The 144,179-nt window shown below is 37.4% G+C and overlaps 3 protein-coding genes across 3 annotated transcripts; 2 read left to right on the forward strand and 1 right to left on the reverse strand.

Moving 5' to 3' along the window:
* Positions 1-15,674: 15,674 nt before the first annotated feature.
* On the forward strand, positions 15,675-44,484 carry DYNC1I2 (dynein cytoplasmic 1 intermediate chain 2). Its single transcript, XM_086465750.1, has 17 exons — positions 15,675-15,688; positions 17,463-17,578; positions 19,525-19,639; positions 22,933-23,023; positions 27,463-27,522; positions 28,744-28,859; positions 36,354-36,443; positions 36,684-36,846; positions 36,939-37,038; positions 37,560-37,685; positions 38,647-38,793; positions 39,124-39,237; positions 39,592-39,725; positions 40,734-40,878; positions 41,725-41,865; positions 42,871-42,996; positions 43,705-44,484. Exons 2-17 carry the CDS (start codon positions 17,471-17,473, stop codon positions 43,816-43,818), a joined length of 1,890 nt encoding a protein of 629 aa, XP_086321876.1. The 5' UTR covers positions 15,675-15,688; positions 17,463-17,470; the 3' UTR covers positions 43,819-44,484.
* Positions 44,485-47,443: 2,959 nt separating this feature from the next.
* Positions 47,444-97,219, reverse strand: SLC25A12 (solute carrier family 25 member 12). The gene is made up of 18 exons (XM_086465967.1): positions 97,050-97,219; positions 96,577-96,727; positions 91,104-91,246; positions 85,817-85,932; positions 76,547-76,686; positions 74,150-74,296; positions 72,963-73,101; positions 71,498-71,591; positions 70,784-70,868; positions 65,537-65,621; positions 64,928-65,086; positions 61,885-61,937; positions 61,582-61,662; positions 53,050-53,190; positions 50,959-51,097; positions 48,647-48,805; positions 48,379-48,469; positions 47,444-47,841 (listed from the first exon to the last, which is right to left on the reverse strand). The coding sequence occupies exons 1-18, from the start codon at positions 97,217-97,219 to the stop codon at positions 47,652-47,654; spliced, it is 2,283 nt and encodes a 760-aa protein (XP_086322093.1). The 3' UTR covers positions 47,444-47,651.
* A 1,866-nt stretch (positions 97,220-99,085) lies between these two features.
* Positions 99,086-120,681, forward strand: HAT1 (histone acetyltransferase 1). Its single transcript, XM_086465616.1, has 11 exons — positions 99,086-99,135; positions 100,339-100,410; positions 103,097-103,172; positions 104,867-104,987; positions 110,809-110,988; positions 111,221-111,342; positions 111,843-111,947; positions 112,283-112,389; positions 114,903-115,054; positions 116,384-116,500; positions 120,288-120,681. Exons 1-11 carry the CDS (start codon positions 99,129-99,131, stop codon positions 120,453-120,455), a joined length of 1,227 nt encoding a protein of 408 aa, XP_086321742.1. The 5' UTR covers positions 99,086-99,128; the 3' UTR covers positions 120,456-120,681.
* The last annotated feature ends 23,498 nt before the right edge of the window (positions 120,682-144,179 follow it).

Genomic DNA, 144,179 nt, shown 5'->3' on the forward strand with positions numbered 1-144,179 from the left:
ACCTCCCTACTCCTGCTGGCCACACTATTTCTGATACAGGCCGGGATGCTGTTGGCCTTCTTGGCCACCTGGGCACACTGCTGGCTCATGTTCAGCCGTGTGTCAATCAGTACCCCCAGCTCCTTTTCTACCAGGCAGCTTCCCAGCCACTCACCCCCAAGCCTGTAGCACTGCTTGGGGTTGTGGTGACTCAAGTGCAGGACTACTTTACTTCCTCTGCATTTGAGACTGTTTCATATCCTTAATGCACAAGAAATTCAAGTTGGACCTTAGTTATACACTCCAAATATCAACTTAAAGAAACTGAATTACTTCAGACTTTATGCACATAAGCTTCTTAAACATGACTGTACTTCACAAGTAATCAAACTATCAATACAAAATATGAAGAAAGAAAAAGAACGTTAGGTGAAATCATATATTCCAATAGTTCCTTGACTGTAAGGAAATACTACGCTTTCTTTCCTGTTACACATCTTACTATGTATCTCGTTTTTGTTTTATTGTTTTTTTTAAAAAAGAAAATCTTATAACTAGTTTCCACAGCGCTTTATAGTGAAATATTTCCCTTGGCTCATATAAGTTTTTTGGTAGTAGAAATTTTCCTCTTTTTGTTGATCAAGGGATGTTGCAGTAATACAGTTATTTGAAAAGGAAAATTGGACAGTTTTGCACTGTATATAAATTTGCATACCTGAAGGCTTTTAACTGATTCATTCCTGTGAAGAGTAGCTAAAGGAAGGAACTCTGTCTAGTTTCAGTTTAGACATCTTCTAGAACAAAAGAATTAACACACAGTGGTGCAGGTCCATACACACAAACACACATGCATACGGCCAGCTGGTACTAGCCACTTTGTAGAAGATAGATATACATTCTGAAGCCCAAATTTTTCAAACCAGCTTCTGATGCTGTGTAAGTAAAAATGGCTACACACCATACAGGTGTAGATAAAATGGCAGGTTTTGCCCCAGGCAAAATTAATTAATTAATTTAAGCTATCTAAAAGCTAGCATTTGAGCCTACAGTTTGTCATGATCGAAAATTTATGGATTGTCACCTTAAAAAAGTTATCCATAAACATAGAACATGCTATATCTATTATTTTTATCAAATTGTCTTTTATTTTAGACTATTAAATTACATATGTAATGGCATAATAAATCACCTCCAATTGCACAAGCAACTAGAAATGCACAGATGGCTGGCATTCACAATTAAAGAGTTCTATTCCTTTTCCTGGAAGCACAAAGTTTTTTCTTTAATGTGTATTCTCCTGACTGATAGATACTACTAAATAGCTTAGAAATGGCCTAATTCTGCAGACTGAAGGTTTTTCTGAAAAGGAACTGCCTTGACTATTGAGTGCGTATGCATGTGTGTGTGAGTGTATGCAGATACACACAGACACGCATGGACAGTATATGTTTACTGTACAACCCACACTTTGTTACAGTTGTTCTTCCACCAACTTCTGTGGAGACAGGAGTTCAAGCAGTGTTCTAGCCAACTGTCTTCTTAAGACTTTCAGGTTAAATTACTAAAGAATATCATGCTCTGCTATTGTCTTCACAATCATACAACCTTAAGAAACTGACTTTGAGATGCCACTGTTCACTCCCTTACCCCTGTTCACAGTTCTTGCTGACATGATAAGTAATTTTACGCAATTGCAGCATTGTGTAAGCAATGGACTATCAGAAGCCTGAATGTTTACATTCAAAGTTAAACTGCTGCCACAGAATATAACTACTAGATCTGTCACGAAGTGCTAGTTAAAAAAGAAATTAAGGACATTCTCCCTGAAGGTACCTTCGGGGGTTTTTGCTTTTTTTGCTCAATTGTATTGAGAAGGACATCTTAAGATTGTTGGTCCAAAGACAACATATTTATTTAAATTTTTTTTGCTCACTGCCAAAGTTATAAGATAAATGATGTAAGTCATATTTCAGCATGTATTTTACTCTGAAACAGGCTCTTTGATACATAGAAGTGTAGCTGCATTTTTCCTATGAAATAAAGGCATAGAGGGGTTCTGTGAATACTGTCGATATTTCAAAGACTGAGAAATCCAGTATGTCTATTGTTTATGTAATAATATTTTTTTCCCAACTATTCACCTCAAACTTGACTTAGGAACTGAATGTTAAACATATTTTTTCATATGAATTAGCTAGCAGGGCAGCTTTATGTGCCATCATTTTGTTTGTACTGATGCAACTGACTGTTCTTCTAAATGGAAGGCAGTAATTAATTTTTGATGCCTTAAAAGTATTACAAAATCCAACTAATGCTTATTCAAAGATGTATGTACACTGGAAAATTACTGCATAATGAGATATGGTAAAAGCCAAATGCCCAAATGCTACTCTGCACAACCACCCTTCAGGCAATTTTAGTGTATATTTAAGCATGGGTTATCTTCTGCCAGTTTGAGAGGCCTCATCCTTGTATTCTATTTGTAGCAAAAGTAAAAAAGCCAGCCAGAACATATAAACATTTTCCGTGATTCAAGTGTTGCTTACCAATAGACTTATCATCAGTTGCCTAAGCAGTTGTCTAAGTTGTTGGGATCCAGTTTTCCCAGCTCTCTAAAGCTCTTCCCTTAAAACTGTCTTGTTCCATGACACTTACCCAAAACTTGACACTGCTTCAGTCAATGATAAACTGAAATCACTATCTACCATACTAGCCAATATTGTCTTGGTTTTTTTAATACTAAACTACCTCTGTCCAACCTATTTTACACTTGGATTATAGGACCTGTCAGTGAAGAACCATCTTTTTTCTTATTTGTATAGCCTATTCTATGGCAAATTCCTTGTTCCTGACAAGGGCCCCTATTTATGTCAGTAATACAAACAAAATAATAAGACAGCTTTTCACTGTGTACAGTAGATAAGGTTCGAAGTACTGACTTCAACGGAGTTCTATGACTGAAGGTCTAAGGCCATCAGGCCAACATTTCTATGGTAAAAGTGTCTGTATGTCATCCCAAAGACGAAATTATTAATACTTCTGCTTTGCTTGAAATAAACACACTTTCTGGATGGGATTTTTCATCAACATTCAACAAGTCAATTTGTTTATTACAGTGTTATCACACACATGCAGCCATTTGTTATAGAATAAACAAAATGAAAAATCTTTTATGTTTCACTGGGTCAAAAAGCACTGGCAAAGACATGCTGCAGTTCATTACTGTGTTACTGGAAAGCTAGCTTCCATAAACATGAAGCTTCCTTTCTAGATATATAATCAAATCACATCAAATTTGATGTCAGAGAGCTTACCGAATTAGTTTTCATTGACTTGAATATGTTTTACGTTTCTTAGCTGTTGTATGTTTTACAACATTGCTTTTCATTAAAGGTTGGCAAAAATATTTAACCATATCTTAACTGGACTCTTCTGCACAGTTCTGGATGCTGGAATATTCTGCTAAAACATCTTGTTTCTTCAAAACAGTCTTGTTTACGATAAACCCTCATCCACTGTCTTTATGCAGTTGGACACAAGATTGAAAAAAAAAAAATCAAGTTACAAATGCGTGCAGAATTAACAGAATAGTCCTAATTGTGTGCATACACGTTCTCTATGGGTTCACTCAATGAAACGTTGGTGAAAGTTGATGAACTAACATATTCTGTCTTACAGTAAGGATAAGAAAAGAATAAGCACATGGACAGAAGAACTTCCCTGACCTCCTGCTTCTTTTTTCTGACTCGTAACTTCCTCCTCCATCATGGTAACATAAGTGTCAGCAGGGTTATGTAGTGAACCGTACTAGAATACTGACCCAGTTCTTCACGAACAACCAGCCCAATTAAAAGAGGCATATGGGTGAGAACGTCCACAGTGAGACCTACTTTAGCCAGGAGAGTCAATGAAAGAAATGTTTATGTAAACCATACCCTAAGTTAAAAAGACATTTTTTAAAGTAATTTGGGGGATTCTGTAAAAGAAATCTGCACTTGTTCAATTAAAACTGAATAAAGTTTTAATTAGAAGTTATTTGGTTAAAAATACTTTTTAGTGCAAACAAGGCTTATAAATAAAAGATAAGGAAAGGAGGACTTAGAGAAAATCACAGTTTTTACTGTCAAAAGTAATCAGGGAACAGTGTTTAAGACAGAACTGCAACCCTGTGTTTCTGAAATATATATTTAAAAAATGTCTATCACAGGTTTCCTGACCATATGAGAAGTATAACACAGCCTGACACCTGAATGTGTGGCAGGAGAAACATGAAACACAAAGTTAAAAAAATCCAGTAACAATGTAAAGTCTTTGGTAGTATTGATTCCACAAGACTGCATTACCTCTTGAGTCCAGAGACAGAATGTCCTAACATCCTTTTCCAAACAAAACAGGTATCCAAGTAAAAGACAGTTGTGCTGTTTGACCACAGTTTTTGAGGAGACTGTTGACTTTGCATATGTCCATTTATGTGTGTCTACCTGAGATGTGTTCAGACTTTTTTTAGAACTGTTGAGCATCCATAATTGACTGTCAAAGTCATTACAGTTCTTGGTGTTCATTTTAGATACAAAATTAAACCCCAAAGTAATACCCCTTGGTCACGAAAAATCAGTATCACTTTGAGAGAAATAATAATAATTTCATTATTTTATCCTCACTTACTTATCGCCTATCTCTTTAACAACGGTTAAAATAAGTATGTTTATTACTATGCTCAAGGCTTCAAGTAGAAAAGCTTTTTTTGTAGCAGGCATTACACATATGTTATTAACATCATCTCTGATTCACATAGTCACTAATCTTGTTAAGAGTATCCAATTTGTCATTATCTTGCTCAGCAGTTCTTTCTTTTTTCTATACCATATAGACAAAGGTGCATAAAAAGCTTTTCTCCAACTCATTACCCATTGATAATTTCTTTGCTCTGGAGTGGTCTAGCATGCTGTTCTGGAAGTTGTTTGAGACGTATGCAATACACATAGGATGTTACTGCATCAATATATTCTAGCACCATCCTTTGATACAGTATCAGTTCTGATTTAAACCTAACAGATTTATTCTGCAGCCTCAGAAATTTCTTCCTCCACACTTCTCCAGTCTCCTGACACCTAGTTTCACAGATCTGGTTGTCTTTGTTATTTGCTTTGGACAGTCTCTTACCACTTCAAGCTAAATATGGAATAAAGTATTTCTCCTTAAATGCTTATCCTTTCTCTTTTCCTGTTGTTATTGTTACTATTGCAAGCTTGCACCTTTAGTAGCATTTTAGAACCTTCTATTTACCTTTCAAGCCATTTCAGAATATCACAATATTTTTGTTCTTATTTCAGAACATTAAGAAAATCAGAACTTCTTTCTTGTGTTCAAATGCAAAGCAACAGCAGAGAACCTAGCTGTACTTTTAAAAACTCAGAACACCAAGGTCTGATCAGTATTCTGAAGGAAGGCCTTTAAAAAGGGAAATCTGGGGAACATGTACTTTTGTGCACTACAGTACAGTACAGTACAGAGATCTTTGAAGTACTGATGACAGAATCTGCAGATTCCCTTTTAGCTCTCTAGGGAGTCCCACGACATTCAGGTGCAGTAGCCCATGGTTCAATTTCTTGCTGGAATGGATTCTTCACAAGTAGGGATAACCCTTCATTTGATGTTTACTCACTTGGATACATTTCTGTATTCCATGCTGGCCATATCAGGCTTTGCAATGTTTATCTATTCTTGCCAGAATGCACTCCTGCATTAGCTGATTTTAGTACACTTACACGGTTGAAATGGCACTTTTATTTTATGACCTTCTTTTCATTCAGATTAACAGTCACATTTTTACCATTTTTAGTTTGAAGAGAACGCATTCAGTAGTTTTAGAGGATTAGGCTTTCAAATATATACAGATACAGTTGTTTTCATTAAATATTTACCAATTAGAATAGTTCCCTATTTTCATTCTATTTGTTATTTTTTTCCCCTCCTAATTATAAACAAGTAATATATAACAACTCCTCAAACACCACTTTCAAAAATCTTTTGTTTTGAAATTCCTCCTGAAGTTTGTCTCCTCTCTGGTTGTGTTAAAGTTATAAGGTATTTAGAGTACCTTTTGACTTGACTCACTAGCTGAATTTATTAAATAAGACTAATAATAACTTCAGTATCTTTACTCTATGAATTATACATAAGTTAATACATGTACTATATGCACGTATTGATATAACCTACATTACATAATGGTAATTTATATAATCATAAATACATTGTATTATAATACCTCCATTAAAATGTATCTTAATTACATAAAATAGATGTTAACATTGTTAATTTTAAATCTATAAAAGCTATATAACTAGCTAAGATTTCAAAAGAATGTGCTGTTCTCTAGGTAAATACAGCACAGTGTAGCATAATATATATAACACAACATTATACGATGTCATGGTCAATATAATATTTAACAACAATGCAGTTTAATGAAACAGATTATGAGCCTGAAAGACAGCAGATAAAGATGGGAGAAATGGAAAAATTAGCTTTATGCAAACCTTATGCTGTACCACCTGCCAGCTTGTGTCATGTACTCTTCAGCCATCACTGAATCTCCTGTGAACAATGGAAGATTCAAAATAAATCCAAATCAGAACAAGCCATAGTTTTACATTAAAAATTGCTTAGTCTTCTTTAATGATTATATTTTGGGTTATCCACTATTACTGAACTGACAGATTCAGTATTCATTAGGAAACTTCTAAAATCATTTCCAACATTTTCGTAGCAGACACTGAATCAGAATTTTCAATTGCTACAGCACCATATTAAAAGTCTATTTAAAATGTATTTCAGTCCAATGCCTGACATAGCAATTTCTCGTCTCTCAGCTTCATAGTACCAGCACTATTCACAGTGCAGACACAATTCAAATACACAAAGAGTCACATCAGCATTCTGTTGAGTCCTATATGTTTCAGCAAATAAAACAAGGTGATTTGACAACCCCAGATATAGCTTAATGTTTCAGGATAAATAAAAAGCCACTAAATTAAAGCATTGCCTTTAATTTTACACAATATTGTGGAATTTATTTTAATAAAATGAACTCTGATATCTAATTGATTGATTTCCAGCAGTAATTTAGAGACAGGCATGAAAGCCTATTAGGAACGCATCTAATTGATTTTCAGAAAGAGTTGAGGACTTGATCCTGCATTCACTGCAGTCAGCAGTGAAATTTCCATTGATTTAAATAAGAACAGGTTCATACCTGCAGAGACTAGCTGCTATTTATGCCTTTCACATTATCCCTTCCATAGCTAGAGATCTTTTCCCATTTGTTTTTGCACAAATAATCTACACACTTGATGTGAAGTGAAAATGCTAACAGCATATATTCATGTCAAAACAAAAGAGGAAAAAATACTAGGTTTGTACATATACTCAGAATAATTTACCTTATATTATAAAGAAAAAACAAGTCACATTTGTAAAGAAAGGTAATGGAAGTTTTAACACTGAAGATGAGTGAAAACGCTGCAACTGCCATTCAGTTTTATGGTGCCTCTCCTCACTGAAGTCAATGGGATTATTCATGAGTAAAACCACCAAAATGTTATCTTTAGAAGTATTTAGGTATTTAGAAGTAAATAAGTTTACTCAAACAAGTTTGACTAATTATACATAGAACTACTGCTTTACTGCTGCAACAGTGAGGAAAACGTTACCAAATATTCAGTCCTATCAAATGATTGAATACATTATCAATAAATAAACACTATGATCTTATTCTGTTTCATTTAGTAAAGAAATGCAACTGAATATTTAAAATATATTACTATCTAGGGAATAACTGCCTTTTAAGAGAACAGTCACTGATACATGCAAGGATCAAAAAGTGGTGGTAGCGTTAGCATTCCAAATTCATCAGATGATACAATAAGATAATTAGGTGTAAAAAATGCAGTCTTAGGTTCAACACAGTAAAGGATCAATTTCATCTAAAGGCAAGTGGAGTGTACACCATATCATCTGATCCAAAGTAGTAACCTCCTTGATTCAAATGCAAAATGCCTAGTCCTGTTGCAGATGGAATTCACTAGGACAAAATGTTCAATAGAAAGACTACATTTCCAGTGGGGCAGAAAGGTATTTGTCAGTGTCTCATTACCGCTTTGATACAAACATCTTGGATTTCAATTAGCTTTGAGATAGAACAGCAATAATCCAGCATTGAGACTATAGACAGACCTTTGTTTCTGACACCATTGTATGTGGATTTTTGTTTCACTTGCAGTAAGATATTGTAAGATTTTCAAAAGAAAAGAAATAGAAGAAATAACATTACAGTCATTTTAATGTCAGAGATATCACTTAGCGGTGTCCATCTGGTAACTTTGCACTGGGAGGTGAGGGTGACATCATTTATATTTTTTCCAGCATAAATGAAAAGTGCTGAATTCCTTGAACCGTAATGTCCCATCAGTTCTTCTACCCTCACTGTCCTCCTCCTATTATTAACATACCATATCCACTCTGATGCTTTTGATCCTTTCCTATGAAAAGTAATTTGCCTTCTCAATGGAAATAAATATGAAATTTGCTTTAGTACATTTCAGGAGTTCAAACAATGGCCCATAGAAATTTCTACCCTATAGAGGTCATCTTTTAACCTTACAAATTTAGAATTTGCCATCATTTAAAATGTTTACCTCTAAATGTTTTTTGATATTTAAGAAAACTAGTATGTTCTTCTGAGTTGATCATGGAACTAGGAGTTGGAAGGGCAATTTTTAACTGTCACTTAAATATCTGAGACTGATTTTGAGTTAACTTCTGTAAAACTCTGGATAATATTTGGCACCATTACTTTATACCTGTGTCATGAGGGTAGCTACGTCAGCTTATGAAGTGCAGCTTGAGGAAAAGCTCAGAAATCATGCAGGTATGATTCAGTTCCTGATTTTTTTGTTAGTAAAGAAGTTATGATCTTTGCCATGCAGATATGATTTTAATAACACTCAAAATTATATATGGTGCCTTCCATTCAAAAAGTGTCCTTTCAAATATCAATTCACATAGCTTTAGCTATAAGGAATATTGTTATTGAAATAAATATGGTTAATTTGACACATTCAGAAACTGAGAGAAAATAAGGATATGTCTGTAACCCAGGAACCAGTGGCTTAAATATCACATACCTCCACTGACTTTAAAAACATCTCTAAGAACATTTTGCTCCTACATACATATATGTGAATATGTGTTGGAGCTTGCTAGCATTACCAGCATACACAATACAAACAAAAATAATGTTTCATTTTTGTCATATTGCTATCAAAAAGTAGATTTAACAGGTTAGACCCTACATTGTATATGTAATGCAGAACAAAACCTGCCAAATCATACATGTAGATTTTTTCAAGAATATTTGAACATATTCTATTTCCTGTAAAATAAACCAAAGTCCCTGGCTATAAACATATATTTAATATTTTATTATAATGAAATGAAAAATAAATTTTATAAAAATATTTTTCTGCAAGTATAATGTGTTGAAGAATTTAATTTTTTCAAACTGTTTAATTTTTGCAAAGAAGCAGAGTTTGATTGTAAACTAGTAAAGCTGCATAAAATTTAAGATTGCACTTTCACAAGAAGGTGTTGCATGAGAAGAATTACATCGGTTTGGGTTTTTTTTTTTCATTGCTGTACTCACAGCACCATAGGAACACAGACTTGGAAAGGACATCCAGAGATCTAGTCCAACCTGCTTTAGCAGAATTTGTGTACTTTAACATAGAATAGCTAATCTCCTGTTAAAAATATCCAAACAGAAGAGATTTCAGTAGCAAATTTAACAAACAAAACCACAAACTGCTTTCACTGAGACAGGCTCACATCTTATAAAACTTTTTCTGACAGAAATGGTAGATTTGACTCCAGAAAACTGAACACAGACAGCCGCCAAGACCTCTGTTGATGACACCTATGGTTAAAAGCATTTATTGGATAAAGATTTGCCAGCGGTAGAGTACCCACTTATACACGTATGTATCAGCAAAACATACATTATTTGCAGGAAATTGTAGACTTCTCTCAGCCTTTAAAAAACTGAAAGCAGCAGCTGTTTAAATTTCTAACATTATATAATGTGTGTGTTTCATTCTTATGATTTTCTTGAGTCTTAAAATCATGTGTCATGGGAAAGATGTAAACTCACTTAAGTCTATACAAGTTCACACAAATATATTCCATTTACAAGCCTTACAGAAGGCCTTTTGCAGTTTTTTCTCTTCTGTCTTAATACAGATGCACTAATGTAATCAAGGGCATTGAATGATATATCACTCAAACCTAAACAGATTACTTTTTTCAATTTTTTTTTTTAAAAAAACAAACTACTTGCACAAATTGGACTATTTCACAAGAAAACATATCCAAAACACTTGTCAAACAGATTAAGTAACAGGATACTAACGTGGTCAAATTTTGTTCAAGCAAAGTAGAAAGATCAAATTTATCCTGATTTTACAAAAAACAACAAACAGGCTAAGAAAATATGATCTGTTTGTCTAGAAAACCAATCTATAAATAAAAAAAAGGAAATCCTGTTTGTTAAGCGTGTACAAAATTAAACTAACATTAGCCCTCAATTAGCAAGTGGATGGGTTTAGCTCTCCAAATCATGTTTACTAACATTATATTTGGTTTGAATTTAAAACTTTTTTCTATTTTTTTTTCATAGGAATGCACATACATGTTGCAGATTCTTTGTGACTGATTCTAACATTTTTGAAATGCAACAAAAATCTGAAACAAATTCAAACACAGTTTAGCGGCAATGGTCTTCATTGAGACCCAGCCAGATTTCCAAAACAGAAGTTTTCTTGCATAAAAACTGTTGCAAGATCCACAGGAAATTACAGGGGATTCCCTGACAAACTTTCCAAATGATAAAAGTCTTAAACACCACTGTTCGCACATTACCTCTGTGAACAAGGAGGATGAGGTTCTACAATACTCCGGTAAATATTCAGCCAGAGAAGGATTACTTCCAGTTTGGACCAAGTGTCTACAGATTTGTTTGGGACATGGAACACATTCCTGCTATCTTGTCCCTTCTCACCACATTTGCTCTGCCACTTGTGATACGTCCCAGCAGGGTGCTTACTATAAACCAGATGGTTGCAGTAATTGTTACAGATTTACTATGCCACCTCCTTTCTCACCTCAGGTGTTTTACAAATTGGGCCTAGAAGCTTGGGTTCTGCTAGTGACAAATACATGTCCAACTATCTACTGCCTGGCAAGTTAGGTCAAAAGTAAAGATTTATTTAAGATAAAATGTAGGAGATATTCTGAGAAAAAAAAATATTAAAAATTAATGTTTATATGTTTGCTCTATAGCTTAACTTCATATAATTTTTCAGACCTTCTTCCAACACATTAGCAAGTTTTGTATTAAAGACTCAAAAAAGGAACAAATTCTATCTTTACTTACATTGCTGTTAGCAGCAAAATGACTCCACAGCATCAGTCTTTACTGAACAGAACCAACTGATGGTGTGAGTCAGTGACTCACCTAATTCTCAAAAGAACGTGAAAACATGGCAAGTTAACTCTTACAGAAGAATAAATATTACTTTGTGGTAAGAATAGAAGACCAAATCCATGAATCCTAAATTCTAATCCCTGTGGTCTCATCACTTAGTCTTTTTAACTCTCATTTCATTTGCAAATAATGAAGTACTTGATATGGGTAATTATTTAACATTTCTAGAATGACATAATTTGATGTCACTGGATGAAAAGTGCATTAGTTTTTAGTAAAACTTAGTATTTCAGTGTGCCTTTGTTCATATTAATTCTAGTCTAAAATACACTTTAAGATTACATAAGATACCCCTTTTGCTCACATACAGAAAAACAACTGAATTCCTACTGAAAAGTTAAAAAAAGCCTCTGAAAAAAGTGAGCACCTGCTCTCTCATTTATCCTATTATCTTTTTGGCTAGCAACACTAACATAATACATACAAAAGGAACTCAGTTATCATCTTAACAAATGCTCAAATGTATTCTCCCTTTGATGAATACACAAAACTTCCATAAACTTTAATGGAAGACAGGTGCGCAAACAGGATAGAATATAGCCTGGCATACAACGTATCTGAAAACAGTTCTGCTGGCTGATCTCTTGGCAGTTTTCATACTCTCTCTTACAACCATTAGAGCTAGCGCAGGCTTTGGTGCATTACAGGATCCCTTAAGAAGCTTTCATTATCTCCTCTCTTAACCACATAATAGAAAAAAAATGAGAGTACTGTACACAGACTACACCACGGAAGGGGAACTTGCCTCGGAATTTTTGAACTGGTAAACTATTTTATATAATGCTTAGTAGTGAGAGAGAGAGAGAATCACACTTAAGTGCTGGACCATTTGCTAGTGTACGTGTTTTGTGCCAAAGGTTACCAGACTGCCAAAGTGTTCTCATCTCAGAAAGGACCCATCATTCACCATCAACTTATTTTGACATAACAGGGAAAAAAAAATGTCCATCTAGCAGGAAAAGGAAAGTGTGGAGAAGGACAGAGAGAAAGAGAGAAACCTATATTATCAATGCAGCAAATTTTCTAAAGAAAAAGCACAGACTATTAAATGATACTGGAAAAGTTGTATCTTTATATTATGGGATAAGATCTTCCTGGTTATTTCAATTCAGTAAGTCTGTAAGATGGACTTTTAATTTTCCTGAAATATGAGAGAAAAAGAAAATTAAAATGGAGCCTTAACAGAGAAAGGTGGGCCAGCTGCCTGTTCCCAGTCTCTCACACTGATAGAGAGGACAGTGAAGCAGTGGCAGTTACTTGAGGAAGCAACTACCCGCTCCAGCATAGATCTTGGGCTCATGCTCCAGAGCAAATCACTTGTTCTTCAGCAGCACAACGAGGTGACTAAGCAAGGTGAGGGCCCACTTGCCTTTGCTATCTACCCTTCTTCTGACTAAGGCAGCATGGAAGTCTAATGTTCTCCCAAAAGACTAGAGGCTCTTCTGAATCCAATGATATCTTCTTGTATTTAGTCTGAATTTGTGCCATCTGCAGTAAAGATCTGACTTATCTTTATCATTCCTTTACATGTCTCGAACCAACTTCTCAGTAATATACTAATTCTGTTTTGTGGGCACAATCACCATCAAAGCTGGTGTTCCCATCTTAACCAAGCTGTGTTCATCCTAGACCCAATGCATAGGATGGGTGCATAAAATCCCCTACAAGCTGTTTTCCCAGCCCTAGATACAAAGATTCACAGTATGAATTCTCCACATTCTTAGAGATCATTATAAAATTGAGGTTCACTGTACCGAAACATACTGTCACCAGGAAGCAGAGGCTAGAAGAAAACACTCGTAAATATCTACAAGCAGTATGCTTTCTCAAACCTGTCCTCCCATCATATACCTCATCAGCCTTCCACCTGATGAAAAATGTATCAGATTAATTAAATTTAAACTGCTATTACTTGTGAGATAAATGACTGCTAAAAAAAATCACAAACGTGTTTGTATAGTTAGCATTCTGTCAGAGTTTGTGTCACTGCTAAACTGACCGAGACAGAGCTATTTGAAAACTATCATTTACAAAGAAAAATGGGGATGCAAGAATTAGCTATTGTAGTTTCTGTGTTCTAAAATGAAGGATTAATGTAAAAAATAATAACATGACCTTCAGCAGACATATGTAGGTTCAGGACCAAGAAATACACTTCACTGTTGAAAGTCAATTATCAAAAATGGGCTAAATTCATTACAAACATGAAATATCTGACTCCTACAGTCATAATTTTAAATATAAACTTGAAAAATATTACTGGAAATCTTCAAATACAAAGCTTATATTTTATGACCAAATAAGAAGCATATGTAAGATACAGAAATAAAACATATTCCTGTTTTCAACTGCAGGCATTATTTTAAGTGATACTAGAAAATTCTGTCAAATAAATTCAAAGACAACAGCTGTTTGTGGAAGTTCATTACTATCGTCTTCGTATTTCCATCTCGAAGAAAAATGCAACCCCTTCTCTTGCACATCATACAATTTTCTTTGACAGTTTCACTTATAGTTTTTCTGAATGGTAACACCCATACTCTTATGAAATGCACAGGGGTTATTCAATGATCAGAAGCTATTTAGACAACAGATAGTTTTTCTAATTTTTCTTAAGATATAGTATGAACCCTGACTCAGGTGGAAGACTACAGAGGAGTAAATAATCAACACTGATTCCTGCAGCAATCGAAGTTCTCCTGGGAGCTAGCCCAGCAAAGTACCAACCAACCTGTTCAGTTTGTGATATGTAACAGGATTGCAGCCTGACAGAGCTTGACTGCAAACGCAAATTTTTTCCAATGCTTGTCAACAGGAATTCAGAAGATATACTCACCAAACATAAATTTGTAGATCCAGTGATTTTAAATACATTATTCCAATTTGTATTAGCAGAAAATTTAACCCCCTCTGGAGCTGACAGTTATTGCTTCTAAACACTTCATTTCATAGTGTGTTATGAACACATGCTCCATTCGAACTATACAAGTTGTTCAGGTTAATTCTGCTTTGTAAGCAGTTTTGGAAGACCAGCAGTCTGAGGAATCAGGCACTTCATTGGGATAGTAGTTAGAAGCACTAGCTCAGCAGTTAGCAAAAAACAGCAGAAAAACTTGATGTATGTTTCCACAGGATACAAGTGGCAATATACTTATTAACTTAGGACAACTAGGGAGCAACAAAGCCCCTTACTACCGGTTGGTACTTGTACCAAAACGAACGGTGTAACTTCAGGCCCGCAGGGTCGCTCACTGCCGCGGCTTGGGCTCGGCACAGCTCTGCCCCCCGCGGCACACACCGAGGCAGGCTGCTGCCGCACAGCGCCCGGGCAGCCGCAGCCGGCTCCGCGGGCTGACGCCCATGCAAAGCCGACTGAGCGTGGGTGACTTCGGCTCTCGCCTGTCTCTCACAGCACGTCAGGCTTTTACACGTTTTACCCTCAGGTCACCGAAGTGATGGCGGCCACCGTAGCCTGTCTGCCTACTGTTAAAATCACACGGTTCAACCAGTGCCCGCACCGGGCCCACTCGTTTCACTGCCGGCTGCCGCCGGCGTGGATCCTCTCTGCCCGGGAAGCCGAACCGGAAGAGAACGAGAAGGCCCGCACAGGCGCCCCGCCCGAGTCCGCTCCCCCGCCGACGCCCGCCGTGAGGCGGCACCGCCAGACGCCACCGCGACTACCGCCCTCGTGCTGCCGATGCCGCCACCGCCGCCACCGCCACCGCCACCCCCCCCAGCCACCCAAAGCGGAGCGCGCATGCGCGCATGCGGCGGCGCTCACTTCGCGGACTCCGCGGCCGCCGCCCATGTGTTTCCCCCCCCAAAGACTACCGCTCCCGCCATGCAACGCGCGGCAGCGCTACACGCACGCTGTAGGGCGCGAGTACGAGGCCCGCCCAGCGGGTCGCGCTGCATGTCGGGCCTCGTTGTTCCCAAAGCTGCTTCGCCGGGCCCCGCGGGAGGGGCTCGGGGTTAGGCCCTCGGACGTCCCCTGTCCCCGTGTGAATTCTTTTCGGATCGCTCCGCCTGACGGTGCGAACGAGTGGGGCGTTGGTGTCTGAGCGCACCGCGGCCTTGTACAAGCCTCCGTGTCCTCCCGCAGTTCCTGTAAGTCACAACGCTTTCGGGGCTGGTGTGATCCCCGGCGGCCGCCGTAGGCTGCTGTCTGCCAGCTGCCGGCGCCTTTGTGGAGCGGCGGAAGCGGGGCGGGTGGCTGGGCCGAGGGACGGTTGGAGCAGAAGGAGGTCCCCCTGCCAGGTGCGCGGGGGTCCTGCGGTGGCCAGGCCGCGTCTGGCGCTGCTGCCCCTCCCGGTGGGAACCCTCCTTCTTTCGGCCTCGCCCTGTCGAGTGAGGGGCGCGGCAGCGGGGTGGGGCCGGCGGCCGGCCCGCGCCGGGGCTCGGCTCTCAATAAGTGGGAGAGGGTACGGGCGGGTTCCGGGGGGTTGGTAGTGCTGCCTTCTCTGTGTGGTAGGGTCCCGTCGGGGTGGGAGTGCGCTGCCAGGCTCCCTCCCCGGTGGGGCTCCGCGTGGAATCTAGGTGGGGAGCCTGCTGCTGGCGGCGCCTGCTTCGTACCGCTGTCGTCCAGGGCGGGGCGGGGCGGCGCTCCTCGCCTCGGGGGTGGCCCGGGTTGTGCCGCTTCGCTTGGCCGGGTCGGCCTTGGAAAGACGGGTGGGGGCGAGAATCCATGGTGTGGTGACAGCGCGCCTTTCTAGTGCTGTTCTAAAGCGCCACGGGAATGCCATTTGAAAGCGCCGACCGTAGATTTTTATTTTTTTTTTTTTTTAGTTTAGTTATTAGCACTGAAACGTTTGCAGACAACATGGAGGAATACGTACATTTACGAGGCTTGCATCATTTTGCATCCTTTTCTGTGCTTAGATGTGCTATGCAAACACTTGCTAGTATTCTTAATTTTGAATTAGTGAATAGTTGTATTACTAATGCTTAATCTGGTATCGTTGTTACCAAGTTTAGTGTAAAAGCATTTATAGATTCCTCATCTGATGTAGAACCACTTCTGCACTTTCTTTACTGACTTGGATTTGCTTAAAAACAATAAAATTAATCTTTTATTCACACAGCCTATTCACACAGGTTTTCATGCCTGTCTTCTAAATGTTTGTTAAGTTTTGAAGTGTGGGGTTTTTCACCTTTTGTTTATTGTTGCCCTTGTCTGTATTTGAGTTAGTTTATGTAGCAAAATTCCTTTTAGATTTTTTTTTTTTCTTTAAAGACCCACCAATTTCTTAGCAGTGTACAAAAAGCCTTGGGGAAAAAATTGGTAATGCATATATTTTACAGGGGTTTTTTGACCATCAAGCTTGTATTCACTTTGCCTTGCAATTTATAGTAATGCTACTAAATCTTTTAATCTGTATTTTGAATCCTACAGCTATACGGAGAAGGATATATAGCTTACATACTGCTAAGTTATAGCATGCAAATATTTAAGCTGTTGAAGTGAAAAGTAAAAGATGGATATTGTGTTGGTACTCTCCTTGCTGTTTTCAGCCTCATAGTTGGCTCTGTAGCTGTACAGAATCCTATGGCAAGATCAGGTTGCCCCATCTTTGGTGCCTAAAGTTTTTTTCAAAGCAGTTCCTTCAAACAGCATCAGAACTACTTTAGGAATGGATGCTGCCATCATGTCATAGTTCTTTCCCTTTGTTTTAGATCGATCCTTTTAGTACTGAGACTGTGTTAAGTGGAAGAAATGTGGAAATAGGAATGTGATTTTCTAATTATTTTATGACTTTTCACAGTTCTGGTTTTGGTAAGCTAATGTAGTTCCTTTAATGATAGCTTATTTAAAGGAAAGTTGCTGTCTTAAAAAAAAAAACAAACCCACAAACCAAACAGCAGTATGATTTCTGTTGATCAGTTTCAGCCATGTCTGACAAAAGTGAACTGAAGGCGGAGTTGGAGCGCAAGAAGCAACGATTAGCTCAAATCAGAGAGGAAAAGAAAAGAAAGGAGGAAGAAAGAAAGAAAAAAGAAGTAAGAAATTATTTTCTCTTTGAAATTCGACTGTTTGCATATGTAACTGGCCCAATATTTAAGGGTAGGTTCACTTAGTTGTTTGCTACATGGTACTCGGGGAGAGTCTATTTAATGCTGATGCAAATGTAGCACTTTCCTTTTCTGATAAGAGCAAACACCTACTGTTTGCTTTAGAATTATCCACATGGTAAGTTAGTTTTTTTTTTTTTTTTAATCCTACACTTGCATAAAGTTTTTATTTCTAAAACTACTTGTGTGCATGGGACATCATTAATCAAACCACTGTGAAGTATTGCACAAAAGCTCTGCATAATGAGTGGTGATGGTGTTATTTAGAGAACTCATTTCTGAAGTGCCGTTCCGAGGATGTCCATATGAATCGTCTGGCTGACAGTATTATTATTGTATGCTACATTATTCTGCTCTTTGAGTTGTCTTTAGCCTGAATTTTAAAATCAGAGGAGCATTCGGGATGTGTATGCTACTTTTGTGTTAGACTTGGTTTGTTAGTCTTCTGGATTTCTCTCTGCTGAAGTATGTGACAATCAGCAATTTATTACTGTTTCTCCTGAATGTGGATTATACCTCATAAATGAAACTTGCTAGAATGTTTTGGTGTTTTGAGGTACTCTTTCAAGACTTCTCTGTGTCTTTTGTTATGATCTCATAGGTGTTCAAAATTAGCATGTGACTGAAGACTGAGCAGCTGCCAGCTATGTGATTCAGACAAAGAGAGGGAAATATCTCAAATTTTGTTCTGATGATCTTGTAACAATGTATTGCTTGTATCTGAGATTCCACATGTGATGCAATAGCTTATCAGTTGAGAACTTGCTCTAAAATTTGGGAATTGCTCTTTTTGAAGGAATTGTGCAGTAGATTAGAAACATAATGTGCAGTCATGTGAGGAGCAATTAAGTCTTTAGTCATGGCACAGGGATAGAATAGCTTGGTCTAGATTTTGGTACTTTAATCAAAGACTTTATTTGTATCGTCAGTTTGTATTCACGAATATATTCACTTGCCCATGACCAAGTTCTGAACACCTTAAGCTATGAATTATATTTCTGTAACTGAATGAGCAGTTAAGTGAGTGTGAAAAGATATGGAGTGTTCAGCATCTCTCCCAGTAGAGCTTGTATTATTTCTAAGTTATGGAGATGGTGATGTAATTGTTGGTTTGTTGGTTTGGTTTTTTTTTTTTAAGTGAAATCTAGCAGGTAATAATACAACATAAAGAAAACTACTTAAATGCCCTGTAAACTTGAAGTTACAGCAAAGTTCTTTAAGACTTTCTATTTTTTTTTTGGTGAAACCTGAGGTCAGAAAGAAAGCTTTCTTACTGAACAGCTTGTTGATGATTTTGTTTTAAAAATAGCTTAAATTGCGCCCATAGACAATCATCACTTTTACATCTTACACACATTTTTCTCAATTGCTACACACTTCAGCATGTGCTCTATCTAGTCAAGTGTCCTCATACTTTTTTTTGACTAAAGAGGGGGTGTCTTTTACTGTCATTCTAACCCTATAGTGTTTTCTTTGACACAGCTATTCTCATTTCAAAATCAAAACAGTGTGTCTGTCTCTTTAGAATACTTCTATATGCAGACACATAATACTTTTTTTTCAGTCTTAGTGTTTCCGTGCTTAGCATTAGTGTAAAAAAGGGTATTCTTGATCTTACGAAGTGTCAGTCATTTTGACAAATGAGAAGATACTTTTTCCATGTTATATGTCTTTTAAAGACAGTACCAAAGCTACAAAATTTTGTAATGCCTGTCTACTTTATCTACAGAAAGGACCATCAGAATTACTAGACACAAATATCTAACCTATATGATAGGTTTCAGCAGCATAAAAGAATCTGAGGTCTCAAAAAATAAATGAACATGTTTTAATACCTGTTAAATGCTTTAACTTAATTATTGAATTATTTTTAGACTGATCAGAAGAAAGAAGTTCTTCCTGTACAAGAAGAATCTGATCTTGAAAAGAAGAGAAGAGAAGCTGAAGCATTACTTCAGAGCATGGGGTTGACACCTGAGTCTCCTGTTGGTAGGAATGTTAATATTAGTTTGAGATAAATGTTGAGGGTTTTTTGTTTCATTTTTTTTTGGGGGTGTGTAGCTTTGGGTTTTGGGGTTATTGTTGTGGTGGTGGTGGGGATTAGTTTGTTTTCTGTTAGGATTGTGGTGTTTATATAATTAGCATGAAAATTCTCTGGCCACTGTTTTTCACGGTATACATGTCTGGGTTTTGTACTATTTTGTCCTGCATGATCTCAGTTATAAATGTCAAGTGATGTGCTTCAGTACACATTACTACTACTATTATGTAAAAGATATGTAAATATCATATATTTGTTGTTCTTCTCCATGTTTTTTTTCCTGTTCTCCCTGCACATTATTCTTTTGTCTTTTTTTTTCCTTTTTCATTTTCATAATGACAGTTTTTAATTCTGATATTTTTGTGCAGAGTTGGCTTGCTTCCTTTCTGTATCTTTTACACCCTGATTTTCCTTATCTCAAATACCTGATTGACTTTGGTTGAGTAATAGCAAGGCTAAGTGTAAGATTTAACTATCAAGGGATGATGATTTGTATCTATGCCACTCTTGGATGGGTTAGCATATCGGTTGTTGCTTTTTGGCTTTACATAGCCACATCTCTCTGGAAGGTGAAAGTGAAGAGGGTGATAATTCAGCTCCACTTTTTTTTATCTCTAGCTCTGTGATCTCAGGGGTTTAAAACTTATTTTTCAGTTTGGCTAAATGGTGAGCATCTATTTCAACTGGGTTTGCAAATAAAAGAAAATAATAATTTGTTATGGATATGGTGTGTGTTTGACCACAGCTTCATAATTGCTTTTGCATAGTCCTTAAGTGTTCAAAAGCAAATGTGGAATAAACACCATTATAGCTGCTCCCATTCCAACAGCTACAGCAGTCGGTTTTAGTAGTTTGAACTGTTCTGACAATTTAGAGACTGCATTTGGGCTATGTTAGCACTAGCATATAGCGTTTTAAGTATTCTTTTCTTACCTATTAGAGATTTTGTTTGGCAGACTAATAGTTGAACACTTTCTTGTGTGAAGTTTTGCCAAAGCAGCTGATGAGACTCTTGCTGAAATGCATGTGGTGGTGGTTGTTGGTTTGTTTTAAAATCTGAGAGAGATTCTGAAAACCACAGGATAGTCAGTCCTTAAAGCAAGTCATTGCATAAACTTAGAGTATCTGTTTGTGAAAAGCTCTTTGAGCTGCTGGTGTGTAAGACCAGGACATACCTCTGCGAATGTTGTATTTAACTCCATTGAGCATCTGCATAACCGTATCCTCTAATGCCCACAGATTTGCAGGGAATTAATTCTGTTCCCTTTGAAGATACCCATATCCAGTCTGGATCATGAATCAAGCTAACATGCCCTGCTCTCTTCTTCTCAGTAGCATGCCTAAGGCACAGGCTCCTGCTGCTGATTGGGTACTTGCAAAGTATGAGAGTACAGCGATCCTGCGCCTGAACTGAAGCGAACTCATAGCTGACCAGCTTGGTGTGCACATAGCTTGAGTTCGCATTGTCAGTGTAGGTGGATAGCTTGAGATTAGAGTCCTTCATAGAAAATTGTATTAAAAATTTCAGAGGCAATTCCTGTCCTGTTAACTGCCAGAGAGAGGCAGCTCTCATGGGAGATGGGAGCTTAGGAATGTACATATGCTTTTGGTGCCTACCATACTCGATATATAAGAAGCCATAAGTTAGTGAACCAAGATAACTTTCAAGAAGGTATTATAGTTTCGTCCTCTGTTGGTCTTTTAGTAAAGACTGTCGGTCTTTAAGGCTTCACCTCGCTAGTGGGAAGACTGTCTTGAAAACAATGTGCCCCGCAAGAGGGCACTGTAGCATCAAAACTAAGCTACTGAAGTCTTTTGGCCGTGCATACTGCTAGATAAGAGCTGGCTGACTTCTGAAAATGGTAACAAGATACGTTTCTAATGTCACCCCTTCAATTAAGAAAGGGTGACATTAAAATCTCGTAGTTTCTCAAAACGCATAAAAATAATTTTGGAATATAAAGGCCTATAGGCATTTCTTTTAGTATAAATCATTCGGTAGATGGCAATGAGTTGAAGAATATATATATATGCATATACATCCATATTTATATAGATGTATGTATAAAGTGTAAGTGTATGTTTATATGAATTTATCAAGTAAAACTCTAGACCTCTATAAAAGTCTCTCCTGTAGGAGGAATGAATTTTAAATAAATTGAAGCATTCTTCAGAATTCACAATATACTTGTGATTTCAGGAAATTCTCTAGAAATATTGCAGATCTAAATTCAGAATTCTCCCTTGCCTGACCACTGACAGAATGGATTCCAATTTTTGTACATAACTTGTATTCAGTTGGTTAAAGGTTCTTTTTAAGTGTTGCCAAGGAGTTTGTGTGTTCCATGAATGTTTTCCATATTGTTGAAAAATTAAGCATATAAGGGCCTTCAAGACACACCCTGATTCTTAAGCATAAAACTAAGTTTCATTAAATAATGAGTTTCACTATTTCTAAAAAGAAAAGTTGAAAGAAATGTCAGAATAGCTTTGTTTGTATCGGATTGCATGGTGTCATTCACTATTACGTCTCAGTTCCAAAAACCATGTTGCTTTTTAAACAGTAATTGCAGTCTTCATCTACAAGCTGAAAATGAGCTGACTTTTTCTTAAAAGTTTTGATATAACAGTACTAGACTCTTTGTCAAGTAATAAGAAAGCAGGAAAATCCCTCCAAACCCAACACTAAAACTTTGTTTTAATACACAGGATTTATGTTGATTTGATTCAAACTAGAACAAAAATGGCAGTATGCCAGACAAAGCCACTTTTTTTGGTCCACGCTTCAGTGATTATATGTTTTGAAAGAAAATTACCAGTTAAATACATTCAATGTCTTATTTTTAAGAAAAACTGATGTCAAAGCTGTGTTAAGAACTACCTTCCCATTATGTTTAAGCAACATGATTTAATGGAAACTACCCTTTGAAAATTGATGCCATCATTTGTCAGAAGTTTAGTTTAAAAATATATTTTCAATTCATTTTCTCTTAAATGTCTTTCCCCCCATTCTTTTTGTATGCTCCAGATGCATAAATGCCAAACAGTTGCATGAAAGTCCAGCATGAATTGTTAACATTGTCTTTTCCCCTCTCTTTCTGCTGTTCATTTTCATCCATGTATTTTTTTGTTTGCCATCACTTTTTTTTTAATACTTCATGTTAAATTAATTTGAAAACATCCTAAGCTGTGCAACCTCTGCGAGTAGTAACAGCGGATACCTGTCTGTTTCACTATTTAGTCCCTCCTCCTACCTCTCCGTCTTCCAAATCTGTGAGTACGCCAAGTGAGGCTGGAAGCCAGGACTCTGGTGATGGCGCTGTTGGATCTAGGTATGTCACTTTCCTTGTCATATTCCTTTGCTTAATACTTGTATACTGAACAATTAAGCTTTAGAAGAAATCAAGTTTAATTACTTGATTATAATATAATAATATGAGGTTACAGTGTTATTGAATCTGTGAAGTGACTGTTTTTACAGAAGTACTTTACTTTAAAATTTGAAATGCAACTACACTTCCTAATTTGAAATTGCCAGCATTAACATGGAGTTGTTTAAACTTGCAAGTTTAAAGTAAAATGAGTTTGAATGTCTTGTGGTAATGTTCTTGTAAGCATGACTCTCTTGAGACAATAGAAGACTGGAAAAGTCCAACTTCTGGACTTTTTCCAGGTTTTTCTAAAGGAGAGTGTGTATGGATGATAGGCTGATGATAGGATTTCCTTTTTCCTTCTCTTGTAGTTGGTCTAATGAAAGATATTGTCTATAAACTTTGCTTTGCTTCTGATCTTAATTTTTTTTTCCTTACTCAGAACAGTATTTCTTGTTATTTCACTTTGCAGCCTACCCTGTAACATAACTATATCACTCATAATCTGCGTCATTTGGCCAAAACATAGCACCATGTTAGTACAGCCGCAGTTGGTTGGGTTTTTCTGTTCCAGTACTTGCCACATGTATTTGACCATTTTTTTTATGCATGACAGTTTGAGAAATGCTGCTTTAAAGAGTCAGATAAGTATTTCTGTTAAACTAGGAATTCAAAGTGGCAATATGTCGGTGATAAGGTGGGAAATACTTCCAAAGGATATTTCTAATGTTTCCCATGCACAGTCTGTGAATAAGAGCAGTATTTGCCTAATTATTTTTGGTAATTATATTTTTCTCAGCAAATTAAATTTGTGTGCTTAAAATTTACTGAGTATGCATTGTGGATAAAGATTAGTTAAAGCACAGTAACTAGAGCAGTTATCATCAGTTACTTTTGTGCTTATATGAGTAGTGGTTTTGGAGAAAGAGTGAATACTTACACCTTTTTGAAACATCTTTTAAAAAAGACTGCAGTAACATTTTGGATGTGTGTGGATTATGCATGCGTAACTGTATACAGTCTTAATCTGAAAATATTCCAAGATTTTAATGACATGAACAAAGGTTACAAGATGCCTATTTCTAAGTAGCAACCATTAAGTTAAAACAGAATACATCAGGCAGCAGGTATGAACCCAAACCCAAACTCTCTTTTTTTCTTTTTTTGTAACAGTGCTCAGGTGTGATCTTGTGCATGGCTTATTCACTATGCAATTGAAGTTCACCCGTCATGTTAATAAAGAAAAAAGATAATTGTTCCTTAACTAAGAAGCAAATTTTACATTATTTGAAATCTGTTATTATTGAATATTAAAATGTCATTTTATACTTTAATTCACTGTTTAGAAGAAAAAAACAAAAATTATTTGATGATGACTTAAAAAAAATTTTATTTCTATTTATACATAATTTAGATTCAGCATGAAACAGTATGTATAGGCCACGTATCTGTAATTGAACGCCATGTTGTATACTGAATTTATTTCCACCTTATAGGTGTACTGTGCTCTCTGTATATTCCTCAGACAAAGGAACATAATGTTGTATGCTTGCATTTCGTAATGAAGTCTTGAGAAAACTCATCTCTTAAGCCCCTATAGTTTCATGCATTTGCAAACTTTAAATCTGTCTCTTGACAATTTCCCAGACGTGGAAGCATAAAAAGATTGTGGTCTTGAAGGCATGGAGGGGTGAATGTGTAGTTAAATTGAAGGCTATATAGAGTCACTGTTAGTGTCCCCGTGCTTGTTCTCCAACCACCAGATAACATTCTTCCCCTCCCCCAGTAAACAGATGTCTATGTTGTAGTATATTGGTATAAGTTTGTACTGCATTCCTAATGCACATGTACACTCGACCCTGAAAGTCAATGGGGAAAGTTGGACTGTATGATACCCTTTAGTGTTACACATGGCATTTCACAGCTGACTTTCGTATCAATATGAGATGAGTTAGAAAGCCCAAGTTGTTCCACTGTGCTTGATAATCTTAAAACAAACCCTTTCGTATTAGTGTGCTATTTCGGTTCTTTTTTTTTTTTTTTTTTTTTTTTTCTCTGTGGCCATTTGTTCTCTGGTCATGCTGCAACTATACTTTACAAAGATGATCTCCTTTATTAGTTTAGTCTTTTCTCCGCTATGGTGGTGAATCTTGCCAGTAACTTCACTTATTTAGTAATTAGTAGAGCAGTGTTCAGACTGTGTTCCTGCTGTTACTTCCATGTGTCTTGCTTTATTTTCATCAGTAAAGAGTTTTGGTTCCCAGTTTGATACTCTCTCTCTTTTCCTCAGTTAAGAGTGTAAATTCAAGACTGGAAATTAATACAGTTGGTTTACTTTTAGGTTAGGTGGATGCTTTGTAGAATTAGTTTAAAGGCAGAAAATACTTTTTAGAGATATAGGAAGCATTAGGAATGTGCCTGGTTACAGAGACATTCGGGCATATGTGGAAGAATAGAAACTTCTGTTCACTGTAGCTTGTAGATAAATTCATTTAACTTAAGGCATAAAAAACATCTGGAAAACAAAAGGAACAGTGTTTTACATCATTTTGGTACACATATAATAGATTAATTTTATCTCAGAATGTGACCTTTATTTTAAAGGAACATCTCTCAGAAGGACATGTATCCTGTACGACTTGTTGACTTGAACTATTTTAAAAGGCAGACTATCCATGATACAGCTGAAGCAACTCTTGAGAGTTAAAAGAATGCTTTGAAAGCAGGAAAGCAACCTCAGTAAGGGCTAGGTCTTAAGCAGGCACAAAGGTTGAAGCCTTTTATGTTTGTAGCCCTTTCCCCAATATGCTCTCAAGTGGGATTGAAAAAGTTGAGAAATGTTTGACAAGTATTGTGGTAATGCAGTATTTGAATCTGTAGATAAGTTGTCCTTTGCAGAAGCAACATGAAGGCTGAGGTGGTGGTGGTTTGATTTTGCTTTATTTTTTTAAAGGCATGATTGAACAACATATGAGCAGTATCCAGTTTGAAGTCTCAGGCACCAAATTAAACTCCTAGCTTAAATCTATTTGTTCAAGAAAAATAGCAGAGACCTAAAGAATAAGTATACTCAAAGTAATTAACTTCGTGGAAAAATGGTGTGTTTTCTGATGCACAAAAGATATGGAAAGGTTTTAATGATTTAGGTATTAAGCTATTGCTGTGGATGCAACAGCAGTAATGTAGAATTTGTTAAATATGAAGACAGTGGATTTGTAATTCTTAATTAAACTATAAGTAATTGTTTTTCTAACACATACTTTCTATAAGAACAAGGTAGTGCATGACACACACATTTATGAGTTTTTATGGCATTACCTGTACATTTTTAGGATCAACTTTACCTTTAGGAATTGTGCAGCTGGTTTATAAGAACATTACCATGCATTGGATGGAAATGGAAAACTACCTTTTATTGATTTATCATAGTAAAATATTACACATTCTTTATTTTGTTAGTTATAAAACATTATTTTTAAAAAATATAGTAGCATCTAAGAAGTTCAGAGAAAACACGTTTAATTCATCTGTTAATCTCTCTTACAGGCTTGTTTTAAAATTCTGCCTAAGCCTGATAGCAGGCAGTAGACTAAATGAAAATTTGTGGAGAAGGGATGAAAGCTAATAACGAAGGGAGAGGGAAGATTTATTCCCCCTTCATACTTCTTCTGATACAGAAGTGACTTGAAATGGATCTATTCTGTTCATTATTCCACATGACTTTGTAATGTGTTATTAATATAAAGCCCACTATTTCTAAGAGATGTAAATATCTTAAGTGGAGTTGGCTCTAAGTCGGATGACACTTACAAGCCCAAGGCAGTGCTTAACCTGTAATTACTGCAATGTCACATCTTGGAAACTCTAGCAGTTCTCCGTCCCAGTGGAAATGCATTTTTGCCCCTCTACCAAAAGGCTTATGTGTTGACTCATTTCCTTTACCAATATGACAGTTTCCTCCACATATTTACTGCTCTGGGCAAGATTGCATTACGTTAACAAATCTGTCTTCATATGACATGAACAAATCTGAACAGATTTTAAAAGGAATTTGAAGTTTTTAGTGGTTCTTGTCAGTATTTAAAATTTTTTTGTTTGCCTCTCATAAAGGCTACATTTGTTTGCAGATCTTTAACTTTCAATCTTTAAAATAATTTTAATTCTTTTTCTAATAGCTCTGAATTCTGTGTTTGCTTTTTAACTTTTGTATTTACTGCATGTGTTATTGCACTGAACGTATACTGAATTTCCCTTAACTGATGTTACATTGCTTTGTTTCTTATGAACAATGAAGTAACTATAAGCCTACTGTAACTCTAGCATTTCATAGTGTGTATTTGCTTCACTAATCTCTGGCCTTTTTTGCTAATGCTGCATGATTGTTCAACCTGGGGTATCAGGACGCTGCATTGGGATACTGATCCATCAGTTCTTCAGCTCCACTCTGATTCCGATCTGGGGTATTGCATAGATTTCTTATATTCCCTCTTTCATGTACTTATGGATAATAAGTATAAGAGCCTATTTTTTCTTTTAGACTTCAAGTTGTTGTTAAGTGACTGTTCTGTAAGTAACAGGAATTCACTGTCCCTAGACTTTACAATGGGAAATTTTTGTATTATTTAATAGACATAAGAGGCTTATTTCTAATAGCAAAACTTATTTATTCATGTTTTTATTTGAGTCTTTCTTTGGCAAAATGTAAACTTTAAAAAGTAATTTCTTTGAAATAAAAAGCTTAGAATTACTGTATTTAAAAACAGAGTGACTCCCATGTTTTCTTTTAAATACATTTATAAAAGCTGTAGCTTATTATAAGCACTCATGATAAAACCCATATCATGCTATAAGCCTTATGATTCTGTCCACTAAAACCTTTCAAAAGGGGTTACTCTTTTTCTTTTGCCTTTGTCTTAGGAGAGAGGTGGATGATAAGAAACTAAATTTGATATAGGTAAATTGTTGGATCGTTGCAATATTACTACAATACATACTGAAATTAGCTTTTATGGGAAGTTAAAAAGACTTGAATTAATGTTGTCTGGTTCTTGGAAGTACATTACGCATTGTAGTTTGATACTAGCTGTATCTGCATTTATAGGATCTTCCATAAGCTAAAGTCAGAAAGCTTAGAGATTTTCAATATCGTATTCTGGAGTAATGTATTATGGATAAGTCTTTGTCAGTGTGTGAGTTTCAGATTAGAGTTGCAGTTCTGCATTCTAAATAGTATCTTAGGGGTAGACAAGAAGGGGCAGCAAAGGTAAAAAGACTAGGAAAAACCTTTTCCTTCAGAATCACTAAACCGGTTTTTAAGCTTTAAAATCCTAGAACCATTGCTATACAAACATGACTCATGTAAGCAGATCTGTTCTACATGTGTGATACATCCCTATTTTCAGTGGCAGTACCCTAGTCAACCACAAAGAGCAAAACTTTAAAGTTACATCCCATAATCCATATATATATTTGCACATCTTTCTTTTTGTCACAGATGTATAAATAGCTGTTGATTTTTAAATAATAAAATATTATTCATAATCATGTGACTTCCTCAGAGTTAAGTTTCCACTGGATTTAAGTTTGACTAAGCAGTGCTATGACACGATGACTTGGGTATTACTCTAGGAAAATGTGAAGTAATTCAGAAAATTTCTGATTTCTCTATTGATTTTATTTAGACGTGGACCTGTTAAACTTGGAATGGCCAAAATTACACAAGTTGACTTTCCTCCTCGAGAAATTGTTACATATACAAAGGAGACTCAAACACCTGTTATGACTCAGCCAAAGGAAGGTGAATGGTTTAAGTTGTTACTACCTAAGTTATTTTTCTTTCCTTTTATTATAATGATGATGACTGACTGAATGAGAACCAGCACTTGTGATCTGAAACTTAATAAGGTAGAATGAAGGTTGATCTGTGAGATAATTGGTATAAATTCTATTATTAAATTCATAGAGGTCTTGCTTAAGAGTGTTACTGTCATTCTGCATCTTGTTTAACATTACTCTTATTACTAATACATGGTATTTTCTCACTCCTAGTAAGTGTTCATATTGGATACGTTTGCTTAATTAGCTGACAACTGATAAGTAAAAGTGGGATATATCTTGCATTTATATGACACTTAAGAATCCACACACAACTTACTTGAAGGCTGTGTGTATCCTTACAACAAACCTCACGATTAAACCCCTTAACTTCCTAAGAATTTGAATTTTTATACCTGGAGCTTATATATTGAGTTGTAAAAGAAGGAACTAATTTCCTTATTAACCCATGCAGTTTCTGTTCTCAGCAATTGAACATATGCTTTCTTTCAGTCATGACTTGTTTCCTTTTCAGAAAAGACATTTTTCCAAAGAAGGCGTAATTGGCTAATAAATTTGCTTTTCAATGTTGAAACAATTATCTGCAAATGAAAATAATAACCTTGACCTAGTTTGTATGTAGTTCTCTTGGTTGTTTAATATGACTGACTTTGAGTGTGTGTATTTGCTAGCAATTTTAGGACCTAATTCTATATTCATAATTTTTAATTTTCCTGCTGTTTAGTATATGAACTTTTGGGTATTTATGCAGGGAGGTAAAAGCACTCTTTAAAACATGAAGAGAATACTCAACTGAAATCTTATGCTGGTGTTTCCAGGAACTGTATCATTTACCTGAAAGCGTAATATGGGTGATGTAACGTGTAACATAAATGATGCAGAATTGTTGTTGATCCAATCTACATCAATATGCTGCTCATGTCTGGAGTGTGTCTTGAAGTCACTTTGGCAAGTTTAACTAGATGCAAATGAGTTTTAGTTAGGGGGAAAGGGGAGGGAAAAGAAAGGAAGTAAATTGCAATAATGTGTTGAGAAGTTTCTTCCCTTCTTGTCTCTGGGTATCCAGTATAAGGGATTGGTGTATCTTCAGAACACAAACCAGATCTTTCAAACTTCATTATTCAGTGAACCAGAATAACAGAGGATATGCTTTTTCTCTAACTGTGTTTCTTTTCCAGACTTCATTTTATCTGTATCCCTGCACAGATAAGCGTTTTGGGTTTTCCTGCTTTCACTTCTCACACACCCTCACCTTTTCCTTTCTCTAATTCCTCAGGTTTTTTTCCTCCCCTCTGTCAGGTTCATGGGATCTGAAGACTTAGTTCACAGTTTGTGTGCTTGAAGAGTTTTACTTCTTCTGCCTCCTGTCAGTGGAAATTGCCTGGGACTGCATGATCTTGGTTTCACACTCAGTAGATAGGCTGTAGTTGAGGGTTCCTGTAGTGGAGCTACGGATGGGTCTTCTGTATTTCTGCATTTACCAGAAAGCGCTCTCAGTACACATGCTGTCTCCTGATCTGTTCCACCTTAAAAATAATACCGTTTTTTTGAAGGCCATCATCACTATTTTGTTACGTGTACTTCACAAAAGTCACTTACAGATGCTTTTTCATCATTTCACTGTCAAGGATCTTTTTAAGGTCTGTCTTAAGATTGCCTAAATATGTTCATAATTAAGCTGTATGTTCACAATTTACGGTAACATCTGAAAGAGGACATGGGTTTAAAAAAAAAAATTCATACTTCCTCCAAAGAAGAGAATCACTAGGTGAGATTCTGGTTATGGGAAGCAAATTTTGAAGTCTTTAAAAAAGCTGACAAAAGCAATATGCTGAATTTTCAGAGTGTGATTAGATAAATGAAAATTAGATAGACTGTATCTCATTGATTCTTGTTTTTTCTCACAATCTGAGGGGGTTTTATTTATTTTAGTGAGTATACTGTAAACTAAAGATAATCTTACAAAGTACACTTGAAAGTTGAGCTTGAAACTGAATTTACACTTACAAATAGTCTTCAGTAGCTCCCTTGTACAGCAACAAGTTGCGTCTCAGCTAGGTTAGCTCCAGTGTTCACTTTCTTATAAAACAGTGGGCTTGACCATTCTTAATTATCATGTCTTGAGATTTTAAAATGCTGTTGGAGCTGTGCTTTTGAACAAAGGAAGAATAGAAGCATGTTTGTTAGATATGCTGTGTAGTCATTCTGCAGGTTTAGGTCCACTTGTCCCGTAGGTTGAATTGTGCTAACACTGATTTTTGAGAGAGGGAGAAAAAAAACAAACAACAGAAAAAACAATTCTACTTCTGTGTGCCACAGTGGTTATGTAGTTATATTGTAACCTGAATTGGGAAACATTCAAGCTACAACTAATCTGTCTGGTGGGACAGAGAGGAACTAAACTAAAACGGTTCCTAATTGTTATGGAAATATTTGTGTCAACACAAACAAAATGACAGTTAGATAGGGGAGATTTCATGTTCTCAACCTAAAGTTGGCCTTGGGAGATGGCTGTTTTGGATTCAGTGTAGCAAATGGTTAAATTTAAATTACAAGTACCTTTCATCTGAATAGTTCTGGGTTTAAAACACAAAGGTCACTTATCTCAGAAGTTGATAGAAAAGACTGCATTCAGTAGTTGAGAAATCCTGTTCCTGGTTTGGTTTTTGGGGGTTTTGTCATTCTGCGATACAGTAGTGGTAGTCATCTTTTTTGTTTGGGGACCAGATAAATTTATTTTGGCTTGAGAAGTGTTGTGCCATACTCAGTGCTGTTCTCCCTTATTTTGTAACTAATAAGCCTACACGTCTAGGTCTCTGTATTGTTACTACACTTTAATAATTTTTGTCACCATCATAACATGAACTTAGCTTAGGCTGCTCCATTCCCCAGCATCCTTGTTCTGCTGTCACCTTTTCTGCTGTCTAAATCTACTTCTCACTTCCCATGATGCTGTATATACCACTGCTGCCTGCTTCCCTCATTGTCCATTTTTGGTGGATTTTTGGATCTGCTCTCTGAAAATAAATTTGGAATTGTGTTCCCTTCACACAGTCATTTCTTTCTAGCAGGCAGCAGAAGCAGTTTCGGCAACAGAGATGCAATTCACATGTGAACTCTGGTATATGTCTTAATGGTCTGCAGACTCCATGTTGGCCACCACGCAGAGTACTGTAATCATTGGTGCTAAATTTTTTTTTCTTATCTGTACTTCTTGCTATACTGTATACTGTTTGATCTCTTCCGTTGTGATTTGCTAACGTATTGTTCAAATTCACATGGAAAGAAATTAGTCACCAGTACACCCCATAAATATGTGTTATGAGTCCTTGAAGCAGTTAATCCAAAGAAAGATAGGCATATAGAGGAATAGGATTCTGCCCAGCTGTCACAGTTAAGGCTTTTCCTGGTCTAACAGGATAGAGGTTATTTAGTGCTGCTGTACAGTATTGTGCATGTGCAATCACAGCTAACTTCAGACAGTATTATTACATTAGCTTCACTCTTTGAGGAATTATTGTCTGGTAAAGTCTCCCAAGATGCAGAATGAAAATATTAAGCATTTTTGTCCTTTCAGTTCTGACTTAGGCAGAGTAATAACAATTTGGTGTATAGGATTGGCCTCTTGAATGCTGTTACAGTGAATGTTGCATTTTTACATTTTAATATTTTAAAAAGAAATAATGGACCCTTGTATATTCATGTATTATTCTGTACATGCCTTAAATGTACAGTGAAATATAGATGGGAAAACTTGATATGAAGACATTCACCTTAACAAAAGCCACCAATTTCACAGATGATTTAACTTTGATTAACCTACTCTGCAGCAACAGATTACTCAGACAACTGGAACTTCACTCTGTAGTGTTATTGCTAGGTGCAGCCTAATTTACACCACTGCTTTGCTTTCTGTCTTGCCAAAATACATCACAATTTTGATGTTAACTCAAAGTAAAAATTCAGTGGTTCATTAAACCTGTTTTTAGCATTCATTGACAAGAAATTTGTTGCTATTAAAGTAGCTGTTATTTTTATGCAATCTTTACTGCTCAGTTTGTAACCTTAGATCCTCTATTTGCCTGTCAGAAATAACATGGAGTTAATCCCTTAGCATATTAAAATGAATATTCATCAGTATGTTGATGTGACAGAGTCCCATTTCCTGTCTTTGTAGCCCTATGACTTTTCTAAGTCTTAGCAGCCTTTTTTATAGATGTGGAATTGTATTTGGTATACTGACAATTGAAATGGCGTAAAATGCCAGTGGGTACAGGCAATAATGAATAAGGAGGATGAAGTTAGGCAGTGCCTTTAAGGTTTCCAAATTTATGTAGCTGACTTGAAATAAATGTGGTACACCACTGTATCATGGGTTCTTGATTTACAAGATGTAGAACTCTTTCAGAAATAGTATGTTGAATCTTTCAGTGTTTGGTGGGTAATGTATTATTGTTAATGCCAATTCTTTGCAAATACCGGCACCTGGCCTGTTCTTAAATAAATTTAAGATAAAGGAAAGAAAGGAAAATTAATTAAAATACAAATTTCATATCTCTTTTGTTGTCCAACAGCTTCATGCTGCCTTTTTTGACTATAACCTTCTGTGAGAAAGCATCCTAGTTTAGGATAATGAGGTCAAGAACTTGTATATGTGGAGGGTTTTTGTTTTGTCTAGTTTTTTTTTTTTCCTCCAGATCCCTTAATGAGAAAGTTTGCTGTTTGCATGACTCTTCTTTAGAGAGAAGGTTTTAGATTTATGTAGTTACAGATAAATCACAGTGAGATGACATGTTCAATTTCAAGTCTGATAGTTTGAGAATATTAAAATAAGCGCTGTATCCTGCATTTAAATGCAGTAATATCAGCTGGCTGTATGCAGTGAAAGTACTATGAAGGAATTTAGAGCTCTGTATAATATATGCCATTTATGTTTCAAACATTAAAAGGCAGGAGCAATCAACTATATGATCTTTTGAATAAAATATGTAGATTAGAAGGTCACTTAGCACTAAGGGGTTGACCATCTGCATTTGACAAGAATTTGACTCCTGTCACTGAAAATGGTACTTAGAATCAGTGTAGTATGACTAATGCAGGGTTGGGCTGAAATTTCTAATTTGGGACTTTCAAAGCTAGGATGATGTATCCAGGGTGACCCAAAACCAAATTTCTAAATTTGAAGGCATCACTTAAATCTGCAAGATTGATTGGCAGGGCGAGCAAGAAGGGAGATTTTTATCCAAGTGGCTATAATGTGAATATGTGGTCCTGTATTTGTTGTTCTCAAAACCATGCGTGTTAACTCGTATTACATTTTTTAATTAATCAGTGTTCACACCTATAGTGATTCGACATTAAGAATTCCATTCTTTAGAATTGCTACAAGTTACACAGTTTCCAGATTACTAGTCCGCTGTACATGTGGATCCATCTAAAAAGGAGCAGTGTCTTTCTGTTTCTCTGCGTGATTATTTTGCCCAAAAAAGCTTTCATTTTTTTTAAGTAGCACAAAAGCTGTAATTGGCGTGCTTTGTAAGGAAGTGTCAATGTGCAAGAGAGTGGAGATCACTAAGAATTCTTTTACGCGTTCTTTCCCCTTTGCACCACCGCCTCCTCAGCAGGGTCACTGAGATCACTAGCTTTTCTTGAAATGGCCATTTTCACTGGCAGGTGCATTATACCCTGTATTTTCAGATTGTTTTTCCATTCTGAATGTTTGGCAGGTTGATTGCTCTGGCTGCATTGACGGAGAAAGGGCTGACAAATGCGGTTGGGCTGGCTGAAAAGACAGTGATTACTGTTTTCCTTTGTGGCTGATTGAGGCCCTTGAAAGGAAAGATTTTAACCTTCACCATTTGGTTCAAAAGTATGAGCATATATTGAAATCATTCATGCCATTTATCCTAGTTCTGTAAACTTGTCAGAACGTAAAAATCGCTCAATTTCAAGTAATGTAGGATTGGCATACGTCATTATCATTTTGATTAAGTTGGAGTTTGTATTATTGTGTGCATTATACAGTGTCATTTAAAGCTTTCTTTCCTGCAGGTACAGTTATATTTTTATTGCCTATACTATGGAGTTAGAAAGATTTTCAGACCTCTTTAAACCTATCACTATGTGTGTGGTTTGGCAGCTGGTATGGCCTACAAGCTGTATTTTGTTTGCAGGGTAAAGGCTTGTCTGTAGACCTCCTGGAGTGCTGGTAATTGCACGGGCTTGCCATTGGGGAAAGACATGATTGGGAGCAGTCAGGCAGAAAAATGTTGTGCCATCCCATTGCCACCTCATAGCAGAGAGACAATCCTAGCAGTACCATCTGGTTGTTGCTATCTAGTCAGCTGGCCTGGCTGCTGGGACCATGGCTTGGCAGCTGGTTCCCATCCCTTGACCGCCCTTTTTTTTTTTTTTTTTCCTTCCCCACTGCTCCCACCTCCTTTCTTTTTGTGTGTGTGCATGTGAATTTTATTTTATTGTATTTTACTTTTTTGGTGGTGTTGTTAGATAACTTTGAACATGGGTCAGGGAGATGGCCGCAACAAACAAGCCTAGTCCCTGTTGAACACTGTCTCATTACTTGTGATGAGGCATGCAGCAGAGCAGACTCCTGCTGCCATTCGCTTATAAACAGATGACATAGCTGTTTAACCAATAAAAATAGTCTTTTCAGAAGCTTATTCTAGAAAGTGGAGGAAGAAAAGCCAGGAAATGTGTATTCCACAACACTAAGTAATTTAAAGTTATTTTCTGGTTTACAGTATTCAAAGAATAAAATGTAGAAATGCAGAAAGTGCTATACACCTTGTCAGTATTCCTGAACATTAACATTTAATGTTGTTCATTGCAATTAGGGAAAACACATTTTGCTGTAAAGTTCTCATTGCCAAACATGATACAGATAATGAGACTTGCGTTTAGAATGACAGAAAAAATGTAATCTTCCTGCTATTATCTTCGGCAAAATTTGCCTCTCAGAATAGCAACCTGAAAGCTAATGTAAGCCATCTTCATGCCATGTAAAGACCCATTAGACTCTGATGGTTTCAGATCACAAGTAAGCAGCCGCTCTGTAGACTGTTTTAGACATTTGATTTCTCTTTATTCTGCAGCATTAATGTGTCAGCGTGTTACACAGAACATGCATCCACCACATGGTTTTGTGTGGAATCATAAATGCTTGTAAGAGATTTCCACTTTGGATTCTTTACAATTTCTTAGGTGTCTTGTTTCAGTTTATACAACTACATAATTCAGTGCAACTAAAATCCGGGTGGAGACAGCGTTCCAATGATCTTTTGGTTTGAGCTAATGTTATCCTGCGGACTGCATTTTACAAAGATAACCGTTTTAAGCTAAATGATACCATTTTACATCAGCTTATTTGAGATTCATATGGAATGTTACTGTTCCTCTTTAAAAACATTGACAGTCTCACCCTAATGTTTCTCCTTAGATGAGGAAGATGAAGATGATGTGGTTACACCAAAACCACTAGTTGAACCTGAGGAAGAAAAAACATTAAAAAAAGAGGAGGAGGAAGAAGGTACAGTTCACCTCAAGACGTTCTGAGTGTGCTATAAAGAAAGGCATCAGTAAATTTTTAACTTTTCTTTCCATGAAGTTGAAACTGATTTGATTTACACTTTAACAATCAGCTAGCAAAATATAAAATTTATTTTAAAATCTGTGGATGTTAGGAAACAAATTTTTCAGCATTGTGATAAATACTGTTTTTCTTTCTTGGAAAGAACTGGTGAAAGTGTGCAGTATAATTCTTTTCCAGCTGCCCCTCATGAACTTACAGAAGAGGAAAAACAACAAATTTTGCATTCTGAGGAATTTTTAAGTTTCTTTGACCACTCCACAAGGATTGTCGAAAGAGCCCTTTCTGAGCAAATCAACATTTTCTTTGACTACAGTGGAAGAGACTTAGAAGACAAAGAAGGGTAACTTGAATGTTGAATACTTTACTGTGAATGTGCATTATTTGTAATTGAGAAAGTGATCTAAGATTAATATCTGCTAATTACCTTTATAGAGAGATTCAAGCAGGAGCAAAACTGTCCTTAAATAGGCAGTTTTTTGATGAACGTTGGTCAAAGCATCGTGTTGTCAGTTGTTTGGACTGGTCATCTCAGGTAAAAAAAACAACACTTACATTAAGAAATTATCTTTTGACAGTTCTTCTAGTTCTATGCGCTTGACTCTTCTTTAAGTACGGTTGATACAGGCAGTATTTCTAAATGTGTTCTTACGTGCTCAGTAGTTTGCAAAAAGTAACCAGACCTGTTAATCTTTTGTGAAAAGTAGCAAAAGGTTTGTATTACGAACAAAGTCTGGTGTATTTGTTTCTGGTTTATGGACTACTTTGTAGAGATAACGGTTAGCTTCACTAGAAGAAGCTTACTTAAAAGTACATTTAAAAGCAAGTTATGATGAAAGACAAAACCAGACTCTAATGTGTATGTTAATGCTGTTGTATGAGCTAAATTTGAAACAATTACAGTTTTAACTGACAGTTTCTCATTTATACATAATGTAAGGTGGCTTTTGGTTTTGTTCAACCCTATTTTGGTGAAAGAAAACAAAGATTCTAGGATTGCCTGGACCATTAGTTAGTCATCTTGTTTACTTTGAGTCTTTTTCACTTACTGTGCAGTACCCAGAATTACTTGTAGCGTCGTACAACAACAATGAGGATGCACCTCACGAGCCTGATGGGGTAGCCCTTGTATGGAATATGAAGTACAAGAAAACTACACCAGAGTATGTCTTTCACTGCCAGGTATGATTCAGTCTCTGGAGGCTAAAGGTTTTGTGTTGATGAACTTGGACAAGTACCTTCCTTATGCTTGTCAGCATAATGATTTCATTGGGCTGGCATTCACTTTAACCACATGTATTTGCAAACAGATGTTGATAGCTAGAGATTTCCAGTTTAGAAACATTATTCTGTTTCGGAATTTCTGACATCATTAGGAATTCAGTCTTATTTGAGAAGTCATTTTCTTATTTTAATTTATTTAAAAAACAAAAAACCTTCTTGTGTACTGGTTGAACCACAGAGGTTTGTATGTAAGAGGATTGAGTGGGGTCGTATACTGCTAGAGCTTAGTTTATTGAGTAAAATGAAGATGGCCTGAGGAGATAGAGCAAGGATGAAAACTAGAAACACATGCACCAAGAAAAAGGCAAATGGAGGTTTTCTAGTAGTTTTCTTAAAAATAAAAGCATGTAAATCTCTTCCATTATGTGAAGCCTGGGATAGCCACTTTATTTTCAAAATGCCATAATTCTGAAAAATTACGTAGTTGAATCAAAATCTAATCTTGTGTTGTCAGATTACTGTCAAAGCCCAGATTGCAAAAGTAACTTTATCGTATCAAAACAGATTTGTACATTCTCTAAGAAAATGACCACAGAATGTGGCAAAACATTATTAAAATCTTGTGTGTTACTGAGCCTTCACTTGCTAACAAACTATGCTAGGAGGAATAAAAATGCACGTATATGAAAGAAGAGAGGACGAGAACATTTTCTGAATACAAATTAAAACTAAAAGACTGTTGGGAGTTCAGAAAGGGTTTGTGAATCCTTAAGTAATTGGACAGTGAAATAGTGTATCGACTAAATCTAGGCAAAGAACTTACTCTGGTATTCGGTCCCATTTTCTTTAGTTTTAGACATAGCATCACTGAATGATAGGGGTTTTGTGTATTTTGTTGTTTGGTTTTTTTTCTTTTCAGTCAGCAGTGATGTCAGCTACATTTGCAAAATTTCATCCCAATCTGGTGGTTGGTGGCACGTACTCAGGCCAAATAGTGCTATGGGATAATCGCAGCAATAAGAGAACCCCAGTGCAGAGAACTCCACTTTCAGCTGCTGCTCACACGGTAGGGGTTGAAATATCTTCAAGGACTGTTCCCTGTTGAGATGTATTTAACTTCTAAGAAACTCTGTCCAGTGCACTTGATTGATAATGCGTAAATGTTTATGTCCATATTTTGCCAATGCTATCACTGAAGAACTGGTCTATTTATAAAAATCAAAGTGTCAGAAAAACAAGTGCCAGTTTTATAGGGGAGTATTCTTTGTACCATACTGTGATCAATCTTTCATGTTTTGTTAAATGGTGAAGTTGTATATTTTACTGTATATTAATTATACCAGAATTGATTGTTACCTGGAAATTCTTTTTCCTGATAGTATTTTACATTTCTTAGCACCCAGTGTACTGTGTAAATGTTGTTGGGACCCAGAATGCTCATAACTTGATTAGTATCTCAACCGATGGGAAAATATGCTCTTGGAGTCTGGACATGCTTTCCCAACCACAGGTAAGATAACTTTGGATATATATAGTATCTATTCCAGATCAGTATTTTGTAAAAACTTAATGAATCTAAAAAGCATTAATAAACAATTTCCCAACACACAGAATTGCACTTAAGGTAGCTTGATAAAGTATTTGATAAAATATTTCCCCACCTGTGGGATCAAATACTGTCTGTTGATCCTTTTGTATATTTTGGTTGTACCTGTGTTAGTGGTGAACACAATTTTAACAAGAAATAACTTTCTTATTCCTGCAGTTTCTGTACAATAAAAAAAGTGCCTCCTATTGAGAAATCTAAATGGCTTTGTAGATATGAATATTTCAGGTTTTTAAGTTGCTGATATTTTCACTACAGGATAGCATGGAGCTGGTTCACAAACAGTCCAAGGCTGTGGCTGTTACCTGCATGTCCTTCCCTATTGGAGATGTCAACAACTTTGTTGTTGGCAGTGAAGAAGGCTCAGTGTACACTGCATGCCGTCATGGCAGGTGAGTGCAAACTTTAATTACTCAAAGGAAATAAAAATAGTGAAAGGATGAGTCCCTGCATGCTTTACACTCCTAAAATTATTTATAGTGCGTATTTACTCCGTTGTCTTGAAGGAGTTCAAAACAGCTGTATAGGAATTCTAGTGCGCACTTTTTCCCAAGTAAGAGCTTTGTTAAAAACAGAAGAAGTTGGAATATTGAGTTGTCGCTGTGCTGCCTTCAGTGACTAGGGGTTGTTTGTGTTGATGAGGGCAGCGTAGGTCACTGCAGTTTTATTCATTTGAATTGTAGCAGAACATTCCAAACTTCGTATCGGTTCTGTAGATAATTGTACAGTAACATCACGCACAAATCTTAAATTGGCTAGCTTTTCTCCTGCTGTTCAATCTATTTTGAAATTGTCCAACTGTATCTTATCAATTGCTTTCTTAAATATAATTGAGTGTCCAGGTTTCATCTCAAATACATCACTCTTGCTGCACAGCTTTTTGGTTCCAAAATACCCCAAATTGTATCACTTTCGTGTAACATCCTTCCCATCTGTTTCTCTCCTTTTTCATCGCTTCTGGTAGGAGGCTATTAGGGATATATTGTTACTGGTTTATGTCTGAACCCTGTGTCTGTAAAGTACATGGAACTTAAGTCAGTGGGAGTTTTCTGCTTATTCCTGAGGTCAGAATTTTTGTTCTTTGTATGAATGGAAGTTCTAGCTGTTACTTGGAGAACAATGTAGTTAAATGTGTGGACTGGTACCTGCTGAATGAGACTCTTCTCCCTGTGGTATATTTTGGCACTTAAGGTTAGCAGAAAAAAGGTGTTGAAGTTAAGGTCCATATTCAAGCCTGGTCTTCTGTGATCCTGTTGTGATGAAGCCTTTTGCAGTGGGATAACATCCGTACAAAGCAGCAAAATCTTCTTGTGGCTGTATTTAAATTGCATTTCAGTGCTATCTATCTGCAGATGTATGGTTTCCAGGTAAATTAACTTTGGTTATATATTCTAAAACAGCAAAGCTGGAATCAGTGAGATGTTTGAAGGACACCAGGGACCAATCACAGGTATCAACTGCCATGCAGCAGTTGGACCTGTAGACTTCTCACATCTTTTTGTCACCTCTTCTTTTGACTGGACAGTAAAGCTTTGGACAACTAAGGTAACTTAAATAGATAGTTCAGTGGTTTTCTTCATAGTCCTTGACACAAGGTGGTGCTATAATGTAAGCTACTTAAGAAACCTCAGTAAATTGAAGTAAAATCTTGTAAAGCTCTGTAGGTTCCTAGCAGCAGTCCTGCAAGGAGGAGACAGCTGATGAACAAAACTATAGTTAACAACATAAAGCTTTGCTTTCAGATTGTACATCATTTGTATATTTCTGATCCATTCTATTCATTTTTTTGCCCTTTGTTATCAACAATTATTACAATGTAATCAAATGCAAATCATGTTGTAAAATCAGTTACTTTGTGTTATGCATAAGGCAAATGTTTTGCTACAATTTTGTGGAGGACTAAGGGACAGCAGCAAAACTGATGTCAGTTGAACTCCATGAGGCTTGCAATTGAAATATCTGTCGTTCTCATTGCCAGAATTACCTCTTTCTCTGTTAGCCTGATGCCCTGAGGAATGCAAAGCAGAGGAAATAGAGTTAGAATCTCCCAGTAATAGTCTGAAGTGCTGTCACTGAATTATCATTGGCTTGATTGACAAGATCGTTAATGCATTAAATTTACAGTCTCTTACAGTATTGGCTTGCTACTGACTGTTTTATAGTAGCAGCCAGCAAAAAGGCTGCATGCTTTGCAAAACATACCTTTAATAATAGCATTAATTTTTGGCTGCTTTTTGCAGAGGCACTCTTTAGAGTGAGTCAAAATGTGAATTGCTTTTTAGTTACTGCTGATAGTGGTGTTGAGAAGCTCTGTGTGTTGCTTTACCTCTTAGCTGGATAATTTTGAAGTGCAGAGTATGGGTACTGCATTGTTATGTTTGCTTTTTTCAGAATAACAAACCTCTCTACTCCTTTGAAGACAACTCGGATTATGTTTATGATGTGATGTGGTCTCCAACTCATCCTGCCTTGTTTGCCTGTGTGGATGGGATGGGCAGGCTTGACCTGTGGAATCTCAACAATGATACTGAGGTGAGGCAGTCAGGTTAACAGTAAAATGTTGCTGGAAAAGTGTTTGTACATTTCAGGGAAAAAAATGTTAGGAGTTTACTGTAGCGTTTTGGTTTGGCCTTTTGTTGTTGTTAAATATTCTGTAGTTCTAGTAGTTTCTGCATAAACAGATATTATTCTTTGATTGTGGGGTTATAACTGAAATGACTCCTCAAAATTAATAACAACAGTAATTAAATTTTTTTACCTGTAGCAAGAGTGCAAAACATTTGTCAGTGTAACACTGATCCATGTTGTGAAAGTGATTATAGACCTCCTGCAATATGGCCTTGGCAGCCTGTAGCTTAACAGTGTGAACAAACCCGATACCCACACACCACTGTTGTTCTTATTGCCATGGTAATACTGCAGTGAAATTGTAATTTGTTTCTAAACATAGAGAATTGAATGTTTGTGTTTTCTGGTGTGAGTTTTAAACTTAATTATAGTATAAATCTTTTCTGAGCCTTAAACTTCTTGGAGGTAGATGGGAGGAAGAACATGACAGATATGCAGTACCTAAAATTTTCCTTCTTCAAACTGCATATAGGAGAGCGAGTAGTTCTGTAGCACCATATGCCAGCCTGTGGCTTCAAATTTGAATTCCTGGTTCTAGCCTTTGGACAGGATTTGACCTGCCAAAGCAGCTGATTTCATCCCTGCCCTCTGTCGTAATCTTTCTTGATCCCAGGGCTCCTCCTTGCTGTCTGACTGAATGCATATCTATGCCTTCTGTCTGACAAGAGTGCAGATGTGCTTTTTGGTAGAGGATGTTTGTACTTTGGCCAAGGGACGGGAGATGTGTTGTTTTGGTCATGTCACTGGTGATAGCTTAAGGCCACTGGGAGTCTGAGATCTACATACTCTGCATCAGTTGAAACGTTGGTCTCTTCTTTTGATGCAGCACTGAGGGACTAGGTGTGTTCTGTAATCTGTGGCTTATGGAATCCTTATGCATTTTTAGCAATGCGTTTTAAATGGATACAGGTGCCAACTGCAAGCATTACTGTGGAGGGCAACCCTGCTCTGAACCGTGTGAGATGGACACATTCTGGGAGAGAGATTGCTGTAGGTGATTCAGAGGGACAAATAGTTATATATGACGTGGGAGAGGTACGTATACCATGTATTGTGCAAAGTACATTACAAAACACTCAAGTTTCTTTGACTTTTACTCTTATTTAGCAACTTGCTTTTAATTTTTTTCCCCTGTGATTAAAGGAATAAGGTTTAACTTTTATTTTCAAGTGAATGTTTCCTTTTTGTGTCTATTTCAGGTATTCTAGCATAACTTCTTAGCATGCTATCTGGCAGCCAGTCAAAAAGTAAGAACGTTTTTGTAAGGCTGGTGAAATAAGATTAAAGAATCAGTGGGTTTGTTTGTAGAGATTTTTATCTTTTGTAACATGTGAATTCTGACCATGGCAGGAGAAGTACTGAACAAACAATTTTGCAGTTAAAGCAGTCTTGACTTTGTTCCTGCAGGGAAGCTGTTGCTATTGCAAGTATGTGTACTGCAGTAGTAGCTAAGTGATTGGATGAGAATATGGCAATAGTATTCCTCTTTGGAGGCAGTCTTTCAGATGGAGATACAGCATGCAAGCTTTTAATAGTATCATTACACACTTAAATACAGGATTCTCAAATTCTGTTTCTTTTATTAGTTAGAGCTTTTGTTATTTAGACTATTTTAAAAGTTGCACTAAAAGGTAAGCTTTTCTATTGGAACCTCTTCTGAACATTACTTGAGCACTGTGCTGTTCAAAATGTGCTCAGTTTTTATTTATCAGTAGGTTTAAATAACGTTCTTTTTGTTAACAGCAAATTGCCGTTCCTCGCAGTGATGAGTGGACTCGATTTGGTCGAACGCTGGCGGAAATAAATGCTAACAGAGCTGATGCAGAAGAGGAAGCTGCAACCCGTATTCCAGCGTAGATCTTTAAAAATAGGCAGCAGTGGTAGACTTGTGAATGATTTGATGCAAATCTTAAAAGTGTAAGCATGTGTCAGTTCAAATAGCAGCTTAAGGCAGGAATATATGGATTCAACTATGGACTTTGAAAATGTATTGAGATCACTGAAAATCAGATCTTGCATTGTCACTTTTTATATATAAACTACAAGCACATTCTTAGATTTGTGTAACTTTTAATACAGTTAACTGACTTTGCAAGGAGCTTCTTTTGCTGAAACACTAACCTGGTGTAAATTTGCTATTGGGCTTCTGAAATTTCCGCTTTGTAACAGTATCGATTTCTGAAAAGTAAAAGTTCTGTTTCTAAACTAAACTTTCTATATTACACAGACTAACCTTAATTAGGTAGTACATCTCTGAAGCATTCTTTGATTTGAACTCTTCAAATTACTCATGGATATGCATGCATATGTTCCAAGTAAGTTTCATTGTTTATGTATTTAGATAAGCCTCAGACTCTGGTAGTAGGTAATATATGTGAATAAAAATTTGTCTGTAGTTACAAACTTATTTGATAATTGGACCTGAATTAATGAAATACGTATTTAATACCAAGGTTTTTTGTTTGCATTGGTGCATTAAAAGGTGAGACTGATTCATAAATAAAATACTATATGAGCACTTGTCAGCTGCCCTGACCCCTAATCTGTGTCCCTTCAGTAGTTTGAGAGTGGAGACTTCCTGGGAGCTGCTGCTTTTGTTTTACTACACACATCACAGAGTCGTTTTCTACCCCCATCCTCCACTTCCTACTATAGCAATCAGCCAAAAGGAAAAAGGCTACTGTTGTCAAATTTTTCTTTTCCAAAGGATAAGAAACTAGTTTTTGACTTAATTTCTATAGCATGATGATTTGCATTCTGTTAACTACAGACTTGCTAGTACTTTTCCATATTAAGTTGAAGAAAGATGTTTTCATTGCTTTTTAACATTTTCATTGAAACAAAACCTCTCAATGGCTTGAAACAGAACGGTTGGAATTTCTGTTAAAAGTTAATTTTTTTTTGAATACTCTTTCTTAGGCCATTATAAAGTTTCCCATCAGGACTGGTTTTGGGTTGCAGGGGATTCTGTTGTTTGATTTTGTTGTGTTTTTTCAGTAAATATTCTGACTGGTACTAAGTAGGCACTAAACCATTGCTGATGCCTTTACCTTAGGAGGACTCTAGGTTTTTCTGCTATTCTTAATCTGCTACAAGCTTATCATTTTGCTGGAAGAGCTGTTTTGTATGGTTGGGACATAGGTTTATATTCTTTAATAATCAGCTTTATGTCTAGAAGTATTCTTGTTTCTTCCTTGTTTGTTTTGTGGTGGTTTGGTTTTTGTTGTGTTGGTTTTTTTTCTATTTCTCCTTGTCTCAGTTCTGTTAAGAGCAGCTCGTACAGACACAGGCAGCAGTAACAGTTCTAGCTTCAGGAGGTTCTCTTTTTCAGTGGGTTTGAAATGCGTTTAGGCTTCCATTGGTGTTGGCTTGTCAAAAGTCATCCCCCCCCTTTTCAATGCAAAGTCACAATGTTCAGTTTGATGCTTACCTTGTGTGTTTTCCTCAACCTTATGACAGCAGCTATCTGTTCAGTTGAGGAAGATGTGACCTATATAAAGAACAGGCAGATCACGTGGTGATTGTTAGCCTGTAGGCACAAGAGTTCTTAACAAGGGGAATGTTCTGTTGTCTTGCTGCTTTGGGGTTTGGGGTTTTTTTTTCATTTTTTACTGAGATTGTTACTTCTCATTTAATAATACATTTCCTTCAGACTTATTTTCAGAAATCCAGTAGATATAGCTTTCTTACAGTGGATTGTGGCATTTAAGCCATATGGCATTAGTTTTACATCATTTCAACCTTCTAATAAAATAATTTTCAACAAAACTATTCTATATTCATTCCTGCTTGTCATCCTCCCTCACAAAATAGTTGAGTAGAGGTTAAAAATGTTGTAAAACCCATACCTGCAACATTGGGAGACCAGCAGTGATGCTAGATACTGTAAAGCATCATCCTGGGAACCACACTGTCCAGTTTTGGAGCTGTAGGAAATACAGTGCTATCTTGCATTGCAAAGTCCCCTAAGGCCTTGATAAAGTCAGTCAACAAGCTGTGACTAAAAATCAAACACCAGTGGGACCTACAATTTTTGTATCTATTTAGAAAAGGGCAGAACAGAATACATAGATATGGGAGAGAGTTCCTGAGAAACCTGTCTCTAGAAAACTGCACAGAACAGGCAATTCATTAAACAGAAAAAAAAAAAAAGACAGGAAGCCTTCTCATGGGGTTATGTAGATGCCTGTTGCAGAATAGTGATCAAACTCCCAGGTTCAATGTATTGTAACCTCTAGCTCACTAAATATTATTCAACACTGAAAGATGTTGCATCTTGCTTAGAGGCTAGAACTAAAGGAGGGATTGTCCGTGTTTGTAGTGTTCAGTTGTTAGGAAGCCATTTCTTCATAAGCTGACTAAAACTGATTTGGCCTCCTGTCACCTGAGCAAGAAAACAATAGAACCTCAAATCAGTTTATACTGCTGGGTCACAATGTACTCCAGGCTGTCTCTCCCTGAAAGAAACATGTAAAACTAAAGATGGGAGGTTGTCATACTTCAGTAAGCAAGGCTGGAAACCCACCCCTCCCTTCTCTGGCTGCACAGGTAGTATTAACTAACTAACTAACTACTTCTCCTCTAGGACTGTAGAAATCTAGAGTGCCCTATTTCCTCTGACATTTTTGCGTTTAAAAATTACACCAGATAAACTTTTGGCAGATATCTGTTAAGCCAGAAAAAGTTAAAGCTTTTCCTTTCTTCTCTCCTTTTACTTGGCATTCCCCTCAATTGAAAGTCTAAACAATCAGTTTTGCATATAAAAAGTAATCTTTTTTTTCCCCCTCCAGAATTATCTGATCTTTCAGTAGTAAAACAATCTAGAAATAAAGAGAACACCTTCACTTTTTTTTTTTATAAAGTTTTCGATTCTGGAAAAAACACTCATGAGTAATAAATTCTGTAAAAATTGTTCAGTCTGCTAATAACTGGCAAATATGTCAGTGTTTTAAATATGCTACCATAGAGGCAAGATCTAGCACACATTTAGAATTACCATGTATTTTGAGGGAATTCTTTGTTACAAAGTTCTGCTGCAAAAGAAAATATTGCACGTGCCCATCTAATTACTGTGTTCTCCTACAGGCCAGCACATTGCATTTTAAAACCTTTACTAGCAGTGAAATGCATTCCTTCAGAGGCTACGTCCTGTACTGTACATTCACTAAATGAGTACATCTAATCTTTAAACTTCAATCTGTGGAGGAAAAAAAACCAAAATAAATCACACTGGACAACTTTTCTGTAAACACAAAGTGAACAGACTTAAGTATTTTTAAATATTTTATTGTCACGATTGTTAACAAAACACCTTCAAAACATTCTGTACATTTCAAACTTTTGAACTGCACTACCCATTATATAAATGTATGTGTATAGATGCCATGATGTCTCTGTACAAAGATGTACAATATGTACAGTAACATTAAATGCAAGCTGTGCAAGGCAAAGTCTAGGCTACAGATTCGTGCCACTGATTAAAACAAGGCATAGAACCACAGCTTAAATCAGTTCCTTGTGTGCAAATAAACAAATAAATGCAGGTGTATATTAATATTAGAAAGGAGTAATTAGATCTGCAAGCTCAGTTCAGCTAGAACAACATGCAGCTGACTGGAAAAAATACAGTACTACTCTTGTGAACTTCTTCCACTGCATCACTTTCTTAGGTTGAAACCTCTTTTCAGGATTCAGCTGCTAGTTTTTGGTTGAGCTGAGGTGATGCCAGGAGAGAGAAACTTTGGAAGATATAAACCAAATTTATTTTCTATACCAGCAAATGTAGCTGTAGCAAGTCTGTATCCACCTATGTGCTCAGGGTTAACAGGAGGAAGATCTGAAATTCGAGTTTTTGGGGGAGGTTCTGATCCAGAGGGTTTGCTGTTTGAAGAAAGAAGAAAAAAAAAATCTTTCCTTTATTTGAAGTGTTTTCTTAAGCCTGAATAACTTTACAAAATCTAGACTAAATACTTAAGGCTTTTATCTGAGTATGGAAGACTGTTAAAGCTGCCCTTTAATTAATTCACTTCTATGGTCAAGTAGAGTTCAGACCACTACTTAATGAGAAATCAAGACCAAAACTGAAGTTACATTTTGATTGATAGCTTTGTAAATTGTTTTCACTTCCACTGACATGGAGAAAATGGACAAAACACCTTACTACAATGGAAATACAAGTTTTATGTAGTGTATTTAAATAAATTTGAAATGGCTCCTTATGTCCTTATCTGTGTAGAAATAGCATGCAAGCTTCTCTCACTTACATAAGGATCGGGGGAGTTTTTGCATACTGCAATTTTAAGTACAGGTGCTCAAAGTCACCAAGTTTAAGAGATCCCGTGCATTAAAAAAAGTAAGATTTTTTTTTTAACTTGGCAGATTTTTTGCACAAGCTAAAAAAGCAAATATTTGACTTACAGGCCTCCAAAATCGACATAAAACCATCTCTGCAGAAGTTCGTAAGTGACCAGAGTAACACCAAACTGGGGTGAAGATCTGAACACACGAGCTGTTTAAAAATTACAAATCATAGTGTCAAACAAAGAAAATATTTTTCTCAGGGGAGAAGCTAAACATTTTTAACAAGATGTTATGTTTTTCAGGATTGGACCTTGCACATACTGATCTAATTTGAGTCCTTAACAAAAAAAGTGCTAATTTGCAGATTTGGGGTCAGCCTTCTCACCTCCAGCTCCCTTCCAAAACGCTGAAGGGCCTTCTTCCCTTAGAATCTTTCCAAAGCAGTCAAAAACTCCACTGTATGTCGTCTGACCAGCGCGAGCTGCCACTTGCAGTCTTGTCTTGATGACATCAGCAGGGGTTACCAAAGAAGCAGCAGGCACACCTTTTAGAAGAAAACCACATTTAATTTGCACAAAGAATCTTGTAAAAGATGAAACACTTCTAACTGAAAAACACAACAGCAAACTACAATATTTTTTGCGAGGATTAGACGTTACTAAAAGTGCAAGTTCTTACACTTGATGCTAAGAGAAACTTGTGCTTGGTATAATAGTTTTGAGTTTCTTCTAAATTTAAATGCTGTAACTGGTAGTAAAGAAAATAATAATAAGCTAGCAACAGCAATTCTCAACATCTAGTGGCCCGTTGTTAACAGTAGTTTCAAAAAGATGAGGCATTTTTAAATTTACACGTTATATCTAATAAGAATTATCTATTGACAAAACTTCATTGTGCAACCTTACTGTATTTGCTAATACTGTATAACATATTTTGCAGATGACATAGATGGTTGATCTGGGAACTTGAATCCTACACATCCATTTGTTAAAGGAGTGAATAAGAAAACTACTTCTTAAATCAACTCTTCTACAGAAACATGTCTATACTGCTGTTTGGACTGTTCTGTAGGAGAATAGATGCTGCTTACTTCAACAGGCAAGCCATAAAAAGACTGGGGGCAATGAAGGTGTTTTACAAGTCTGCTTAGTATCAACAGTGTGATATTAGCCAACAGTGATGGAAGACAAATCTCCAATTCCAAGGCACCACTCAGCTTTCTAGTCAAAGTTTTCAGAAATGCACTCCGCAGTATATAACTGTGGTATCTGAGATATTTCTGAATACTTCTGAATAATGTAAAAATTTCATTGTCTTAAAGAGAGGAACAATCTTCTGACTTGGAATTCTGAAATTGATTTTGACTTCTGTTGAACTTTTACAGTTGGTTAATATTGATTTAAAAATTTAACATGTCACTGATTTGCACAGGTGATCGTAAACTCTAAAGCGTCACTGACCAATTCAGGAGGTTTTAAAGGAAACCAGAAGCAGTGTAGTTAAGCCTACAAGCATACACTAATAGCAACCATATGCAGATTTTCCTCTACAGGCAGATATGTTCAGACTGTATTCTTCCCTGTTGCATGTGTGTAACAGGAATAGATCAAGCAATCAGGAATTTGAAATTTGCAATTCAGAAAGGCAGATCCCTGTACATGCTATAAAACAAGGCCTACAAGTTTAACACACATTTTTAATAGGGCTCATCGTGGAGTATGAGTGACCCAGAAACGCTAATCAAGCAAATGAAGAAGAGCTCTGAAGTTGCAATCTGAAAATAAACCCGTGAGTCTTTATATGAGCTAGAAGTTAAATGATAATACTTATCTCTGCTTCTATGAGTACAGTAAGCTAAACAATTTTCCATTTCTGGCAGCTCTGCATTACTTGAGAATAAACAAGGCTACAAATCTGTTACTAGTTTCCTAGCTGGTCTCTCCCTTCCATCTGGCATGAGGAACATACCAGCTGGCAAAGTGCAGGTACAGCCAAGCTCTGTATCAAGTCCAATACGGGAAACTGCTCTTTACGCACAGACGGCTCATGACTGATGTATGTATTGTGATTCCTTATGACCTTAAGTAACAAAAGGTCTGTTCAGCTCAACAATGTTTCTAAACTGCACAGATTCCAACACTGAATCATTCACAATTGAGTAAAACCAACTGTTTATCACAGCTGCATATTCTTTTGATACTAAATATTTTTGAGAAGCCTTAAAATACTTTAAATTTCAGAGTATGATACTTTAACTTCAGCTTCTTTACAAACCAGTGCCCTATTTTTAGCAATTACATTTGAACAAAGTTTCTTCTCAGTTATTCAGGAATCCAAAACTAGGTAAGTCATTTTCTTCTTAGCTCTTATGATCTCTCATTTTATGTTCATCAAAGATTCAAATTAGCCTTCAACTCTGAGAGCGCAGTAACAAGTAAAACCCCATTGAGACAGACAGATCAAATTTGACTACAAGCTGCTGAGCTGCATTACGCTGTTTATCCACATTATGCAAATGTAATTAGCTCTCATCAAAATTACATCGCCTCCCACTAAGGATAACAGTGATCAAATTTAGACTAAATCAGATACAATGGTACAGTACCCTTCCTTTATATGGGGCTATTGAATGAATATTAAATATTACTCATAAAAAGAAAAAAAAAATTACCTCTAGAAAACCTTCTGCAAAATTACCTGCAATGGCTCCAGCTGTAAGGAGATTAAGCCCTCCCACATGGCCATTTTCATCAGCAAGCATCAGTTTACTATGAGCATAAACAGGAAAGTAGATTGCAGAAAAGGGAATGTCTCTGAGGAAACATGCTTTGGCACCCTGTCACACAGAAAAGAGACAGAATGCAAATAAATTTTGTGAATAAGGTTAAAACTCATATCCAGCAAGCAGTCTGAGCCCAGGAAGTTCCTAGCTCTTTTGATCTACCAGGTAAATAACACAGAAAAATAAAATGTCTCAGGAAACAGAAGATGTAGGGTTGAACTTGAAAAAAAGAATGAAGCACATTTAAAGGAAGTTCTAGAATGAGGAAGATTCAAGGTTCATGTCTCATTTTGGTGTGCAATGCGTGACATCAATACTGACATCAGTACCTAGGACAAATACCTTTTACATATGACACATCCAAATGCGATGAAGACAGTGACAAAGGTCTGTCCTTATGTCTTGCTGACAACAACCCACAACCACAGAAGCAGCAAGACAAGTCCCCGCGTGCCATTTTTTCCACCAAGCTCAAAAGCATAACTAAAATATCAGTGAGAACTGTAAGTCCTCATACAGATCTCCATGGATCATCATCCGCTTGACTGAAGAAGCTGCACTAGAAGGTTAGCAAAAACAGGCAAACCACCGCAAAATGGGAGCCATTTAGTAAGGGGAAGATGTGCGGAGACAAAGGTAGTGGCCTATGACAATATTGCAAGGAGTAGCTCCTGGCCACAAACTGACCAAAGAATTCCTTAACAGAACTTTGCATGCTGTAAAAACAGCGCAATACTCGTAATAAAACATATCTAATAGTCGTCTTCTAGTACCTTTGTTCATCAGTCTGTTACCAACTAACTCCTTCTGTACTAAGCCTTTGTATGTCCAAAAATCTCATTTGCATACCCTGAAAGCACGCACATTACGAACCCACCGCTCCTTGCCTAAATACCCAACTGGTATACTCCAAGCCAGCAGCCTCCACACAATGGACCCACCTGAGGCCAGTCACCCAGTAGTTATTAACAGACAGCGCACATTACAAACCCTACGTGGCTTAAGCGGAGGACCTGATAAAAAGAAACTCATCACTTCAATTATTTTCATGCAGATACTTTATGCTCTAAAAGGAGTTCTTAAAACTTATTCACAATTCTAAAGAACAACAGAATTTTTAGTAAGCTCAATTGTTTCATTACTGCAAACAGAAACAGTAATTTTGTCCCATGTACCAAAACACCTGTGATCTTTAGGAAATGCAATGGTCGTGAATCTCATCTACTGAATTCAAAACAAAAGCTTCTGCTCTAGAAGTAAACTTGCACATTTTTATAGTATTATTGCAGGTGTATAGATAAAATCACATGAAACTATTTTTTTGTAAGTGCCCAGCTAATATAACTGCTGAATTTACGTATTACCCTTGCACTGGCAGAAGATAAGAGGAAGAAATACTCTTCGTTCTTTAAGAAAACTAATAGCTTCTGCTCCATTACATCTGATCTGTAATGACGGTAGTAAGTATACCTGCAGGGAAGGAATCTGTTGACTGGCATTCTGCTGAAGTACAGTACAGTATGGGTTTTTTTAGTGGAATTTGTTATTGATAAATCCCACCACTTAACATCTTAAAAATCTGAATCCTACTAAACTCCACTACCGTTTCACTGCCGTCAAGTTATTAAGACAAAGAGAATATCCTGCTGCAAAGATAACAATAGAGATAACATTCAAAATAAATATAAGAAAAACACACAGGGAAAGCTAAAGAAACTTTTCACAAAACCCCACCAAATGAAATGATCAGTGCCAGAAGCCAGCAGGTCTGTAATACAGGACTCCCTGTAGCTCGGCATAAAAGCCCAAAGGATAGAATGGGGGAGAATTTTTTTGTATCCCACTGCCATTAATATAGAAGTGAGTTTTCTTCAGTTTTCCACTGTGGGGCTGCCCTGCAGGAAGAGATTGGTTTTAAATTCAAAAGATGTCTTTGTTTTTAACAGTTTCAACAATGTAAAAGTTCAGCATAAAACTATGAAGCCCCTCAAATCAGAAATACATACCTTATAAAGACCAAGAAGGCCCAAATCTTTCATAACAGAGAGGGCACTGACTCTGGGTCCTGTAGTAATTTCTCCTGCTACCTGCAACCGAATCTTTACAATCTCCAGAGGATTAGTGAAGATGACCTGGGAAGCTCCTGCCTGCAAACCCAAAGAAAAAGAAAGTAAATTGCATTACTAGAGCATGTAGTGACAGGCTGACTTCTGCAAGGTGCTGAGTGCCTTCACTTCTCACTGCATTGGCTGATATTCTCATGTAAAAATATATGAGAGGTATTTAATAAAGCACCCGTCTGGAAGTTAAAAGCCCTGAATCAGAAATCATGGGTTTGCATGAAATAAATTTTTACATTTATATGTTTATAGCCCACAGAGGTGGACTAATTCAGATTGTCTCTGCTTTTCTCCTTGACATCCCTTTTTAGAAGTTGTAGCTGCATCTAAAAGTCTATCAGATATTACACAAAATACTAAACTAAAATAATCATTAGACTTGTGCTACTAGAGCATCGAACACATACAAAGACGACCTTATATTTATATAATAATAATCCATCACCAATGTGTAGACATGTTATTTGCATTTAGTGGTGATGCTGTTTAAAAGGTAAATTTGCATTTAATGGTATAATATTACATTATTAGAAAAGGTGTCTGGAGTTTCATTTAGCAGTCTTTAATTGTAAGTGGAAACAAAATATAAAATTTAAATAGGAAGAGTAACATTTCAAAATACGATACTCGACAGAAACGGGAGTCATCTTTGAGCTGAGCATGACAGATTTTACATGCAGGAAATACTCTGTTAGCAGTGCTGAAGGACCTCCTTGCAAACCTCCTAGCAATAGTGTGGGAGAGCTGCTTCAGATTCTGCACTTTAACCAAAGACTTTCAAAGAACTGTTTCAGATTTGAGAGAGATTCAGTCTGACAGTTCAGTTTCAGAAGCATGTAAACCTATTTGAAATGACATGTTTAGATTTCTCCCTGGTTTGCTGTAGGTACTACCATTCACTTCTAGAGAAGTGTGTGGTTCATAACAAAACAGCTAAATTTTACTAAGCTTTCTTTTTCCCCTCTCTTCCTAAGCCACCTTTTTTCATTTAAAAATTAAACCCACCTCCTTAAAATTTATGGCATATAACAACTTGAATACAGCCAACTTTAAAAAGCATTTCTTCCACAATCTAAAAACTCCTCTTGATCCTGAGCTATTCCTCCAACCCATCAAATTTTAGTGAAGGAAAAAGATGCACCATATCTGCAATTAAAGCTTTTTTCCACATCTAAATTGCCCGGGAAATAAACTCTCTTTGTGATGCCGGGGGGGGGGTGGGGGTGGGGTGTGGGGGTGTGTGTGTGTGAAGTAAAATCAACAGCACCTCCTGGGCAGCATGCATGGTGTTCTCTGCTAATTGATTCAGAACTAATGAAGGCTAATCCTTTCTCCCTATAGCACAATCTTCCTCTCTCCAGCAGCAGGCAGAATAAACTTGAGATTAGCCCTGAAGCATGCCTTAGAAATTGGTAACTTGAATTATTCTGGACTTGAGACAAAAGAGCATTGCAAACCTCAACAGCTCTTACGCAGAATGATCAAGCGCTTGGGTAGTATCTATAGGATGGGGGGCATGAAGCATCAAAATCTTCACTGACCAAGCATTGATACTGCACTGAACCTTCACTGAGCACGCTGCCATCCTTTCATTGCAAGTCCATCTGTTACTCGACTCCATATTGACATCTAAAAATCATCAATGTTATGGCACCTTAACCCAAACAGTGGGAGATCAACCCCTGCTTTTGATTAATTATCTCCACTGTATTAGTTACTGTCGTTAACACTTCCCACTCAAATAATCAGTCTAGGTTGTTAATCTACATTTTATTCTCTCACTTCACCTCTCTGAAAGAAAATCAAAGCCTCCATTTTTGTGGACATTTATTGCAACCATCAGGAAGACCACTATAACTCCCAGATCAGCCAAACTGATCTCATCTTCTCTGTTCCCTGGACTTACTGCACTGTGTTTGCTCAGTTACCCGACACCCCTCGTGTCCAAAGCCATTCTTCAGACTTTACTTCTACCTCACCTTTTCCTTCACATTTTATACACACCTATGCATGCAAGATGTAATGGCTGTCCTGCTAGGAAAAGTTCCAATCTAAATAAAGTTTATAAAATTCACATCTGGCAAGTTCTGTTAAACAATAACTGACTTTTTTGTTCATATTGCATTGAACAGAAAACCAATTTCAAAAGTTTATCATTTCCCTACATCATTTTTAAAAATAATTTTGGTAGATAAAACATTAAGCAGAATGCTCTTACTACATAATACAATGCACTGCACAAAAAATTCAAATAACTTTAAAGTTTAGACATTAAGCTAGAAATTCACTCCTTCTAGACAATTACCAGCTACCTACCTATTAAATATGCATTCTTTGTTTACATCTAATGTGAAATTCCATCTTTTATTTTTAATGTTCTAAATTAGCACATCCTGCAGAGCAGCCAAAATAACTCTTCCTATTTGCCTAACACCCGCCTTAGAAACACAAATAGGCCAATTCGTAAACATTTCTATTTTCTACCCTGAATTCAATCTTCCTGCAATTAACAGTCTCCTCTCCTAGGTGCACAACTGCCTACCTTTCTGTTAAAATAAGCAACAGCCCTCTTCTGATACAGAAATGAAAAGACTTTAAACGCAACACATGTTAATAATTTGGTAGCAATACTAATTATATATACAATGTTAGAAATTGTATATCATTAATACAGAGTTATATATTATGACAATATTAATATTAAAATACAGCTTGATGATCAGGTTTCTGAGCAAAATAAAAGGAAACCCCTAACATATGCTTATATTATCAGTAGAAAACCATTTGAAAAGCTCTTTAATTACATTAACACTTTGAACACTGAGTATTTACAGTGTTAACAAACTTCTCAACAGACAGCTTTCTCAGAAAGAGCTGTAGTTGCCAAGATACCCAGTTATATACTCGTATTAGTAATATGTACTTCTGTCCAAGTCTTGACTTTTCATACTGTTGGCGCTCGGCAAACTTTTCTGCACAGCAGTGATCCAATTCACGTTAACAGGAGCACTGAATTCACCGAGTTGCATGAATGCATTAGGCCCTTAGACATGTCACAAGTACAGATAAGGCAAGCATTGGCTTTAATGCAGAACATGTAACACAAGGAAATTCACTTCATCGTGTATCTTTTTTTAAAAACGAATGCGAGGGTTGGTCGGTTGTTCGCTTCAAGTAAATGGTTGCCTATCTATCTGAGGAAGAATGTGTGAGGCAGGGGAAAAGCGCTCCCCAGAAAAAGGTGCAGAGGAGAATGACACAAAGGATCTCCAAATAAAAATGAACCGGCAGTGCGCAGGGTTGCAATACAAATCTCCATGCTTCTGTGCAAGTCATTGGCAATCATCATCATTCTTGTTCAAAATATCTTACTACAGCTGTCAGCTATGCTTGTTAAATACACATGCACATGTATATATACACGGAGGTATATATTGCAGTCCTTGAATTTCTTTTGGAGAAGGTGCGCTAAATCTAGATTTTCCCCCCATAAAAACCTCCCTTCACACACAAATTACAACAGACACTTTAAAAAAGGTTGACAAATTTGTTTCTGAATGGAGGTTATTCATACACATCAAAAATACCAGTAATAAAAGCTTCTACTTAACCTTAATGTCATGTAAAATAACTCTACAAGGAGCAAATAAAGGAACTAAATCTGACAGCAAAGGTTATGAGAGAAAAGATGTAGTTTGAGATCCCACAGCAAATGCCCCATGACATGCCAAAGGCTGAAGGAAATACACAAATGACCCTGCAACATGAGACCTTTTGCCCTTTCCAATTCCACCCGAGAGGCATATGCTACAAAGGGGGAGAGGCCTATTTCAAGCCCTTCCTTCCTTCCTTCCTTTTTGAAGCCACCACATCCTGGACCACAACTACGTCCCATACAAGCAGCTAAAATAAGATGTTACTTAAAACAGTCTGGTTTAAAAACATCAAAAGAACTTGCACTTCTTTCTCAAGGCAAAGCTGTCGTTGTTCATGCACCTACAGTAAGCTTACTGTCTCTTTTACTAAAGAATAAATTTCTCCCTAACTTTAAATCTCTGCAGTTAAGACCAAGATATAGCAGTAAAGTTTAATTCTGCTTCTAACTTTACCTGTTTAAAGTATATTAACAGAAGTAAAGTGTATTTTGAAGGAAAAGTACCGACAGCTATAATTCTGTATTTTTGTTTGAAATAAAACCAGCAACATTTCAAATTATTTTTTCAAAAATAAATATCTGACATATTCCTATTTGCCTGCTAAGCCTATATACATGCTTGTGTGTATGTATGTATAAGTACATACGAAAATTATTTTTACAAAAATACGAAAATATAAAAATATTTATAGAGTAAATGTTACCTTTAATGTTTAAATACATAAGCATTTTTAAATTAGTAGTAAATTTGGACTTCTATGTGTATGTTATGTGCAAACACACACATATCCCACACTCCTAAACATCAACAGCTGCATTGCCTACAGCTCCAAGAAGGGTTCTTAGACCCTTTCTGTCAGGCACCCCACATCATCTTCCTCCCTGCAGCATGAATCGGAAACATCTTTCTGATGAGACACGACTCATCCATTCAAAATGCTAAGCACCATGCACCCTGCATTGATGGGAAGAATCAATTTTTTTCCTCTGTAACTCACAGGAATTAAAGCTTAAAATCACAGTATCTTTGCCTATCGTAACAGTACTTATGAATCATTTACATAGCATTAGACGTCTACTTCAACATCGCTTCCCAACTGAGGACGAACAGTTGCCCTACAGCACCTCGCCATTCACCATGTACTCACATGCATCATGCGTGTAAGTTCCTTTGAGAAGCACTGTCCACATCAGGTGTGCGCTCTCTGCTTCCCCAGCTGCTGTCGGGATACGGGAAAGCATTGCCGAAGCCTCACTCTGTCCCCTGCAACTCAAAGCTAATGGTAGCTGAAAACTCCAAAGGCAGGCATGCAGGCTAATCACTGAATTACAATGAAATGTAATTCAATTAATTACAGTAACAGTAGGGAAAGAAACTGTTTGCTCTGAACATGCGTAAGTGCAGATAGTGCTGTTGATGATTAACAAACCAGCATACTCTGGGGAAGGGAGGAAGATGGGATATCAGTTTCACCGATCAGGGACCAGAGCCCTTTCATTGACAGGTATGACCTGGCTGCTGTAACTGAGCTGCCCCAAGTAGCTGTTCTGCAGATTTCAAATACAGCTACAGCTTGGGAACAGCTGGGAATATTTGGCCTCTGACAGAGCAGACCCTACACCTCCCAGTGACATTTACATTGCCCAGCGGCTAGCAGGTAGCTTTCAAGGAGCACAGGGCAAGGGCTGCCTTACTGCGGGAGGTCCCTGCCCTGCAGTAAGGAAGGAAAGACAACAGACAGGCAGCTGACCAGATAAATAGGCCGCTGCGTGGGCAGGTGTCTCTGTTAACGGCTATGAGAATGAAGACATTTCCTCTTACTGGGACTGGGAATTTATTCCATAACCTTACAGGAGCTGAGAATAACTGGAGCCTGAGAAGTAAGATTTTGGCCAAAGAGATCTAGTCTCTCAGAGTTACCATTTCTGGAGGAAGCACGTGTCTGTAGGCAGCCCCTTTGCTGGATAGTATAGCACTTCTTGCAGACACTCCAGAGCTGAGGATACTGAACAGCCGACACAGCTTCTCTTGAAACACTACTGTCTTAATGTCAAAGGTTTCACCTGTCTTCATGTGTGGGTCTTAGAAGACTGTAACACCATACATAGGCTTTGACACGGCACTGCCATCCAGAGAGGAGAATTTCCTAGGCCTGCTGGAGTCTTTCCCAAGCTGCCTCCACTTCCTCACAAGAATTTTTTTTGTTCCCAGCTGAGGACTGTGGCATGCACAATGTGCTTTTGTATGGTTCACAAGAGGGTGGGCCTTCAAAGGTCAGGAAGGCCTCTGCTGGAAACTCTATAAAACAGCTGAAAATATGGCTTGCTTATCTTGCTCATCTACTACCAGTTCCACACCAGAAATGATGAAAAACTGCATCATTCCTGTTAATCAGGAGAAGGTTCAACACTAAATACAGACAAGTGATGGTCAGAGATAGTAATAAGTACATCTCTGAGAATTACATAAGGGCACAACGCTGTTTCTTCTGATGTTATGACAAGGCGAAAAGCATGTTTTGAATTTAGCCTATATTTATAGTGTACTACTAGCAAAATATTTAAGTGTCAAACAATAAAGAAAAGACACAAAAAAACAAGTTACCCAAATACAGATGCTGAAAATAATTTTGGCATATATAAAACCCAAACAGTCCCACAGTAACTCATCTTTTTGTACTAACAGAGAGCAAAGGAACAGAATAAAGGAAAAACAAAGAAGAAAGGTAGCATCACTCAAACAGAAAGTCTTGTGTGCCCCTGCACACAGAAACGGACTAAGCTTACTTGTGGCACTTCCTCAGATGTAACTGTTGGTTATGTCTCATACTGTTTCATAGAAAAACAGTATACAATGGACAGCAGAAGTGCAAAGATCAATCCTGTTTGCAAGCAAGTCAACATAGAAAAGAGCTGTCATGATGAGGATGAAAAGGACTGAGGATGAGACAGACTAACATATCAACTTGCTACTGCTTTAGTCAACTGATACTTTTCAGACTTTTAGAATAAACTTTATAGGCTTGCTAATAAAATTCCTGGTATTTAGGAAGAAGCAAAATTGCTAAAACGGAATTAAGCAGCAGTACAGACAGAAAAGTCATCAACTGGTAAGATAGCAGATGATCCAGAGGAAGCTACAAAGAAGTGAACATCCCTGAGCTTGCCAACTGTGGCCAACTCCTCTCCTACAAAGGCCAACTTTGTTTAAAATTCTCCCAGATTGAGTGAGATAATACTTATCTTGAAAAAAATGAGAATATCAGGTAAGACAATCAGCTAGAAGAAAGGGTTGTTGGGATAGATTATAAATCTGCTTAGCTTGACAGAAACATCCAATTTTCTGAAAGCTTATCTGAAACTTAGATTTCTCCCCAATTTTTGCATGGTCGCTACAGTAAGATAACAAAATTATTTTGAAAAAGGAGTACCTACCAGGAAGTGGGAAAGCTTCTAATGTAGATTGAATTTAGTATTATACATTTCAGTACAAAAGAATGTAAAATAATAAAACTGTTTATTAGATGTTTGATTTTAATTATTAATTTAACCACAACACAAAGAAAAACTCTAATGAATTACATTCACTTCTGTTACAAATGACCTGTATGTTCTTTCTGTGTTATTGAGCTTTCTAGAAAAAGGTTAGTCTTTTGCTAGCCATACATCACAGCTGCTTTCTCACATTTCTCAGAAAATAAACTTTGTACACTGACAGGTGAAGACTCAAGCATGTACCAGGCTGCCACATTCAATCAGGCAGAACTATAAGCAGCCTCCCTTCAGGGCTGCTTCTTTGAATTAAAAGTCTGCAGAGGTCAACAACCTTTCTGCCCCAGGTTTTGTTGTAAGCTGAGGAGGTTTTATACCAGCCTGTCAGCCTACTCAACTGGAAGTTATTAGTGTTCTCCACTACAAAAAAAAAAACCTAACTCAAGTCTTAAACATTTTATAGGGTTAACAACCGTTGGGGAATCCCACAAATAAAATTAGCCAATGTGCAAAACCAAAAAAAAAAAACCAACAAAAAAACCACCCTACCATCAGTAACAATCCAAACCACTTACAGATTGCTAAGAGATACACTGAATTACAGCCCTCAATCTCAAAGAAAACACAATTTGTTTTTGAAGTGTATGGCTGTAGTTAGCATCCAGATTAATGTAGCTACATTTTACACAAAGTCATTTAAACAGAAAATTCACTCGTACCTGTTAGCTGAAACATAAGACTACACTGTTCAGTTTTTCCACATTTTCACAAACAGAAAAATTTCACATATAGCAACTTGAAAAGCATATTTCATTTCCTTCTTAAAATCTTCAGCAAGAAATAGATTTTTTAAACTGTTCTAGCTCTGCCCTCCCCACCACCAAAGGAAACTCAAAACATTATCTCTATAATCCACTCTCAATGAGTACCTGTATCTTTCTAAACTAATCATGAATGTCAACCCAAGAAAAAGTATGTAAAGGGAGAAGAGGCACCCTCTCTTTAGCCTTTTGGGAATAAAACCACTACTGGAACTGAAAGTTAGAAACTGGGCCAAAAGAAGTTGTTCAAGAATGTAATTCCAAGGGAACTCAGCTCGGAAGTATACAAAGCTTTCCAAGCACAAAAAGTACTTTTTGTAGTTCTTGTGACTGGGGGAAAAAACAACAGTTCTGTTCAAATTGACAAAGCACACCCATTAACTGTCATTCCAACTATACTGCATGTGACCGAGAATCAATTTTTCCCAGAAACACAGGACGGATACTTACACAGCCTCCAGCAAGGACCTCTGCAGGGAGTGGAATGGAACCATCTTTCTTAGTAAATTTGTCTCTGACAAAGTCATTAACCTAATAAAGATACAATACATTACACACAATTTTAAGTTATTTTTCCTCCACTTAACATATATCAAGACAACTGTAACCATATATATTAGAGTGCTTGTAAGTGGTCATCTTTCACACATTTTAGGAAATAAATCCTGTGCATGTTAACAAACAAAAGGATGATAGGGGAGAAAAAAAAAAAAAAAAAAAAAAAAAAAAAAAAAAAAAAAGAGAGATACGTACAGTTAGCTTAATAGCCTTTTCCGGAGCAACACCTATCAGCTGTGGTAACAAGCCTATAGAAACAAAGACATCATAAGGCAACATTATCTTCCTAATACAGAACCTAGTATTTTATAAGAGCTCTACAGAAACACCTTTCTACACATGGGATACCCTTTGAGGATGGCATTTATGTGCGTGATGCTGCTAGAGCACTGTATATTCATACCAATACAATTTTATATTAAGATTTCTGATTCAAACGGTAATGAAAAGGGTGACCAGACCTGCCATTTGCAACCAAGTCAAGCCTGATGCTATTGCTGTACAGAAGGAAAAAGCAGGTAAGGACTGAACATACACCTTGAATATGTCTACTACTTAGGAGTTCTTTGACTTTTTTAGCCCCTTAATATCATTTTCCCATAAAGCTTGCGATTAGTTTTTAGAATCTGAGACTAATTGCAAGATACACACGACACAGATAAATTATCAACTCACTCCGACTTGACTCACTAACCTGAGTTTTCTGAAGGTTCCAGTCAACTAAGGATATAAAGGATTTTCTCTTGTTCAGTTCAACATGGTAGCATGAACTTCTTTAAACCCTAGTACCATTAAGTATTTTTTTATCTCACCAAGAGGAAGCATTAGTGGACAGAAACTGACTTTGAAAAGGCCCTTGCTCCTGGAAGATAGCTACTATCAAAATGGAACTGCCATTTGACAGAAGTACATACACATTTCTAGGATCTAATAAGTTTAAGAAAAAAATCAGTAGATGGCAGTCTTAACTTCCTAACATACAAGATTATAACTGTCTGTTATTTTTAAATCCATTTTCTCCACAGTCATTTTGGCCTATGTATAGATTATAAAACTTAAAAGGCTTATTTTTATTAGAAGTATTCATTTCCTAATGTTATTCCATGGCTAGGGAATATCGGTTTGTCAAAAGTGTTTGCCAGTTAACTAACAAAAAATCCCATGCTAATTATACCAAATATCAGGTAACAGCAACAAAACTGTAGTTTTCCATCATCCATTAAGCAAAAAGAATAATAGCTAAAAATTCATTTAAAATGTTCAGAATCACCAAAAGCACTCAGCCTGCAGAATTTTGATACTACTTCCATAAAAGGAAGCTCAAGGCAAACACGTCTAAATAGGAAGTGCAGCAGCTAATGTATGCAGCACAGTGTTTTCTTCCAACATAGTACTTACTGTGCTGAGGAAAGGTAGTTATTAAATACAAAGAAAGGTTGACAATAACAAAAAGAAACGCTGCCCTCCCAGCCTGAATCTCTGATCTACCATGAAAAGAAAATCCAGCTCTACAGCACCTACACTTTAAAACCCCAAAACTACCAGACAAAACAGCACAAGACAATCCCCCCCCCCCCTCCCTTTTATGCAGCTGAACTCACTGGGCACAGGCTTTTGGTGTGCCAGAGAACCTGAGACCCTGCATGGTCTAGTGAGGCACCTTAGAAGACACTTCATTAGTTCCGAAGTTGGATGCCACGATGCAAAAGTGTCATAGGGTTTTTAGTCAAGAAAATTATAACGTTTTTATTTAAAACGTTCTTTCCAGTATGCACTCAGTTCCATTTTTTTAAACTGGAGTAAAGACTACAGGGTACTGTTACATTACAATACAAAGGACAGTCCAGCTCAGGAATATAAGAACCCAGTAACCGACCCAAAGTCAACTCCATAAATGTTTCTGTTGTTTAGTTTAATGTACTTCCACAGACCATCTAATTCTAAGAGTCCAAGACCTTAGTAACATGCTGACCATTAACTGCAGCATTTTCAAACAACTACATGAACCTTTTATGCTAAAGAATCTTAAAGACAATTTTTAAACAGACTATTAAAAAGTTTAACAAACTGACGTTCTTTCAAACAAGCATATTTTTTCTCATGTGTAAAGCATTGCTTTGAACTCATGAATGGAATCATCCTTGATTTTAAAGTGTTTGAGAAAGGTTAGAAAACAAAAATACAAATAACAAATGAGTTTTAGAAGCTGCTGTGCAAAACCATGGGGGGTTGGGGCAGGAAGAGAAAGAAAACAGTACTGTAGAACAGCACTGTAGAAGTAGTCTCATAACGTAACTCAAAGAGCATTTGCTTTTGTGAAAGATTTAGCAACAAGAATGGAAAACAATTTACCAGTAAGATATAATTTACAGAGATTACAGCTATTTTATTAACATTTTCACTGACATACTCCTCCCTCTACTCACTTGCATAGCAAAGTCCTGCAAGATTACAAAAAACTCATTAGCCAGAATCCACAGACTTTCACATGTACAAACTTCTTAGACACTGTCCTTAAAGGACACTAATTGACAGAACACATTGAAAAGCAGAAAAAAAGGCTGTGATCACCACAGAAGTGAGTGACTTCGCTCCAACTAAAAAAGAAAAAAATGTCCTCTAAAATACACATTAAGATTTCAAAGCAACTTTTTGAGTTCCACTGTTGATATTTTAAAGTAAAATAGAGCAACACAATACAACAGCAGGGTGCAATTTCTTGTTCACAAGATAAAATCGTAAAACAAGTCCCACTACCTGCAAAAGTATGAGGCATAAGATCTGGCATCCAGTTTAACCAGTGCCTTTCAAACTGACTGTCTTTTGTCCCTTAACAAAAAATACTTGCAGTAAACCAAATCTTTGTTCACCAAATGCTAATCTGCCTCTGACGTTTGCCCCCACCCAACAGTTACAATCCTCAGTCCATGAGATAACAATCATGTCCACAACACTCACATCCCAGACATTAGGACTTTAAACAATCGAAGCAGCAAGGAGCAAATCAGTAACAACGAAAAAAAGCCCAGTTTTTCCCAGTAATTGTTTATGATGAACAGTGCTCAAGGGAATATAAATATTGAGCTCTAGGAAACAGAAGCAAAATTGTACATGATATCAAATTTCCTTGTTTTCCCGTACGAAACCAGCTGTTGAGGTATTAAAAAAAAAAAAGGGGGGGGGGGGGGGGGGGGGCAGAAAATCCCTGACTTGATATATATATTTTTTATTCATTTACCTCTGTAAAGACCAAAAAAGCCTTCAAAACGCAAAACCTTTTTAAAGCAGTCAAAGCTGTTTTTATACATCAACTCTCCTACGACTGAACCAGAGGAGCGCTGATTCTGCATACGAGTTTTCACCAGGTCTATGGGATACACCGCAGTAGCACCAACAGCTGTAAGAAAGCATTTGGAGTATTATTTCTGCAACATCATTGTTGGTGTAGTATATAATTATAATGATTTTCTACGACATTTATTTAAACACAAAGAATATATAAACTGGTACATTGGAAGTAAGGAAGCACAATGCTGAAAGTCTAGAAAAAACTCTCAAGGAGAATGGATTACATTATCACAGAAAACAAGGTGTGTAGAACAAAGCAAACCAATCTGAATTACCAGTATGGAAATTCATTACTGGAGGAGAGTTTCAGAGGACTGTGGAGGGATACTAGAACAGAAGCGATAAGGAAAGAAAAAGAATGGCACAATCAAAAGTGGTTCCACCCTCCAATTTTTCACATGTATAACCAAGAGATGTACCTTAGATGATGCCAAGTAGTCTGGCAAGACAGCGTTTAACTAACCCAAGTTTGAAAACAGAAACCAGAAATATTACTTACCTCCCGCAATTGAGCCCAAAGTGAACCTGTAAGCTGACTCAGCTACCTGGAGCCAGATAGGCCTGCCTAACTCTCCAAAAGATTGCTGTGTGAGGAAAAGAAAAGGAAAAAAAGAAAAAAGCTCAAAAAACTGCATGGGAAAACAAACATGCCTGTGAATTGGCTTTTATAATGTTACAGAAAGAAACTGACAAAAATTAGTAGCTTTATGTTAAGGAGGAAAAAAAAAAAAATCATTATATAACTTCTATTATGCCTAATGAACAAAGCACATTTTTCAATTGCTCCTTTCAGAAAATATTCTTCCTTATGTACTCCTAGTATAACTGAAACAACTATGCTCAAGAAAAAGCAGACAAACTCAAATTGACTTTGCTACTTTACATTGAATTTGTAAGGCATGGAACGCCCTTTTGGCTCAAACAAAATTCAACATCTCAAAAGGAATTCAGTATCTCACAGGCAATATCTATCAGCACAGGATATATTTTAAGATCACATATATACTAATACACAGCACAAACGTGACATTTCATGTCTTCAAAACAAGCAAAAAGTCAATTATTCCCCAAAGGATTCTCCAGAAGACTTCTTCAGGCAGTTGATAATTTACAGGTGCAATGATGACCTAGTCACTTCAATCACATACACTACTATAAATGTATTGGTGTTCTAAATAAATATAACTCTGCACAGAAAATATTTGCAGACACTCATAACTGTATTGTTAGATGGTTATTAGAAATAAGGTAACTGATAAACAAGATGTAAGTGTTCACAAACTTGCACTATAAAGTATGCACAATGGACCAGATTTTATTACAAACATAAATAAGGGGATTAGAGAAGAATTTATACTATGCAGTGTAACTTGTCTGGGCTATATAAGTGGCCAAGATACTAACTTAAATTCCACATTAAAGCAGGTACTAAAGCCCAACTCCCAAACACAAAAAGCACCCTGTACCGTTAGCAGACGTGCTCCTGGCAGCACAGCTGGAACATACACAGACCTCAGACTGCTACAAGACGCTTTGCTCTGATGCACATTACGAATTCCCCACAAAGATTATCACATGCACATTTCACAGTTAACTCACCAAGGCTTCTTAACTAAGTTACATTCAGCTTATTGAAGCTCTGGAAAGTGGAATATCCACATAAAGACAGCATGTACCTCACCATAAGCTACTCTTTTTGGACTGGTATTATATTGAATGTACAAAAACCTGCCTTTATTGCATAATGTTAGTTAAGTTCTGTATGCACACAATGTAGGACAAAACCCTATGAGATTGAGATGGGTCATTACCCGTAAAAAAACACGAATTATATTTTACCCAGTTTTTCCACAGAAGAAAAAGATACAGCTGCCACAATTCCTCCCCAAACAATATAGCTTAACAGAGAAATTCTGTTAGCAACAAAATTATAAACTGCACATGTGGACCACCATAAAAAAGGATAAATCAAATGTATTGCCTTTACAAATAGAAGCAACAAATCTGAAGAATGTCCTCACTAGCCTGAAAACACTAAATTTTTCCTGACCTAAAAAAAAAAAAACAACCAAAAACCCACACAATAAAAATAAAATAACCACAAAAATAAATTCTAAAATACAGAGATATTTCTTCTGATTCATGTAAACAAAAGACAGACGCAATAATACCCCACCAAAAAGGCTCAGAAGCAGGACTGGTTCTTCATTCCACAAAAAATTTCTCCTAGTTTGGCACACCTGCTTCCTTTTAGCTGTTTTAAGGTTATTCTTTTTCTTCTAAGCTCCACAGAGTTCTCATCAAAATCTAATCATTACATTCAGACATTAACCTTAATGAATACGTCACTGGATGTTAAAAATCAAATACTTTGTGAAGGAAATGCACTTTTATATTATTAAATAAGTGTCCACAAAGTTTGCAGTTTACTTGTGTGTTCAGATGGATATGTAAATGAAATTAATGCTATAGCTTTCAAATCATGAATATTTATAAACAGAATTACTGTAGCTGTCATCCCCCTAGGAAATTCAGCTGCTAGGCTTTAAGAAAAATCTCACACAATTTAAAAACTGACAATAAAGTAAACATGATTGAAAGCAGGATAATTTCCATTTCCACCAAATCTACAACGATAGAATGAGTTTATGTAAAAATTTAATCTTCCTTTAAGAAGAAATTTTAAAGTCGTCTAAACGTGATTACAGACTTGTTTTCATTTTCCAGGGACAGCTGGACCTCACTGGAATGATATTCTCTCTTCCACAAAGGGATAGCTTTCATTTTATCAATAGAGTTAAATAAGGTAATATAAGGTTCACTTAGGATAAGGTCTAGTAAAAGACCGTTCCTTATAAAACAAAGAAAATTAAATTACTTTGCTTTTTGCTGTCCTCTCTTAACACAGAATGCAGAATAGGATCAAAATATAACATGTTATGAGTGTGAAAAGAGTATATTCTGTTCTAGCAATGAGTGAAACTTTAATCAGTGAGCTCATCTTATAACAGTGTCAAGCTACAAAGGTAATTCTGAAGTGTAAAAGAAAACAAGTCACTCAGGTGAGTGCCACAAAGACACCAATTAAAAGTAAAGTTGGCAGTTAGGAATGTTATTATAAAACTTCATCAAAAATATTTCTCGTTAGTCTCGATAAATGTTGTATACACATTTCTGCGTCAATCCGTTCCACCTTTCTTGTCTTCAGGAACCCATAGGGAGACTGTTACCACTAAGCAGGTTTTGGACACTTATTTCGACTCAGATATGTCTAATTGCCCCAGGACAACAGAGTGGTAACATTAAGAACAGACCAGACACTGCATTTCAGACCAATTTGTTTGAAAGAGAACTGAATGATCAAATCCACCTGTAATAACAGTAACCAAAATACACTCAACATCTCACATATGGAAGACTTGTTATATTCTGTATGGGACAATTTTTCAACTATAGCAGTTGAACTAATTCAAGATGGTCCTGTCACTGATACATATCCTAGATTTTGTAGCACTTAAAGGAACCTCTTTGCAATATGTGTAAAAAGTGAGCTGAAAAATAAAAGGCTTTATTAATGCAAGCTTTCATTTTCAGACAGACTCCTGGGACCTTTCATCCACTGGCACATACAGGACATTCACATGGCGAACAAGGCAGAGGCGATTTTGTCACCATGCTGCCGCTTTATCTCAGACCACCCCGCAGCAGTACTATCTGTCATTGGCATCACCAGTGTAGTGAATCTGAATTTCACTTTACAGGAGACAGTGTAGCTTGGAATGGCTGACTAAGGTATTGCTGACAGCTGCAATGTCCTCCTGCCCCAACAGCCCAGACGGCTGAGCTACTTGCGAATCAGTTGCTAAATCACTGCAATTCAGGAGCGACATCTTCACACAATTCATCACCAGCATCAGATTGCCATAAATGCTGAGCTGCAAGATGCGACTGTTCAGCAGCTGATTCCTAAGAAGCTCAGCTGTCTGCGTACCAAGTGAGGTATGGGCATCTGGGAGCAGAACCCAGCCCAAGACAGGCTATGCCCACTTGGGAATCAGAGGCCTTGGATGTCTTGATAGGCACCCCATAAACTTGTAACACAGACTGAAAAAAGAAAGGATCAGAGCTGTTTAGACATTTTAAGAAAATGGGAACCTTCAGGATGAAAAATTGTATTTATCTACCTAGTACACAAAGATGTATTTAGTCAGAACTATGGGACATACTCATACAAGTTCTTAAGAATTAGATATCCTACTTCCCTTTGTATATTACAGAGGGAAAGGGGATGTGGAGACATCCTTGGAGCAACATGCACTGGTTCAGATGAACACTATTGTATTTTCTTGTAAAGCTTACTCGAGAACGTGCAGCTCTGTGTGGAGCTGCAATGTCTCATTAAGTTCTAACAGTAAAAATAAATAAACGATTGCACATCAGATCCTATTTTTTTGTTTTGCATAATAAACACCAGCGTGCAACCAGCCTATGTATTATGCAACCATGTAATTCACCATGTATGTCTTCCTTTCTGAATCTGCTGTGTAATCATTTCAAGGATTTTCTTGAGTGCATTATTATCTTGACATTATTAACAGTTGACTTAATTCCCCCTGAACTACTCTTATGACAGCAGTCACCTACAAAATGCTCCAGAGTAAAGATTTCCCTAGAATATATCTGGAATAGAATATTTCTATTAGCAGCACAGCAGATGCCCCATTATGTTGTGAGCTTCAATACCATCAGTACTTCAGGTTCAACCTTAGGTGAAGGTCAAGGTAAAGTTTAGTTCACAACTTAACTAGCGTTAGACTGCTCTCCTTGCAAAAGAAAACCTCTCAGATTAGATGTTGAACCAAAAATATAGTGAAGATAAGCCCCCCAAATCTAGATTTATTCTTGCAAAAACTTGCAAGCCTTACTCCTGAAAGTGAGCAGTGTAGCACCCAATAACTGTGGTGGAAAGTCTAAACATAAGCTAAACACCTGCATAATGTTTGGTCCTAAATCTTCAGTTCTTACAGTTGTAAAAAGAGCCACCAAAGTGAGAAACAATATTTAAAATCCTACTGCACAGCCTGGGTATACTCACACTGTACTATACACATGTATTTTTAACAAGGAATCTGTGATAAAAGCAAAGCTAGCAAATAAGAATATAAAGGTCTGGTGAAATAGAGGGTTAATATTCTACTGTGGTATTTTTCATCTTCTAATTCTGTCCTTTTCATCAGTCCCAATAAATTTGAATTCCCTCTCTAGTGTCTAGGTCAGATAGCCAACAAGTACAGCAAAATTTATCATTTTACATAAATGGTTAAGCCCATAATTTCATCCAATTTTTCAAAAAAGAACACATTTATAAGCCTTGTATTTCATACTCATAAAATTATTTTCAGATAGTAAAAAGATATAATTACAGAGTTAGATTACTTTGTGAAGTGAAAGACCTTTTCAGGAATGAACAAATGGATTCACAACAAGGAATCCAAGTATCTATACATGCTCATACCTGAATAGGTACATGCTCATATCTGAACAGGTTGTCCTTTATGGCATCTAATATCTTGTTTAGACACATACTCAATAGCCTGCCCCATTTCTATCCTTATAGCAATACATGCAGCATGTTTCACTGGTTAGGAATCTGTTTAAGGTGTATTATTCTTATTTTTCATATGCATGTACATGTAAACATTTACTTAACTTCAACAATTTTATTGCATGTATCACTTCTACCTACCTGCCTCTGGAGTTCTGCCAAGTTGTAAGGTAATGCACCTTCAGCCAGCGGTGCTATTCTCTCAATATCTGCCAAAGTTAAGCGCCTTTACACAAGGCAGAGAAAAGTAAATTACTGTTAGATAAAACATCAAACATATGCAAAACAGTGTTCCTGGCCACACCTCACAAAATACATCCTGAGTTTAAAAAAAAAAAAAAAACAACCCTGTGTTACTTGAACGCACATCTAAGAAGTCTGCTACAGTGCACTACAGAATCCTTGGAGTTAGAAGTGCATTCGCATCTTGTAGCTTACAAATGGACATAAAGACTTTGGATTATTCAGAAGCAAGTTCTTGTTTACTAGTAATAAGGGATACAAAACACAAACTATTTCTAGGTATTCCTACCTAAGATTTCACATGCGTTAAAGACCCACGCAAAATGTGGTCAATACTTAAATTTAATAAAGGCGTATTGTAGCCTTTTGGGACTACTGTAATGTATTTTGCTATTTTATATGTATACCTGTAATAGGACAATTATTAATTGTGCTTGATGTACACAATTCACTTACAAAACCCATGCATACACCAAAGTCAGTTTATATTGAATAAATCACTGTAACAAAATACAGTTTTAAATTTTTTAAATTAAGATGAAAATTAGTAGTTTTCACACAGAAAACAGCAAAATAGTTATTTTTAAATAACAAAATTAATTATTATGTTACCCAGTAACACTGTATAAATCTGCAAGTTGGTAGAGAATATCTATTTCCATTGGTGTAACTTGTCCAAATCGAATTGCAGCGTGGGTAAACTCCTCTGGATTTAAAAGGGAAAGAGAATAAAGCAATTGAATTGTCAAATTTCCTCTTTAAATGCTCACAAATAACTTTAACATCATAAAAATGAAATCTATCACCAAGAAGTAAAACCCATAATGCAAAAGGACAAGGTATCTTTAGAAGAACATCTATCTTGGAACAGGCCTTTTCAACACAGAGTAAGCCTGACTCCACAACTTTGATTTACTGTAAGAATTCATCAAAGTCAACAAAAATCCTCATATTAGCAAGCTTAATAAAACCACACCCACAATTCGTGATTCTTGTTTCTGAAGTTCTGCAAAACAGAACAGAACAGAATAGTGTTCATTATTCACAGCTTAAAGGGCAACTGACTCATCTATTGCCATCATGTCCAGATTTCTTTCCCTACAAGCTCTGAAAGACCCCAAGCTTAGGTATTCATCTAGCCAAATTACATGACATGTTCACGACATAATTGGAAGCTACAGTAATCAAGTCTGAGCACTGAAAACACAGTAGCTTTTTTTCACAACACAAATCCAACCAAGGTGTATTTATGCATCTGCACCAAAAAACACGGCTAGGCACAATTAGCACAATTTGGAGACGGAGGACAGGCATTTTATGCTTTCATTTAGGGATGAAAGGTATGCAGACCATATGAACATATGACAAACATAAAAGAAGGGGGGGGATAATAATTAAAAAAAAAACCAACTAAAAAACCCACAAACTTGACATGCTTTTTACCACACATAGGCTTGGGTGGTCTGTCCATACAGGTAATAAAACCGTGATAAAAATCTGTGATAAAATGACTACAAAAGCAGTGCACTTATGCCTGCGGCAAGACTGAAATACGGCAACCTTTCATATGCACAGGGATTTGCTATGTCCTAACAGACAGAAACTACATATGAAACCACTCAGGCAAGTAAGCACTAAGAAGTTATAAATTATCACCAATTTTCCAAAGAAGATTTAATCATGGATAAAGCATCTTGAGCTAAAACAACATGGAGATTACTGATGATGGATTTTCAAACTAAATCTATTCTACCACATTCCCTAGGTGCTTTCTATCTCTAAGTAACCTTGCATCCCTTTCAAGGAGTGGTAAAATCCTCAACAGTAACTTGCAGTTATCCACTCAAACTAGTAAGGCCAACACAGCTCCTGCCAGAATCCAAACTCTTCTCTTCAACGAGCTAGCTGAAAATCATTACTAACCTGTGAGAAAGAAAATCACCCTTTAAACACTTTCACGGTAGCCCTAACCTTGCATACTATTGCAGCTTCTGACTTGCCTTAACCCATACCCAACAACAGATTACAAATCAGACAGAACTAAAAAAACTAGTAAAATTTAGGAAATGTACTTTACCTTTTGTAACTTCAACATCTTTTCTTGGACCTGCTATATTACTGTATATCTTCCTAACCAGATCCATGTTATTCAAAAGACCATTAAATGCATTGAAATAGGAGAAGCTGACCTGATGCGAAACAGTTCCACCAGCTACCTTTAAAAATTAAATGAATGCAGGTAAGTGCCTTAAGCCCTTTCACAACATCTTATTACAAATTACAGAAACATCCATTTGGGCAAATAAGGAAAGAATTACGGATATCTTTCTATTCCTGTAATTTTAAGATATTTTTAATAGAAACATTAAGGGAGAATGATTAGACAGGATACTATTTTTTGGTAAAAATTGAACATTAGGAAACAATCAGGAAATAATAAGTAGATTATTATTCAATTTATCTGATAAACACTAAAGGTGTCACTGAGTATTTTCCTAATACTCTCTATTTCTAATAGAAAAATGCGTGTAATGCTATTTTAGATAAAGGCACTAACTGACTTGTTGCATCACATATAGCAGTGACCATTTATTTCAAAGTCTAAAGCTAGCAGATACCATAAATTTTATGAAAGATTGTATGCCTTATTAGTTAGGCAAGGCAAGATTTATAGGTAAAATAGTAAGATAAAAATGATTACTTTACAATTTATATCATTTTTGTTATATGCTTTTTTATACTGTATACTTTTAGTTCATAACTTTTTTTGTCTATTTTACCTACAGATCTTGCCCAACTATCACAGCTGTAACCATTCTACCTCTAGAATTTACATACTGATTTTCCAAATTCTGATCTGAAAAAGAAAAGAATGTAAGAGTATATAAAAGGACAAAACTGTAAGTAGTCTCCACCTTTTGAGATCTGTCATATATTCAAATATAAAAATTCATTTTTGTCCTAAATGAATGTTCTTTCTGTGTCAAGTACAGTTTGCCCTGCTTTAGTGGAGAGTATAGTAGACTAACTCTAACTGTTTCCAATGGCACTTCAGGGATGTAAACCAGATTGCCAAACTTTTCCACTATTGCAGCCAAGGATTGCTGCCATATTTCACCCTGTTTCACTCCCTTATAAAGGTGATAATCTCTAGCACCAAGGCACTGATAAACAGGTAGGAGAAAAAGTGTGAGAGAATCAGTAACATTTTAAAATATTACAGCTATTAAACACTGAATTCAAGTCACTGTTCTTTACACTTACTGAAACTAAATTTTCTTCCACAAATGGAGTTAGCATATGTGAGCGAAGGGTAACCATGATGTCATTGAAGTCCAGCCCAGTTATCATGCCACTTTTATTTTTGTCCTTCAATGCAAAGGCTTGTCTTGCATGTTCTGACTGCAGCTCCTACAACGAATATTCAGAAATATCAGATTAGAAGCAAACTCTGTAACTCACTATTGACAAAACTCTCACTACTTCTGTATTCTTTCAGGATGCCCCAATACATCTGTGTGCGTAGGCCACAGCACAACTGCATTTTAAACTTAAAGGCCAGCTAAACTAAAACAAGAAGTCTGCATACCAATTCTATCCACAGATTCACTTCTCTGACAAAGAAAAGCCCCAATTTAACTGTAAGGAAATATGCACTTTCACTACATGATTTGAGATACAAACTTCACATACCCATGTCCTGTCTGCTACCTGTGCCTTTATTAAATACTTAACTGCTCAAGAGACTCTTGATATTGATCTTAAAGGCTCAAAGTGAGCTGATTTCTTACACATCCAAGATGAAACATGACTGGACTATTACAAACTAACTCTTTGAAAAGTACCTGAAAATAAACAGGAGGACAGTGAAAATTATATAATATAGATTTAGACTGCCCCCAACAGCTACCTCCCATAATGTCAGAAATGGACACTCATTTCAGGCAATTTAAAACTGCTATACAATCTGTAAAAACCTTCATATAAAGCACATTGTAACCTAACCTCAAGATAATAATGATGGTTGTAAATTCCATGTCCAGAAAAAGTTGTTTCCTTCTATTCAAGCAAACAATAAAGCACATTCAGCTGTCATTCAGACCTCTAGAAGCAGCTAAAATAATAACCATGTTCTGACCAACAATAAGAAGAGGGCAAACCATCTAGCTTGTATCACCTTTACAGTAATTTCTCAAGTCATAACCTCAAGATCAAGCCTTTCTAGATCACAGTGCAACAAGCCTGCTCTGATCCAAGTCCCAAACCCCACAAGGTGCTGTTAGACCAAATAAGAAAAACAACCTGATGTAAGAGGAAGTACAATAATATCCAACTTGTGTACCTACTGAAATTACTGCAGTCTATACTACCCTTCTCTAATAAGGGGTTTTATTATACGATGGCAGTATCTTGGAACAATAAAAATAAAAACAGGACAGATATTTATCCCTTTGCTCTGGGTTCCCAACATAAAGATTCTTCTTACTAGCAATCTGATTTTTTTTCTGCACTAGTGTCCCAAATTCGTGCCTGGGATCACCTAAAATGGAGTATCAAATGCAGGACACAGTTTATTCCTTGAAAGTAACATCAAGTTATACTGCAGCCTTGAAAGACTGTGTCAAACTCCAGTAGCTCAATTCACAATATCGACTTCAGACCCTATCTAGTTAGACGTGTTTTTCTAGAAACTGCTCTAGATCTATTTTTATCCTGGACAATAATTACAGATTATATCAAAGCAAATTTATCACTCCCTACTTTTAAAACAGTATGTCCAAAACTATTTTGTACTAAAGGCAGGCTCTGGAAGTGCATAATCTTTTTTTCTTCAGGTCTATGATACAGAAAACTCTAAGTAATATCATGAGGTGATCACTGCATGTTAATTTATGGAATTCAGTGCAATTAACTGTTCTGTGAACTCCTTTCTCATTAATTATAATGTACATTTCTCCTACTTTCCTCTTCCTCCATCCTTTATAGCTGATGTATCCTTTATCTCCTTCTAGTATAATGTTCAATTCATATGTTTTTAAATTTTTGGCTTAGCAAAGTCCATTTCTATGAGTGAGATCCTTTAAAGCCTGATCCCTAGCAGGTGCTTCAGCAACATCTCAGGGAAGCAGATTTGCCTCCTGCAAAGCTGGCTGCACTTAACACCAAACTCCCAATATATGTGTGGTAGCATGCATGCCAGTAAGAGAAAAAAAAAAAAAAAAAAAAAAAAAAAGGTAAGTATTAGGATAACATTTAGAAAACTAAAAGAAATGTGAATATGGGAGGTTATATGGTTAATAACAACTGGTTATATTAAGCATGCAATCTTTCTCTGGTAGAGGTTAGTTTTGCTATCAAATTCCAATAACAGAAAAAGTAGACCCTCAGTTCAGTTTAATAGCAATCAGTAAAATGCTTAATTTCATAAACAGTATATTTAGTTCTATACTTTTATAAGATGGTATTCAAGTCAAAGCACATTGAATACACACTGCTTACACAACTTGTATGAAGAAATAACAGTTCATCACAACTGTCAGGATTAGTATCAGATAACGATTATCACTACCAGAATAAGCTCAAAATTTATAATGGTCTCAGAGTATTATTAGAAGTGAAAATTAATTTCGGTTCTGCTTTGGAACAAGGTTAATAACTGACCTGAAGAAACTGAGTGAACTCTGAATAGTTAAGATGCTTCTTCCTGTTATGTCCAAAATGCAGTCGAATGAACTCACAGTCCCAGTTGAAGGGGATTTGAAGATGAATAATAGTTTGTTCAAATATTTCTTTGACATTTGCTTTGGGAGAGGGAAAAGCAACAAGTGAGCCTTGGGGTACAGCAATTCTACAAACATTCCAGGAAGGATAAAAACAAATGATGTTTTAAGCAGCTGTTTAAGTAGTTTAGCTTGTTAACACTAATTGCTAACCAAACATTTACAAACCTATATAAGAACCCATTTACAACACAATGTGACACTTTTTGTATTACTGCTACACCTTGGAGAGAGTGTTTTATTTAGTTTTAATTAAGAAGCAATTTCCCTTGTATATGACAAATAAGAGCTATTTTGCATTCTGATATAAAAATCAATAGTGGTTCTCCGTCTCTGCTAGGAGTCAAATTAAGACCTTTATCAAGAGCACGAATACCTGCATTACAATTTCACACAATATTTGTCATACTAAGTATGGTTTGATTGAAACTTGATCATTACAATCACAGTGCCTGAATATGTCTATTGAAGACAGGTATAAGAAATGCCATCTAAAACATATCATTAACTCAGCAGAAAGCACCTTATTAAAAGCTTTTGATAAGGCCTTAGCACAAAAATCAAATCCTATAAAACATAACTGGTAGTCTCAGTCATTAAAATGTTTTAAGATAAGATAGAAATGTCCTCTTTTAAATGAAGAAAAAAACCTGTCATTTCAGAATATGGAATTCTCCATATGTATACTGTCCAACTGAAATTCAATGCCAAATGAATTATCTGAATTCAGTCAAAAACCTCACCTGAAAAAAAAAAGCCACATGCTTTATTCATATACAGCCTTGCCATGCTGCAAAATAAGCCTGCTTTTTGTGCAGATTATCCAACCACATAAACAGTATAACTGGACATGTCTTCATACCACATGAACACTTTTCAAAATCTACCTCAAAGTATCCCTGAATTTATTTGGTTTTTAACAACTAACCTAGAACCTCTTGACAACCAAAGTAAAATGTGGCATAGAACTTAAATTTAAAACAAAGTACAAAATACTTTAGCTGAAAACACACCTCTCCTTTTATATGTTTAAACAGTTCTGCTAAAAGACAAAATACACTGAGAAGAACTTATAATTAACTCCATCAAGAGCTATTTACTTGGAGTATATGTGTTGCTTTCTCTATGCTAAAGGCTGACTTGATTCATTCATCCTTTCAATTCTATAGCCATTCTACTAGTTCTAGATCAAATCTAGGCAAATCACTGTGGTTTTATCTTTTCAGTGAGGAAAGGAAGTCGAATGTTCAGAACAAATATGTATCAGAATGGTGACATACAAAGTTGGATTCCTTGGCTAGATCACCTGCTTCACAGTTAGTTTGGGATTACATATTCAAAGGGTAGATAATGGTTAGTAAGTGATTTAACTGTAATTTAGCCCTTACTTAAAGGTCAAACATAGACCACTCAAAAAACTGCTATTTAATCCATAGTTTCCACTGCAAGGTAGGCTAAAGGAGTCGTTCAGGTAAAAAAAAAAACAACTTAAAAAACTACCCTGACTAATTCTAACTGTCCACTCGTATCTATTCACTGGTATCAATATGCAAGGTGGGAGTTAAAAAAAAAATGAGATAAAGCACCCAATACATAGTGCTAAACTATTTTATTTTGCCACACTTCCTTTGAAAGTTTTGTCAGTAGTAGATTAATTCATCATCGCTAGAGACAAGGAACCAGGACATGTAGATACAAATTCCCCACCTACCACCAATTCACTGCAGCTTTTGACCAAGCTACCTCAAGTCACACAAACAGACCAGTGCAGCTCACTCATGAGCTTGCAAAATGGCACTGACCCATGTGCGGAACAGCAGAGAGGCCTGCTTAATTGGATCTATTGTCTGGGCTACTAATGTAGAAACAGGGTGCCAACTAGTGACTACTTGCACGTCTGTAAAACTGACTTCCAATATACACTGAGTTCTGATGACAACTTGGGAAAGAATGTCTGAAGCAGCCTGAAAATTTAAATTGTATTTTAAATTATTTCTGATGATTGCTTCTTTTAACCCTAGAGAAAGGTTAAAAAAAAAAGTCTCACTTTTGTCTTATAAGAAACTATTCATACATACTCATATAGACAGATCTTCCAATTATTTTTAATAAGACTTAAGCCCATAGTCTTTCCATAACTCTCATCCAAGAATTTAACTGTATACTACTTAAAGAACCAAGACTTGGTTTCCTACGTTACTGACTTCTCCTTAAAAACATTTACAACTAGTTGTCAATATATCACACTAATATTCTTCAGCGCATAAAAATAATACTGGTAAATTACTTAATAAATTTATATTAGATAGTTGAGTGTATTGGTATGTGATGAATCCCAGTAGTGGCTAACTGACTTTAAGAAATGGTATTCAGATTAGCCTGTTGCTTCTCTGAAAATTGAGGTGCCTTATCCATTTTTCTTCCACAGGCAATCACTCACAATTGTAATGTATACTGCAAGTATTACAGTAGTCTGGGTTTAAGGATATACTGCTGTATCTAATGCTTAATTAATTACATGTTGGCTTTGTTTATGAAACATTTGGGGTACAGGAGCAAAACCATGCACCTGTTGTGAATAACTGACACAGTCAAAGCCATTTGGGATTCTCAAACATCTCTAGATAAGCACTAAAATTTACCAGTTCTACCCAAGAGTAGCAATGCTTTCTTTGCTATATATATCAAGAACACATTTTTAATTCAATTTTGTGGACTATTCTCTTATATTAAAGGAAATAGTCATCACCATAACTGACAACTCATGTGATGAGAAGCAGCAAATGGACAATCACATTTCGGAAATCATACATAACGTGATCATCACCTACACTTCCACCACTTTGAATTACAATCAAATATCTTTTTTTTTTTTTTTTTTTCCTCACCAGAAGCAAAGCACTGACAACAAAGAAAACAGGTAACATTAAGGTACAGATGCTGGGGTTTTTTGCGCCCCCCCCCCCCCTTTTTTTTTCCTCTCCCTCAGTCAAAACCCAGTAATGCTTCTAAATTAAGATAAACTACAAGTATTCCAAATTTCCAACAGAGCTATTCTGCAGGGGGCAAACAGCAAATTATTTTTAAACCCTTTCATTTTAGTATGACATTTTACAGAATGCATTCATTGTCCGTGTCAATACATGTTGCTCATTTACTAATGTCTTTTCCTACTCTTTGCTCACCTTTACACAGTGGAATTCTTTCCTACTGAGCTGATAACTTTCTTTCCAGGCTTATAGCAATGCATTTTCTTCTCAGATAGGCATACAAGTCAGCAGCCTGATGACATACTCAACTTACCATCAGCCCCAGGAACAATAAACCTACTACTCTAGTGCACTAGCACATTACCTCCAAGGCGACATGCATTCTCTCAAGATTGCTTCAGAATTTCCCCACCCAATCATTTTAAACAAATTATAGATGCCTGGAGCAGCTATCTGCAGGCAGCATACACATGACTGGCTCAACCTCCATCAAACACCGTTATCTATTGGGCTCAGAAAAATTATATAAGAAAACCAAAGTTTTTAGGCGATACTGAATTTCACAGGAGGAAGAATACTTTTATGACGTCTTGTTGATGGCCTATGGTGGGGAAGACCTTAGTACCCCAAGTAAGCCTTGAGGTAGCACCTATTATTTTGATTTATCAGCTCCCCAAGAAGCAAAGTGGAAACGTGACAATTCCAGTGCCACCAACCTGTTAATACGGTTTGCCATTCCCTCTCACCAGTGATGGAACATCAATCATGCTTGTCAGACACAAAAATATGAATGTGACAGTTTTAAGCACTAGCGTAAGTATGCTAAAGGTTTGTTCTTTAATAGGGTGGGCTTTTTAAAATCTGTCTACTCAGTCATCTACAGTCTCATATGTTCATATTTCAGGCTTAATGTACATAATGCATTTTAACTTATTCTATGTTACTATTTTTCACTATTTCTGCTAACAGCAAATTTTACATATTTTCACTTTCAAGCATAAAATAAAAAAATCTCAATTAAAGGCAAAAAGACTTTTTTGTAGCACCTGATGCAACAGAAGTATATTAAGAGTGATCTAAACGTAAATAATACAATAATTACTTTGACATAAAAGCAAAATGACAAGTGGCAGGAAAAGCGAGAAAGCTAAACCAGAAATAGTTACAGTGTATTTCTACTCTTACTTCAAAAGGATCAGTGATTCTGTTTAAGGTTAAGATTAGTGACAGCCATAACAACAAATTGTCAATATATATAAGTTTAATGAGCTCTCCTTTTATGTTCCCTCTTGCTGAACTATGGTTTTGAACTTAATACATCATTATTACAAAAAAATAAGAAGGGGCTCCCATCCTGCACTACTCACAAGTGTTTAAAACTGTGGTTTAAACCTGAAAGAATCATACAACAGGAAAGAAACAAACAAAAAACATCAAAAAAGAAAAACCATGAGGACAAAAGAAAGTCATAACATACAGCGATGTTTCCTACATTATCTGCATGCGTTAAGCAAAAGACATCTTGAAAGCAGGCAACTAGCGTATGGCTACCAGGAAGCCAAGAAAAATAGCAGTCCTAGTTTACAGCACACTTGATAAAAACCTGGTGTTTTTCTTATATCCTTAGATCTGTAGCCATGTGATTACGAGATTTCTTTTTCTGTTTACATTTTAAAAGGTTTCCAGCCTTTATGGTTGCAAATAGTATTTTATAAAGCAGAACTCTTAAGATTAAATCCAAATTCTAGCATTTTGAATCCAATTGCTCTTTTGGAAATGGGGAGGAGTGAATGCTAGGAGTGATCTGTCTTTCCTGAAAAATAATACTCAAAAGCAAAGAACTACAACAACATACATTCAACTCCTTTCTCTTGTTCTTCTCACTCACCTTCTTCCAGTGTTCTCAAACTCTATGTACTGATTAAGGGAAATCTAAATTTTCGCTCCCAGACTAAAATTTGTTTAAGAAAATAGCTGGACAGGATTTCAGTACCACTGTGTACCAACTTCTGAAACTATTACATCGATGTTTATTATTTCAGTTCACAAATATAATTTTCACAAAGTTGTATTACTAGGTATCCAATCCCCTTACTCCCCCCCAGTGCCTTTAAACAAGGGGCCGTTATACTCTGCAAAATATTTTTAATTGGATTTTGAGCTGCAGAATGTTTTTAAAAGCTTTATGTTCTGTTCCATAAATATTTTCCAATTATCTCTAAAATAATATAAAAATTCTGAATACAGAAGAATCATGAACATGAAGGCAGAAAAATTGTTTAAAAAACTCATTATTTTAGCTCTATCTTTCTATCCATACCAGCATGGGTATTTACTAAAAAAGTGTCTCTGAAATTCTCCACTTACCAGAGAATGGTTTTCTTTGTGGTTACAAGAACAGCTGGGAAAAGCCTTGAAATTGTACATTCCAATTAAAAGTGATACAGTCCAGATCATTGTATGGTATGCCAAAGGTATAAATTACAAAGAATCCCTTTACTTCCAGTTAGACAACCTATTTTTGAGAGAAGTTTCAGTGATAGTCACAGACTTCACCTTTTAACCACAGTAAGGATTATCTGCTTCAACATTGAAGAAAACCAAATAGCTTAAGCAGATTCAATATTCAGGTTTGCTTTAACTTGAATTCAGGTCAAAAAAACCTGCACAGAATAGCAATAAAAAGAAGCTTCCTTAATACAATAGCATTAATTTTATAGCATTACAGAATCATAGAACCATTTAGGTTGGAAAAGACCTTTAATATCATCAAAGTGTTTTTAAATATTTCACTCATGTTAAGTAGCCTAGTCAGTTACATCCCATGATCAAAAAAGCAAAGTGGTTGTCAGTCTGCTCTGGCTACAAACAGCAACTCATAACAAGAAAGATAATGCATGAAAAACAAAACAAAACAAAACAAAACCAACCCACTTTTCTGTATCTGCCTTAGCTCTTACCTTTTAAATATTTTATGGTTAAAGCAATATTGTAAGGGCTCATCAGCAACACATTTCCCGTAAAATATTCAGCTAGGAATCAGTTATGAAGATGTGCAAACATTTAATCAGGAAAATAAATGCATTCTTTCTATTTGTCCATGATTAAAAAGTCATTTAAACTACACTGTCATTTGTATCAATGGGTTATTAAAATAGTAATTTTACTGCTCTTTATTCACCAAGCTGACAGCAAGTCCAGTGCAGCTGAAACATGTAAAGAGTACTGAGCATGCTGTACAGTTTGCTCATACAAAGTAGGTCCAATTTCATGTTCTTGCAATGGACCTACCATACAAATATTGCAGCATACCATCTGCACATTTATGGCAGACATTCATACAGAATTTCTGGATGTCCAAAATTCCTGGAAAAACATTCCAAAGCAATAAGAAAGTAGGTGACATTGAAGTGACAAAAGGCTTCCTCTTTCAACAATCCCAATTAACATATGATATAGAACAGACAAAGACATTGATTAACAGAGCACAACCAACAAGTATTTCTACCAAATAGTTTCTAAAGAACCATAAACTCTTTGTCCACTTCCATTTCTCAACTCATAAGACAAAGGTTTTTCTGTAATACAATTTAATTAATAGTTTCCTCATTGGAGAGTTGGAAGGTAAACTTTCAAAGAGACAAGTGGCAGATTGAAGCTGAAGAGGACCACAAGAAGCTAAAGTGCTTACGTATGGTCCAAGTCCATGTCAGTAAACAAATCCTAAAAAGGAGATGGGAACAGGACTGGACTCGACATTTGATTTGCTTTCAAATACAGAGCTATCTCCAAAAAATCCACAAGTATACTTAACTTCCCCGAAATAACTGAAAATTTTATTAGACCAGGATATTTTTTGAAAATGCCATACAGTCATACCCAAATGATTTTGAGACATTATCTCATGACCAGCAAGGCCAGTGTTACGTTCAATTTACTGACCTAACAGACCCAAGATGATTCCGTGTTCCACTCTCCAGCACCTCCACCCCTTGTTCCACATGCACAGTGCAGAAAAACCTCAGTAAATCCATGTCACTTCTGGCAAAACTTACTGGCTTGAGTTAGCTTTGGAATCGATGCAATCATATCCACATAGCATTGCATCTGAGCTAGAAAATCTTGACTCATGTTTGCTTCCATAACCAACATGGTTTATCTGCAGACACTCACAAGAGCTGACTTTGATAGCAATTCTCACACCAATTGGCTAAACTTACTCCATTTCAGTATATTTCTAATAATTTATTACAACTTTAAATTTAAGACCTGGAAATGTTCAAGGCCAGGTTGGATGGGGCTTTGAGCACCCTGGTCTAGGGCAAGGTGTCTCTGCCCATGGCAGGGGGTTGGAACTAGATGATCTTTAAGGTCCCTTCCAACCCAAACCACTCTATAATTCTTTGATTATATATTCTCCTGTTTTCACATGAAACTAAACTCTGTGCCTTTCTGTTTAAACAGAGTGAAAAATTAAAAAGTGCAGGACTCATTTATGAAACAGCCTCTATAGGCCACAAGACCAACTTGGAAATTGACTGCAGAGTTATGAAATTCTGAACATGTCATACATCATCATTCACCTTTTTCCCACATGCATTAATTTGTATGATATGCCTACGAAGTAAAAATAAGTAGCCCATGTTACAAACAACAACAAAAAAAAAAAGAAAAAAGCATCAGTAAACGTGGGAACTGTAGCATAAAAATATGTACCACTGATACATTACAACATACCATTAAATATAGTAATAATTGCAATATAATTAATTCTGTAAAAACAAGAAACCAATAGTAAATTTTAAATTCCCTAAAGAGTTTCCTAGTCAAGATTTTTCAGCTTTATAAAGAAAAATTTAGCAAGAAAGATATGGAAAAAAAATTGTACAATTTTCTGTTTTACAGTTTCTCCTGCTTGTGTTGTTCTTTTAGCCTTTTATATAATGATACGCTCATAAAATAACAATCCTCAGTCTAACTGAGGAATCCATATACAATCTGAAATTACCTTTTGTTCATTTCCAGAACCAGCTATTTCAAATACGTTCATGAGAGCTACAAAGTGCATATCCCCATTCTGTGAGACTAAATATACCATCATTAACACGGTCACAATAGTTGTAGTAGTTTGTCTGTTTCCTAATGACTGCATTTACCGACTTCACCTTTACTTAAGTTCTAAAGACTTTCTTTCCAAGATGTTGTGTATCCAAATTGCTTTATATTTGACCCTTCAGTTAACGATGTAATTTAACAGACATAACTTAATCAGTTTGTTTCCATAAAAAGACCCTTGCTTTTTTTTTTTTTCCAACAAGTTGCAACAATTTTCCTAAGAATGAAATCGTACAAACAGCAAGTGGTTACAAATCCAAGCATAGTTTGTATTTTCTTTATTGAGAGCTTTATTCTTTTGGATAGAAATAACATTTAATTCTCATTCCATTTTATTAAAATTCTTAGCATTGATTTATCTAATTTTCATAAACATATGAAGTTTTAAAAATAAAACCTAGTCCTCCTTAAACTGCAACATTAATAACCGTTATTTAGCAACATCATAAAGCAGTATAGTTAGCCTAAAGAATTTTGTCCAACTACTAATTTATGTGATTAGGTGGAAAAAAAAGTAACAAAAAGGCCATATTTTCTCCTAATCTTTCAAATACGTGATCTAGTTGGAAGTTACACTCATAACATTAAAGTAAGATCTGCTCCTCAAGAAAAGGAACACTAAACTGGGAATTCAAAACATCAGACCTCCTTCATTTCTGTATTGAGCTGTTACTGTATCTAACGACAACTCTTCAAAGACACATGGAGATCCAGATATTTAAAAAAAAACATTATTGAAGGAGTTCATAGTCCATGACATAGAATTTTACTTAGGATGACACTGAACAAAACAGCTTTTTATTAACTACTTCAGGAACACAAAAAATCTTGATTCAAGAAGACAGAGCAAAATACATTTTGTTTCTGTGTATTTCTTAAGCTTGTATCAGTTGAAAGAAAAAAAATGTTTTACTCATGCAAACTCCTAGGAAATCAGTACAGTACTGCACAATATGCATTTCTACGCACCAATGGTGATGAACAATTATTACAATTTATACTATTATAACCGCTTTCTTAAACTGTTTTTCTTTATATATTCTTACCAAATGTTACTTCTCCATTGCCACTCTTGTCAAATAACTGAAAAGCAACAATGAATATTGCATCTGGAGTACACAAAACAGATTCAAATGCCAAAAATTCTTGATAGGAAATCAGCCTACAAAGGAAAATACAGAAGTCATCAAGATTTTAGAAAAATAATTTACAACACCAATGATATTTTGTGTTTGATGCTCTAGAAAACCATATGATCCAATTACTAAAATAAAATTCTAATATAAAAACATTGACTCTACACTAGAAACTGGAAAAGTATTTGTTACATTTAAGTAGTTACTTAACCTTTATGCAACTCAGTTTCTTCCTCTATAAAAGGACTGAATACTTCGTATTCATCAACAACAAAATATAATCAATTCTCAGTAAAAATTTAGACGTAAAAACCCCACAGAAATCCTACCACCATGAAATTTACAGGACTGTCAAAATACTACCAATTTATATATGCATTTCTACTGAGAAAGAAAAGATACTATAATGCGAGTATAGGAATATACTACACAATAGATGTACTTTTTTAAAACAATGTTTAACATTCATAAAAACCAAACAGGTTCAGAAAAAGTTACACTTTACTATGTATATAGAAAAAATATTATACTTCAAATATAACATGAACTGCAAAGTCATGTACCTGAGGACAAGAAAGAAAGAAACTGCAAGAGCATTTGGACATAAGGAAAGTTAAGACACGACCAAAGTAGGGAAGGATTTGAGTGTTAACAGCAGATCACAAGATTCTGAGTTGTGTATGCAAGACAATCACGATACAGAAGAATGCAATGCAGGATGCATTAGGAAAGCATTACTGTGCAAGATAAGGAAGCAGCAGTATCCCCAGATAAGGTTCCCACAACATCTCTGGAATGCTGCATAGAAATCAAAGTCCTTGTGTTCAATACATATAAACTCAGACTTCAAGGGATGCACAGGTAACTTGCAAGGATAATCATAAATAACTTTTCTAGCAGAACTCAGCTTACTCTGACTAACAGAAAAGACATTTAGAAGGGATCCTAATGCTGTATGTGCGAACAGCTGCAGAAAGATAAGCCCTAAGCCAGAAGATAAAGGATAATGTTGGCACGAGAACAAAATCACATATCCATAAAGATATTTAGAGCAGGCATATACTGTGGTCTTTCCAGAATACTGCAAGCAAAAGCCTTAAGTTTTAATAGCAAACTTGGTTTATTAAAACTGCTATGAGTTCTCATCCTTGTAGAAATAGGTGACTTAGCTTGATGACTTAGAATATTCCATCCAGTTACAAGTTTCTGAGCTAGCTTTATAGAAATAAATGATGTGATATCTATTTTAGCATCAAATAAATTATCAAAAGGGAATAAGAATTTAAATTACATTTTTTAAATTAAACAAAAAAAATAATACAGTAGATGCCGTTAAAACATAGAATATCGCTGTAGATGGTACATTTTCCTAGAAAATGTACATAATTTATCTGACTTTAGTACTCTCCATAGGAGATCATTAGGTCATAGAGATAACTTCACCCATATACTGCTTACTGCTACAGCCAAGTATAAATCCTGTTCCCTAAAGGGGAAAAAAAAAAAAAAAAAAGTCAAGCCACACTATTCATTAGTTTATCTAGTCTTTCTCTGTCAAAGCACACATAAAGCAGAATTGAGATACTTTAAAAGAGCTTACATATGTTAACATCCTTGCCTGTATGCATTATACAGAAAATACAGAAAAAAATGTAGCAATTTTGAAAGGACAAGATACGGCAAATACAGAATTATGATATTAATTTGTCACTTCAGCCACAAAAAAGATCTGAGCATGATTCTTCAGATGCAAAGTCAATTTCATCCAAAGCATGATCTTGATAAGTAAGGGTTTAGCATCAGAGAAACATAATATCCTTTAAAATAATTGTAAATATTATAATTTCAAAATCTACCTCACATACGAGCGTAAACCTGACATATAAATTAATTCCTAACCAGGAAGCTTTATAACTGACAGAATCAAGTGATGATCTCTGTAGGATGCATTCGTAGAAGCCTGAACCTGAAAGAAGCCATCTTCAGAGGTCTCACTTTAACAGTGCCTACAGCAAAAGGAGACAGACACATTCAATTTCCTTTTCATATATTCAGCTTACAATGCCTAAGAGCAGGGATATCCCCTGTGATCCTCCGTTATCCATTAGGGCGGAGATAACACGAGCTAGATTAAACAGAATGATGGAGCTTCCCACCCAATCGCTACTCAAGTTTCATTCAGTGAACCTGCTGCATTATGGAGTCTGTAACAATATCAAATCACTCACCTTTCATTTTATCTGTAACATTTAAAAAAATTTCCTTTCCCCTTATTTCTTCCATACTGTTACCCTTCAAAAGCACACAAAGCAAGCTGTGTGTTTACAGTTCTCCTCTGTCTTTCCTTTTTTCCTACTACAACTCTTTGCTCTTTTTTCCCCACAAAACGTAGCTTTTAGACATTATGTACAGCTCTGTTGCGACTCTCCATTACGTGAAACAAACTCTTTCTTCAGAACTTAGCTTAACACATTTCCAAATTTTAAGAACAATATGCTGATAAAAAAAGTACCTAGAAACAAGCAATTAAAATGAAGAATTTTGAATGACTAGGAAATTTTGAAGGTTTGAAGGGAGAAGAAAATCTTCTATTTTAAAACTGCAATACCTACTAATGTTAACTGACTTATGTAACTGGGAAGCTGGTTTTGGCACACATGTCTACGTACATTATTCAGAGAGGATACTTATCCTAATCTCAAAACTAGCACCTGCAGTCTGAAGACACAGGAATGCTTACAGCATCAGTGAAATCCCATTGTATTAAACAGAGAGCAGACAAGGCAGTTTAGGCCAAATTCTAATTTAGAGCTCATCACATTCACTTCTCAGAATATGCCATTTGTAACGATGAGGAATAAACACTTTGAAAATGAACAGTCATCTGTTTTAAGAACTACCTTACAGAATTCCTCTAAAGCAAACCAGTCTTGTACTATAGTAAGGGGAAAAGGCAATAGTAGTCTGGAACAGTTAAGTAAGGATCAAGTTACCATCAGAAAAAAAGTTAAAAACCCCCTTTTTATTACATATATGCCTACAGACAGCCATTTCCAAAATGTGCTTTTTTTCTAAAGTGCCAAACTTAAATCTAAATTAAATTAAAAAATATTAACAGAGAAAAGTTACCAAGAACACTTTAAGTATTTATTTGAAGGGCAAGCAAAGCTAAGAGAATACGACAGCAGATACAGGAATGAAATTTCTTAACAGAATCCAAAGTTTCTCAATGACTTGCTGTGTGACATTGGGTTGTCACTTAATTTACAAATATATGTATGGAATAGGACTACTAATACTTCCTTGGACTTTGTAAAGTACCTCTAAGTCCTTGGAAAGATATAAAGCATTCAGGAATTCAGTTGAAGATTACAATAATTATTCATGCTACAGATTAAACTCTCTGTTCAGAGGATACAGTTATTAGTCTGGATTTTGTTATATTACAGCTCACTACAAATGGAAGAATGTGAATGTAAAGTAAATAAATAAACCAATAATGATGATTGACGTATAAAAAATTCTTCACATGAAATACAGTTTAGAGATAAATATAGATTAAACCTTTTAGGAAAATAAGTCACAGACAAGTATTCAGACAGACAAACATTTTGCACTGCAGATGATACGGTAACAATTCCCATTCCCACTGTTCCCATACAGAAATAGATAAAGCACACTTACCCATTTTTTAGTATCTCACTTCAAGTATTACCCAGAATTAAAAAACAAAACAACAATAACAAAACCCCAACAAAAACCACCCTATATTCACAGGGAAAGCAAGAAAAAAAGTGATGCCTCAATCTGTTCTGTTGTAGCAATAAAACAAATTATTGATTTCTTACTGTAACAAAGATAAGAAATATCCTTTTATAAGACATTTTCTGAAGAAACGCACACTGTAAAAGATAACCAACAGATTTCAGAGAAACAAGATACTTAACATGTTGGTATATTAGTCATCAATTAGACTATTATTTCAACAGCTACATACAAAATAGCCTTTTCAACCCATAACAATGCATCAAACTGCAGCCATGTATTGCAAACGGAGACACGGGTTAATTGGATTTATCAAATATATATACATATCAAATGTATTCCCAAAACGCTGCAGCTTTATGAAAAAAAAAAAATCATGTAACATTACATCACACAGGAGATCCTACATTTGTCAGTGTAAAATGTATACAGTATATACAATTTCATTTGTAAAGCACAGACACTGTGCAAGCTGCTCAGGACACTATGCAAACTAATAAATCTTCTAAAGCAGCATAGAGGAAAACAAAAACATTTAAGTGATGTCAAAGGTCAGATTTAGACTCACAAATCCAAGGAAGTCAAGGAGCTTTCAATTTAAAGAAGTTACATCCACATGTTTACAAATGTATTGTATGCTATTGTAACAGCAACTTTCTCTCTCCTCTACAAAACATCCGCTCCCTTCTGCATTCTTGACCTGTTCTCTGATCCATCTTAACCTTCGCATTCTAACAACGTCCACGCTTCCTACTACAGTCCAAGGCCAAAACTAGAAGCCTACATACAGCAAGAGAAAAGGCTCCTTTGAAGACGAGTTAGAGTGTACTACACTTCAGCAGAGTGGACATTTTGTAAATTAGTTTCAGAGAACTGTCTAAAAGCAAGTAATATCATCTGTAAACAAAGCTCAAAAAGCTTTGTGTGGTGTGACCTCATCTTGATTAGGCAAACACCTTCTTCCTTCATAGAGTCATTAGTGTCTCTCTTTCCAAATAGCCAGCACCTTAAAAGAGACCTCAATGGTTTGATTTGAATCACACACTACAGAAATAAGAAAGCTTTTCCATATCTCCGTGTTTAATTACAGGCACTAAAGACTCTACATAGCATCTAATCACAGACCTGAGTGTACAGAAGAGAACTTTTCCAAGGTAACCATATTACATTAAACTTATTTGCAGTTCAACTTCCTCTCCATTTGTAGTAATTGTTAAAATTCCATTCAAACAAATCTTAATTTTAAAATGCATGTTAAACACCATATTTTTCCTCAATTTCCACAAATTTAGTCTATTGTACTTCAGAAAAAATTGAAAGCTTAACGTGTAATAAAATCAATAACGTATTTTAAAAGATGAAATTACCAAACTCATTCACTCACACATTTACCAATGTATTACAAGCTTCTAACAGAAAGCAAAATTCTCACCCATCCTTAGTTTGATCTGCCACTCCAGCCAACAGCTGCACTGTTTTAGGATTGTATCGCGGATCTGTATAGAGTCCTAGGTATTTTTGCACAAAATCTTCTGGGGTCATGTAATGCTCACCATCCTTCTCAACACTGGCATACTAGAGTAAAAATAAAAAACAAAGCCACACAAACAAAAATGAATCCATTTAGATGCTAATTATCAATGATTACCAAACTAGTATCTTTACTAAGTATCACTTGAAATGGTGCACAACTGTCTGCACATAACTGTTCTGAAATTAAAGGGCTTGATTAAACTAATAGCATTACAATACTAGTTGCCTACCACCAACAATCAGATTATCACTGTAGAATAGATGTGTTCACATAATGACCAGTATCTTCTAATAAAAAGACAATTATGTGTTTTCAGAAACTGTCAGCTAATTGCATAAATTTATAACAATTACAGCCATACTGTAGCTTTCCATTTGCAGCTACACTGTGAAAACACAGCACATAAATTTTCTTACAATTCCTAGTAGCAGATATCTTCTGAATAATTGTTCCTGATCATTATTATAATTAGCTTGGAAAATATGTATTATTTCTTCTCTTTTTGTGAGAAATAAATTTTCAGATTAATTTTTATCCTGAAACTAATGGTTTTGGCATTTTTCATTTAAGTAAAAATTCACACACACAGACAAAAATTATTTGAGTCAACTGAGATGTTTAAATTTAGAGTTTTAATTTTATTAACAATAAATTTTCAAATAAAAATCACAGGCAAATTTTAAATTATAGCATTTAAATAATAATAGAGCTAACTAAAAATAAAATAACCAAGTACACCTTTATTACTTGTACACCAAGACAACTGTCACATGCCTGTATCAGTATTCTTATTGTTCACTTTTCTGTCTCAAGTCATTAATCACTGTTTTTTAACTATAGGTCAGCTTTAAATTAAAAGTAAACTTTTTATCATTAAGTAAATTCCATGCCCTCACCTGTCCAGTTACGCTGGCTAATACCAATCTTGAACTAAGGACATGAGGAGGCAGGAGTAGAAAGCATCACAAGTGACAAATAAAAGGGAAATGTATTATGGAAGTTCATATCCCTGAGATCTCGTTTCAAGACAGTAGGATAGTTGCAGGAAAAATTTATTGTAGTTTATTTATGATACTCACTCGATGACTGAGTTTGTTTCTCTGCATTTTTGCTCACAAAACATGTAAGCAAGCTTATTTAATAGCTTAAAATCCATTTCTTCTGTTCACTCTCTACTGTACAGTCTACTTGTATTCACAATGATTTAGATGCCGACCTTCAAACATACACACAGAACTCTGTTCGTTCTGAGAAAGTGAAGTCACAAAACTACTCAGCTCTGTCATTAGATTTTGATTTACAGTAAAAGTAGCGATTTTTTAATTCATTTGTAAAAATTTAATTCACCTTTCTAGGTTCTAGTAATTAAAAGATAAATACATAAGCATTCTCTGCAAGAAAAGAAATGGCAATGCCCCCTAAGACCTACAGCACAACAACTATGCTAGCGAACTCAAACTTCAATTAATGAGCTGTAATTTGTAACTTCTCCATTATATACTGCAGTATCGTGATTCAGCTGACACAACTTTATGGGAAAGAGTAACAAATGGGCCCTCACACTGCCAGGGACCCACAGGAATTAGAATATTAACAGTAGGACCTACATACAATACCTGTAAAGGTGTAACACCCCATTAGGATAAAGGGGATCATCCACGTCTCATGCTTGTTTCAGCTGTATGCAACCCAACCCATTCAGTCAGGACATTACTTCAGCATAAAGGAGCTTGCATCAGCATCAACACCTGCTTAAGCATCTCCTGTAACTCTTCCACAACACTAGCCTCTCACATCACCTCATCACCTCTCCCTCTTCCACCTTATATCTGTGATGACAGCTGCTTGCAAGACTGCACAGTAAACTAGATCATTGAACTAACGCAGAATTAAAACAGATGATTTCCACAAAAATAGGAACACAAAGCAGTGGACAAGAATACTTTAATTCAGCACTGCTGCCGACACGACAATATAATGAAACTGTGGCTTCATTGAATCAACTCTTCTCAGTCGTACACACAAGTGACTAAAAGATGCATTACGAAGCACAATTCTGCTGCAAGACATGCAATCCAATAAAAGTTTTATGTATGAAGGACCATCAAACATGCAGAGTACTGAGCATATCTTCAAGAATAACAGAATTCAACTGTAAAACAGTAGAGTGCACATCAAAGAGTCAAAACGTAAACGTCAAACATCTTTTTTTCTTCAGACACCAATTTATCTGCGTTTATTATAAATAGTGAATTGTTTTACAATAAAAACTGTGTCTGGGAAGTCTTGTTAAAAAAATTTTGAGGCAAAAATAATTAACTGACAGATACTTGAGCTCCATATGAGAAGGTCATGGTATTTTGAAACAGCTTGGCTGCGAGCCAATAAATTAAGGCCTGACAAAGTAGCTAGGCTATTCCCTTTCCACCTGTATTTACATTTGTCCTCAAGCTATCTTTTCACCATATAACTTAAGAATCTTTTAGCACAAAATGAGCAATCGTAAATTTTATCTTCATTTACACATAAAACATAACACATCCATTAAATCTGCATTCTCCTGTCTCAAATTATATTACTTTATAACACAAAATTCTTACTATACATTTATAGACTGTCTCAGGTAAGCATTTGATGAGTTTGTGTAAGACTTTTTTTTTTTTAAACATCATCATGTAACATGAACACACAAAAACCCTGCTCTAGTTGTACAATGCAGTGCTAGGTATTGCCATGCTTTCAGAAACAATGCTTTCAGAAACAATGTTTTCTTTGAAAAATTGGTTAGTTTTCAATTTAAAGGGGTTTTCTATCCCAGTGATTTTATCTGGGCAGAGGAAAAATAAATTCCAAACTAGAAGAGACTTATGGGTACTCTTATACCTCTAATTAAGCTAAGCTATGAGCAAAACATTCAGGAAATTCAAAAAAAGAGATGTGGGTGAAGTTTCCTGTATTAAAACTGGAAATTTGGGTTTGTTTCTTTCTCCACCTTGCTGGAATAGGTTTCACCTGCATCCAGCAGGCAGGGAATAATTCAACTATATTCCCCAAGGCCTGACTGAGTCTTGCCTACGAAAAAAGATTGAAGGTTTACTAAAAAATCTGATAACTGTTGTTCTACATAACACTTTCAGCCTTCAGTGAATTTCTATTTTGTTCTTTTATTGTTGTTACTGAAGTCTGCGGTTAGCATGCAGCTGAGAGATAACCTATTTGATGGTGCACATCTTTTTAATACAAGTCAAATTTAAAATTTTTAACAGTTTAAAATAAGAAGAAATATACAGCAAGCTTCAGAAATTCCAAGAAAGGTATATATCAAGCATCCACTAACATACAACTTAAACTGGATACACAGGGGGCACAAATGACATTAGAGGATACGCGTGAACAGAAGGAAATTTAAGTACAGTCTCTATGAATAAGGTGGATGACGAAGAGGTCTAGAGTTCACATCTTCCCTGCTGCCCGTTTCCAGGGGAAGCCAAATTTAGGAAGGAATGCAAGACCTTTAGCTGAGGCTCACAGAACAGGCCACCACTCTCAGCAAAGAGCACGACGTGTCAGACCCCTCATGTGTGCAACACTAGCAGTATTTCATAACAAGACTCTCTACAACTTAGTGTTGGAAAGCGCAGCTTTTCTTTTGATCTTTTTAAAGTTTTCAACTAAGTTTGCCTGCTACCTATCAAACAAAACCCACAATTTCAAACTCAGTTATAATCAAATATAATCCAAAATAAGTATAAACTCTCTTTCTATGCCAGAGGTGTCTGTGTTGGTTTTTTTGTGTTGTTTTTTGTTTTTACTCCAAATCTCAGATACTCAAGAGAAGACAGGAGAGCTTTCCTATTTTTCATTCCTCAGAGCACAAAATCCACAACTTAATTCGCATGTTTCTTTGAAGTTTACAAGATAGACATGGAGAACACCAAAAAGCTGTTTTAAAACCAGCCTCTCTGCTTTCTAGGTCAATAAAACAGGTACTGGCAGAGACAATTTCGAGATCCAGTTGTACAATGTTCTTCCTCTCCACTTTTCCCTCTATGACCAAAATCAAGGACTTCAAAAAATTATTTATTTCCAGAAGCAAGCATCATAGTCAAGAAGTCAAGAACCATAAAAGGTCCACATTGCCAAGCTGAATAGAGTATTTTGACACCACATTTCACTTCTTTGCAAACACGCAAAAGTATCTTGCAAAAAGTTGGAAGAGCTGTGTGATATTCTAGAACCACACATTTTTTATATTAATATATTTTTTAAAATCATATATTTATGTTGCTTATTTTATTAACATACTCTACTGTATTCCTTATCTACAAAAGCAAAACGTCATCTCAACAATAAATGAACCTGTGATGGAAGATTTTTTACTAGAAACTAAATGCTGGGCTTCCACGCTTTGATTCCAGCATTCTAAGTTTTAGCATTCCAGCAACGTCACCAGTATAATCCAGTATGCAAAAGCATAAATCCATCAAAATTATGGTAGGACATAACTTCTCTCTCTCAGAGAAAAAGGTGTCTCTGTCTACTTATCATATATGAAAACTTTTAGACGATACAGTAGGACCAAAAGATACATGTCAAAGATGAAACGATGGATTTCGTTATTTATGGTATTAGCTCTAATGCTTAATTTTATATTCTTTCCTTTTTCATAGAGGAAAGCTTGCTGAATATACTATGTAATATTCAACATAAACAGAAAACAAAAAAGGTGATTTAGTGATTTTGGAACTATCAGTGGCCCGACTACTGATCTAAAACTTAGTTGCTCTTCTTACTTCATCTGCCTGATTCAAACCTTATAACCAAAGTTTTAGGATTGCCTGGATTTTCCTTTCAGATCATGTGTCACTGTAACTAAGGGGAATGAAGAAAGCTTCATGCTGTTACTTACATATGTTACAAATCTAAGGCCCTGCAAGGGATATTATGATGAAATATACCAATCTTAAGAAATCAATTTTAAGTTCTAAAAACATTGCCAGTCGTCTGTCCATTTGTAAGAGGAACACATATAAATCCCAAGGACAAAACATACAGCCACGGAAAAATAATTTTTTAGAATCTTGCAAAAGTGTATTTAAAAATAACAGTACTTAGTTAGAATTATTTGCTTTATAGGAAATTAGAAAATACTTCAGAAAATTATTTAAGATTATCATTTGGAAATGGTTAATCGTGAGTTGTGCTGGGAGCAGTTTCTCCTCAATGCCCGAGGGCCCTTTCAACACACCGTGCCCGCAAAGTGAACTTTTAAGCGTCCCACAAACACGACACGCAAATGATGCTGTGGCAAACTGCTGAAAGGGCAAAAAATAAAAAGTCTGTCAATCAAACATCAGACAGATCTTTTTACCTGCAAAAAAATATTTCGTAGTTCAGCAGGATCCGCTCTTTTGGTTGATTGCACCTGTAAACACAAGCACGTTAATGCTCCGCTCGCCGGGCTATGACAGCGCGCAGGTACAGACCGCCGGTGCCCTGGTAAGGGCGGCAATAGCAGCTCCCTTATCGGAGCGGCAGGGCGAGAGACAAACGTGACCTTCTGCCCTTTCTAAGGGCTCCCCGGCCGATGACAGCTGTCAGGCTCGGGGCTGCCTGGAAGAGCCGTGGCGCCCCGGCCCCCGGCGACGCCAGCTGCCGGCCGCCCGCCGGGCCCAGCCGCTGCCGCCCGCGCCGGGTAACGGCCCGCAGAGCCCCGCCCGCCCCGCGGCGCCCCACGCCCGCAGGGCCCTTCGGCCCGCGCCCCCGCAGCCTCGCCGCTTCACCTCAAGAGGCGGAGGCAGGGCAGGCTGCGCTGCCCCTTCCCGGGGGCCGCCCCGCCATCACCGCCCCCCGCCGGCGGCTTCCCCTGGCCCCCCGCGGGGCTCTCGCAGCAGCAGCGGCTGCCTCCTCCCGCCGCCCGCCTCCTCCCCGGCCGCCCCGCGCGGGCAGGCGGGGGGCCCGCCCGCCTCCTCCGGCGACAAGCGACGAAGGGGTAGAGTCACCTTGACCGCCATGCTGCGCCCGGCGAGAAGGAGGAGGAGCCGCCCGCCGCTACCCACCCGCCGCGCCGCCGCAACAGCCGCCGCCTCAGCGCAGCGCCGTGGTAATGAGCGCCCTGCCCTGCCCTGCCCTGCCCTGCCCCGCCCGGCGCGGCCCGCTCCCCTCGGCGGGCTCCCCTCAGCGGCCGCAGCGCCCGCCGCAGGTCTCCGGGGACAAGGGGAGCGGAGCGGAGCCGAGCCCGCCGGTGCCGGCCGTGGCCCTACCTCCTGGCCCGCCTGCTCTCAGCCGGGACCCGAGGCGGGCTCCCGAGGCGGGAGCAATGCCTCTCCCGCCTCGGCCCCCGCGTTAGCCGCCGCACGGACGGGCAGTGGGAGTCACCCGCGTTAGCGCGGTGCCGACGGCGTGTTGGCCGCCCCACCAAAGGCACGCGTGGGTCCTTGCCGCGGGGCTGCTGGCGGCGCCTCCGTAGAGAAAAACTGGACTTTTTAAAACGCTGCTGAAGCCCATTTCTGGCTTAACAGCTGCAGCCGTTCCCCTTGAGGGTCAGCGAAGCTACACCTGTTGACACCAAGCGCTGAAACTTCGTATTCTGGCAACGTGGCTGCAAAGTGGTGGTAGCCCCATATTTCAAACAAAGAAACAGAGCCACAAAATAATCGGTTCTAGCTGGAATTCAGTAGCTCTGGACAGACTCTCCTAATGCTCCAGCGGTAGAGCATGCCAACCTGCTTTACACCTCAAAATGAAAAACATGCAGGTCAGCCTCAGGAAAGGATAAATTTCTACTTTGGACAGTTCTATCACAGCTTGTAAAACCTGACTTAAATAATAGTGCATGTTTTGTCTTGCTGTACTATTCCAAGGGCCCAACAGATATCTTTATTACACGTCACCAGAAAACACATAAAGGGCAGCTTCTGTCACACCTCAGATAACACAGTGAGATACAAAACTACAATACAGTAGCTGGGAGTTTATAATAGTCAAGAAACAATGACTCACATCTCTTAAAACAACAAATTTGCTCTAGAAAGCACAACTCTTTTTGGCTACAGGTCAACAAAAAACTTACTGAAGATACCTTGGGAGTTCATATATGAAGACACTACGTATGTGCCAGCTGACAGCAGAAATAGTTTTGCTGGAAATCTGACTATTTGGTAAATATTTGACCTCGAAACCGCCTTGTGCAGCCACTCCGTACATACGGTAGTCACAGCGTGCACCAGAACACGGACCCTGGCAATTGCCGAAATCTCCACGGCCCTGCCAGCAGTGGCTATAACAAGCGGCTCAGCATATGCGTTTTGTGCTAGTGATAAAGCTCTATTTTTTTGCCCAGTTGCAGTGTAACAGCGGCACCGAGGTCTGCATGTGAGGGAAGAGTGGAAGTAAAAGGGGCTGCTCTGCCCGCCCCGGAGCGGGAAGGACGGACGCTGCATTTAGGCCTCTTCGCAGAGGGCTGACGTTCGATTCAGCCCACGAGCAGAGCACCCAGCGGTCAGGGGCGCGGCACGCTTCCATCCGAAACAGCAGCGGGGGCCCGCGGCCCCGGCCCTGCCCGCAGCAGCCCGCTCCGGAACGGCCCTGCGCCGCTGGGGCAGGTGCGAGGCCGCGGTGGGGAGTACTGCGCATGTACGCCGACCGCGCCGAGTCAGCCCGCGCTCCTGGCGGTAGCTCCCTGGGGGCGGGGCTATGCATCGCGCGGATGCGCTTCTGAAAGGGTCGCCCCAGGACAACGCAACGCTGGGGGCAGTGCTGGGCATGCGCGCGGGTTACGCGCCTCGCACGGTGCAGCTATTGGCTCCTCGCTGCTTTTCGGCGGGCGGAAGCGGAAGTGTATGTATGTGCGCTCATTTCCGGTGAGTGGGCGCGCGGGTTGATTCGTTCTGCCCGGCTGACTCGGCTGCCGCCGCTGCTGAAATGGCGGGTAAGTCCACGGGCCTGGTCGGCTTTGTGCCGCCCGCCTGCGCCCTGAGGGCTGGCAGGGCCTACCCTGCCCGCGGAGCGGGGCGACGGCTTGGCCGCTTGGGGGCACGGGTCTGGGCGCTGCCGGCGCCTCTTCGTGAGAGCGGGGCCCCGGCGGCGGCCGGCTCTGTTCCCCGCTGCCGGCCTCGTCCGGGCGCTGGCAGGGTCCCACTGCCGCCCGCGCGTGGGAGCGCTGTGGCCGGGATGTGAGGCAGGGAAGCGGAGCCTGAGGTTGAGGCGGCCGTGGCGAGGCCGGCGGGTGAGGGTGCCGCTGAGAGCTGACCGCGGTGGCTCGGACGACGGGGCAGTCGGGTGTCTGGGTGGGGGGAGCGGCCAGCCTTCCGCCCTCCTGTTGCTGTGGCTGTGCTGCTGCTGGGCGGGCAGGTATCCCGGGGCTCACGGTCCCCACGCTTAGTAGCGGTAAGCTAGAGTCTACTGCCACGTCTAGTTCAGTGGGGCCGGGGAGGGAATCAAACCCTTGTTTTTACTTAAAGTTTACTGTCTGAAATTAGAGGAAGAACTTTCTGATGAGACTTCTGGAATGAAGAGGGGGCTGGATTTGGAAAGCACTTGAAAAATACCATGATAGGTGAAACACGTCTTCTGTGCTGGGTTGTCCTTTGAAAAACAGACTTAATGTGCTTGCTTGTTATTTTCTTCCACATCTGCTCTGGCAGGGAAGTGGTAATGAGATAATTGCTGGTGGTATACTTGTTACTGTAACTCATGAACACCTGTTTATGAAAACTACTTAATGCAAACACTTGAAATGCCCTGAAACATTTTACTTGATGTATTCTTTAAAAGAAATGTCTCTTAGATTGAATTCTTAATTTTTACTTCCATCTTTCAAATATTTTATCCATAATAATGTAAAACACTTAAATATTTTTATTATAATGCTGTTCATTCTCAGAAACTAGAGAGAGAAATACTTGTGGTCTGTTTTCTAGTTCTTTCTAGTTCCAGAAAAGTGTTTGAGAGAAGTTCTATATTCCTTTTACACATTGTAGCATATTGTAGCGCTTTTAACCTACTTGTTCAGTATTTTTGGTGGGTTCGTGTTGTGTGTGTTTTCTGGTTTCAAGAACCTTTTTCTAAATATGTTCTTTGGGTAATAGTGACACATAGATTGTACACCTTTTAAACAAATCTTTTTCTTCAGGACTTACTGCTATGGAGAAGAAGCTAGCTGAATACAAGTGTAATACCAATGAAGCAATTCAGCTGAAACTAGGTAATGTCGCTTTTTAAATATTGTGCATTTGATCCTGGAATATTTTAGTACCTTATTAAGAAACTTCCTTATACTTAAATCCACCCAGGTTTTAGTATATACTTATTAGTTGAAATATGCAGACACAAGAATAGGAATACATCGTCTAGTTTTGCTGAGACTGCTATAATTGAAGTACAGCTACAGAAATTCAATCCTGTGTGTGTAATAATGTAATCAGCAATTTATTAGTATGTTATCAGAGTGCATTGGAATTACATCTTCTTGAAGTATTCATGATGTTCTTTTAGTTTCCCTTTTCTTCTCTAATCCTTATGCTGCAGTGTGGTCCTAAGTATGTGTTGTCTTCATGGTGACCATAGCGACAGAACTAATTTCTTTAGGGTTACAAATATCTAATTATGTGTTTTTCAACATCTTTCCCTTTCTTCTTTCTTTGAGGGGGAAAAAAATAAAAGCAAGAAGACTGAAAAGTGTTGTTGGGTTGGATTTTTTGCTGCTGTTCCCTCCCAACATCTGGATTACACAAGACACTTTTAATGAAAATTGCTTAAAAACTGAATAGAAAAAATGTCAATCTTTTGAGAACTGTTTATTGCTCTCTATAGCTAATTTGCTTACTAGGGCACCCAGAATAGAGGCAGAATTATTGAACTCTTGGTGGACTTGCTTGTATCTCAAGCTTACATGCAGCAGTAATAAATTGAAAAATAAGGCATACCTGTCTGATTTTAGTCTTTCCAGCGCTTCGGCAATTTGTTCCCTTTAGCAGAACAGATGTCATAATTTATTAGGAAAACAGAAGTAATGAACCCTGTTAAGCACCTTTCAGAACCACCACTAGCAGTCTGTTCCATATAGCTTAGTAGCTTTTTTTTAATACAGTCACCTTTGATTTGTGAGCCAAAATGTCATTATAATCAAAATACTAAAGTTTATAAGCCACTGTAATTGAGAAGTATTTCTCTTCCTCTTAAACATTATTTCAAATAATGGTTTTATGACTAGATCTGACGTTTTATTTTTCTCTTCCACCTTTCTAAAACCAAAGGAAACAATGAGAGATAATGACATCTGAGTGAATTTTGTCTGGGAATCTGAGGCGCTACTCTATCAGGTTTCAGGGAGAGTGTTAGAGGGTTTTTAATTAAGGTACTCATTGCCCATCTTGGCTAATATTTTTTAGTTTCCTTTTTTCTTTTAGAGAGTGTAGATGTTCCACATACAAATTATATTAAAAGCTACAAAGTCATACCATTAAAAAAACCAACATGTATTTCCCACATGGGTATAAAAGCAGTCATACACTGTCCTCCTTGGGGTCTTCATTTCTTCTGTGGTGACAGTCCAGAATTGCTCTCTGTTTTTTGTTGGGTTGTTTTGTTTGGTTTTTTTTTAACACTGCTACTTTGCCTCAAATCTATTGCTCTCTGAATTAAACCTGAGAGGACAAGAGTGACCATTCTCTTGCTTTTGAGAGGACCAAGCTTTTATATTGTCACTAGGACACTCCTCATTTTCATTTTTCTCTTTGAGTAATTCCTTTCTAATATCAGAAAAAATCTTCATCTCTTTTCACTAGAGTAAATCAGCAATGAAGCAGTAGTTCAATATTCCACATGCTTTAAAAAAAGCTTTAATAGCAATATTAACTCCCACAACACTGCGTGCTCATGATAATGCAGTATTAACTCATTCAACATTAAAAATGTGTGACTGTTGTCTTGAGTTACTTGTGTCTTAATGTGGCTCAGTTATCACTTTAATGCCTAAGTTAAGAGTTATCCCTTCCAATGGTAGGCAGTTTTTTAACTACAAGTACACAGAGGATGTTTGGGAGTTGTTTCTCAGTCTTCTGAACTTTTTCCTAGAAGATCCTACTTTAATCTCTAATTTCATACACTAATCATAAATCATATATTGTATGGTGGAAGAACCCCTGTCACAATTGCTGTGGAACAACTGCTGTAACTCTGTAAGCATGAATAAAATGCTTGTTCAGTAAGTTACTGAGTTTGAGTGGATGTCATTATAGTGAATATTTTTACATTACCAGAAGAGACCTTGTTTAATACTAGGCTTTGAGGAAAAGTAGAGAGTCAGGAAAAAAAAAAACACTGTTTTGGTAATATAGATTCGAATATCAGTATAGTATTGGTGCAGCTATTTTGTGTGTATCCATGCTGATCCTCCAAAAGTTTGACATAAACATAAATGCACATAAAAATTTCTTTCCATTCATCACTCCATGAAAAACCCCACAGTGAATTGTTCTCACCTGCATGTAGGAGAATAATGGCAGAATGAGAAGGCAACATTAATTGCATGGTTTCTCAGGCTTACTGTGGGAGTATCCAGCTGGGCAGTACCCTCAGTGTTCAAGGTTGAAGTTAAAGGTGGTGACACTCAGGAGACATATGAGATGTACACATTGTGTCAACTTCTCAGTTTTATTCTGCTTAATGATTTCATCTCAGATCAAATGACATGCATCTAAATTGCACAAGATGCCTTTATTTCATTTGTATGCCAGCCTAATGTGGATAGGTTCATAACTGAAATTGACTTTGTAGTGGAACCATGCACAAACATCTAGCAGAGCATCTGTGGATAAACAAATGGAAGCTGATGACTTGATCATGCACTTTTTTCTTTTTTCTTTTTTTTTTTTTTTTTTCCCCCTCAGTTCGCTTTCCTGAGGATTTGGAGGATGACAACACAACATTTAATCCGGAGTATAGCCATCAAGTGTTTGGAGATGAGTAAGTTAAAGTATCCAGAGTGAAATTAATATGTCCGGAAGGGGAAAGTTGCTTCCAGATTGTTAGAAAACAAGACATTCGGCTGTACTAAGTTATTTTAAATGACACAGCAATACTTCAGTTTTATGACTGTATAGTTAAACTATGGCCTTGGTGCCTAGCTCATAGAGTTTGAGCCTGTAGTAATTTTATATGCTGTTTTTAAGGCAGATTAGCAGAGAATGAAATACCTGATTTTGCAGACAGAATTACTTGTTTAAGCGGGTATTGTGTTCACAGCATTTTTCTAAGATTAAGAAAGAATTATCAATTCTTGCTAATAACTTTCCCAGTAATGTGTATCAAAACCCCCCAATATCTAACAACAGTAAATCAATTTTTCTGCTATTACATGGGATTTTTAGTGAATAAAATGTAGAAGTCAGGTATTAACTTAAACTACATTGTTGGCTGTTCTTGGTCATTGAATGTTAACTGTATTGAATTCAGAAGTTTATGTTCTCAAATATGTGCACTTGTAACCAGTTAGACATGCAGGGGCTACAGAAATTGTAGAAAAGTATTGTTTCTTTTCTCTCAAGTATGCTGACTTTCATTAATATTGTAGGGAAGATAACTGCTCTGTCCCTAAAGTGTCATTTAATATTTTCAGTAGTGATACTCAACAGTCTGACCATAGTTTAAAAAAAACTAAGAAAAATCCACGTGTACACAATGTACATGTCAGTGGACTTCTTGAAGCAGTTAAATTTCTTGACTTCCAGTTTGTTTAAAAAGCATTCTAAATTTTCCAAGTAGGATGAATTACCTATATTATAATAAAATTAGTTATGCTATTATACATCTACTGCAGCTATCACTGACAATAATTACACTTTTAGTGATGGGAGAGCTGTCAGTATAACTAACAAGCAAATTCTTGTTCTGGCATTTATACGTCAAATTTTAAAATATAAATGTGTTACTGAAATTTTTCTTTTATGGTAAAAAAAAAATTAATTATGCATTAAAATAACAAAAAAAGGAACCTGTTTCTTTGGGAGCATGACCATTTTCTGCAGTTTAGTTTTTTGCCTGAACAGAAACTTTCTATACTGCGCAACAGTATAGTGTTTATCTTCAGACAACTCATATTTTCAAAGTGTAAAAAGGCTTTTTGTATTCCATACTTTCTTTTTGGTGCATAGTTCTAGTTAGATTGGATAACTATATAGAAACTGTCCACCAAAACCACACTTATGGCTATGACTGGTTATCAATCTGAGTTTTATACAGCATAAACTGCAGTAGTGTATTCCAAAATATTATACTACACTGCAAAGAAAGTTTTAATAAATGTTATTGATCAAGTAACATAAATGTTAATGAGTTTAAAATATTGGGAAAAACACAAATGCAGTATTAGCTACTTCAGGTATTCTTTCTTGAGCTGTCACAGTAAGGGCACAGACACTGAGTTCAGGAGCATGTTCTATTTCTCCACTAGAGAGGCAAAATAACTAGTAGAAATGGTGTAAGGCATTATATCTGTCTAGATAGTACGCACCTGTTTTGATTCGCTTTCCCTATTAGGAAGCTTAGTGTAACTCACTGGGAAAGATGATGTGAACTTCAAAGCGTATTAAAGGAAAGCTCTGTGATGTGAATGTCTTGCTGTGTATGGAATTCCTGATAGTTCTTTTCTCCTTCCTCAGTGAAGTTGCTTTTGGCTACAAGGGACTAAAGATCCTCTTGTACTACATTGCTGGGAACCTGTCAACGCTCTTCCGCATCGAATATACATCTAAAGTTAATGAAAAGTTTGACTGCGTGGAGGTAAGGACAACCACGCCTGCACTTATGATGTTATTGAGAAGATTTCCTTGGGATGTGGACAAGAATTGTAGGTTTAGTAATAGCCCACTCAAACGTGGTTTACATTAAAAGCAAACAAAGCTTCCTTTGTTGCTAAGCTGAAAAAGCTTTGAACTTCATCTATTTCCCATTGTTCCTCCTTTGACTGCAGTACCATCAAAATTGTATCAAACAGTACAGTCAAACACGAGGTGCTAATACCAAAGCCACTTCCGCAGAAAAACACAACTTAGCAAGTTTGTATCTTCATGTTAACTGTCTCCAGGAGGGCTAGCATTAGTGGGGTTTATGTTGAAGATAATTCAGTAAGAAGGAAGAAGAGGTTTCTGTAAGCACTTCGTGAGGTAGGATTCTTGACTGTCTCTTTAAATAGCAAATGTGAAGAATAAGGCAGAAAAGAGATTAGAAACTTCCAGTTGAGTATCATGTGTGCCTTACACCTTACTTAAAGGAATAGAATAATATAATTACTTGCAGGATGTTTGGTTTGGGGGTTTGGCTGGGTTTTTTTACTTTTGTCTCTTTTTGCCTATAGGGTTTCCAAGCTTATAGAATACTTGTAGAAAACCTTTTTTTTTTGCCTTCTTCTGCCTGTATGTTCTCAGAATATTTTTTTGAGAACCCCACAACAGCTGAGCTAATCAGTCTTTCAGCCAACTGAAGAAAGGGATATGGAACTTAAAAATAGGAATAAAATACCTTCTTAACAATGTGTTTAGCTCTTAAATACTTATCTAAGTACCTGTACAGTTATTTAGAAAAAACAGTTTTTTTCAGAATGGTCTCTGATGTGTTAAGGAAACTTAATATCATCTGAGTTTTACTGAGTTATAAGGAAGAAAAAATTGAGTTTATTTCATTCCAAAAGACCTATTGATATGGTTATTGATGAATATTTGTAATACTCTTTAGTGAGAAATAGCTATATATTTGCACTGATTTCAAGTTACTCTGCCTGAGAAAAGGTGCTTTTTTTGAAAAAAAAGTAAACACTTTTATGACTTCAAGCTGTGTTTTAAGTTCCTAATTTCAAGTTCATTGGTATTTGTTTAAATATTTTCAAGGAAAAACCTATTGTAAAGGAAAAAAAACATTGAAATTATTGTTAAATGAATTTTAAAGATTTGCCCTTCCTTGTTCTGAAGTTGTATTAGAATATACTTAGTTCAACAGGCTAAGTGCCTGGACATGTCTGAAATACTTTTGAGGCTAAGACAACATACCTGAGGAGTGAAAGGTCATGATCTTCACTCCTTGGAAGTCTTTTAGAAATAAGAAAAAAAAGCCTGTTGGCAAAGCAGTAATTATGTTAAAATCAAACAGTCCAACCTTTCACTAGTATAATTTCAAAATCATGTCACAACAGGAATCCACACCATAGCACCTTTTTACTCACAGTCTCTGTTTTTGATACAAATGGCAAAGCCACTTTACTTTTCTGGTGGTACAAGCAAGGTAAACAAGATCTGTCTTGCCCTGAGCACACACTCTGCAACTTTTTTAATTGCTCAGAATCCTTGCTGCTTTTGAGCCCTGTTTCCTATACTGAATTATTCCTCTAGTTGCCTAAGGGGCTGAGATGGGGACCAAAAAAAGAGAACCTTTTCGAGTGAGGCTTCTGTATACTTTCCAGAGTATTCACAGACTTTGACTGAATCAGAAGAATGTGGTAGCTTACCCTGTGCTTCCCTTGATATCTTTAACACTGTACGTTCAAATAGGGTGCTTAGGTTGCTGTTATCTAAACCTAAGTAGGAAAAAAGATGTGGTGGTCATCAATTGTGTTCTGCATTTATATTTGCCATTAGTTTAATGACCTTAAGATATGAATGCATTGTCAGAGATTAAAACAAGCTGTCATTACAGCAGGATGTTAATTTAAATGCATATTAACATTTACTTTTCTGAGTTAACTGTTGCTGATCTCTGCTCATTCAGGATGATCATACTAAGATGCAGACTATCTGCCATACATGGTAGGTAATCTTTGTGCTGTGAATAGATGGTGTTTAGGAAAGGACAGCAGTTTCTGCCCTTAACATAACTAGTTACAAGCAAGAAGTTAGTTTTAATGCTCTGCAAAGTTATCCACAGCTTGGGGTTTTGTATCTAAATACCCACACAAGCCCTTTCAACAGCAGGTGGTTTTATTCTGTGATACTAAGTTTGGTTCCATTATTGCTAAAGTAGCTGCTACAATCTCTGCTAGGGCCTGACAGAAATATTTATCCCAATACTGCTATTTTTTTCTCCAACATCTTTTCAAACATGAGGTAAAAAATAAGATCCTGAAATGTCAAGAGCCAGAACACCAGTCATATTTATGCATCTTAATATCATCTCCCTAAAGATGCATCTAAACTGTGTGAGTGGGGAAGGCTCAGTGAAACATGGTCATGCTTTGAACAAAAGTTCATTTAATGAAAATAGACAGAATTTATCCCTTCGGTGAAGCTGATTCTTTCAAATATCTGAAGGGAGAATGCTTTCTTCCAGTGTAGATATTAACAGCATTGACCTCCAATGAGATTTGCAGCTGTTCAAGTATCTTCCTTTTCATCTGCATTTTATGATGGGTGAGGGAAGGTATTTCACTGTCCTCTGAAACGGTCTGTACTATAAATGTATTAGACCAGTTGAAAAGGAAGATAAATGCATTTGCTTTACAGAAAAGTTAATGAAAAAGTGTAATTTTAATATTGGGCATCTTTTTTTAAGTAATGCTACTGATCACTCCATTGCTCCTCACTGGAATTAATACATATAATAGTTAGAGAAATTCAGCTTTCAAATGTTTCTACAATTATTTTAAATTAAGTCACTTTGAAACAGCATCTACATGGTATACAAATGTCATAACTGCCTGTTAGTACAAGAATAATCTCTATATTAAAATTATCCAGAGTCAAATGCAATTTACAAAAAGACACTGCCCACTTAAGTAGTCCTACTACAAATCAAGTTTAGTTACAAGCCTATACAGAATTCCCCATCATCACCTTGCATGATTCTGATTATGAACGAAATCCACTACAGGCCGTGCTTCCGTGAACTGTAAGCTCAACAGCTTTTGGCTGGCTTCGTTCAGGTTGTTCATGCTTCACTGTAAGTGGCTTTGCCTATGTTTAACACTGCTGCAGTAGTCAACTGGATTGTTTTTCAGAACAGAAACTTGTGTGCCGTTGTGTGCATCCATGCTAATTAGTAAGATGCGAGTGCCTTGTTCTGATAAAAGAAATTAACCTCTCTACCGGTATCAAAGAAATTCACAAGGGAAAGGCAAATTTTGGTAACTCCTTGGGTTATGGGCACCTCAGAGAGAAGTGTTTGGAAAGTGCCTACCAAGTGATGAGTGTTTCCATTAAAAAGTACAGGTATTAATGAAACAAATTATTTGTATGCTATTGATGCTTCAGGATTGCAGTATTCCAGGACTTAACTGAGAATTGGATCACTTAAATTTATGCTGCCATTCAAACTGAGGATTCTGGGATTTCCTCTGTAGGAAAGGGAGATCTTGTTAACCCTAAAAGCAACTGAAGAATATAGTTTCTTTTCTTAAATTATGTCAGGCCACATTTCAAGGGGAGAGAAATTTCAGGAGGCAGTAGGTGAAAATATATTGTAGTCATATAGAACTAAGAAGGATTATCTACTGCTTCGTCTGCTAAGCCTCTGTTCTCGTTATTTAATTCTCTCTATTTTATGGAAAACAAGGTTTTTCTGTGGTGGCAGCCAGTGATGGATGCATTATCTTACATGGTTTCAGCAGGTTAGAGTTTGTTTTCCTTCTTGCCACTAGTGAAGAAACTTACAAATGTGGGGAGAGCAGAATTACTTAAAACATTATTTATATAATACTTCATACTGCATATTCACCCTTTTTAGGTATCTTCCACATAGTTTGAGTTATTGAACTGATGCTTTAAAGTATTGTTTTATTTCTAGATTATTTTTACATGCCTCTTTCAGATATATAAAATGAAAGTCACTGCAGATTCTTAGGTGCAGTTTCCCCACAGCTTTGTCAGCAGAGCAGACTTAAAATCTATGTAAACAATGCACTTGAACAGTTTAAAAAAAAAGTAATTTCTAAGATGTGTTCCATTGCATTACATAAAGAAAAAGTATTTGATTCTGAAAAAAATGGCTGATTGTGTAATGCAGTTAAATCAGTAAGTGTAAAGAAAGTATGTTTAATATTGCTTTAAGAAGAATAGCAAAGGTTCTAATAAATGCATCTCCTTTGTTTTGAGAATGAAATGGATGTAAAGATTGTACGCATTTTAACTGGGTTCTTACAGCAAGTGTTGTAGAGCTATATTTTAACTACTTAATAGCTCTCTCTACAAATATAAATATAAATGTTGGTAGTACCAAACCATTAAGAATAAAACTTGTTTGTGCTGAACTACATCCATCTTTCTCTACACTAAAAATGTAACTGAATGATAAAGTGCTATTCATTTGCAGGTGCATTGCTTCTACTTAAGGGACTGTGGTTGAAAGGACAGGAATTAGTAGCATGTTGTATTAGCCTTTTGTAGTGTGTTTTGTTCCAAGCATCTTAATTTCCCTGTTTTGAATGCTAAGTAGCAAGGGTCTTGGTTTTGAACTAATACCCATCATGCATGTAAACGGTGTGAAAGAGCTTCTTAGTAAGTTAACACAAAGTGTTCTTGTGTCAGTCCTTGTGGAAATAGATACAATACAAACATTACAGCTGAACTCACGGCAAACTCCATTAAGTAAAAACCTGTATTCATTGTCCAGAAGAAAGTTTGAATTGAATGTAAGCTCATTTTGTTGAATGTAATGTCGGGCTTTTAGGGGTTGTATTGAGGAGTACGGTTTTGTTAAGTTGAGACCAATTCATTAAGTTTTATTGCCTGGTGAGAAGCAGTAATACGTTATTGTGAAACTTCATCAAATATTCATGGTTAAAAAGAAGTAGTAAATGTATTCAATCAAGTGGTCTTTTTGGGGTCTGAAAAGGATTATGAAGTCTGCTCAGCTGATAGTCTCTAACTTTCACTTTGGTTATCTGAAAAGAGTAATTTTAATGTCTGAATTTGATTTGGTGTCAGAATACTTTGTCTGCCCCAGTATATTAGACTACAGATCAGATTTGCAGACAGTGTCTTTAAATTATATTTACATTACTTTATGTCAAACTTTGTTTTCAAGATGTTCTTTGAGAATGCGGGATGTTGTCTTCTGTGTTTGTAATGTGTTTTGCAGCTGATCCTATAGGCAGGCGTTTCAAGCAGGGAGATGTAAGAATGCGAGAGTGTGCTAGCTGTGACTTTCCTGTTTGGGAGCTACCATTTTTGGTCTTTGCCCCTTTTCCTCCACTTAGTTCGGCACCACCTAGCACTACTTGTAAGCTGCTTGTTTGGGAACCTGAGTTCCACAAGGCTGTGTAGCAAAGTCTTGGAGAATTGCTGACTGGGAAGTCTTAGCTTCTGAATATGCTGCACTTTCAGAATAGCTGTCAACACTTAGGTTTCACTTGAACAAATGTAACAATCTCTAATCATAAAAGTGAATGAACTTATGCTGTAACTGTGGGCTCTTTGATGCTTACAGTGGCTGGATTGTGACCTTTCTGGACCTTGTCACTGGTCACTACTGAACAACTGTGTGCTTGCTTTTTCTGTTTGGTTTTTTAATTACTGTTAGGCCATAGCTTCTCTTATATTCGTTTTTATGGTACAATAGTGACATCAATGCTGTCTTTTTCTAATCTTCCACTGATCCTGCCCCCTCCTGTAATCTCTAGGCAGACGATGTTGAAAGTAAAATTAGAGAAATCATTCCTCCTGGTTTTTGCACAAACACAGATGACTTTGTGTCTCTGCTGGAGAAGGAGGTTAACTTCAAGCCCTTTGGAATGCTGCTACACACATATTCTGTCCATAATGAGGAAGGTGGTGAAGATATAACGTATCAGATATACAAGGTATGAAAAATAACTTAAACTTCTGCTTTTGAGCAAAGAAATTAGATTTTATTTTTCAGTGATGCACTTTCAGTAACGTTTCAACTATAATATACAAATACTATCATTTTACCGGTTTATTGATAATTATAAACATGCTTTTTTGTATTGGGGAATTTAATTAGGTTTTGTGTATTTTTCCCTCCTACATCTGTGATAGGTTTCACCTGACTTCTCCTGGCTTTTTCCCTAGGCTGACATGACATGTCCAGGCTTTCGAGAATATCATGAAAGGCTTCAGACGTTCTTGATGTGGTTTATTGAAACTGCTAGCTTTATTGATGTAGATGATGAAAGATGGAACTACTTTCTAGTGTAAGTACAGTTCTAAAGCAACAGTGGACCTTATTACCTCCACAAAGCCTGCATTTTAATTGTGGCTGGCCAATTATTGGAGCAGTATAATGATATTTTTCCCAGGAAAGAAAAACCATTGTTTATGAGGCTTGAGTTTTCCTCCATTATGCTTTGGGAAAGCTTGAGAATAGAGCTGAATTAAATGCTGTTGTCCGTTAGAGTCCTGAATGTAGGCTTAAACAGTAAAATGAGCTTTGCCTGTGTTTTCTTTTACTTGCCACCTATTCATCTTTATAATAGGCAAGTGCGCTGAAGTGCTGTAAAGAGGCCTGATTTATCCAAGTTGCTGCACACCAATTAAGTGAATTGTACATTCAGAACATAGCAGGTGTACCCATTGGGCCCTCACAGAGTAGCTTGCTGACACTGAAAATTCAGTTGGAGAATGGAAAAGAAAATGGACACTGCATGGGAGCGCGACTGTAATTGACCTGCTTGGCTTTCTGTTTTATCTGCAGATTTGAGAAGTATAATAAGGATGGAGCTACGCTCTTTGCGACCGTAGGCTACATGACAGTCTATAATTACTATGTGTACCCAGACAAAACCCGGCCACGTGTAAGGTAATTGGCGGCGTAACTCGTGCCTTGCCTTTTATTTCAGAAGAGGGAGCTGCTGAAGTTCCCAATACTTGTTTATAATGGTGTTGATTTGTTTAAAAAAATCCCCATTATTAGCTGGCTATGCACTGATTTATTTCATTGTTCCCTTCTTGAAGCAGAGGGAATCTCAAGTTTTGAATATTTTGTAATTTTAAGACTCTTAAAAACTACATTTTAACATGGAGATTGCTACACGTACTTTAATCTAAAATGAAATAAGATTGTTTTTAAGCCTTTACATTATAATGTTTGCACATGCATGCATTTGAACTGAAAATAAATTCCTTTGTCTGTAGCCAGATGCTGATCTTGCCAGCATTCCAAGGAGAAGGCCATGGTGCTCAGCTGCTTGAAACAGTTCATAGATACTATATGTCTTCTCCTACAGTACTTGATATAACAGGTTTGTTAAATTTTTAACTCTGTTCACCAACTTGTAGCACTCGCAGGTGGTTAGCCTGCAAACTAACTTTCATGTTAATTTGTAAGAATTAAATGGTCTTTTGAAGATTTAGCTTCAGCTCAGTTCAGGATTAATAGTACTGTGGTTTACAGAAGAACTGTATATAATGTAGCTCCTTAAATCCTTTACTTAGAGAACAGCACACCAGGAAAATTCAGTCCCTAGCATGAACGGATTACCAGCTAATTAGCCATTTTATTGTGAGATACACAGCTGAGTTTGCCAAGAGATCAAGCTTTGTCAAATACCTTGTTCAACTTACTCTTATTAGCCAAAACTCAAAATTGGGGTGGGAACAGGACATCAAACTGAAATAGCATATTAATATTAGTGTGCAAGCCAAAATTTTACAGTAAAAGTCTGTAGAGCATTTGTGTTCCAGGAGCATGTATTGCTCGCTGAAGGCACCCGTGATATCGGAGATGTGTGCACAAATACCTAAAAATAAAAAAAAATGAGGAAATGAATGGCAGAAGAGAAAAAGGGTATATGTGCCCAAAAAATATAACATAAAAAACAGCTACAAACATGGCATCTGTCCTGTGGTTTCAAGTCCAATATAGGAAGAAATGCAGTTCAAACACAAGACCATTCAATTCTAGGTGCTGTCTCAGACCTCATCTTAGTTAGAAATAACTCCCCTGTTCTAATTAAAATACAGTAGCACACTTGCTTTTATAATGCTTTGCTGCAGGATAAAACATAATCTGCCTCATCATTTTAATCCACTTCATAGGAACCCAAGGAAGTATAACTTAGTTTATGCAACAGGAAATCACGTGCATCATGCGTTTACTTTTTTCTTTTTCCTTTTAATAGTACAAAGCTTTACACAGCTTTTGTAGCCGAGGATAAACAAACACTTAACATGGTACTGCATAAATCATATGACATCCTCATGGCTCAGTGCATTAAACACAGGGTTGTAGCAAACAGTAAATGTGCACTAAAATAGGTTTTAATTTCTTTATGGAATAAAGCAGTAGAAAGCTTGCAATATTCTATATGGCACTCAAGTTATGGAAATTAAGGCTTTCACAGAATTATTGTCGTTTTTGAGGGGGAAAAATCAGGCTGGACAGTCTTGATATGGTCAGGATATTTAGTTATGAAGCATCTAAAATTATGAAGTAAAGCTTTTAACCTTTCTGGAAAGAGGAAATGAAGATCTACTTAACCTCTTTGAAAGAGCTAATGCTTTAAAAAAAATTACGTTAAAGTTTCACATTTACAACAAGTATTTTGTTCAGCTTATAACTTGTCATCCTAACTGACACAAGCAAAATGTATGCTGAAAGTGCTTACTGTGCAGAAATGGCTTCATCTTTCTTTTAACTAAACTGAGCGAAAAGGAATGGAATCAGTTAACTTTAGTACAGCTTCTCCATTCTCTTCTGCAGAACAAGCGCGGTGAGACTTGCCGTACAAGATTAGGCCACTCAGGCACAAAACATTTTGACTGATACAATCATCCTAAGCATTCTCCAAACCAAAAAATAAACTGCCCATTGTGTAGTGCTGCATGTACACAGCAAAAACGTCTATCCCAGTCCTCTTGGTAACTTACTAGCTTTGATCATCCTTAAACTGCAAATTTCAACTATTTACAGTGGTCCTCAAAACTAAGGAAAAACACAGCTGGGATATAAGCTGTTTAATAATAAATTCTGCAGTGCTAGTCCACAGAAAAAAATGAGTGTTGGGTGGGAACATGACCCTGCAACTTGTTTTTAGTAAGCCTGTTTAAACAATTAAGTAAGGAAGAAAGAAATATATTCACAATGTTGTAAGCATTTTCCCTCTGCATAGTTTGTAAGTTGGAATGAAGTTGCATATGGGACAGTGTTGATGTTCACTGAAGCTAGTTCTCAACTTGGTGTTTCTTCTAAAGTAACAGTTTTGATAGTTATGCTACCATTTTAAGCAAAATGGAAGTAACTTGAAATTGTTACCAGCTTTTGCTTAGGTTCTTCCAGCCTTTTAATTTTGGATAAGCTTGTCCTTTGGGTCCTTGTACCTTTCCCTGTCTTTCTTGCTAGCAAAGACTATAACTCATGGTCAGTGTCTTTGGCTAGCTTAGTTTTGTATACAGTAGGATAGTTTCACCAGCGTTTTTCTACATAATTAGTGTTTTAGTAGTTCTACCACTCTGTCAAATAGAGAATAGATGCAATATACAAGAAGGGTTTATACATAGAGTAATTTTCCCAAGGAGTTAAATTGGTTTAAGCACATATGTTGTCAGTCTTAGAAATGCAGGTATAATACTTTATGTTACTGCACACACAAAATATTAGAAGTTTTTCTTTCTGCAAGCTCTTTAATGTCTACAGTCAAACATCTGAAACTTTGATAGCAGTACTTAGAATTATACGCAGTTGTTTGTATTCTTTGTAATTATATATGAGGAAACAATGCTGGTATTAACTGTGTGCTTTTTTTGTTCTTTCTAGCTGAAGATCCATCTGAAAACTATGTGAAGCTAAGAGACTTTGTTCTTGTAAAGCTCTGTCAAGATTTGCTTTGCTTTTCCCCAGGAAAGTTAATGCAAGGTTTCAGTCAAGAAATGGTGATGGAAGCTCAACAAAAACTGAAAATAAATAAGGTATCAAATCAAAACAGTTGTAGTTGGACAGGCTCTTATCAAACTAGTAGAATAACAATTTGAACACAGAGGTGGGCACTTGGAATTTACACACTCTGGCTTATTTCAATAGATTTTTAGGATGTATCTGGAAGGGAGATACGTAGCTCATGGTTTTAGATAAATGCTTTTTTTACCTACTAATTCTGTGGATGTAATAGAATTTGACATGTTTTCCATTTCTTTCAAGTATTTTTATACAAATAACTTGTTTTGGGAATGCAGAATATTAAAGTAGCAAACAACTGCTACTAAGGCAACGCTAACACTTGGAGAACTAAACAGTTAAATTGAACAATTAAATTTGCTGGTAATCTCCTCAGTAAGTGATTAAACTCATTAGTATGGTGGTGAAAAGGCAGAGTTGCTTAATTAGAAATGTATTTGAATGTGGTTTAATGAAAGCTTTGAGGCTTGAGGGATGGGGGGTGTGAAGCCATATTCAAATATGTTCATGAAAATGGTATAGCTTATATAAGGAAACTACACCTACAGCCTTCTATGTCTGATAACTTAAACCTGAAAGGATAAATAAGTTGGGTTTGTTTTTTTTTAACAGTGCTAGTGTAAACTAGCTAGTGCTAGTAAAAAATAACATGTCTAAATATGTTAGAGTAGCAAACAAACCATCTTTTTCTTCTGTTGCTCAGCAAAAGAATACTTGGGCTTGAATTCTGTTTTCGTACAGATGTGACAGTTAATAGTAATATCTAGCAACATGATTTTTTTTCTTCTCAGATGTGATACTAGCTGATCCTGCTTCCAAAAGCACTTTAGTTTTGCCACTTACTCATTCTTTAATTTTCTTCCCTAGTAAGCAGAAAACTTGAAATACTGTTATTTCATTCTCATATTTAGAACTTCCGGGGGCCTGTGAAGGGTGGGTGTATGGAGATTGTTAAAATTAGCAAAGTAGATACTGTTTAGTAAAATATTGCTTTATGTCATTCTAGTTCAAATCCTTCAGTTCTTTGAAGTATGTTTGGACTCTGGCTTCTGGACTTTCTGCTGCTGACTTACAGCAGGTCCTTGAAGCACCTCTGCAGCTGGTACAACACTTTGAGAGATTGGCTGCGTGCAAGAAAATGGTTTTGAAGGAAAAACAAGAATATTTACTCATTTAACCACCAGATAGGAGGATAGGTTTGACAGAGGCTTTGTCCATGCCTCTGACTGTCTTCTGATAAGCTGAGGAACTATTCTAGTAATTCAGTATGTCTCTACTCTTGAGTTCTATTGAGTGACCTCTTTATTCAGGCATGGTTTTTTTTTATCGTTTCTGTTCATTAGCAACACACAAGACGGGTTTATGAAATTCTCCGATTGCGTGCAACAGATATGGGTGATGCAGAACAGTCCAGAAGCTATCGGTTGGACGTTAAAAGAAGACTGATTGGCCCCTATAAGGTGTATATGACTTAAGTATCATTTAATACTGATTTCAGGCTAATTATACCTGATTTTACTTTCATTTCCATAAATGTAGTTGATACCAATTATGTTGCCAGTCAGCTACTATTAGTTATGCAGTATTCAACTGACACACATTCAGATACAGAGAACATTCATACATAGCAGTGCTGAAGAGCCTGTGTTTGGCTCCTGACTGTTTCCTGCCCCCTGATTCCAGCAGCAAGTTACTACTAAGCTTATGTTGTCTAGTTGCAAGAGGCATTATGCCTAGGTAGGCTTAAGGGGAAAGAAAGTCAATTTCTTGAAAAGGTTAAAAATATCTTAAGCCAAAAATGTGGAGAGGTAAATGTTATATTAAGTTTACACTGCAGACTAGGTATGGTTTAGATTCCTGTTCTACTTGTTAGCTAGGTCTTAACAAAACGGCTTTCTAGAAGTAATTGAGCCATGTCAACGTGAACTCCGTGCAGATGGAATATAAAATAATTTCAGCAGTAAAGTTCAAGCAAGTACTGAACTTAGTACAGAGTCATTTTCTTAATTTCTATTAATTATGCTTCTCAGGATCTTTAATATAGTTGGTCGGTGTTGCATAAACTGACCCTTTGAGATACGGATTAAAAAATATGTAATTTTTTTAACAAATTAAAAAAAAAATTAAAGTTGCTGATGACAGCAGTGTTTGTATTAAGAGTCAAAAGACCACAATCAGTCTAGATTTATTGCTATAACTAGCATGTTAGTTACTCGCTTCAGTTAAGCACTTGCTAAGCAAACCAAAAACCTGTTGGAAAAGTTTCACAAAGTATGAGAAGTACCTTGATTAGCTTGCCAGGCCTTCCTAAAGCAGGACTTACCCTGTTATACCAAAATAGCAGAACTTTGACTGTACTCATGTTGGACTGGAGGCGGGCTGTTAGCAGAAATGAGAACCCAGGACTATTAAATACTTGCTGGACCTGGAGATAACACCATGTTATGCTGAGTGGCAGGACCCTAATCAAAACACTTTCTATTCTTTCATGAGTGTCTTGTCTCATTTGCTAAATTTCACTCAGTGTCCACTACAAACAAGGCAATGATTTTTAAGCTGGCAGGACTGTTACATGGTTTCAATTCATTCACTTGGCTCTGAAGTCCTATGGGGGAAATCCAAAATTCCATAAGCAGCTTCAATTCTGGTGCTTCTAGCAGTTGTTTCCACTTCAGTCTTTGCATGCAATAAATGCATTAATAATGAATGGATTTTGTATTGATAGATAATCAATATTGTTCCTTCAGAATATTGCATTTTTAATTTTTCAGTTATTTCAGTGAGGATTCAAAAGAATCCTTAAAGCAGCCAATGCCCTTTCCCTGATTTTAATTTTCATGTTCTGAAATACAGCCATCTTGTTTATGGTAGTTGTATCTAGTAAACAGCTTACTCATGCACTCATTTGAAACAATGTTTCAAATAAGTGTTAGTCATGGTGCTGGTTTCAAAAACTTTTCAGAACTGCAGTTAAAATAACTTTATATATATAGTAGTTTGAAGGAGGAGGGGAGAAGCAAATTTTAATAAACAGGACTATTGCTGCATACTCTAATGCTGGTATCATTTTTTTATATAAAGCACTTGATAGCTTCATTTGAAGAGTGCTCTATAGATGTAGAAAATAATTCTAAATTGCCACCACCTTAATTTAGTAAAAATGGTATTGCATCTTACAGCTATTTCCTGGCTAACAGTAGCAGAAATAAAACTATGCAGAAATCCCAGATGAAAAAAAAACCACTGTAATACATCTATTCCTCCTGAAGTCTTCACATTAGCAAGGAGGCTGTTGCTAAAAATACTGAAGGTTTTATGTATATGGCACCACTAGATTGGAATGACTGATATAGCAAACTATGTTACTCTCTGTATAAGTACTGCTGATACAGGAAATTTAAAAAAACCCAGTATCTTAGTGAATGGGGCATTACTTTTGAGGTAGTTCAGAGTGAGCACCTTGTGAAATTTCAGTTTTGCAGTGGCTTCTTCATTTCTGAAGAACTCTGCTTTTTATGCTTGTTAGAGGACTGCTGGCAGACACGTCTCCTTGGTCTTTGTTCTTCATGTTGTTCTTCCGTTTTGGAAGTAAACACCACTACTGTGCTGCTTTTCTTAATCATGATAATCTGTTTGGGTTTGCTACTTGAACAGAAATTCTGCCCAGCCCAATAACTTGGTCCCAAAGAATCCTCTTGGAACTGACCAGGTAAAATGTCACAGAGTGCAGGTTCGGAATCTTGTGTCCCTGGATATGCTGTTAGTATATTTGGAGGGAAAAGGATATTGAAAGAGCTGGTTATCTGAAATAGGAGGAGGGATTTGCTTTTTACCTGGAATCTGAAACTTGAGATGGCCTCACACTACAGTACCAGATGTAATGGGCCTTTAAAAGCTGACACCTTTTGTTTCAGAGCTAGTATTTATATTCTTAACAGATATTCCTGTTAATTAATCAGACTTTTAATTAATTCTAGAATAAGGAAGTTTTAGTTTTTCTACTGACAGAAGCTTGCTCAGAAGGTACTTGTCTCTGTTTTCATGTGGGCAACTCATCCCAAGTTTTGAGTATCTTACTCATTTTGACTAGATAGGGCTGACCTGAATCTAAAATTTGAGCGGCTATGCTGCTTTTGATATCCTTTCTGCAAGGAAATGTTTCTTGATTATTGGCCAGAAATGTGCCTGAGGCCTCATCAGGACTCCGATACAGAATCTACTTTTCTGAACTGAACTTTGCCTATCTGTGGGAGATCATAAAAATTATTCTGATCTTACTCGCAGCTTACTGTGGTCTCTACTCCTTCCTCCTGACTCTCAGCATCAATCATAGAAAACAAATTTTCCTTTGAGAAGTGTAAAATTAGAGTACAAAAATAAAAAGAGGCTTGATTTTGAAACTGATGGTAGAAGTAGAATAGTTTGGGAAAATTTTGTTGTTTTAACAAACTCTAAATCTTTGCAATGCCTGGGAATCATATTGATAAGATGCCAGGCATACATAATGTGTATATTTCTTTGCTTTTTTTTTAATGAAAAGCAGGATGACATTCTGCTTTTACAAAGCAAGGGAAGACTGAAGAATGGAAAGTAAGAAACTGAGCAGTTCAGAAATGGTTATCAGTTGAATAAAAGTATATAGGAAAGGAAATACAAAAGTATTTTGAGATGTTTTTAATAAAAAGGTAAAAGTATCACATGTGACACAGCAAGGGGAACTCCTAATCTTCTTGCTGTACAAATATGTCTATGTTTGTAACTAATCCTACTGCATTTCAATGCTGTTACTGCTAATCCCTGTTAACTTTTGAATAATTTGTAACAGTTCATGAAAACTTTTCTCTGTACAGGAGGCTTAAAATTAATTTTTGTTAGTCAATTATGGGGAAATAGTTGGCTGAAGAGCCACATAATGGGACACCAGTGTGATGAATGTCAGCATAGAACTAAATATCCTGGTCAGTTTTCTGCAGTCTAGTTTTTCATGTCACATCTTCAGAAGTAGAAATAGCATTAGATCTAAGCTGTTTGGTTAAGGAAAAACTCTGAAACTGTTTTTTACTTTACTAGTTTATTGGTAATACAGAAACTATGAAGCTTTAACAAGAGAGACAAACACTGTTACTATTTTTCTTAAGATTAGGGATGTCTTAAAGAACTAGGTAATGAAACTGAATAAATTAGTGAAATACCATGTTCTTGATGATTATTGGTTGTGTTCAAACTACTATTTGTTTGATTACTTAGAAAAAGCAGAGAGAACTTGCCAAGATGAGAAGGTGTCTAAGACCAGAGGAGCTGACGAACCAGTTGAACCAAATAGACCTAAACATGCAACATGAACAGTTAGAAGAGAGCTTCCAACAACTTGTTTCAGATTACCGAAGAGTCCTAGAACGACTTGCACAAGCATGAGGATCCTGCCTGTACAGGAAACTTGCAAATTTCTGTACAGTGTTGTAAAGCACATCCTTAATTGCCACTTAACTGCAAAAAATCTCATGTGACGTTTTAATCACATTAAAGGTGACTTGTGTTTCTGTGCATTTTGAATATTTTCTATTTTTGTGTTGTAGATTTTTAAATGTTGTACTTCAGGTTTGGGGGCACTTACTGATGAAATAAACAATGTAGATTCTCAGATATGGCATCACTTCAATTGTATGAATTTTCTTTTACCCTTCTGTTTTGCCTCAAGACTTAATAGATACCTGAATAGCAAGTTAATACATCTAAGCAATATAAATACTGCATCTCTCTTGAATTTCTCCTTCCTTGATCCTCCTCAGGCCATTCTACTTGGATCTGATTGTCTGTGTAGGGCCTGTGGGCTCTTTGGTTTAATGTTGTAAGAGCAGGTTACAAGGCTGGTTCTGTGGTCTGGCTGGCTCTGAGGACGGGCTCTGTACCCTTTCTTGGAAGTGGATCCTGCTCCCATAAGCTATCGGACCCACTCTGCTTGAGCCTCTAAGGGGCCTTGAGCATATTCTTTTTCAAACCCTCAAGTTTTCAGGTTCATGATTTCAGGAAAATACCTCACAGTTGGAGAAACAGCCAAGACTTTGCAAGGACCCCAAAAGCACTTCTACTAATGTAAGAAACATACAAATCAGTAGGAAGCAAGTGCCTTTATATAGTTCCTTGCCTATTCTGCTATCCATTACTTCTCAGAGGTGAGGTTAATTCTTAAATATCCTGTCTCTCCTCCCTCAGAGGAATAATTATGCTCTCTTTTTCTTGTTATTCAGACTTCAGAACTGATTTGTCTTGGCCTGTAATCAAGAGGACTTAATCTGAATAAGGGTCATTGAAATTTATTAACCATGTTTCATGGTCCTAATGGGGTTCAGGTCCAGTTTTCAAAACTGAAGTTTGTAGTTTGGCAGTTCTCTACTACTATGTGATACAACGTGGAGAAAGTGTAGTGTCTTGCAAATGTTTTCTATTAAATCCTTTTTAGAAATTTTAATTCTGCTGGCTAGGATATCATGTTTATATGATACATCATTCGTCTGTTGTAGTATCCAAATCCAATATACTCATCAATAACGACATTTTTTAAAGACCTCTCCTGATTGTAGTAGTAAGCCTGAAGATAAGTTGTGGGGGTTGGGGTGGGGTTGGTTTTGGTTTCTCATTGAACATGCTTGGGTGTTGGTGATAAGCCAAAAGAAAGGTGAACTGAAGAACTGTGCTTATATTTGGTTTCTGTGTAGAAGTCCAGGATACTTATTGTGCTTCTGGGGAGGTCTACGCTAACACTACCAGAGCTTTTGCATTACTAGGGCTGAAGCCACTCACAAAGAAGCTTAAGCCTTTTAAGAAACTGTAGGACTGACAAGAATAAACACTGCCTAATGGGCCGTTTGCCCACTTGGAGAGGTTGAACATTGTTTCCCTCTTAAGTTATTTTTCTTGGGGTGGGGAGGAGCATAAAAAGGTAGAGAAGTCTGGCATATCTGTTCCTTTCATCCTTCCAGTACCTGAAGTGGGGAAGGGAAAGGAGATTTGTCTGCTCTCACCCCCAGGTTATATGGATATCCCAAAAGGGCTGAGAACTATCATGAAATGTAGGCTTGATCCTAGAGGCAGTGAAGGTTATAAGGGTGGGGAAACACTGGAACAGGCTGCCAAAAGGTGATAGAAGTCCCATCCCTGGAAATTAATGTCAAGTTGGACAGGGCTCTGAGCAACCTGATCCAGCTAAAGATGTCCCTGCTCACTGCAGGGGATTGGACTACATGACCTGTAATAGTCCCTTCCAACACAAACTATTCTGTGATGGGGTTACCATATTCAATTGATGTTTGGGATGAATATGAAAGAAATACTGAGCTAAAAGGACCAAATTGCTTTCCTTAGATAGTGAAACTTCTCTCACACAGTGATTAGAGCAGGTTAATGTTTTCATAACCTATCTGAATACTTTTTTCCTTTTTATGTTGACACTGTTGAAAAAGGTAAGCTAGTGCTTCTGGTTCCCTTAGTAGTGAAGGTGCAGTCTTGGGCTGAGCATGGTTTCTCATTCCATTATGCTCAGAACATTCTAAACTATTGGGAAGTGCCTGTGGAAAGCAAAACTTATGACCTGGTTCACAGGAACTACTTTGTTACCAAGTCTTGACACCGAAGATGTGAATAAACAGCCCCCTGGAGATCTAAGAACTTTGAATCCTGCCATCCTGCAGTAGGTTACAGCTCCTGCAGCACTGCTGCCAGGAAAGGCCATGTGAGGACTCCCTAATCCATTGTAGTTAATTAAGCCAATTATCCAAAACAACCTATATTTGCAAATTAAACTAGCCCTGCTGACTTTGCCTGAAGTGGCCTAAGACAGACACTTCTAACAGTCTAGACACAGACTATGCTTTCCCTTGGCAGAGAGAAAGAGGCAATAATCTCTTGTATAACAGCTAGAAAACTGGTAGTTCTGTGGACACGACTGCTTGGGGAGCACATGCCAGTGTAGTTCAGTAGGCCTTTGGGGTGAATGTGTTCAAACTAACATTTTAGAGACTGAGCGTTAATGATACAGTTGACTAAACACTCAGGTTTCAGTCAATGCTACTAGACAAAGTTCTAGCTTTCTGACTTGCCAGTCTGGATATTTTGTTCCATGGTTTTGAACAAGCTAACATATTTCACCTACAAGTGAGCTGCGGGGTTCTTGTCTCTGAAGTATTCACAGCAGCAACTCAAGCTGTTCCGTGAGACATATTTATGAAATAAAAAAAGATCAATACTGTTTATAAAAGCTTAATAAATTTTGTGTAACTCCTGTTTGTATACCTGTATTAATGTAATTGAGAACAGGGACCTGTTTTTAATTTAACATACTTATCAGTGTAGTATAGAAAATAGCATAGCTGTCACTAGTATTGTCTGCCTTTTGCATGCTGAGAGAGGACCTGTGAACTAATAGCAGCTGTCTATATAGAATTGCAGTTAGATACTGGAGGGATACACTTTGGTGTATTTGTGAGCTGACAAATGAACTCTGAGGCTTTGTAGTAACTTTTCAGCTCTAGATGTTAGGAGTGTAGGAATTGGATAGCTGAAGCTGAACACTGTTAGAGCCCTTTCCTATTCTGAGCACAATATGACACTAAAGAAATCCTGGACAAAAGTTATTTTTGTTCAAACATATAATCTGTTATCTTAGGTTTCTTAAGATGCTATTGTTCTTTTGAGTTGTTACATACTAACAGGAACTTAGAGCAAACACTAATAATATGTTTATGTGATTCAATTTACTCTTGACTTTTTTCTGCATTTTGACTAAATCCAGATTCTTCAGTCACTTCACTCAAACATCAAGTGAAACTTTGCACAATGTACTGACACAGCATTTAAAAGTTTTGTGCACTTTAATATTCTTTTTAGAACATAGGTAAGATCTGTAAGTATATTTAAAGTATTTCATTGTTGATGCTGCTGGCATCAGGCTTCTGGTTTCCTTTTCCATCACTTAAAATCCAGTCACAGCAACAGCAAATCTACTTGAAGAAAATTCAGTGGAGTATCTGAAATGGTGAATTTAGCTCAACTGGTAGAGACACATTTTCTTTCCATACAATGCTCTTGTGAGTGGCACTAATCCATGATTTTTGTCCTAAGAGGTAAATCAAACTCTGAAAAATGTTCATTTTTAGAAAACTGGGTCAAACTGTTTCCTTTCATATATTTTGAAAGATAAAAGTTACCTACTGCAGATACTAGGAAACAACTTCTGGCTCGATGACCAATAACCTGTAGAAATACAATAAAATGCCTATAGTTTCAGGACTGAGAAAGCAAGTTACCTGAAGCTGCAGGGTTTGAAGAACACTTTAACTGCTGTAGTAGGAGGAATAGAAGTCTATGCAGCTGAAGCAGTATCTTGGGCAGTAAATGTCTGTGCCTCCTATGAACAAACACACAAAGCTGCTATGTGGCAGCTTAGGCAATTCAAGACTGACCTATTGTCTCTCTCTGCAATGTCAGCAGGAGGGTAAGGAGCCCATAATGTCTATACGAAGGATTTACGTCTGCTTATATAGATCATTTTTTCAATTCCTTTTTGTCTCTCACTGAGACTTTGTTGCTCTTTATGCTTTTCCTTTATCATATTGTATGACTGTCAGACAGTAGAAGGCTTGAAAATGTTATGTTGCATGTTTTGCCATTTTGCCTTTTCTCACAGTGTCAGTTCTGACCTGATTTCATCAGTATCAAACTGTTAGAGCTAGAAATACCTGTTATATTTGTAAGCCTATCACCTAAAAGCTTAGAATCTCAGCTTTCAAATTGAAAAGTACTATTCTCTAATGCTACTGCTTTGTGAAACATTGCTTGCTAGGATAATTTGGACTTGAAGTTGTCAAAAAGACAGCATGGTAAAATATTAAAATCTGTATCTCATAAGCAAGTATCTGTTGCAGATATTTCTATTTTCTAAAAAAAAAAAAATCAACTTAAAGTCACGAGGAACATTTTTTTTCCCCATGCTATTAGTATTTCCAGCTATTTTACAGTGCTAGCTCTGTTTCCAGTGATCAGAAAGATTTCAGTGAGTTCTATCTATTAAAATGTTTCATTTACAAAAGGTTATTAACCACACCAGTAGCAGTATTTGGAATTGTGAGGCATCACAATTTAGTGCACCAGTAAAAATGGAAGGCTATTACACACAGCGACACAAATAGATGCAAGTTCTGCTCAGGCAGGGCATGCTATCTGCCATCATACTGGCTTCTAACTGTGGAGGGAAAATTGTAGGAATGGGCCTGCCTCCCTATCACTGAAATCCTTTTTACAATGTAAAAAGAAATACAATGCAAATACCAGTTTCTACTCAAAAATACTCATTCAAAGATGTGCCTACTAGGTTCTTTGTTCCTTACGCTAAAGCCTTCAGAAACAGGCATGCAAGAAACAAGACTACAGACCTATAATGGCACAAGCTAGTGTAAAAAGGATTAATCTAACAATTTCTAGATTTCCATGTTCAAAATATTTTAATTGTCTAGACTAGAGAAGCAAAGAGAAAATGGGAAAAAATGTCCTCCTCCTGCTCTTCAAAGCTCATTTCAGATATAAAGCTCCCACACAAATTGAAGGAATCTCAGGTGGTGACATGATGAAGACAAAGCCTTGGGAAGAGCATTTCAGAATTCCCTCTTTTCTGTTACAAAAAAATTCTATATAGCAGGAGCAGGACTGTGCGCTGTTTTTCCATGAGTAGCACTGTCTTCTTTCTTTAGTAAATAAAGAACATGTAATGCTGTAAACATTCCTCATACAGGAGGTATGTGCTCCATCTACAGTTGTGGCACAGTTCGAGCTGAAGAGATAAAACGTAAAGGAAATCTTGATCAATGGGAAGAGCTTGACATCCCTTTTTTGTTTCTAAATGGTATGGCAGTAAGGGAGGTGTTCCGTGTTCAATAGCTGCTATTTTTAGATGCTTGTCTTTGTTCCAGTTAAGCCTTCCTGGGAGCTGTATGGGGTGTTCATGTTCTAAATCTTTCATAGTTTCATGGAAAAGATAAAATCTTTGCCCAGAATGAATTTAATATGATAGGGACTGTGAATATGTCATTTTGCTTTCCCTACAACTATGATGTAGCAGTTTGGTGCAGCTTTGTCTGATTATATATATTTTGTATTGCTGATGTAGGAGGTTTTGGGTTTTTTGCGAGTTCAGGGCTCCAAACTGTCTCACTGTGAATCAGATGACCACCAGTGCTGAAAAAAAGGACACTTACTTGTGATTAAAGCAGGACCCAAACAGCACCAGCGTCATCAGCAAAAACTGCTGTGGAACTCAAGCATCTTTTAAGACAATCTTAGATTGGAAAGTCTAAGCCTAACCCCAGAAGTATCCAGCTGCTATACTTAAACTAGAAGCATGTTTCTATATTGCTCTATACAAGATTTCATGTACACATAAGGCATAACTGTTGTTTTATAGACTATTACAGACGGCTTTCAAACTTGCATTTAAAAGCCTGGCTTTATGTCTTCCTTAGCACATCTTTTGCTTATTTTAACATCAGTCAGGCTGCCAGTCTTGAGAAGAAATGAAGTTGAGATTCTACATTTGGAACATGCTGACTGACAGGACAGAGCTAATCTAAGTGAGGTGGGATGTGGAGGACTCTCCTTGAAGAATGTAACATGAAGGTGTGTTCAAAAGACCTGGGTTGAAAAGTGATTTCTCCAAAGCCACCTCTCAGCCTGAAACTCAGGACAGCTTGAGACATCACTGTCCGTCTTAAACATTTCAGAGGATTTCCCAAATGTAAACAAAAGACAATTATATACATGAGGAAAAAGTGATGTATTTTCTTTTGGTGACAGAACTTGAACATGGCAGAGTGTGATTTTTCAGGTTTGCTGTGCTGGACATTTCCTTTTCTGGGATATTCATCTCCATTCCACTGGTATAAAGCTCCTGACAAACCTATACTTGTTACTTAGATTAACATAAGCATGAATTAGAGACTAGTGAATACTGACTGTTGTTAGGCTTAACATTCATCCAGAGACTGCAAAAATAACACAGTTCTCTTGGAATGTGATCAGTCTTAATTGGATCAATGCCCTCTTCGTTTCTGATATGCAAAAGAAATTGGTCCAGTCTAACTGCTAGCACATACCCACAAATATTTGTAAAATAACCTGACACTTAAGGACAAGGTAATTACAACGGTGGTAGCAGCATAACCAGTATTGTCTCCAATTCCTGCATTTTGTTATGCTATCAACCAGTTTTCAAGCTGTTACAATATGGAATTTTGATCTTACGGCTGCAGACAAACATCAAGCGTTCACTTCACTTTCTCTAACAGTGGCCTCATTCCAGTGAGCAGGAAGTACTTATTGACTCAAGTAAGGAAGGTGAGACTAAGCTACCTTAGAGCACTTTGTTTCTCTCCTTTAGTGACAGTTCAGGAAAAGATGCTGAATTCCTCATCATACCTGTCTGCTTTCATGTGAGGTGCGCTGTTCTCTTTAGGCACACACAAGCACGCCTGCTACAGCACACGTGTAGTTACTCATGCCAAACGGCGTCATGCATGATTGCTTTACACTGTACGGCGTTGTCACAGACCCAATGGTTGGGTGTCTGTGTTCCTAAGGCCTTCTCAAGGTAGAAAATCAGATACCATGATGCCTGATGAGATTCAAACTCCTGAAAGACCATAGTGTGTTGTAGAATTAGGAACAAGGTGAGGACATGAACATTCCTGCCCTGCAAATGAAATGTATGCATACCTGTCACCAGTGAGCAGTGGGTACTGGTGCTCACGAGGTGTAACTGGGCAGCTTAGCAATGCCTTTTCTTCATTTACTTCTAGCTCTATTTTTCTTCTGTTAAAATCCTACCATTCTCCCCTCAGTGAATAACGATGATGTAACATGTCAGTTGGTGCAGGATGTGGCTACAAAAAGTGGATTCGTTTATTTTTCGGAGGCAGTGCAAGGTACTGTATTGATCTTCAAACTACCATGTGGTCTGGATACGAGCTGTATGACAGGCTGCCTATTGCGCTGTGGCAGCTGCTGAAGCGACGCACTTTCGCTAGCGATGTCTGTGTAGGACCACTGAGAGGATCACAGCACCTTTTTTTTTAACCAGCGAACACTTGGAATTTGCTCTGTAAAGGCAGAAATACTTGCAGTGTTGTCACGGTTTGAGGCTGGGCCGGCCACTAACAAATGACAGACGCTCTCTACTAACCCCTCTCCCCTCCCAAAAGGGAAAAGGAGAGAGAACAAGGGAGAGAGACTTTACAGTTTGGAAAAGAAAACTAAAACAGCTTTAATGAAATAATAACAATAAAAGATAATAATAAGAATAAGGAAATAATTAAATATATACAATATGTACAAATATATACAAAACCAATACTGAACCCAACTGCCCCCACCCTGATGACAATACGTCACCACCACACTGCAGGGCTGGCACTGGGGCAGTCCCAGGCTGGACTCAGCAGCAAACAGGGACAGGATGCAGGAGCTGGACTCAGGCACTGGGTGCAGGGACGCATGAATTGGGATCAATGACAGAAGAACAGACAGAGTTCTCCTCAGATGGCAGCCATTGAAAAAGAGAGGAAGAGAGCGAGAGCCTTGTGATCTCTCAGCTTTATACTGAGTACGACATATATGGGATGGAATACTCTGTTGGTCAGGTTTGGGTCACCTGTCCAGTTTGCTCCTCCCTGTAGGTGCGACCCCTTTTCACTCCTGGCACCCCAACACGGAGTACAAGATTTAGCAGTGACTTTGGTTGCTATAAGAACAAGTATAAGCAAGGGCCTCTCTGCATCCCGTTCCTTGGTATGAACTATAAACATCAGGCCTTATCACGGCTAGGAGCAGTCACTGTCTGGAAAAACATGCTGCTGTTTCAGAAAGTGCCGTTAGTTAGAGGAGACTTAACTGAAAAGTTGAAGCACTTAAACCAGAATTAGTTCTGATTTAGCTCAAACCAGGACAAGTGTAACTTTCAAGTTCATACATTTTTCAGGCTTTTTCCAGAGTACAGGGGCATAAATAACATCAGCATTCCCATCTGCCTTGGGCTTTGAGTTTATTCTTGTTAACTAAATTACAAAATTTGTACATGTGAAGTTAAAAACTACTCACAGCTGTACCAGGAGGTAAATAAATCTGGAGATAGAGTCAGCCTCAGTTCTCATTTGAGGATTTGCTTCTATCCCACAGGTTACCACTGTGTGTGTACATGTGCCTATGTGTAAGGATACAAAGCTCATTACATGTGTGTGAGGATGTAGGAAAGGGTACTTGCATTGCAACTACATTTTGGTTTCTTCCCTCTACTTTGCAACTGCCACCCTAATGCACTCTAGTCATTCTTTCATTTGGTGGTTTGGTTCCTTCAGGTTTAGTGTTTGACTGTTGGATTTATGTCCTGTAACAGTGTTTCCCAAACTCTGATTAGCCATAAGAACACAATTTCATAATGTGTTTAATTTTTCATGCAGGCAAGGAAACAGAAGAGTGGAAAATAAAATTTATAAATGGACATTAGAAGTTTAGTTTGATTTGTATTTGACTGAAAATTAAACCCACCACACCAACACTGTGTACGATGGTCTTTGGGTATTTCTATAAGGTAAGGTGATCCCTGTACCAAAAAAGGTTGGAAAGATGCTGCTCTACTGGAAAGTTTCCTCTTTTAGGTCTCTTCTAAATGCATGGAGTTTGGCTGTGCAGAAGAAATAGTGGTTTGGCTGGAAAAATATTTGAGTTTTAGGGTTCAAGCTTTATCCTTCAGATTCTGCATAGGCCTTTACAACAAATATAACAGCAAAAACTTAGTTCATAAAGAGAAGTTCATCTTTTTATTCAAATAAATTTTTAAAAAGGCTGGGGTTTGTGGTTTTGTTTGTTTAAAAAAAAGGAAAGTAATTACGAGGTAGCTACAGCACTCATGGAACAGTATGGTTACAGCGCTTCCGAGACTGAGCCCCACTTTGTGAAGCGCTGCCTCGCTGCCGTGTCTCCTGCCGGTGGGAAGAGCAGAGTCTCCGAGCCAGGCCTGCGGTACAGCTGGGCGGGATGGAGACCCCAGGCACGGGCCCTTCAGCAGTGCTGGGGGAACGGCCACAGCCCGAGGGCCGCCCAGCGTCCCGCCGCGGGACCGGCAGCGCGGATCAGCACGGGCAGCTGCAGGCCGTCACCTGCAGATCCTGTCCGGCGGGGCCCGCTCGGAGCCCGCCGTGCCCCACGCCGCCCGCCCCACCGCCTCCCTCGCTCAAGCCCCCCCGGCTCCCCGCCGTGGAAGCGCGGGAAGGGGGCGCTCCCGCCCCACCACCGCCGCCGCCGGGCCCCGCGGCCGCCGGCTGACAAGCTGCGCCCTGCGAGATCTACGGGGCAGCGAGAGCGGGCTGCGCGGAGGGGGCAGCCGCCGGCTTCAGCGGACGCCCCGCCGAGGGCGGGCTGGGCACGCACCTGCCCGAGACCCGCGGGCGGCGGAGCAGGGTGGGGCGGGGTGGGGCTCACCTGCCGGCACCCGCCTCCGCCTCAGGCACTGCGCGCGCAACGGCCCCGGCTGACCGGCTGCTGCCAACAACCGCCGGGGCGGCCACCGCGCTCGAGGCATTCCCGCGTCCCGCGCTCGCCCGACGCGAGGCAGCCGTGGGCTCCCCCCGCCCTTCCCGCCCGCTGGCCCGGCTCGCCACCCGTGGCCACGTGATTCCGCCTCACATGGGCAAGATGGCGGCGCCCAGAGCTGTCAGCGTGCTGCGAGGCGGAGGTGAGTGCCCGCTGCCGCGGGGGGGGGCGGGCAGGCGCGGGCCCGGCTCGGCGCCTCGCCCTCCTCCTTCTCTCCCTCCCTTCCCGCCGGTCGCCGCGGCACCGCTGCTGAGTTGAGGCTTGGTCTGAAACGGGGGAGCAAAAGGTCCCGCCGCCGCCCGAGCGGGGAGAGCGCCGCGCCTGCCGGGGGCAGCGAGAGACCGCTCCGCCAGCCGGAGCGCCCTGGCGCGCGGGGGTGTCGGCGGGGCCTGGGGAGCCGCAGCGGAGTCCCGCAGCAGCGGCCGCACCTGTCAGGTCTTGACTTTTACTGAGGCGTGTTCCCGGGGCGCGAGGCCGGGCCGGCGCCCGTCGGAGCAGGTCAGCACCGGCTGTCGCAGCAGTGACGGGCGGCCCCGGGGCCCGCCCAGCACGGGCAGGCGGCAGGAGTGTTGCTCTAGTTTAGCTGTGATAATTTTGGCTGTTACAATGTAAGTGTTTTACAGAAGAAGTAATTTGACGTGAGTATACGTGTTGCTTCAGCCAGCCCACTCAACTGCGGAACTTTTTACGTGTTGGCACGTCAGTGTATGTAACGGTTTTTCAGCCCGTTTGTCCCTCGTACTCCAAGGTCCTCCTGAAAGCACCTTTTCTACCACAAGTGAATCACTCCCATGTGTCTTACTGACTTATTAATATATAAAACCAATTGTACAAGTTGTTGTACTTTGCTGAAAAATGTGTTATCTTATTGGTATAATGTTATTTACCTCTGATTCCGTCCCCTCAGGGTTTTATCATCTCATGTTAAGTAAGACTGGAAGCTCTTTGGGCCATACCGTTCTGTGAGTGTTTCTTTTTAGCTCCCATTGTAAAATCTTAAATATGTGAACAGAAGAAAATACCTTACAAGGATCTTGATTAAAAGCTTGTATGATTAATTTTTTTTTAAGACTGTTAAATACTTAGTGTAGTAATAGGGGTTAAGGTGATCCCAGATTAATTTCAACTTACACATTAAGCTGAATGCTGTGTACTTTCAGCTAAAGCATAATATTGCAATGCTTTACAGCTGGCATAACGAAAGTTCAACCCCTTTTCTTGTAGTACTGATTCTGCTCTTCTACTGTATTTTTATTTTTCGTTCTGTCTAGCAATCTTGAAAATCATTGGAAAGTGTAAGGGCCTTTTCTTCATAGTTAACCGTGAATTTTGCAGGGCAGAAGTGCAACACCATTTTTTTTGATGAAGGCTTGTATCCATAAGGAAATTTCAGTTTGACTGCACTCTTGGAATCTGAGCATCAACTGAACTCCGTGAAGAGCTGCAACACTTGACCTTTGGAATCACCTATTTGTTTTATTTCTAACAGCTGTCAAGACCTTCACTCTTTCACATGTGTGGAACGGAATCAAATTTTTTAATATGCAATACCATACACACAATGGGTTTTTTTTGTTTGAATCTCAAATGAATTGAAATTTAGTGTGCAGCTTCATACTATTCTTCATTATTTGTTTCAGCAGTTCTGCAACCTTTTTGTTCTGGATATTGTTTTTGGTTGTGTGTCCATGCCCTACTACTACCTCCAGCCCCCTCCACACCTAGAAACCCCATGTCTGTCATCCAGTTAAGAGAACCAAACCATTTAAATTTAAGCCTTCATCCCTTCCCTTCAGGCATCAAACCTTGTTCAGCTCCCCTAGTGGATATGCATTTCCAGAAGTTGAAAAAGCAAAACTGTCATAGTTCAGACAAGACTCATTAAACTAAATCAAATTTTCTCTGAATTGGACAGTTCAGTATAATTTAATTTGCAAATACTGAAAGACAGAAGTAATTTAAATTACATTTCTGTTCACCTAAGGGAATCTATTCTACCTAAATTGAATGAAAATTACTTTTTTATAGCCTCCTTTGTGATATTTTTTCATATTTCTGATATGTTTTTGTAAGTGATGAAAGGAAAGTTTACTTTATTATGGAACTATTTCTAGATTAGGTGCATTTGAACAGCAGAGATCTTGGAATTTTTTATACTGGTTAAATACTTCCTCCACATATCAGAAGGACTTAGGCTACCCTAAAAAAATCTTTATTATATTTGAAAAAAAGAAAATAAGTCGAACAAAAGATTGCAGGAAGTTAAGAAGATAGTTTTTGCTTTTTCAGTAGGATGGCAAAACTGGTAGTCAACATTTAAATTACCATTTTATGTGGCACTCTGCCTGTTAGTGTACAGAAGCATGCTATGGAGTCTCCAGCTGGGACATGGTTAAATGAATAAAGTGCCTGCTGTAAATATCTTCAAATCTCCATTTTCATGCCTTTTTGATTTCCAGAAACATGGTCAAGATCAAATCAGTTACCTTACTGAGTAATATCTATCCGAAACTGCTGCAGTTTGCATCATCACCCACTCTCTGGGAATCTTTTTTTGCAGCAGTTTCTGATATCCTATTGCTGTCATTAACGCACTTCTTCTGTAGACAGGAACTCGGACTTGCCGGCATGTCGCCTCCTCACCCACACAGCCTGCTACAGAGAATCTAGCATCTTTCGAATAGTTAGCAGAATCAGTATCACAACTGAACTGAGGCATCTTTCCCCAGTGTGCTTAGTTTCCTTTCCTTTTATATTCCTTTTACTTTTATTGATGAAATCTTTATTCATTATCCAGAATTCATCAAATACCTGTAGTCAGCTTTATTTCATGAACGCAGCTGAGAGTGCCTGCTGGTCCTTGTGGAAGCACAGGACACCTCTGTGAAAAATAAGGTACTGAACTGTATTTTAGGGGCATGTAATAGCCATTACCTTAACCCTTATTTGGTGTCGATCTTTATCATTATCGATATTTAGCCAGCTTGTGCATTCTGTCCAAATGGGAACCTTTTTTTTTTTTTCCACTCCTGCATTGGAATTTGAGTTGGCATAAAACATTCAACCCAACTTAAGAAACTGAGAGAATTTGGGTTAGAAGGTGGAACATTAATGACTGTCTGATACAAGACTCCTGTCTCTTGAGTTATCCATAAAAACTTCACTGAATCTTTTACTAAGCAGTATTTCTGATATACATGGTCCATATCTTGTGGTTTTTTAGTCTGCAGCCCTTGGTAATGCTCATGGTCTCATGAAATGCAAGCTTTTCAATATTTTTAAGAGGAAGTGAAAGAAGGACTCAAAATATAGTAATTTGCTTTTTTGCTGAAATTGAAGCATGCATGCCAGATTTTTTTAACTGCTGTATGCTACTGAATCAGTCTGTTTCCATCTTTTTGATGATGCATTTTGAAATTAGTTACATTTATTTTTTAAAAATTGTTGTATCTTGCCCTTTGATAAGTATATTTAACCTTAAACTTCAACATATATGAGATTATTCTCATAATAAGAATGAATCCTAAAAATCTTCTTAGCACTATTAATGTTCAAATGCTAAAATCATATCTTCATCTGTATCTTCATCACCATTAAAAAGAAACTTAGAAATTTACAACTGGAAAAATTAATCCTCACCTATGGTAACTTTCAATACTTTTAAAAAAAATGCTTTTTAAAAAAATTAACCATAGCATATACAGATAAGTTTTTGGGGAGACTTAACTAAGCATTTCCTGGTATTCCAGACTGATAATGAAATATGTCCTGTAATTCTGAGATTTTTTTGGCAGATGAGAAAAAGTGATTGAAAACTTTTGCAAGAGAGTTTTCAAGGTCAAATGATGCTTGGCTGCACTGTGCAATATATGAGCTGGGCAATTAGCTGGAAGAAATATTAATTCACATTTTCCATTAATTTGTAGACAGACTTATGTCTCCAGAATTTAACATTAGCATTATCAGCTGCAAATGATGCACAGTGGAAGTTCAAACCATTTGATTGTAGTACACTCTTAACATTTTTCAAATGATCCTAAGGTAGTTTCATCCCTGTCTTGAAAATAGGTGGGCAGACAAGGAATTATTCCCATTTCAACAGTGCTGCAATGAGTAACTCTGGGGGATACATGCACTTTCATGGTTTGAGAAACAAGAGAAAAAATATTCCCCTTTCAATAAAGTGTTTAATTGTTCTCTTCATTCAGTTGAGAGGTAATGTGTTGGCAGCACACAGAGCCTTTGTTCTGACAAGATCTATCACTTCTGGCTGTGGGTGGATTTGTAGGCTATGTTTCTCCATGATTTTAGGTTTTTCAATCAGCATTAGATAAGATTGCCTTTAATCGAAGGAAAGTCATTAGCAGATGTCCAGCCAGGGTGTGAATTGGATCAATTTGTTGATCTACATGAAAACCAGCCGCCGCGGTGGACACTGTGTTTGGATCAGCAGCTCCCAGGTCTGGTTTGATGCAGGAGGGAGAGCGGCTTACAGAGCAGCAGCATTTTTGTGTGCGGTTCCAGTTAAGTTATCTGTGTAAGTGACATTAGGCATTACCTGAGTGTTTAATTATTGGCTAGCTGATGAAACTCAATGTTTGCTGCCACATCAACAGCTTTACTGACCCACACCTAGTCATGTAGCCATTCATTCCAGTACATAAAAAGTCTTTTCTTCTTTGTAGGAAGATGCCCCTTGGCCTGGTGCTAAAGTGTCACCATTTTGGTTACAATTAAAATCCATGTAGAGACAAAATTCATTACAAGCTCCTGAAGAGTACTTAGTTTCAGCCTTTTGTGAATGATTTCTCTGCACTGTTTGCCTTATATCTTGGGTGGCCAGGTCCCAGGCAGTGTCCTATATCTGCCAGTACTTAGTCTGTGATAAATATATTGGACAGGTACGTTTTTAGATACCAGAAGTGATGTAAGCCTAGCCGTAATCCTTCAGGCAAAATTGAACTTCTTTGGAAATGTATTTTTCATGTATTGCTTTTCGTTTTGCAGAGTTGTCCTTCAAGCTCACCTGGACCTTTTTCAAAGCAGAAAGGAGCTGCTTTCTCTTTCTATTCCCATCGCAGAGCTCTAAAACTTTTCCACCATCTGCAGCGGCTCACTGCCCTGGTGTGGTGATTGCTATAAGGGCCGATGTCCGGCTGCATGCATAGGGTGCTGACCCTGAAGGAAAATGTCAGAAAGCTCTGGTAAAGCCTCTGTCAAGAAACCAGGATGCCACATCATAGGGACTTGGCTTGCTTTTGTGTTTCCAAAGTGGTTTTACAGTGCTCTCTCAGTCTTCAGAGTTAGACGCAGGGATGTCCATGAGCAAGGAGCACTCCCTGTTTGCACGCACAACTTCTGTGTTGCCTGCCAGAGGCTGTTGTCCTCATCTGGCATTTTCTTACCTGACTTCTGTTGGGCCTTTGCTTCTACACCTGAATACCATGTAATAGGGTGGAAAGTCTGAAATGGAAAGTCAAGTCTATGAGTTTAGTTACAGGTTTGCAGTTCAGTGCTAGCTTTGGGCAGCACAAGAGGCAAACTTTGTCCCTTACTGAAGGGGTAGGTCTTTTCAGGCTCACAAATGCAGTGTTAACCAATACACAATCTTAGTGTTGCTCTGCAAAGAATCAAATGACTGATTGAACCTCCTCTATATTCATACAGCAAATCAATGAAATAAAGGATACCATTTCACAATCTCTATGGATTAAATGAAAGTCTCTGGCTTCTTGGTCCTTGCGTTCTTAAAATTGTTACTTAAAACATCAGGAATAGCAGTAGAGTATATCACAGGTCTCTGATGGTCTCTAAGCTTCTTTACTGTAATATATAGCATTTGAAGAGACAGAATGAAAGACTGAATTATCCTTAAAGAAATTCTGTACCTCAAATTATGAATTATATTGTATTTTAGAGCTGGTAGCTCCACTATCCAAAATCACAGGATTAGATGCTTTATGAGCATATAATATAAGACTGTTTTGCCTCTGAGAGCTTGCAGTGCAGGTAGCTACAGCAGAAAAAAGAGACTGAAATCGTGAGCACTAGCTGACAGATGGAGAAACTGTAGCACCAGGGGAGTAATTTGTGGAGGGTCTCGTGGGGCTGCAGCATCAGGAGGATGAAACAGCAGCATGCTCCTAAGCTCTCAGGCTAACACACAGTTTAGCAGTGGACAAATGTAAAGTGGATTTCTAGATTTAGATAACATATTCCTTTTACTCAAGCTTTTGCACTGAATTACTTTACCTAGACCAGAAGCTGGATTTAAGGCATATGTAAAAACAGTATACCATATGCCTGTGAAGTTTGGAAATTGTGTGTTGTGGTTGTTCTCTAGCTGTGCAGGGGAAACTGGACTGAGCCAGTCTGGCATGCTTCCCCTCATTTCTTGTGTGGTTTTCTATGTATAGCTAGAGTTGGATTGTAAGGTTGAGAGTACCAAAAAATATTTCTATAGTGTCATGGTATTTTCCTTTTTTTACTCTGAAGAGACCTGGGTTTCTGCTAAAGTCACCCTGAAGACAATCTACTTCTGGTTTTGAACCTGTTCTGGTGCTAAAGCTGCATCAGAGGTCTGTGTCATGAAATCTAAGTTGGTTTTCCTTTCCATGATATTCAGACATACTAGACATGGTGTTCTGGTTGTGACAGTTGTGAATTGTGAGGAAATTTAAGCAAAAGCTTAGGAGTTTTTGAACATTCTTCAGTGACAGTTCTGCTGGTCCACTGCAAAGTGTGATTTCAAAGTAGTGCACGTGATCATGTGTGCAGTATGTAAAAGCTCTATTCTGTGCTAAAACCACCTGTAGGAACCCTAATTACAATGATCTTCTCAATTCAGGTTTGTATAATTTTCTCTATTTTTTGTTTTCATTCCTCCTTACTTCTCCCTTGCTCCCAAACAAGCACATTCCTGTAGCACTTGGAAATACACATCTGGTGAGAGAGACTTGCTGCCTCTTCTTCTCTTTGACAGTTTGACGTGATGATGTGCCAACCCTGGATAGCTTGCAGTGCTTCTAGACACCGCATCCCAGTGCTGTCGATCTAGCAATATTTATTAGCATTAAAATTTAATTTGAAAATATTTTGAAATAGTAAAGTGGGAGGGGAGTGGGTTACAGTGGGTTACAGGGCAATTGCTTTTTTTTTTTTTTTTTTTGACTTGCCTGTTCAAGCTGTGTGCATTTGTCACAGTGGTTTGTTTCCTAAGTATTTCTATTCAAAATCGGTGTTCGTTAAAATATGCTTGTGTCCTTGGTCTAACTTTTGTATTGCATATGTGAAAAAGCAAGGAAACATATAGAAGGAGTGGTGTGTACCTTGTATGCTCTCTGTCTTACAGTTACTGCATCCGGTAGAAAGAGGCTGTTTGGCTACAGCAGTGTTATAATTTCGTTTTTCAGTTATCAGTTACACATTTCTGGAGTCTCCCTGACCACTGCTGTTACCTGATGGCGCCTATATTTCATCAAGTTTAGACAAGCAGTCTACCTGGACTTAGGCCCAGAGGAGCTGCTCTAACTAATGAACATGATCCCCTCTGCCCAGGAATCCAAGACCCGTAGTACCATGATTCCCAAGGGAATTGAAAGAAAACTGTGTTCAAGCCTCGCCTCCTGCTTTCTTTGTTTTCTTTGGGTTTTTTATGTAGTATTGCATTGTATGGATGGGTAGTGTATCTCACCAGGAGTAAAACTTGGTATTAGTTTGTGATAATTAGGAAAAAAGATGTTTTTTATCCTAGACTGAAAACAGAAGCAGTGAAGAGCAAGAGCACAGGCAGCAATAGTAGTTACTCTGACATCTCTTGATTACTGCTTACAAATAAAGTGACAGGTTATTAAACAAAATAACAAAAAATTTTGCAGCGCTAATGTTATCATGTTGGGGTTTTTTTGTACTATATTATCATTTTTATGCTTCCAGAGTTTAGTGGATACAATTGCATATTTTAATTTTGTTCTTGCATGCTTCTGTTTAATCTGGTTCCTTCTGTTGGAAAAGCTGTGTTATATAAACATTGTGTATTATTTTAGCTGCAGAATATTATCATGGTGGATTTTTTATTTAGAAAATGTTTTTAGAATTTTTTTATGATTACAGAGTGAATGTTAGTGTTCAATGTAATTAAATTTAATTGCATTTCCTGTATGTTTTATTTTTAGTTTGCTCTTATATGCCTTTATTTTCATCAGGAGTCTTAGATTTGACTTTTTTTTTTTTAAAGAAAAAGCATGGAGTTGGCAGTCAGACACAAGTCTGCTTTAAAGCAAAGCAATAATTATCTTAAAATTCTTCTAAATGTGAGGAACCTGTAGTTTCTGCTTAATGGTCAAGATCTGTTTCTTCATGTTGTTTTGGATTGTGTGACCTTGTTAGTTTTCTTCTTTTGTAAGTTTAAGAAATTAAGATGGAGAAGAGTAATTAAAAGCTGCTTCTTTCTTTGTATTCTATCTTTTATGTCCAGGTCAACTGGACAGGCAGGCAGAACATGTTAATTATTCTTTTAGCTACATATTTTTTGCTGTTGTTCATTTATCTTTTACTGCTCTATATATTCTATACATACTTTATATGTAATCTATATATTAGAAATACCATTATTTATAGAGAGACTGTTTTTCCTTGAAGTCTTAAGAAAAAGTGTGGGAAAATTTGCCTTGTACTATTTTTTTATTGAACTATTCTTGTTATTGTAACAGTTTGTCTGACTTATTTATTTTTGTAAACATGAGCTGTTTACTCTGGGAGGAACTACAGTGGTGGGAGAACTTGTAAGGCTCTGGGTTTGTGAGTGTGAAGACTGAAGAGCTAAGGATTCTCAGATTTACTTGTTTAAATCTGAGTAAACATCTGAAATAAAGTTTACAATATTAAAAATCCATTATTCCTTTTCTTTGTGTTAGGGAATATAAGGTCTGCTGTAGCACAGTAATGGTTTTGTATTACAGTTCACATCTTGCAGGCTTCTTGTGTGCTCCAGGTTTGACATTCCTGGTATTTCTGAGGGTTGGTTTTTGGTTTTGATGGGGTTTTTTTGTTAAAAAAAAAAAAAAGCACATTAAAAAAAGTCCTATCAGATCTTTTTAAACTTCAAAAAGGTAAAAGTACAATCATGTAGTATAGTTGCATTAAGATTTTTTTTTTTCCAGTCACCAGCAAGGGAGAGAGTTACTGTCTTTGCCAGACAAAGTTCATTCGAAGTTTTTAATAGTTAGAGAACGCCTGAGGAGCAAAGCTGAAGTTGTTTTCTTGCATTGTGGCAGTACTTGGAGGCCACAGGCCTCAGGTTTCTGTTGTCTGAATAGTAGGAATCTCCTTCCCCGGAGACTGTGCAACAATTTGCAGAATAAATACGGGAAAGAGAGGCAGAGGCTTTGCTAGCACAGAGGCTTTCTCAGCTCACTGCTCCGTGGTGAATCAGTTTGAGAACTTATGTCGTGAGTCTCACCTTGGTGTCTCACGGACTTCCCAGTTTCTGGGGTTGGTGGTCCTGGTGGAAACTAGTGGCCTTTGGGAACTCACCTGCTTCAGAAATAGGAGGCACTCCTGCTAGTCTGCCGCTGTCCTTGCAGTAAGACAAGTTCTCCTGCAGCTGCATGGATGAAGAGAAGGCATGATCTCAACACAGAGTGGGGCTCAGGCCCATCATGGGACTAGGAGCCGGGAGCTAGGGATTTTGCTGTGCATGGCCTTGGATAAGCCATTGAACTTTCTGTGTCTCTCTTCACCTACAATGCAGATATTTATCTACCTTGCAGGTGCATTCGTTGAGATTAATGAGTTGTTTGTAAAGCACTTTGAAGACGAAAAGCACTATAAAAATGCTAAGTATTATTATGTATGAGCTCTTGAGTGCATAATGGCTGTTTGCCTGCCAGTATTTAAAGCAATTTGTTACACACTAAGCGTGAAAGACACTATATGAAGTCAAGGTCTAGTTTCCACGTAAGAAACATCACTCATATTTTGTGTTTGGCAGTTCAGGTCACACCACAGGTCTTTGGTGTTATCTAGAGTGAAAACAGACTCTAGAAGGTTTTTTAAAAGGAACTGTTTCAAAACTTTAAAATCATGGTGTTACTATAATAAGGGTTTCTTCTCAATCGGTCATTTCTTACCCTCTTTACATGTTTTGGGTTTTGTTTGCTGAATTCCCAGGTTTCTTACCTTCTTCTGTTTTGCCAAACGCTTCTTCTGTCCCTTCTTATGCTTCTGTCTGAACTGCTGTAACTTTTCTGTCACTGACCTTTCTATCCGTCTCTGCAGTTGTCACCAAAGCTCCTGTTCTTTGTGCCACTTCTGCTCAGCGGCTTTTGCCACGTTGCACAGGTTTTCTCAGTCATTTGTCTACTTGTCCCTCATTTTGGTCATGCCTGCACCTGGGCTTTCCCTGCGCTCCTGTCCCAAGGAGTCTCCTGTCCCAAGGAGTCTCCTGCCCCAAGGAGTCTCCTGCCCCAGGCACTCACTGCCAGCCCGTGCTGCATGGTACAGTGCTCTTTGGGATGCTTCTCCAATAGATATCAGAGTGAAATGCCTATTGGACAGGCAAAAACATCCCCAGAAGGGGCAATGCTGCTCTGTGTTTGAGAGCAGACCTCCCTGTCTGTGACCTGTTAGTTCAGTGATCTTCAAGCTTTTTGAGCATAGGTTTTTCTGAGCGTCCTCCAGTGGTGATGTGGGCTCCTATGTAGGGAGCTGAAACAAACTGATAATGAACTTGCTTTCTGAAAAAAACCACTCTTTTCATGGTCTTTGGATGTGGCCATCAAATTCCCATGTTTCCTCGAATCACAAGTTGAAAACAACTTGTTTATTATGTATCAGCACTGTATAGTCTGTCCAGCTTGGATAATAAAATACCCAATTCGGCCCCAATCTTGGTTTACTGCATCAGGTTAGAGATGAGAAAGAAACAAATGCCCCCATCTTAAGTAGATTCACACTCATATATAATTACTTAAGTGCAATCCACTTTATAAGGTATGTCACGTAACCAGAATAGTGCGTGTTTTAATTGTAGGAGTAAAATGTGATAGAGTAGGCATGAAATTTCATATACCACAGACTAAGATCTTGTAGTTTATTGGATGCAATTCAGGCAGGAAAATACAGTATGTGGCTACGTTTAGTATGATAAGAAGTGTCAGAATTCTCTATTTTGTCTTAGTTATTGCATTATCTTCCTATGTTTTTAAAAGGATGTAGGAGAAATCATTTAAGGTAATATTTACAAGCTGAACTGTTCATTGGCAAATGGCATTATCCACATGATAATTTGCTGTTCCTCGGAGGTAGTTACTACAAATGTTCTTGGACAAGGGAAGTTTGAATTATTTTTTTTAATTCCTTTAAGGTAGTTTGTGTTAAAAACATTATATGAGTGGAAAGCAATCTGGAAATGTGTTCTGCCATAGAAACAAAGTATGGAAAGTCTGTTTGTTTATTTTATTAAATGACTTATTCTCTGGGGAGTTCTCTTTTTAGAGCCATTGTCCTTTCCAAATCAGTAGATGTCTTTCCCTTTCTCTTAGTTTCTGAACAAAGTAGAAAATGTTGGAAACAAAGTGTTCAAACTGCCCTGCTGCACAGAAGGCTCAGAAATGGGCAATAAAGGGCTCTTCACAGCTCCTCAGAGATCTTTTGGCAGGCGTACTCTGTAGCATGTAGCCTGAGAAAACTTTCATGAGTGTTTTTGAAAGTCGCACTGTTCTCTTTTGAGTTTAGATGAGAAATAACCAGTTACTCTAACCAGCTGTATAAAGTCTCCGGCTTTCACATTTTAAAGATGTTTACTGTCAGGTATTTATGATTAAAATTCCTGTTTAAAGCTATGTTTCAATTTTAGATCAAGCTCATTTTGAACTGTGAAGGACTATTCAGTAATGAACACAATCAAAATTTATATATTAATACTTAGGGCATATCAGACGTTCTCTAAAGGAACGTGTACACTTCTCATCCGTTTCATGTTTAGTTGTACATAAACTTAAATTAGGTACTGCCTTATGTATTTTTTAAATTATGAAAGTCAACAGATGTGGCATAACATTGAAAGAAAACAGCAAAGAAATTGTTTGTTTCTCACATAAATCCCAGCTGTTCAGTCTCAGATTTTCTAATAGACACAGGTGAAGATGAAGTTTAAAAAAGCAACACTGAGCTCCTAGTCTCCTTCCACAATTCATAAAAATTAGATGCTTTGTGTAATAGATGATGCAGTTACTGCAATCTGCTATGCTGTATGCTGCTTGGATTCATAGCTCTTGAATGTGCCTGTAAATTCATCTAGAGTTGCAGAGTTGAGGTCCTTTTCCACTGGACAGAGTGGATAGTGATCTTGCAAAGATGTTTTTGTTTGACACTGAGATGAGGTGTTGCCCACAGTGGTCTGTGCACATCTGAGAACTGAGTTACAGTCTTGCATCATGGATGAAATGGTAGGCGGTGACAAGGCTTAATTTCATTGCCATGTGCTTTCTGAACTAACATGAGGTGAGTAGGCAGGTCTCACTGCTTTGACCTGTTTCTGGTTATTCTGCACTGATTATTATTAGCATACTTCTTATGGCTCGTGACAGAGACTTAAAGGAAATGGGTGTTCTTTAAAGAAATAAAGTAGTAGGACTTGTCTGGGTTTATAAAGATTTGTTCATGCTCTGACATACCCTACTAATTCATCAGAAGCTCAGCTCCTGAGTAGAGTTCTCTTCTGGGAAAGCTTAGATCGGTTCCTCAAAAAGATCAAGTTGTACCAGCAAGTTTTTCTTAGTGGTATCATTACATTGTCTAAGAGTTTTGGGTTGTAGAGTACTCTTCTTAACTGATACATGTTTTCTAGCAAAACTTTAATTGCTGAGCGACCCAAAGACTGCAGGAGAAGTGGCTGTTTCTAAAACCTGCTTGATAAAGACAGTCTTGGTTTTGTTCATTTGGGGTCTGTCTGTCCAAATAACTCTTCTGTAAAAACTGTTTCACAAAATCAGATATAGAATAAGGTAGCTGGTAGGCAAACTTCATCAGCTCTTGCTGCAACAGTATCCCCAGCTGTGGGAACCAGCTGGAGGTTGCAAACAGGTTGGTGGGAGGTTGGCAGCTAGAAGTTCAGCCACCTGAAAATAATCTGCTGGGGTGGCTGGGGTAAAGGCCCTGGTTCTCTCCTGTCCCCTCTGGTGTGACAAGTGGTGATGATGGACTACCAATCACTGCACCATGAGCAGGCCTGGCAGAGGCATGGGCGCGTCACTTCTGCTGATGGTGCCATTGCAGGGGGAGCAGCTGCGTCAGAATCAACTTTGCTGTAGCTGTTTGCTCTGTGGATGTGGATTGGAAGCCCTGATATTTATAAAGTTGTGGCCAGGGCCATAAAATTTGAATTCACAGTCACATAACTATGCAGGCCATGCGAGTAGATTGAAACGGACCTCACATTTTCCATGATTAAAACAGGCAGGAGGATTCTTAGCATGTAATTGATTGAATTCACTGATATGGGAATGA

The sequence above is a fragment of the Leptosomus discolor genome, chromosome 5 (assembly GCF_034619465.1).
Source record: "Leptosomus discolor isolate bLepDis1 chromosome 5, bLepDis1.hap2, whole genome shotgun sequence".
NCBI classification, from domain to species: Eukaryota; Metazoa; Chordata; class Aves; order Leptosomiformes; family Leptosomidae; genus Leptosomus; species Leptosomus discolor.

What these genes read in the sequence shown, in the direction of transcription:
- SLC25A12 (XM_086465967.1), bottom strand. Translation starts at nt 97,219, where the DNA reads ATGGCGGTCAAGGTGACTCTACCCCTTCGTCGCTTGTCGCCGGAGGAG. An exon ending in AGTTCACTCAGTTTCTTCAG is followed by an intron (nt 74,297 to 76,546) that starts GTCAGTTATTAA and finishes TATTCGTTGTAG; the next exon opens with GAGCTGCAGTCAGAACATGC. An exon ending in CTTTTTTGGTCTTTACAGAG is followed by an intron (nt 61,938 to 64,927) that starts GTAAATGAATAA and finishes TTGTTTCTATAG; the next exon opens with GCTTGTTACCACAGCTGATA.
- DYNC1I2 (XM_086465750.1), top strand. Translation starts at nt 17,471, where the DNA reads ATGTCTGACAAAAGTGAACTGAAGGCGGAGTTGGAGCGCAAGAAGCAA. An exon ending in AAAAGAGGAGGAGGAAGAAG is followed by an intron (nt 36,444 to 36,683) that starts GTACAGTTCACC and finishes ATTCTTTTCCAG; the next exon opens with CTGCCCCTCATGAACTTACA. An exon ending in GACTTAGAAGACAAAGAAGG is followed by an intron (nt 36,847 to 36,938) that starts GTAACTTGAATG and finishes TTACCTTTATAG; the next exon opens with AGAGATTCAAGCAGGAGCAA.
- HAT1 (XM_086465616.1), top strand. An exon ending in TAACGTATCAGATATACAAG is followed by an intron (nt 110,989 to 111,220) that starts GTATGAAAAATA and finishes CTTTTTCCCTAG; the next exon opens with GCTGACATGACATGTCCAGG. An exon ending in TACAGTACTTGATATAACAG is followed by an intron (nt 112,390 to 114,902) that starts GTTTGTTAAATT and finishes TGTTCTTTCTAG; the next exon opens with CTGAAGATCCATCTGAAAAC.